General features: G+C 36.6%; 6 protein-coding genes across 12 annotated transcripts in view; 3 read left to right on the top strand and 3 right to left on the bottom strand.

Annotated features, from left to right (window-relative positions):
- The window catches only part of LOC139152094 (sialate:O-sulfotransferase 1-like), a 6,356-nt gene extending 2,141 nt beyond the window's left edge, over nt 1–4,215 (top strand). For both annotated transcript variants that reach the window (XM_070725197.1, XM_070725196.1), the window contains exon 4: nt 922–4,215. In XM_070725197.1, coding sequence (XP_070581298.1) covers nt 922–1,187 — 266 coding nt within the window. In that variant the 3' untranslated portion in view covers nt 1,188–4,215. The remainder of the gene's footprint in view (nt 1–921) is intronic.
- On the bottom strand, nt 1,911–47,355 carry LOC139152086 (tectonin beta-propeller repeat-containing protein 1-like). 2 transcript variants are annotated; one of them, XM_070725179.1, is made up of 24 exons: nt 47,187–47,354; nt 40,948–41,278; nt 40,267–40,452; nt 39,496–39,618; nt 38,310–38,432; nt 35,414–35,594; nt 35,123–35,220; nt 34,428–34,550; nt 32,690–33,827; nt 31,363–31,496; nt 30,717–30,869; nt 29,097–29,258; nt 28,796–28,941; nt 27,273–27,400; nt 26,533–26,635; nt 21,442–21,538; nt 21,035–21,114; nt 20,535–20,591; nt 19,558–19,732; nt 15,964–16,099; nt 15,131–15,220; nt 14,463–14,569; nt 13,449–13,556; nt 1,911–5,318 (listed from the first exon to the last, which is right to left on the bottom strand). In XM_070725179.1, exons 2-24 carry the CDS (start codon nt 41,170–41,172, stop codon nt 5,094–5,096), a joined length of 4,098 nt encoding a protein of 1,365 aa, XP_070581280.1. In that variant the 5' UTR covers nt 41,173–41,278; nt 47,187–47,354; the 3' UTR covers nt 1,911–5,093. The 2 variants fall into 2 exon arrangements, with proteins under 2 accessions (XP_070581280.1, XP_070581282.1); XM_070725181.1 differs by lacking the exon at nt 38,310–38,432 and having other exon boundaries at nt 47,187–47,355.
- Nucleotides 47,356–55,562: 8,207 nt separating this feature from the next.
- On the bottom strand, nt 55,563–85,188 carry LOC139152101 (eukaryotic translation initiation factor 3 subunit D-like). The gene is made up of 16 exons (XM_070725206.1): nt 84,998–85,188; nt 77,586–77,631; nt 75,658–75,794; nt 74,903–75,052; nt 74,580; nt 73,691–73,814; nt 70,340–70,472; nt 69,730–69,825; nt 68,945–68,993; nt 67,739–67,869; nt 66,826–66,908; nt 59,111–59,240; nt 57,900–58,045; nt 57,252–57,444; nt 56,513–56,603; nt 55,563–56,056 (listed from the first exon to the last, which is right to left on the bottom strand). Exons 1-16 carry the CDS (start codon nt 85,121–85,123, stop codon nt 56,040–56,042), a joined length of 1,653 nt encoding a protein of 550 aa, XP_070581307.1. The 5' UTR covers nt 85,124–85,188; the 3' UTR covers nt 55,563–56,039.
- A 271-nt stretch (nt 85,189–85,459) lies between these two features.
- On the top strand, nt 85,460–118,800 carry LOC139152087 (E3 ubiquitin-protein ligase TRAF7-like). Of its 5 annotated transcripts, none has more exons than XM_070725182.1 (21): nt 85,460–85,777; nt 91,026–91,155; nt 93,264–93,327; nt 97,441–97,538; nt 98,283–98,366; nt 98,944–98,967; nt 104,101–104,193; nt 107,216–107,255; nt 107,522–107,705; nt 108,041–108,116; nt 108,783–109,059; nt 109,383–109,424; nt 109,915–110,037; nt 110,615–110,819; nt 111,565–111,604; nt 112,190–112,306; nt 112,903–113,019; nt 113,508–113,627; nt 115,353–115,484; nt 115,977–116,096; nt 116,282–118,800. In XM_070725182.1, the coding sequence occupies exons 4-21, from the start codon at nt 97,458–97,460 to the stop codon at nt 116,291–116,293; spliced, it is 1,887 nt and encodes a 628-aa protein (XP_070581283.1). In that variant the 5' UTR covers nt 85,460–85,777; nt 91,026–91,155; nt 93,264–93,327; nt 97,441–97,457; the 3' UTR covers nt 116,294–118,800. The 5 variants fall into 5 exon arrangements, with proteins under 5 accessions (XP_070581283.1, XP_070581284.1, XP_070581286.1 ...); XM_070725183.1 differs by having other exon boundaries at nt 91,023–91,155; XM_070725185.1 differs by lacking the exon at nt 98,283–98,366.
- Nucleotides 93,337–96,612, top strand: LOC139152088 (tigger transposable element-derived protein 4-like). The gene is made up of 2 exons (XM_070725187.1): nt 93,337–95,391; nt 95,767–96,612. The coding sequence occupies exons 1-2, from the start codon at nt 94,239–94,241 to the stop codon at nt 96,198–96,200; spliced, it is 1,587 nt and encodes a 528-aa protein (XP_070581288.1). The 5' UTR covers nt 93,337–94,238; the 3' UTR covers nt 96,201–96,612.
- A 1,964-nt stretch (nt 118,801–120,764) lies between the features above and the next one.
- LOC139150787 (pentatricopeptide repeat-containing protein 1, mitochondrial-like) lies at nt 120,765–140,824 on the bottom strand. The gene is given in 10 exon segments (XM_070723180.1): nt 120,765–120,929; nt 121,395–121,459; nt 121,462–121,576; nt 122,317–122,433; nt 123,544–124,284; nt 126,211–126,534; nt 127,823–127,963; nt 128,479–128,601; nt 129,013–129,790; nt 140,699–140,824. Coding segments are annotated over 9 exon segments (2,370 nt in total). The 5' UTR covers nt 129,592–129,790; nt 140,699–140,824.
- Between the last annotated feature and the right edge of the window lie 3,355 nt (nt 140,825–144,179).

The following is a 144,179-nucleotide window of genomic DNA, read 5'->3' as shown; positions in this document are numbered from 1 at the left end:
ACTGCTTGGGCGGTCAGAATCAGCCCCTCCCTACCGGTACTATTTACTGTTCAGATAGTCTGCCGAGGCAGTACAGTGACCACATGCATCAAAGTACAGTGCAATGCTACTGCTGTAACTATATTGACCATATTTCTGAGAGTCTGTACTACAACTGCGTGAATTTGCCAGAAATACTGATCACCATTCAGGATTCCAGTGCATTACGGTACTTTTGTAACTATACAATGGTGACAGAATATTTTATTTTATCAACAGTATTCATAATCATAATTTTTAAACATTTTTTTACACTCTTGCTATGACTGAAAGCACCTTATGACCCTAAGTACAAAATACAGGATTTCCTTGTTAATATTCAAGATATGATGAAGTTTAATCCTTAAACTGATAAATACTTATTATTCTAAAGCAGTCTATTTCCTATAATCTGCACTCTTGCCAAATTACACCTGTAAATTGTGTGAATCACAAAGGTGAAAAGAAAACCAATGTATCAGTGAGCCATATGTGCCAACTTGATGCGTCATTGACTCAAGGGTGTTATTGTTGCATCAAAGAAAACTAACAGGATAATGTTTTGCTGTATGGCTGACCTAAAGAACTTTCAAGAAATTCAGAAATTGACTCAAAATGTAAATAAATGTAATAAGGTAGAGGGTAAATCCATAGTTACCTGCGTTCCATCTAATGGTATCAAGACAAATGACAAATGATGGAATTAGCACAACATTGTTTACAAGGATTTAAAAAATGGACTTCAAACATAAACATTTGACAGGTTTTTGTTGCATTGTTAGCAAGACTACTTTCCATTGTTAGTAAGACTACTTTCATTGAATTTGCATTTAGTCATATATATGGAATATTTTCACATATTAGTTGCAAAGAAACTTAGTTTTACCTATTTCTGTGTTCTAGGTTGGGAAAACTATGTGACGTTTGCAGCTTTAGCATGGCAGAAATTCTACATTAATTGGCTTGGGTGGAAAAATAACAAGATTATCATTTACTATGAAGACCTGGTCAACAATACCTTATTGCAAGTTAGAAATATGATGACTTTTCTCAGCTTGACTCTAGAGGAAGATAGACAAATCTGTTACTTGGAAATGTGGAAGGGAAATTTCACAGGCATGGAAAAAGATTTGATTCAAGAAATGAAACACTGTTCTCTGATGTTATGACTGAAGTAGTGAATCAAAGCATTGAAAATGTAAATGTATTTCTGAAGGAAAAAGGTTGGAAAACAGTATATTATAAAACTCCATGAAAATTAAGCATTGCTGTCAGCTTGGATTTTAATGACAGTGCTTTGAGTGAGTTTTTATGCAAGTATTTACATTTCATTAACTGCAGCTTTCTTTAAAGGGGCAGGTTTATTATCAGTTTTATCTCTGAGCAAATTTACTAACTGTGCACAAATTTCAAATGAGAACACAGGACTAAAATGACATAAACAGTCAATATCAACCACCACTAATGCAAGAACAAGGGATTAAAGACTGCCCCTTTAAAACAATTTGACACATCAGAGCAATGCAAGTTTTCTCACACACCAATTGTGGTTATACTTATAAATTTATAAATTAAATGTGAATTTGTGAACAGCATGTTGAGTTGGAATTTTTTAAGTTTAACCCATTGGTACTCATTTAAGAAGTTTTGTGAGTCTTTCAGATCTTTTTGAAAGTTTTCCATTATTTTTGTAATTTATTCATCTCTTCATCCTAGACAGCTACCATATGGTGCTGTTACTTATAAAGGAATGAATGAATAAAGAAAGAATGAAAGAAAAATAAATAAACTAGAAATCAAATCAAATAAATGAAACAGAAATCGATGGTGATTCTATATGATCTGATGTGATCAGATATGCCAGCTGACAGAAGTGAAAAAACACAACACAGTTCAGAACCAAAACACACTTTTAATACAATAGAAAGTCCAATATTTACATATTTCAAAGTTTTAGCATGCTATTTTAAAGCTAAAGCAAGGGCATTTCTCATTGAGCACTGTTGAATTAATTATGACAATTTTTTAACAAGTGCAAATATTTAAAGGGTCAGTAGCTGTTACTTTTAATGATATTTTTTCAGTATTTCTGTTTGAAATATCAAGAAGTGTTTTGGTCTACTCCTCAGAGCATGTTGATGTACAAAATATTCAGCTTGTCAATCGGCCTTTAATTGTTTGACAGACAGCACTGTCAATGTGAACTAGAACTCAATGTAAATAACAACACAACATTTTATCTATAAATATGTTTTGTGTTGACGAACTAAATAGTGGGTATTTCAACATGCTTTTGGGAGAAGCTATTGCTACACGTCCTCTCATATCTAAAAAAGTTGGGAAAAATGTATTTGTTTCATGTTATTGTCAGTAGTCTCTGTTGGCTTGTTTTTTTACATTGATGTAAATGCTCTTCTCACAAGATATTGAAGCTGCTATACATGTACAAAAACATTTAAACAAACTCTGCCATTAAATAAAATGTTAAAATGATGAGCAGATAATATTCTCTTTGACTTACTTTAAGTGGTTACATGCCTCCTTGATTTAATTTGTCACTATATGAACTGAAAATCTACTTAAAAATCTTTGATATTATCAAATTCACTATATTAAACACTTGCCACAGAGAGACACAATTTAATAGCTAATGTGGAGAGCCTTTTTCCCTTTCAACACTACGGCAGCAATGAAAGTAGACTGTGTCTTGGGGAGATATTCAGACTCTTATGGATAATGGTTTTCCCTTTTCAAATGATGATGCTAAGTACACTCACTTCATTCATGTTTGCTTTAAGGTAGAACGCACCTCGGGGACAGACATTCGGACTCTCAAACTTTTACAATTCTCTTCTGATATACCACATGTGGGGGTTCATTTTAAAGCTCTTGGTGAAAGAAAACTTTACACCAGCGTAATTTTTCAAAATTCGAAAATTTTTATTTTTCTCCATAGAGTTAACACAGGGATGGCGGCCATTTTGAATTTGAAATATCAGTAAATCTTGGGTTATTTGTTTCTCTAGAACCAAAATTTGCACGGTGACCCCCGGTTTTTATTCTTGATTTTGAAAGAGAATGATTGAAAGATCCCTTGAGGAAAGTTAGAGCAAAAGTTTAAGTCTTTCACTTTCGAGGTGCATACTACCTTAAATGTTTCGCTACAATCTCTCTTGTCTTTTGGAAATTTTGATGATAGTTTCAAACAAGTAGATTCATGTTGTATGACTGACTATGAGAATTAAGCATTGTGAACACAACACACTGATGAGAATGCAGTTACACAGGAACACTTGAGATGTATTTTTCACACTGACAGTCTAGTTTGTGCAAAGACTGTCAACAATGACCTGACTTAGTTCAAGGTTTGCATAATATTGGAATGGAACGTTAGTTTTTGATAATTTCTCAGATAAAATACACGTGTTTAACATACAGAATGTAAGTAGGATATCAGTGTAGAATTATCAGTCTGACATATTTCCTTTGATTCTTCTTTGATGTTTCTGAGATAATTTTTTTCAATGCATATCTGAAGATATTACTATGTTTAGAGTGCTTGGTACCCAATACACATGTAAGTCATGGTTTCATAATTGTAAGAACAATACAACTCTAACAAGTTCTTTGACAAAAATAGAGATTTTTTGAATTGAACATATATGTTATTATCCTGTAACACAAGTCAAAAATTTTGTCATTTCTAGTAATATGATATTGAATGCCACAGCACTAGCATATTCATTCGTGGCATCCAGATGAAAATAGTCACTGCTTTTGGTATTTTATATCAAATGATGTTGATTATGTATGACACATGTATGAATACAAAATTAACCAACAATAATGTCCTGTATGGTGAGGTGTGTAGTTTGGTATAGCAGCCATTTTAAGGCCCCAAAAATAATAGGTTTGTTTCTGGTCATTGACATGTGGCAAAAATGATGTGGCGATGCAATTTTTTTGTTCAATTTTTTAAAATGTTTGGTGGAATTTGATACATTTTCCCCTTTTTTTCCATGGGGCAAATGAAAAACAGGAAAAAAGAGTTGACCTGCACACTTTGAAGTGATGCGGGTGGTGACCACAAACAAATCAATTTTTGGGGGTCTAAGTTATTCTTTTTTTTAAAGTCCTCTGTATGTAAGTAGGTTTGAATACATGTTCTATTGACTACCATTATTGTGTCCAAAATAATTGACCTCCAAAAAACTGACAAAACATTGCACCTTAAAGGTCTGGTTTTTAGCAGCTCTATCTCTAAACAAAGTAATTAACTGAACACAATTTTCAAGGAAGATGCAAGTACCAATATCACACATAAATAAACAATGTCAACAATCAACAGTATGAGAAACAGGAATTGAGGACTGCCAGTTTAATCACAGTAACTGTGTCTCTCTGAGTAAATTTTCTCATGTAACTCTAGAAAAACACAAAATAAACAATAAGAATGTACCTGGTCCATCAGTTTGTAAATGTTAAAATGTTTGCACATAACTGTTTGTACTCTTTGCCACACAAGCATACCACTAGGAATTAAATATTACAGAACCTTGTAGGTTTGAACCCAGGAATTCATAAATACATACAATGCCAGATACAGTACGCTCGATAGCAAGTGAAAAATTCTGTCATTTCTAGCAATTTGATAGTTTATCCTGAAGTACTGCAACTTAAATGATCATAATTACAACCTTAAAATGTTATAAATGTGTATGTATTGGGACAGTTGACTTACTAGTGAATAACAGTCTATGCGTTCTATATAAAAAGGAAAAGTACTACAAAGGATATCTTTTATCCATAGCTCACATTATTAATTCCTTGGACTTTTCTCATTTATCTCAATTATGTTCCCTGTAAACTGCGTGTAATTCTAGAAAATGAACTCCAAGTTCCATGTTACATTTTTTTTCACTCAAAATGTGCAAATTTTCATTGCATGTCCAAACGAGAAAATTGTTGACTTGTTTACTGAGTTGTGCCATACTTTTAGATTTCACAGACAGCGTTATTTTGGTTTTGCTATTCAGTAAAACACGTGTTACCAGTTCCAATATTACCAAAGTCTCTTATGACGGTGATTGGTTAGAAGATGTATTACTTCCAACACTGGAGGTGATCTCTGATAATGATTTCTGTAACGATGACAGTGGCGTGTCTGATAATGTCTGTAATGATGACCGTGGCTCATCTGATAATGATTTTTGTGATGATGACAGTGATTCATCTTCAAGTTCTGCATTGTCATCACAAGATCTTGTACATCCTCTTACGCAGATATGCGTCCAACCACCCTGCAACAGATACAATAGAAATCAATCCCTCTTTCTGGTGTAATACTTCACATGATAGTTTAAAAAACATTTGAAAAGTTCCTTTAAACTGGGATTGTGGGTATAAAAGGGAGTCCACGTCGTGGAGTAAATACGTAATTTGACTGGTATGAGTAAGCAGTGTGCACTGGAGCGTCACAAAATTGAGGACTTTTGAGAGAAAATTTCATACTAGATAAGTTCATGAATATCCACTGCACTATTTTGTTGTCAATAAAGGAACAATTTTGCTCGCTATGATGAATACTATTACCAATGTTAAGCTTATGGTTGACATAAACAAAGCACAATGGTGACTGTTAAGAATTCTAACTGCTGTCAATCATGAGGAGTAATGTGAGTTGCGAATATTCATGAATGCTTGCCCAGCAAACATAACATTTTGTTCAGACAGTATGTTCTTAGCATTGTGTCTCTTGCTATTCCTATGTATGTAAGAACGGTACACTGATTGCAGTTGTAATGTGGTAAAGCAATGGTGCATATTACATGTACCACAAAATATATCCATGCAAAAATTTGACAACAACAAATCGTAAAAAGGTGAGACAGATCAACGGCTGCTATTTTACACTCTAAGAGGACAAATTATGAAATTGGCATGTGCAATATTGGTATATCTCTTTTAGGACAACTTTAGTGGCCCTGAAAAGGGCCATTTTGTTTTGGTGTGTTTGAATGCACGTATACTTTAGGTCCGGATATAATGTTGGTAAGGTAGATTGGGATATATCATGTGTACCTTCTTGACAACACACATGGACATTACTTCTCCTCTTGTCACAGCTACTGGTACGCCGTCCATGTCAACTAGCATTTCTTTTGTGGCAAGATATCGCTCATCTCGCCATGTTCCTCATCTAACCAAAGAGGGTCAAGAATTTTTTGTACCACAACCTGCAAATACCTGCATTCTGGATGTAATCTATTTGACCGATGCCTGGCCAGTTTCGTTTTGTGCTAGTAACGCATAGTTGGCATAAACAATGCCAACACTTGGCAGCAGAGATCTCTAGGAACAGTTTGTCTGGTGTCAGGTAAACAGTTACTTCTTTGATCTTTATCTGTATTCTAAGAAAGTCCTCTTTTCTGCCAACTACATTCAGCTCCCAGTCGCTGTGACTACAAAAAGGCTGTGGATCTGCTGCTTGTTCTTCACTGACACTAAGTGTTCCAAGGTACACGTATATCTTGACACAATAAACGTTGAGTGATGTCAGACACACTAACGCAACGACTTACGACTCTACTACCCTGGTACTTTGTGGTGACAAAATGTCTGGACTGGTTGACTTTGATGAAGCTTAAATGAAATCATATGACTGGTGATTCTGGCATCAGACTTTCATCCTCCATGATTTCCCTAACCTTTAACTTTTACACCTCCTCACTCTCTTAACACCTCTGCAACCTCTGCAACCTTGACTTTGGGCCCTGGTAAAAAATTCTTGGTCCTCCATGGTCCTGCATTGAGGTAGTAGCGCCATAGTCTTAGGCCAATTAATTTCCACCCATCCATGCTTACTCTGCGTGGTCTTTCACTGCCCGTCAAAAAAATTGTTTCATACATTACTGTTTTCTTTTGATATCTAAAAGTCATAGACTTTGCTTATTATTAAATTATCAAAGCGAAAATAGAAAAACAAAAGCTGAAAGTGCATGACCCTAAAACACTGCTTTTCACACCAGTTTACGCTGATCGGCTGATTGACTGAGCTGTATTGCTCTCACTAGCTAGCTACCATACTGTTTATCTTCTACTTTCTATGGTTCAGTTGAAGATGGATGGCAATTACTATAACTGTACGTTGGTCCAAAAATTAGGATGAGATAAACTACTCTATAACTTACAAGTTATGACAATTTATTTATGAACAATCTATGACATGTTGAAGCTTCAATCAGTCTTTTGGGTAGCATAGAGTAACCGTGGCTGATCATTTCTCTTTTATATGCATAGAGAGATTTGTTTCATTGTACCATTACAGTATAGTAAATGGTGGTAATACATGTATATCTGATAGCTAATGTTCAAAAATCAACATTTTGGAGATTTTGACTTATTTTTTTGGCTTTTATCGAACAGAAGTTGTCTGTGGTATTCAAATATTGATTAATTGTAGTAATTGGTTGGTTAATTTCATGACAGACAGGCAGTGACGGGCAGGGAGGAGTAATCAAATTGGTGGGACCCGAAATTCTCATGGTTGAGGTTACCCTAATTTTCACTCACTAACCCTAAACATTTTACAGTCATATAAGTCAAATAAGGAATTAAAAACAATAAAAAAAAACGTGAATTTGCTTGCCTTTGACATGCAGTGCTCCCAAAATTCATCACCCTACCTACCAAATGGTAGGTTTTTGGTCAACTAAAGGTCAGTCAATTTATTGTACTTTTTGAAATTTCTTCAAAGATTTGTGACTAAGTTTGTGTTACGTAATTGTGCTACCAACTTTCATACTAGCTTCAATTACAATACAACTTTAACATCATCCATAACGTTGAAACTTTAATCATGCTACATCACAACATTTGTTTGCTGTGACACGGAAAGCCTTTTCTTTGTTCTTAATTACTTGCTTGTGTAAGAATGATCAAATTTGACCTTGCAAAGGCTCTCTAAGTAATTAAAATGAACACTTCTTCTTTTCATTATTTGTAGATTGCTGCACGCTGTTACGACATGTGGTCTGCGTGATTAACAGTATGAAGTTCTCAGTAAGGTTGCAAACATGGGTGTGACACAGAAGACTCACAGAAAGCCAACAAAGTCTGTGTTATCATAATATTTTAGTAATTAATGCACAGCAAAATGAATGGCAATTTCTTGACGAAAGTCAACACTGTTCACCAGCATCATGACTTGTGTTATTACCGTATTATAAAAGTAATGAAACTGATTTCCAATCCTTATAACTTATTATTCTCCTGGAACGCGCAACAGCTGACTCCATGGCAGATGTTGTTTTAGTCAAACAGTATTGATATGACATTCAGATCAATGCATTATGGAAACCTATATCATTTTAGAGAGAAATGTTATAAAACTGAACAGTATAATTATAACCCATTTCTTGTCTGAAAATAACGATTCTACACATCATAAACTGGTCACTGTTCTCTTTGTAAGAGGAAATCTGCTGATCCAGTAGAAAGACCAGGTGTAGAAGTGATGTCAGTCATGAGACATTCAACGTGAAAAAATACCAAGCAGTGATATCTGTCTTCTTTGGAGAAATACAAGTATAATAGGTGCATCAGTAATTGTGTTCAGTCTGACTCGCATTTTCATTCAGCATTTTGGAAACATTGTAGAAAGCTTCCTTACTAAGTTTTTATTCATATTTAACTTCAGCATATTTTTATGTATCTATTTATTTTTTATTATGGGCATTTATGGCCTGAATTAAACATTAATAATAATAATAATTGTCATATTTGGTCAGTTAAGAATACATCACAATCACATAATTTTTTAAATTAGTGTCTTGAGCGTTTTCTAACAAAACGATGAGATGCATAACAATTCACTAACAAATACACCATTTTTATTGTTAGAAAAATTAGTGTATTTTCCAAATATATTTCGTTACAAATCAATGTAAATACTTTTCTAGTGTACAATTGTGTTTGTGTATACATTGTAGTTTCAAAAATTAGACAAAGATGCAATTTACGAGACGTCTGACTAATTTCTTATGGCAAAAAAGTCAAGTGAATCCCAAATGAGAGGGTATGCATAGACAGTAGAATTCTTATAAATATGTCCATTCTATCAGTTGACAAATTTGAATGTTTAGTAAAGATGATGCATAATTGCTTGTCTATGACTTGATACTGAATCAACTTTCCTATCTTATTATTAGTTTTGTAGTAGTCACAAAGGCATCTACAAAGAATGCATCACAACTGATGATGACAACTGCACACAACGACATGTACTGAAATGCTTGGCATCAGACATTTTGCGACTGGACCAACAACAATGGTAAGAGAATTCAGAAGGCCACATATGCACTTATGAAACTTTGACAGGTTTTCATGCCCTGTATCCATGGAGTATTTCATCATGATTCTCCTCTTGTCAAGAGGTTTTTTGTGCATTGGTATCAGTCACAACTCACAAGAGTCAATCTGTATGAATGCAAAGAGTAGAACGATGTACTTGATCTAGATGTTTATATTCTCAAAATTATCTTCTTGCAGGCATACCAATCCTTGTGCATGCTAATGACAGAAGTGTATCTGTAAACAAGATTTTGAAAGAGTCGCGTCCACCAGACACTGTGAGCTCCAATCATACTTGGCATGGTAGGTTGAAAATGGTTGATGTTACCATAGACAGTAGAAGTCAGACCCCATTTATCTCCCAAATATGTTTAAAAACAACCATGTGTCGTCCATTCATGTTAACAGACTGAAAACTTAATCTAATTAATAACTGTGTTGTTTGTTTAAAATTCTTTAGCGACCAAGTGGATTGGGCAGGTGGTCAAGAAAACAACCCAGGGAAAAATGATTTGCCCAGCATAGACTGTTATCAAGCCAGCTACATCATCACAAACACAGACTTTCTCCCGCCTTTGCAACTGTTCAAGGTGAGATCACCGTGGTGAGATCTAGCAACCATCATCACAACCGGCCTGTCTTCTGCAATGTGTCTACAGTCTTTGTGTGTACCAGCCTCAAGGTGTTAAGGATATCTCAAAGTACCTGAAAGTTTGGTTGTGAGGGTGAAGGATAACACTACTATTCTACAATATTTAGAGAAAGATTATGGAATTCCCTGGAGTTGTAGTACTTTGAATTAAAGATTAATTGCATTTGGTATAAGAAGATATCACAGAGTTAGTCCTGATGATATTTGATGGGCAATAAAGGAAGAATTGCACAGATCTGGCAGATTACTTGAAATCAGAGCCATGTACAAGCGCATACGTCAGAAGCATAGACTTTTGGTCACTATGATCAGGTTGAAGCAATAATGGTTGAGCTTTGTCATGACAGGATGGTAGAGAGACAAAGAGGAAGAATTCAACTTTGTCAATGTAGAAATTACTACTTGGAGGGCCCAAATTAGGTATGGCATATGGATGGTTATGATAGGCTGATGGGCTTCAGAAAGGGAGATTATAATCACCCTTTGCTACCCACGGATGCATCAATGGATTTTCTTGAAAAACTATCTGGCTTAGAGTGTAAAGCACAAATAACAACCAAAATGTCATTGCAAAATACTACTACTTTGATGCTGTATTGGAACAAATGTTGTGCCCATGTTGAACACATTCTGATCATGCAACAGAGATGGTAGAACTGGCTGAATGCCAGGTGTTCCTTTGGAGAAATCATGTTGTTGACAAAGTTGATATATGTGGGTCGTCAACTTCTAACCAGTGTATTGAAAGCTGGTACACACAACTGAGAAAATGCAGTGCCCAATTCTAAAGAGAAGAATTTAAGACATTACAAAACCTATCACTGTATGACTCAAGTGATCCAATGGATATAAAATGCCTCATGCCCTCCATCAATCACAATTAAATGAATTTACTGTTGAATGGAACTCACACAGAATAGGTGCACAGAAACAAACAACAATGACCGAGTGGTGTTCCAGAAGAGAAGTTCTCAGATCAGTATGGTGCTAAAAAGATGGGATTTGTCATCAACTACAGAGACCTTGCAGCATTGGCTGACAGAGGAGGTTACAGGCAAGAGTTACCCCATAACCTTTCTTCATCCTTTGAAAAAGATGCAGAAAAAGAAGTCTACAATGTACCCCCGGGTATTTAACTCCCTAACATTTAGGAATGCAAAACAAGTTTACACTTTACCTGCGGAATACATTTTCCCTGTGTTGACATTGAATATAATCATTACCTATTACAGTAAGACAAAATAGCCTAGGCACAGGTGTGTATTTGTTGTAAAAAAAATATAAATTTGTTATCCACAAATCTGCATGATGGTCAGTTTTTGTATGTAAATCTTGATATATCTGCAAGTCTATTCTAAGCTTCCTGTGCTCACTCATTATGTGGTGAATTATCAAAACCATGAACGACAGTGTTTAAAATGATAGTCAACCCAAATATCAACCTGCCTTTCAAAGTTTATGAAGATTATTTCTGTACCATTTGGAAGATTATTTTTGTAACATTCACGATGAAAAGATGAGAAAAAAGCCATTTATTTTCCGAGAATTAATTTGTTATTAAGTTGTATGACGTTATTTTTGCATTATGGAAGCGCCACCTATCAGATTTCCTCAGAAAGACGTCAACTTTGATGATGTAAAGTTTTTGTGTTTGGTTGAGGAAGTTCAGAAGGTATCTCTAGGGGGTCTGATCTGCCGTACATTTGAATTGAGCAAATGCATATGGATACACTCTGCCTTCAACCTTACAACTCTGAACTAGAATTCAGTGATTCCAAACTTCAGGATTTCATACCTGGTGTTCCGAAGAATACAGGGACACATCGACAGAATTGGAAGTAAAATAAGGGAATGTGGCTGCACCAGTTATCGTAGGAAGCTGTACAAGTTACAAATGGCGGCCATATCTTTTATTACATGGAGGTGAATGGATCTTTGATCACCTGGCGAAATGAACAAATTTACGGGCTAAATATTGGTGTATTTTTGGGCAAAACATTTTGATTAGCAGTGCAAGCTATTATCACTTGACAACAAATGATGTTGGATTTCAAACATACAAACATAATTTGAAATTGCTCTGCCTATTTAGCTGTTGAAATGCTGGTTTCAAAATATTGACAACTCTTTTTATGACAATTAATCTTTTTTCGAAAAATTCAAGTTCAAAGTGATAGTTTTTCAGTTGTTTTTTTATAAAGAGTGAAAGTAATCAAAGTTGGCATTGAAATTTAAACCACTGCCAATAAAGAACCCTGTAGGGCACAACACCCCTTTGATCTCTCAATCACTCAGCATCTTGTACTCACTGTAATGTGTATAGCTTTCTCCAATACATTTCTGTCAGGCAGATGCCAACTGCACATTAAACAATCCACTCAAAATCATCATGACCACTGTTAAGGTTAGGTTCAAGATGAAGCTCAAATGAGGTGGGACTGTATGGGCTGGAATTGCTATGGACTGTAGGTAACAGTTCAAGCGATGGTCTCTGGTGTGTGCCATCTCTACAATGAGACCACTATTAATATGATGATTCAAGGGAGTACCCGTTATATATTCAAAGGCTATCTACCAGATTAATTTGTTAAACAATGTAGAAGTCCATTACCATACACTATGGCCATATTCAAATGAAAGATGGAGCAGCTGCCCACTTCCGCCAGTGGGATTCAAAATTCCCCTTTTAAAAGAAAAACTGAAAAAAAACTGGAGAGTCTAATGTGCTAACAAACTAATTTGGCATAATTTTGCGCTGGTCCATTTCAAGGCAGTTGAACTCCCTACTCATTAACAGTGAATTCATAATGTGTTATTAAGTGTGTTGATAGGTTTTATATCCAAAGACCTTAACATCATAATGATAGTGATTTACATAGCCCCTCACTGGTTACAGGTGCTAATACATTACTTTTTACAATTACAGTACCAATATTTTGCTTTGGTAAAACAGGGTGAAGTAATTAAAAACAAACAGACTAGCAATTAATGGATGGCAATGTAACACTTCTACCTCCCACTTGAACTGCTGTATCACTGCCTAAGTCTTTCCATCTTCCATCTAAGTGCAGCACACATAAGCCGTAACCTGCATAGCTGATTCTAATCAGTCTTGAGGGTAATTTACTGTAAATTGTACTCGTCATCTTCACACTCACTCTTAAAGGGATACAGTCATCGGAACTGCGCTCAAAGGTTGCATGGGACCCATATGACCAATGCAAACACTATATCCAAGGTACGACGGTGATTGATGAAAGTTACAACATGTCTGTCATAATCTACATTGTATAATTTAAATGTTGCAGCCATGATGAGATGCATCTAGATATCATGCAGGAAATACATTGTTTGTAAACGAGAAACTTGCACAGGCGCAGTTCCAATGACTGTTTCCCTTCAATGGTAAATTAATAGAAAATCTTACCCCAATGCCAAGATCCCATGATACTCCTGTTGGTTTGTTTGATGTGATGCCCTTCCTCTTACAGACAACTTGTCGGCTTCCTCCGACTTTTTCAGCCAATATCCAAACCTGGATAATGACAGCCAAGAATCAGATTTTACAGCAGAGAAAATACTACCTTAGTAAATATAGAGATTGAGAACTCAAATTTCAAATAGGTTCCATATCAAGAAAATTGACCAGTAACATAATTACTGTAAAACCATTTATTGTTCATTGGGATACAAGTCTCTATTTTTGCTGATAGATGAAATCTGCTAAATAAAATCCCAGTCAAAATGTTAAATAATGATAGATTGTATTATTTTACAAGCAAATCAATGTGAAAATGTCTTAAACATCAAAATAATGGATGAAATTATATCCCTGTTAAAATTGATGATTTTACAGTATTTTCTATCTACATGTAGCTTCCGTAGAGATTAAAGTTGATGTGACTAGATTCCTATGAAATCATGTCAATCATGGCTATTGAAGTTTACACATTACAGATTTCAACAGGTTCAATCTAAAGTTCACTCTACAAAATGCTAAATGTGTGATGTTTTGATACATTGTTGAACACACTGCTTTACAACAGAGGTAGCAACTAGTATACTTATAGATTTTCATCATGAAATATGATAATAGTGCCTCTCTTAGTAGTGCTGGACTGCATGTGATGTCACATCATTGGTCAATTTGTTTGGGCGAGACAAAGAACCCTTGGCCTACACTGAACTATCTGATTGATATAATCCTAAGGGTCTGATTGCTAAACACCACTACGGCAAGGCAACCTAGATAAACATGATTCTTTTCATAATGAGTATATTCTTCAGATGCACACATGTATGAGACTTTAACCATGAAAGGAAAAGATACTTCTATCCATATTTTCAATACTAACACTCATGTAACAAGTACTGGGAAGTTATACTCTGTAAATGTGGATGGATAACTTCCTCTTTCACTATCCATTCATTTGATAATTACCTGATCTTTTGGACCAACAGATACCTTGTATACATTGTTACAGACATGAATCCATCTGGTTCCCTCAGGAAATGTCAGAGTTATATCCTTACGATACCACAAGCCATCTGCAGTAAGAGACACACATGGAATTAACATTGGAAATATGTGAAAGCTTTCAAATAGTGTTCCTGAGTTCTTGCATTGATAGCTGTAAGATTGTTTGTATTTCATTGTAGATACATACATACTGGTATGTAATGAAGGAATGGTTCATGTGCCAATCAACCCCAGTTTGGATTCTGTGAATTGTAAATATTTTACCAGCTCCTTTTGTCTACAGCACTGAAAATTGTTGATAACTCTGTATATAACAGTCAATCAACTACTGGGTACAGTGTATAAACATAGATATCATGTCTGACTTCACCTTTTCCTCCCAAATTTCGATGCAATATTTTGCTTTGGATAGTGACAAAGACCTCTACAAAGGTGAATATAGGGATGGATGGGATTGATAATCTCCAAATGTGTCCCTGATGTGGTATGGTCATCAGGTACTACCGGTATACAGTAAATCTGATAATACACAGTAAACCTTGAACATGCAGGTAAACTTGAAAATGTGCATTACTGCAATCAATGGCTGACAGACATAACTAGTATTGAAGCACAGCATATGTACTTACTATTGGTATCAACAGCGTAGACAGCAGCCATACCTACGGATACTTGACGTAATGATACGTGTGGAGGGGGAACATGAAACCAACAGTCTCCTGAAAGGAAAGTCACTGATTAAACTTAAGCTATAAACTGTTAATTTTAACGATATAAAATATTATATTAGCAACTCACTGAGGAGCAGCTCGTGATGAATTTATTCACTGTATATAATACTGTATAAATATAAGTCATACTATGTTTTTTGACATGAGGTGGTTGACTTACAACACACAATCAGTGAGGCATTTCACATGTTACTGTTGTATCCCCTCAATGTCAATGAATGTTCATGACTACCTTGGTACAGGGAAGGCTAATAAACCTGAATTCCTTCCTGTCTTACTGAGTTGAAATTGTGGGAAATCTTTTATTGAGACAATGACTCATCTCAAAAAGTATGGGAAAATAATCTTCGAAAAAGCTGCTAATAGCTTGTGTAATTTTGATAGTTGAAGACTTCACTTGGAGTGTTGATGAGTGTACAATGAATTACCGGTACATACCACATTAAGCAACAAGAACTTGTAAGATACAAATTAATCTGTAACATCTTCAAACATTTAGTATACCTTCAGCTAAATTCAGTTTGGTAATTGTGAACTAGCAGAAAAATGATTAAAATGTCACTATTAAATCATCTTATAATAGTGACATTTTAACCATATATCTAACAGTTCACAGTTTCCAGATTAAAATCATGTGAAACAGATAGTGGTGTCACTGTCATGCTGTTAAACAGAAAATTCAAGTATTCATTCTGAATATTAGAATGGTCACTGACTCTATAAAATCTTACCTGCTACATTACTAGGATTGACACTATTTCTAAGGTATGCTGATCCATCTTTTGCAATGCCCCACACACGGTAATTACCACCCACTGATATTGACTGAAAGGGCTGATCACTTGGTATATGTAACCAGTTAGTTCCCTGCAAATAGTGAAACGTCAACATTACAATCAGCATGCCATAACCAACCAAAGATTTTGTTTCTCAGAGTCATGGTATGAAAGGTACACTATGCTGCTCAGTGCACTATGCGGTGTTGTACAAGCCTACATGACCTTTGAACTGTGGATAACAGTAGATTGGCACAAGACAGTCAACTAAAAAGTTTACAAATAGACACAAGAATTACAATCAATTTTATACACCAATGTATGTGATTTCGAGGTATGTAAGACCCCAAAAATTGACAAAGTGAGCGTCAAAGTGCTCGATCGAGCACTTTGTGGAAAATGGCAAACTGAGCGTCAAACTGAGCGTCAAACTGAGCGATCGCGCACTTTGTGGAAAATGTCAAACTGAGCGTCAAAGTGAGCGTCAAAGTGAACATGATGGCGCCTCCAACGATAGGATGTGGTATAATTAATTTTGCCATCAGCTGTGAGATCGCGTCCCGCCAGGTCGATGTTTACATTCACTATGGCGTTACCCAATGAGTCGTCAATCCCGCCTGATGATTTGGTATGAGTTGACATTCCCTGTTACTGTTGCCCTGTTTCAGGTAGATAATCTTTCCGAACAGATTTCGCTTCATGGCCATGACAATTATCATTTTTATACCTCTGCCTGGCTTACCGCCAGGATTACCGCTGCTCAGAGACTGAATATTCATGAAAAGTCATTTACCACAGACTGGAAGTGAATCATTCACACTCTTCTACTCCTAACGATCGCGGAAATACCGCAGGCACAGCGCTAAATGGCATGAACGGCTACAGTTTGCAGTATTTTTTTGAGAGGAGAGAGAGAGAGAGAGAGAGAGAGAGAGAGAGAGCGTGTACATCTACGTCTTGGTCAAATAAACTAGTACGTTGTCACTGTTGCGTAAGCTTATGTTCAGTTCTCTTCCGTCTGTAAAATATTGCAAACTAAATACCGAACAAAAGGTGCATTTCACGAACACCCCCTAACATGTCTTAGGTGTAATCGATGTCAAAAAAATAGTTGACAATTTATCAGATGTAAAGTTCAAGTTAATTACGACATCCAAATTTTGTTCAATTGGTGCGAGATCGGGAAGTAAAACTCTGGTCATACATCGGTAGAGCCATTCCATGATAGCAAATATCGACATCGCGTCTGGGGACAATTTGTCGTGTCTATTTTTATCTATATTTGATAGCAGCATGAATGTCCTTGTACTCAATAAAGAAGGCAATGAAATTACCAGTTAAAATTGGCTAACTGCTACGATGGGTTGCGACGTTTTAGCCACATCGTTCACCCCACAACTACGTAACACCCTATCACCAACCCGACATGCGAACAACCGGGTAGGCGAAGTTTATTCCTTAAATTTATGCCATTTTGATGTTTATACGCCTACAGACTTGGAGCAATTCTACGATCAAGTTTATCATCACTTCATAAACACGTTCAATAAAGAAAGCATTCTGCTATAAAGTTCGTGTCAATAAAATACGCTGCTGGTATAATTGTTTTGAAGTCCGAAGCTCTGCATTCAAGATTACAGAATGGTAGGTATTCTTTGAACTTTGAGCAAACAGAACGATGAATGTAAGCAAGGAATAAACTAGAAATATTTATGTGTTTATCACACGACACCAATGTTATGTCTTGTGTTGATAGCACTGTAGTTTTTTACAGAGTGATAGAGATATTGCAAATATAGTTGGCGCGATCACTATGAAATAATCAAGAAAAATATAAATTGACCGACATATCGACGTAGTTTACGGCTCTGCACGCATCGATATTACCATAGTCGCGACGGGGCCCGGGATATGTGTCGCTACGGACCACGCTTCTCTAGATAAAAATCACTCTGCATTTTGATGATTTTGAATGAATGTGTCTGTGGACTATTGTAGCTGCACAGTAAAATTTCTCAGATCATTTCTGCGCTGATCGCCATAAAATGCCGACGTTTGTCAAGCGACGCTGCTCACCGGCACCATTTTTTGTATATCCATGACGGCGATTTTTCCCAACAAAATTTTTGAGGGACATTTTACCAATTTTCATGAATCTTCCTGTCATTTTTTATAATTATACACTGTTTAAGTGTATGAAGAGAGTGTACGCGTTAGCATATGGCCGGCAGTTGTATCGGGCCAAGTGTCCTTGTAGCGTTTCTTATGACATCTACGTTACGCTTGAAACATTAACAACAACACAACAGTTATGTTCGTTGAATTTTATTGGTCAACAACAACAACAACACGACTAATAAACATAAACAACAATACAAACAACAACAACAACCAGACTTCTTCGTTCCCTATGCTCAGAGGGTTGAGCCCACTGCAGCACTGAAAATTCCATGAACTTGATTTGTTTGAAGTCCTGTCAGCGTGGCTAAACTTGACTGACATACAGTTCGCGTACGTTCAATAATGATTCTACATAAATCAGACTTGTTATCCAAAGACTCTTGATGTTGAAAGGTCAATTTAGACGTTGCCTGAATAAACACATTGTCTGGAAATCGTTTGCTGAACGTGACACTCTATGCGATGATCGTTTTTTGACGTGGGATTCTGTGCATGTGATGACCGAGATTTTCTATCCATTTGACATCACGATTGCCGAACAATGTCTTATCATGACAAATGTTTCAGAATTAAAGCAATGTGAAAGAACATCTTTCATCCGAAAAAGTGAAAGTTACAGTAATTTTTTCGGCTTCAGGCGTAAGCTTATGATCGGCTCAAAACTTTTCAGTCTCGGTCAATTATATTTGACCTCGCTCTGCCTGCCATTTGTCTACTCACATACATGCACACTACAGATAGTGATTGACATTGCTCCATCGAGGTCCGTCGACTGCAGGACCTTGACTCCTATCTCTTATTCTTTTTGACTACGAAGAGTAAACTGTAATTAACTGTAATTATGACACCAATATTGCGCGCATCATTGTAAACACGTTTTTATTAGCCAACTGGCAAATCGTGTACTATCCAGTACGCGCTAACTGAGCACCCATGCAAGCTATATTTCGCATATTCGCTACATTTTAGCACTCAGTTCTTCTTTTTTTCGCCCAGTTTGACGCTTACTTTGTATCAAACGCTTATGACACTCACTTTGTCAGTTTCCAACGCTCAGTTTGACGCTCAGTTCGACGCTCACTTTGCCATTTTCCACGCTCAGTTTGACGCTCACTTTGTTTTTGCCACGCTCAGTTCGACGCTCACTTTGTCGAATTTGGGACCCTTACATACCTGTGATTACTCTTTTTACTGCAATGTGTGTAATACATAAATTTGCAAGTTCCGTCTCTATCTTTACCTGAATATCTGAGTGATGACAAGCCTTTTGCTAAAACTGTATCATTCTATCATAAAAAGATACAATTGGCCATGCAGAAGGACAACAATCTGAGATACAGTGTGCCGTGTGTTTACAAAATCACTTACTGCAGGACAGCTTCTGGTTACACCTTCTCTGGTTACCACATCCCCATTTGAAGCTATTGCCCATAATGCAATGGGATCATCACCTTGTTCCTTAGCATCAACTTGCAGTGATACGTCAAGCAATGATAGAGGGGGCAATTCAAGCCAAGGACCAAGAATAGTTGTTTTGCATTTCCTGTATATCATATTGTACAGATAAACAATGTAATTGTTCATGGTCAGCAGTTCTTACCAGGATGAAAATTTCAATCACCTATCCACCCAAAAATTTACAATTCTATGATTTACCTGCTGCTTGATGTATTTAACCATATTCCAGTTCAATCAGACAAGAAGATAACTGCTGATTTGAGTGGAAGCCTTGTTGTGTTTTTACAAATGAAATGTTGCTGTAAAGTTGTAGATTCATTTTTTTCATGATTATAGTACTTGTGAGTTGCCATATTAATACAGATGACCTGTTTTATAGTGCTATTCTTCTTTTGATCTACTCTACTGTACATGCTAGGATGTTGCTGGTACTACGTTCACATATCACAACTTTATTGCAATACAACAACACAACTGATATAAGGCAATACTATCTTCCTTAAACAAATCCCTTGGTTAATACACAAGTCTTTTCCTTCACTAGTCTTGCTTGTCAGACTTTAAAGCTGTGCTTGTTCTTGAATAGTTTGGGGCATGTAAGGTTGCTACAGTGCAGGTGATCAGGTTGAGCTGGAACCAACAGGCTAGAAATGCTCTTCAGTGGGATGCTTAAATTCCTGACCTTATCTGCAGTGTAAATTTTTCACAAGCCATCTTGCTAGATCTTGCAGTCTGTATTTGCTCACTGCTTGTGTACATGGCACATGCACCACGCAATATCAAACACAAGAGTAGGTTTGAGGTCTGCTTAGTGAGACTATCCTTTTACATGTAAAATGAAAGATGTAATTAGGCCATTGATATGAAAGAAGCAACATTTTCTTTACCTGACTAGTCGTCTTCTCCTGACATAATCTTTCCATTTCTTGTCTTTGTGATACCACCTGCTTGGAATAAATTCAAATTATCATGAAACGATCATTGCCAGGTTACCAAGCATCATCAAAGTATATAACACTGTATACTTTGACATATAGTACTAGCAACCATACAGATTTACTCTTTTTAAAGCTGCATGGTCAAATGAAAAGGTAATTTTTGAGCTCTTAATTCTACATGGTGAGGGTGTATCGACATGGAAAGAGAAAATTCTGTGATTGAATAGACATTTCACAACTTCATCACCGAACAAATGCTGTCATTAAAATGGCATTGTGATGCACAGTAAAACGATACACAATGATTAAAGTTAAGTTGAGACAACTTGACAATTTTGAACAGCAAAGCAGACAGAATATGGCTTTGGCTGGCAAGTCTAATCACAACTTGGCAAAAGTCAAGGTACAGGTCATGGAACATTGAGTTAAATGACTGATGGGATACCAACCCTGGGAAATCATTTGCATATTGCCATCCTTCTTTATCAGTTCCACCTTCCAATGTGTAATCCACTGACCATTCATCAACCTGAAAGACATCAAATAGTTTTGCTTGATCCAGTAAAATCTTGATCCAAATTAAAACTCATGACATGCACCACCCAGTCACCTAGCGAAGACATCACAGTCAAAACTGCATGGCTAAATCCCCACTCTTAAAAAGAATGATTCCATACACCAGCTAAGCTGTTACAATTTTTCTGACCGTGACCCTTTGTAACATGCTGTATAGTTCATGAAGCGCTAACACTTGAATTCTGTGCCATGGAGATCAAAGCATGGTATGGGTACAAGCACATTTACACAGCAGATTGTACATGGAAATGACCTATTAATGGGAAACATCTTGACTCACCCATTGCCAGTGTGGGGATGGTAGCTGTACTTGTTGTGAATTATCTTGTAGAGATGATGTGTCTTCATTACGATGGAACATGTGTCTGATCAGTCCTCTAGAAATTGTAAGGAAAGTGATCTGAGAACTTCTCAAGATGATTGTGATGTTGGCAGTGAACTAATTTTTGGAATGGGATTACATTAAGTGTAATGAAAGATAAACACTCTTTGTTACAAAATAAACATGGACTAAATTACTTTCAATCAGTGAGAGCTTTTCAGGGTGTGGTGTAAAGATGAAATATTTACAACCACAGATGACAACAATTAAGTCACTCCAATATTGTACTATTTTTTTTCCACAAACAGGTATCAGTCTGACTTCAAATCCTAATTATCATGTTATGCAAGATGAAATAATTAGTACCTATTGGTATTTATAAAGGAAATACTTGCTTTAGCAGAGTTAATTCTAGGACATCCCATTGCACAATTAAATCTCAAATGGCCCTCATTTCACATTTGATGCACCACTATGGGTGCAACATTTTATGAATTGGTCGGTCACGCAAAGTTCACGTAGTTCATACATTTGTGCAATCTGATTCAAATCAGATGTAGAATACGGTGACGTCTACTTACGTGTACGCAGTATTCCCTTGCTGTCGCGTAGTTAGAGGTGACAGCAAGAGAATATCGTGTAAGTGTAGACATCGCTGTACTCTACATCTGATTTTAATCAGATTGACATTTGTGTAGTGAAGATGGGCACCCCAAAGGTCATCACCTGAGTTACCCATCAACCTATGTAATTGAGGGGACAAAGTCCGCCATTTTTCATGAATTATGTTTGATGCGAGATACTACTTATATTTTGTGATGTGTTGAAAGATACTGAATGAATGGGTGACCATGCGTATATTAGACCCAAGTTTTAGACACAATAAACGAAACCATCATGAAAATGAATTAATGGTCATGACCATTAATTCATTTTGAATTCGTGATAGTTTCACTGATCGTGTCTAAAACCGGGGCCCGGGTGGAATATATGCATGGTCACCCATTCATTCAGTATCTTTCAACATGTCAAACAATATAAATAGTATCTCGCATCAAACATAATTCATGAAAAATGGCCGACTTTGTCTCTTTTATTACCCAGTACAACATATACAGTGGTGCATAGGAAGCTGGGTAGAAAGGACTGATGTTGGGGCAACAGTGTATTGGAGCCATGCACGTGGCATGGAAGATGAATGTAAACAACGCCACCAGCCGCTGCTAAATAGCAAATGGCTAGTTGCCACTCGGATTTTTAACACCAGTATACATGTAGTTGATGAACCCCTCTTTTAGAAAAAGATGATCAGGCAGTCCCTTAAATTAAAGCGTCTGAAACGTCTACCGTCCATACAAACAAAACGTTGAACACTGCGAGGAAAGCATCAATGCTGGGCGAGATGATGGATTTGAAGAGCAATATTTTACGTCAGACATACATGTATCTTGTTTTTGTGAATAGCCAGTTCTATGCATAGAACAAGTCATCGTTGATGACACAGTCCCCACTTGTTAATAATGGGTACTTTGATTACATGTCCTCAGAGAGGATAGAGTCCTCTTCATTAGTTAGGTCTGTGATAAAAATACTTTGATACAGATGGCGCTCAATGGCCAAGAATGAGTTCCATGGTGATGAAAACATAAAACCAATTTAGGCCACCATCCTAAAGTTCATAAAATGAGTCAACTAGGAACTAGAAAGCATTTGCAAGCAAAAGCGAAGTTCCAGAGACCAGAGCAGCGGAAGAAACAAGACAATGTGTGACAAAGATAGCTGCAGAATGAAAGAGTGCTTTAGATTTTAATATTCAGGGCTAATAGCAGTAAACACCTAGCCCTGCGTACGATGCTGTGTGTTCCGCTACAGCTAATCGCCCGCTCACCACAGAGCGGGGTGATTAGCTGTAGCGGAACACACAGCGCAGGGCTAAGTAAACACCATAATACAACTAAAAGCAAGGCAGTCCGGGGAATTACAGTACACAGATAAAACAAATGCCTACATGTACGGTAAAAACGCAACAGATACATACGGGGGCGACAACGCACGGAAATGTTTATCAGACGACATTCTCGCGAGCCAGAGCAATAATTTTCGCTCAGCTGACCTACGCAAAAATCAATCGCTTGACGGGTAGCGCTGAGTTGTTGCCGTAAAGAGGCGTGTGAATTACGACGATGATCAGACGAGAGGAAACATCGGACCTAGGCCGTTGAAATTGAGCCACATGCATTTTCATTTGATTAAAAGCACAGACTAAAACAATTTTCATTGCTATGTCGCTGTTTTCACAAGATACTGACCGTTTGATCTTGGAAAGTTGAGTTGCTTTTACGTGCAGCCAACGCATGCCGGTGCGTGACAGACAGTACGTTCACTATGAATGCGTGATGAATGCCTAGCTCTGCTCCGCCAAAACAGCCGATTTTGAGTCCAAATTTTGCATTGATCATCGTTTTCGAGCACACCCACCTCGCCTAGGTACACGATGTGCTCAGCCGCGCTTGTAAACTTAGGGAAAGGCTAATTTTCTCTCTGTGTGCGGGCGAAGCGATCGATACGCGGCCATTGTTAATGTCATTCAACCCATGAGCATTCGGGCGAAACAGTATAGCGCCACGTACGGCGAGTATTTAGAGAAAAATAAAATCAAAAAGCAACAAAAAACAAAGCGAAAGAAAGCTAGAATTATTAATAACTGAACGCAATATGATAGTTGAGCAATGCCAAATAAAAAATAAATAAATAAACAAACAAGAAATGCCCGTAAAACCCGTCCGAGCTGAGCGATGACGTCATAAGCGTGTCGCAATGCATTCTGGGTAATTGAGGTAAAATTTGTGTATAGCATTTTCTATGGTAGTAAAACCGGAAATAGAGAAAGAAAGAAAGAAAGAAAGATAGAAAGAAAGAAAGAAAGAAAGAAAGAAGGAAAGTGAGCAAAAACTAACAGTTCCAGAGCTGGTCTCTGGAACTAATTAATCAACAGGATGTTGCAAAACATTTTTGCATACAATTCTAACACTTAACAGATTATCACTGGTACCATATTTCATAAAGTTTGATGCAGTATTTACAACACTATGAGATCAACATCTGTATCAAGTTTCATCACATTTGACATTGTATTAATTTGTGGCTATATCACCCTCATTAGGAAAGTTCATTACTTATGCAATTACAAATTAATTAAAATGACACTGATAAATGTCTTTTTCAATGTTAAAGCAATGTGAGCTTAACATCGGTTAACATCTGCATAAAGTTTCATGAATTTGATGCAGTACATATTTCTTGACATATCAGCCTACTTACGAAACTTCAATAATTGACATGTTACTGCTACATGACGTGAAACAAATTGACGAGCATATGTATGAAATAGGTCAATGTCAACTTTGAATGATACTGGTGGAAATATGTCTGAGTTATGGCTCTGTACATGAAAACATCGTAATAAAATGGCTGCCTAGAGACCATATTGGATCGTATCACATAAAAAATCGACGTACATATGTATGACATAGGTCAATGTCCTTGTACCAACTTTGAATAAAATCGGTTGAGATATGCCTGAGTTATGCCTCTGTATATGAAAAAATCGTAACAAAATGGCCACACAGCAGCCATATTGGATCGTATCACAAAACAAATTGACGTGCATATCTATGACATTGGTCAATGTCCTTGTACCAACTTTGAATAAAATCGGTTGAGATGTGCCTGAGTTATGCCTCTGCATATGAAAAAATTGTAATAAAATGGCCGCCTAGCGGCCATATTGGATATTATCACAAAACAAATCGACGTGCATATCTATGAAATTGGTCAATGTCCTTGTACCAACGTTGAATAAAATCGGTTGAAACATGTCTGAGTTGTGGCTCTGTACATGAAAAAATCGTAATAAAATGGCCGCCTGGCGGCCATATTGGATCGTATCACAAAACAAATTGACGTGCATATCTATGACATTGGTCAATGTCCTTGTACCAACTTTGAATAAAATTGGTTGAAACATGTCTGAGTTATGGCTCTGTACATGAAAAAATCATAATAAAATGGCCGCCTGGCGGCCATATTGGATCGTATCACAAAACAAATTGACGTGCATATCTATGACATTGGTCAATGTCCTTGTACCAACTTTGAATAAAATTTGTTGAAACATGTCTGAGTTATGGCTCTGTACATGAAAAAATCGTAATAAAATGGCCGCCTGGCGGCCATATTGGATTGTATCCCAAAACAAATCGACGTGCATCTGTATGACATATGAAGTAATCCTTGTACCAAGTTTGAATGAAATCGCTTCTTGCATCTCTGAGATATCTGTGTGAACAGACGGACGGACGCACACACGCACGCACGCACGCACGGACATGACCAAACCTATAAGTCCCCCCGGACGGTGTCCGTGGGGACTAACAACACCGATGTGTTAAACCCTTTGGTCAGAACCAATGATCGTAAATTTGCAAATACATACAAATTATTTTAAAAGTTTATGTATCGATCACTTTATTTAGGTCCTATGGGTTACTCTCTCATGCTGTATCAGTGTATGAGTAATTGTCGATGCATGCAAATCGGGCACCACTATTGATGCACTAAGCTTTGATCATGATCGTCTCCACATTCAAATCACAGTTCTTAGCAATTTGTACAGTTGTTCCAGTCTGACATATCAATTATTCATCAACATAAGTTACGTAAACGAATCAAACCAAAGGTTAGTTCGCTGTTGCCATTATTGGGTCCGTTGCGTACGTACGGGGGACAACTTTGCAGTAAGCTTGGTTGGTTACCGGGGTGGGGGGGGGGGTGGGGGGGGGGGGCGATCTCTAGTATTCTCCTATTCTTGACTTGATATACTATAGTATTTTCAACAGACAATTCAAGGGTTTTACATGTGTGTTGACGACGGCCCCCGATTTTCTAAAATGGCCCCCTTGGGATAGGAGTAGGGGCCCACTTTGGCCCCCTGTTCTTACATCCTAGAATGAACACTGCTTTAGATGTTTAATACAAATGTTTCACTACCTGTCTGTGAAGCCATGAATTGGGTTCCAGCGTTGTGTTTGATACATGGCCAACTCCTTGTGATCTGTTTGCTTGTGAATGCCTCTTGTACTACTCACAATACCTGTAAAGAGAATCCATTTGTGTATGAAAATCAAGGAATAAAGACAGAAAGCTTGATCAATGAACTTTCCCATCTGGTCTCACACAACAGGAATTTGTTGAAAAGTATAATATCGCCAACATAAAATTTTGCAACAGCAAGTCACATTGTGACAATTATCAAGTTTCAAGTTTACTTCACCATTGCTTAAACCCCCCTGCGGACTTAATCCAAAAATCTAGCAACATATTTATATAATGATTGCAATTTCAAAAGAAGACAAAAGACAGAAACGCCTCATAATCTTCTTAACACCTCAGTTAATCCTGATCCTGGGCCATTTCGAACAGGGTTTAAGTCCCTAATAAGCATGTTACTGTAGGTATGTACCAGTACATGTGATTTTATCATATGTACATACATACGCAAGTACATACACATATACGTAAAACGTACATGTACTCCTAATTTTGAGACAGCAATATTGTGGTGATTTCATTTCTGATTTCTTTGCTACAAACCTTAGCTCAGTGTAAATTTATGAACACAATAATAGAGATAAACTCAGAGCAATGCTGTGAATATCACTGATACCTGGGTAGATATGATGAGTTTCTTGGATCAGTGTTTTTCTCTTTTAGTGACATGGAATACACACCTTTGAAAGGACCTCCTCCATATCCTCCTGTGTAGATCCATACAGTGTTGTCATGTCCTAAACCCCACACAACTCCTGCAGGGCAAGTCTCAGTTACCAATAGGTGACCACCAATTTGATGCCAGTACCTGTAAACACAAGAAGTCTTTGTCATACAGGGTGACTAACATGTCGACACTTAAACACTGACAATGAGTGATATATACCATAAATTTGGACAATGAAGTAAACTATCAAACCTTAACCCTTTGAACCCGGCTCGGACAGAAATGTCCGATGACGTCATAGAGTACCAGGGGGTCAGGGTGCAAAGGGTTAACTATGTAAGACCTGTCACTTCTCCATCTTCTAAGTCAGTAAAAGTAGCATTAGGCCAAAATTCGTCTGAATTTTCGGATACTTGGCGTGATATATTAAAGTGGGTTAAGCCAGTGAAAATCATGTTCACAGTATCTGTTTTCAGAGGCCTCCAAATGTTAAGGTCTTTGTTAAAATGCAACATAAGGGGCATGGTATGCCTAACTGGTTTTGACGAACTTGACCTGATGGTGACATATGAACTTGGCAGGATACGGCTAAATGTTATGCTGAATGAAAATTCTGAACACATTGCAAGTTTCATGTGTAAGCTGTTATATAACTACATCAGATTGAGAGCAATATTATTGTTAATTCACATCAGAAGTATACCCCCACAAACATAACATAAGGTGAAATTATCCATTCCTACAAATTACAAAACTGACATTGTTTTGTTCCTGTGACATGTGTGTACTTGAACTCCCTTGAGGAAAATAAATTTTCCCTGAACACATTTTTGATGTTCTTGTTTCTTCATTATTCTCAATGAAGAAAAGTCACAACAACCAACCTTTTCACACACCACAGAATTTTACTGATATCATGAAGTAGAGAAATGAAAGTAGGAGTTGAAAATCTTCAGAGCAATTTTTACAAGTAATTCACTTTCTTCTGGCTAAATATTGTTTACAATTTGACAATTACCAAGCATACTCAGGAACAGAAAAAAAAATTGTCATCCAGTTTATGGAGAAAGGCAATGAAATGCACACTGGTACTGTCAATCAGTTTTGATCAAAGATTGTCACTGGGTTTCTGTACCCTGACAGGTTACAGCTAACTGGACATGCAAACTATTGGTGAGTTCGTTATATTTTGAACATCGTGTTAACTCAAATTTTGAGAATATCTAAGGTCATTTAAATCACAGTCCCTTTATGTGATGGAGGATTGAGGAACTGTTACAACTGAGCGAGACATCTCATGAAAAAATAAAAAAATCCAGACAAGTAGAAGTGTGCAGAATAGAAAAGAAAATGAGATCTCAACTCTGCTCATGCTTGCTATTCAATCCAGTATTTTCTCTTTTATACACCGTATCTTTAATAACTGATTTCCATGTTACTATGGATAGCTAAATCCTTGTCAATTTCTTCGACTGTGATACCGAAAACAATTCTGTAAATGTTAACCACACAAGGAAAACCATAAGATTTACTCACATTTGATTACAAGGCATTGTATCAACAACAGGCAGTGGTTCATGATAAAAGATATCCCCATGTACAGTGGTGGACCAGACTGCTTGGTTTGATGGCGCTCTACAAAGTCCTTGCAAATCTCGGCATCTCATGGCAATGGCAGATATCTGATTGATAAACAGAGATAGCAGTAAATGCTTGCTGTCTTCATGTTTTGTTAAATATGGTGATTGTCATCACTGATATTTTCATCCATTCTAGGCTTTTTTAAATAACAGTCACTCTGAAAAGATCAAGACAAATTCTTAGGTTTTGTACTTACCCAATCTTCCATTTCTTCATACGAGTTAGCAGCTACTCTCAGAGGTTTTCGCTTTGTTGTTCTTTCTGCAGTTATCAGGGCAAATGTTGGTTTATTTTTCCGTTGGCCAGGGCATGTCACATGTTGAACACAAGTGACACTACTCAGTGGAAGCTGTACATGCTGGGTAGGGTCAAAGGTCACACATTATCATACATATACATTGCAACTATACATTAATGTACTCTACCTGAGGGTAAGTGACCGTTTGCCTGACATGAGGAAGGCAGCTGGTCTCCTGACTCCAGGGCACATAGTCCCTTGTTTAGGCTATGTTTTTATAACATGCTTCTCTCACACAGTTTTCACTCAAAATTTTTGGGTTACACTCAAATGACAACCATATTGTTTATTTCCACAAAAAATGAATATCTGTTCAATAATCAAAAATTTTCACTTTTATACGATTTACCAAATGTTAAGCATTGTAAAAAACAGTATTTCCTACTGTAAAACATGTAATTTGAATATTTTTTAATTCCATAGCTGTCAAGTTGGAAATAGTTCTGGGTCAATTTTAGTCAAATGATAACTAAGTGACCTGAGACATCATCGACAAGTTTACGTCTAGACTCGACTACTGTAATAGTCTACTTTTTGGTCTTCCAAAGTATCAGATTAAGAAATTACAACTTATTCAAAACTTTGCAGCACGTCTTGTGTCAAAAGCTAAGAAATCAATTCATATACAACCAGTATTGCATTACCTGCATTGGCTTCCAGTTCACAAGCGCATAGAGTACAAGCTTTTATGTTTAACATACAAGATTCTGCATGATACGGCCCCATTATACTTGAAAGAACTTTTAAGTGTCCGTGCTCCGGGTCGAACCCTTAGGTCAACCACGAATGATTCATTCAGTTTGTATCAACCAGTATGTAATACAAAGTTTTACGGTGATAGAGCTTTTGCCATCTGTGCACCGCGGCTGTGGAATAGGCTTCCATTGAATCTTTGTAGTTCGACAAGTTTTAATGTTTTTAAGTCTGGACTTAAAACACATTTATTTTTAGAAAGTTTTTAATGATTTTTTTTAGAGATTTTTAGATTGTAGCAACATTTTATCAACTCACTGTACTGTACAGCGCCTTGAGATGTCTTTTTACATGGAAGGCGGTTTTTTTAAAATAAATATTATTATTATTATTAAGTTACATTGAATCCTATGGAGCTTGCGACATTCTATGTACGAGGCATCTAATAAAGGTATACTAGTAATACTACCGGTACTACTTGTGTCTCCCTTGAGTAAACATTCAAAATACCACATATTTCTACACATTATTTCATATATTGTGGTTGTGCCTTCAAACACACACCATTTTAAGATATTCTTTGAATAGATGTAATGGTTCCTAGAATTTAGCATTAGCCTTATGCTAACATACATTGTAGAACACGTAATGTTGATGGCGCTATTCATTTCAGCAATAACAGTATAGCACAACCTGCTTCAGTAGTGCTACATATACAGAACAGATCAAAGCCAATTTTTTCTCTTATCTGTTGTAAATTTTAAGAAAGCTTGGAAAATTTTCACGATAATAGTTGACTCAAAGTTTTTTTATCATCATGTTTACCTTTTGTCTTCCATAATGACTGTAATAAACAGTGAATGTTGATTCATCCAGTAGTTTGATACCGCCTTGTTCTAACTCAACATGACAATCATACCATTTATGAGGTCTGTGTTCACTCCACCACACCATTCTACCTTTCTTCACCCATGATGTCTGTACGAAATGACAACAGTGAGAACTCTTATCACAACAACATCAGATATACATGTACAGTTGAGACATGTGATGGCCAATGCTTTAAGACAGTTATAGAATGCACTCAAGTACATGACACAAAGGGGATTGAAGTGGTTTAATCCTCAGATTACACCACCTTATTATAAGATTTAATTTTGTCAATGAAAACTGTACGGCTGAACTTAAAATTTAGAGCCAATTGGCAGTACCTGAAAATATCCAAAATGACACATCTAAACAATGTTTTTTCTTCTTTTAAAGACTGTAATGCAACACAAGTATCATTTAATGAAGGTTATGACTTGTCTGCATACGTAGAATAGGAAATTTGGAGGACAGTACATGAAATTCATTCAGTAACAGTGATAATTAAGGTGTGATGCTGTGACTTCTTATTCTCAGCGGAAAGTTTGGTGTAATTGATCATTCTAGCAATGTAAGCAGTGTTCATATTTGTACTAAAACTCACCCTTTGAATAGCGTGTTCATATTGTGAAAAGTTTTCAACTTCTTCTTTCTGTCGCTCTTCTAATTGTTTTACAATCTTTTCTCTCCACTCACCCTTGGCAATCTTTTTCCTGTACACAGATGACAGAGTTTTCCCTGAACATTGATTTGAAAAAAAAAGTATTATTTTGATTCAAATGATACTTTAGTAGTTATGCTTTCCAAAGTTCAACCATAAATCTTTGCTGGGCAATTACAATGCTGTGATTTTTTCCACAAAAAAGGTCAAAATTGATGCATATTGTTATTTCTATATCTTTGCCTTGAAAACTTGTCAAATACTGAATGCATAAACTTCAAGCTGATAAAACACAACTCCCTGCATGTACCTGCAGATGTACCCTGTACATGAGATAAGATAGCTTTAATTTTCAGATGATTTTGGAATTTTTTCCCTTGTCCCTAATACACTGGAGATATGAGAACATTAGTGGAGGATCAACATGTTTATAGACAATGGGTATTATCAAATGGCACAGTATACAGGATACATTTTCGTTTGATGAATGCTCACAGCTCAGTAGCTGTCTTCTTGCCTACACTACAGTTTGCAAATGGAATATCATGAACAATGAAGTATAATGGAGATACGGTGCAGGCAAATAAATGCAAAATTGAACAGATTTTGTATTTCCTCATTTTGGTAGCATGCACTTCTACGGTATGAATGAAAGTTGATAACATTACTAATTTGACTGATTTACATTAAAATAATTATTACATAATGCTGTTTGAGATAAAACTGAAATTATAACTTCTATCAGTGTTAACAAATTTCGCAGTGTATTTTACATGGATGAATGTTATGTTATACATCATTTTAGTAAATTTTACAACAATAATAATATTAAATCAAAATAAGTTATTGATGCAAATAAGAAATTGTGTCACTACATGTTTTGCAAGTGTTGAAATCAATGAGGTAATGCCATATCCTAATGGAAGAAGATGGAATGTTTCACTAAAGTTGGGGAATTTCTGTCTCACACAAATTTATGATGTAGTCTTTGCCTCAAGTGCGATTAATTGCATGCATTTTTTAACATATGGATGATTTAATTTTTCATTGGTACAGAGAAAACAGAAAACTATGATTCAAGTATACAGACAATTTTTAACCAGATCCTTCATTGTTTTTTGCAAAGCAATTACTTCAACTAGACATACTTTGCTTGTTATTGAAGTAAATTGTGTGGTCATACATCTACACAAAAACTGATTTTATATCATTGTTAAATAAAGTGTGAGAAGGGAACCATGACAAACTTAACAGAAACCCAGACTTTTACCTTTCACTTGTTGCCTTGATGTTTTTGGTTCTGTAAACCAGTTCAGGGCCATCATTGGTTCAACGTAGCATCCACCACCACTGACACATACCCAAACTATTTCCCCATTAGAGTAATGTTTGCACAGTTCACTCAGTGAATGGTGAAAACTGTCAATGCAAGCATAGTGTTCAGCTGATTTGGCAGGCTCCATTGCAGCATTGTCACCTTTCTGATTGGAGGACTTAGACCCTAAGTTCATGCTGTATCGAGATCTCACCAGAGCTTCTCTTGCAACTTCTATTGGTCCAGAACTCCGACTATTCCTGAAAGATACAGAACCCATTCCTGTGTGGAGCTTCACCTCTTGGCTTCCATCATAGTCATTAACAAAGTCAATGATAGTATCTGACACATCAGATGACTCACTAGTCAGCGATTCACAATGATCAAAACTCTCAGTGCTCTCAACAAATTCATTTGAATCCTGATCAGTATCTTTTCCATCATTTGTTTCCAATGGTGAATTAATGTTTTCATTTTGCATTGCTTCACTCTGAGAAGGGTTTCTTTCAATTTGCTGAGTGCATTCTTGAACGTTACATCCATCCCCACTTGACAAGGTTTCCTTGGCAACTGTGTTTTCCTTTTGAGTAGTACTGTCGTCTTTAGCAAACGCTGTAAATGAAGACTGCCAGTATGGTTTATGCATTGATCGTGTTCTGGATTTTGTGATTTCATGGGTTGCATCAATTTCATTAACGTCTTCTGGACTTGTAAAAAACTGTACTTTCTTTCTGACCTCTTCAGGTTCATCATTCTCATCATCATCACCATCTGGTGTAGCTACATCAGGTGAAGCATTATCACGTTCATCATCACCAGTGTTGCCATGGATACTAGATGGATGCAGTTTACCATCACTGATGGATTCAATAAGACCTTTTGTGAATTCTGATTGGTGAAGTTCATTGATTTCAGTCATTGAGATAGAATGAAGCAGCGAAGCCAGACTTGCACTACTGTTGCTACAAAAATTCTCAGTCATATCTTTTTCTTTGCATTCAATGGCTTTCCACTCTTTCCCAGATGGTTCACTTGGTGTTACACCAGTTCTAAAATATACATTCTTGTCCTCATTAAAGCCAAGAGCCCAAACCTGAAGATGGAAGAGGAAACAGTTTAGTGGGATGAGTATGGGATGAGTATGGTAATGTTATTTGCTTGGAAGATGAATATGTGACCTAAGCTTGAAAGATCTTGATAAATAATCAAATCAAATGATCAAATTACAATAATTTTTCACAGTTTTACCCTTTGTAACTACTGGTATTTAGAGAGAGGATGAAATCTGCCAAAGAAAGTGACAAAATTATACAAAATAGAGGTCAAAATTAACGTTATGAGATATTACAGAAGTTAAAGTAGTATTATTGGAATGATGGATATCCAACATAACTGACTATATGAATCATTAAAAAAAATCATGCTATTGTGTAATCTATGACATAAATGGTAGTCTGGACCAGGCATAATTATACTGAAATGTTGCTGACAAGGCTTTTACCGGTGTTTCTCCCAAGAATCCCTCTGTAATAATCTCTACACTTTTCTGTGTAACTGTTGATGACATCTTGATAAGAATAGAAAAACAAGTCCAGCATTCAGACATTACAGTTTGCCTGTACCTGAGAAAGTTTAATGATGACTATTATAGGTAACCTCCAGAGTAGGCAGTGTGCAAAAGTGAGTGTCTTACCTGGTCATTTGGTCCCACTGATACCTGAGACATATTACCGACCATCTCAACCCATCCTACTCCTAAAGCAGCAAATGAATCATTGTTTGCTTGAAGGGAGTTGAATCCTTTGCGAAACCAAACCTATATGTTGTCAATTGAAATAAAACATAAAATTACTGATATTATTTAAGCACTACTTTATACAATTGGTGTATCCATCATGTTTAAGCAATAAAGCACACCAAGCGACGGTATACCACGAGACTTTATCGCTCGAGCATATATATCATGTATATTGAAATTTTGTCGTGGAACATCAAAATCGGATTTTTGTTCAAGCTGAGAGCTCACGCATATGCCAGCTGTGGTATATCACCAGTATACCACAGTTCTTTTCACGTCTCAACCAATCAGATCGCTGTATTTGCACCATCAATATACTGGTATAATATAGTGTAAAATACAAGAGTACTGTGATCCTCAAATACATTTGAAAAGCTATTGAATTTAGGCAACAATATTAACTGCATCAGCTGTAGCACCATCCAAAGTACTGTTTGATGTGCTGATGCCCTGAAAGGCTCAACATATAATAACAGTCATTGAAAGGTTAACTTAAAATTGTCTATTTGGGAATATTTCACACATTCCAAGAGACATTTGATGAATGATAAAACAAACAACGTAACATTGTATAATTCCTCATTTCTTACCCTGCCATCTCTGGTCGTAGCCCACACAGCTTTGGTTCCTACAGACACCATAGATAACACACAATTGTCTGGGGCACTTACATAGTTCCAATCTGTACCTGTACAATGTTGGATAGAACATGGAATCATTCTTTCAAATTGACTATGAAATGTTTTCAGCTTGGAGAAATGTCAACTTTTGAGGTTCAAAACTTTGAAACAAAGTTTAAGGAGTCAGTGACAATGAGAAATAAATTCTCTGTTTCATGCAGCTTTATTCCCTCCCTTCCAAAACACAGGTTAATTTCTCACCTATTGGATGATCATGAGAGTAACCGTTTCTAACGGCAACCATTCCATCCCATAATACTGCCCAGACAGATCCTTTAGGGCCCACAGAAATCTGAGTCACTTCTCTGTCATCATCTGTGTAGACTTCCTGCCAGTGAGTTCCCTCTGGACATTTATTGTGGATTCCCTTTCGTACAAAGATCTGCACAAAATACAATGTTTTAAACATTGTTCATAAAATTTGAATCAGATCTGATTATTTCAGTTTTATTACTACAGCAATGTTATTAAACATGAGGCGTGTATTGATTCTCTCAGTATTTGGTATTTCAAAACCAATATCAATGTCAAACAAGTGGTCCTCTATGTTACATGTACCATGGTATTACTGCATACATTCTCTATCATAAAAGCACAATAGTATCACCAAGATCATTTTACCAGATGAACAAGAAATTCATTGTTGTAAAAAAAACTTTCAGGAAATTCACTGCCCTATAAAAAAACTTTCAAGAGGGATATCAATATTGGTCTACTGAATCTACGCTGCTCTGATTGCAATGTTCAAAAATTCATTCTATGAAGTTACAAACAGCAATTTTTAGCAAATTTTGACTGACAATGTGAAGTTTAGAAAGCACTTCAAAATTTTTTTTTTTGGCAGCAAACTGGTTTAATTAAGTAGACAACCAATGGACTGATAGATATAACTGTGTTTATCATAAAATTTGCAACAAAGCCTCCTGGTTGAAATAGCTGTAATTTATAATATCCATTGTTATTTGGTTGGTTATGGTCAATAATTGAAGTAGACAACCAATCGACTGGAAGATATATCTGTGTATATTATAAAAGTTGCTACAAAGCCTCCTGGTCGAAATAGCTAAAATAATTTATCATATCCATTGTAATTTGGTTGCTTATAGTCAATAAATAATTCACAATGGCCTAAGGCATGAAACAAAGGCAGATACAGTTCTTTGCAATCTTTCTGAGACTAGAAAGTCATGCCGTGCTTCTCTATCATATCTGTTGTTAAAATTATGTTTAAAGAATGTCCAACGTGGTGACTTTGTGGCTCTTGTTTTTCATGATGGATAAACTGTTGACTTGAATGAAAGGGACCGGAAACCCTATATTCATTGAAAAATGAAGGTCTATTGTGTAGTATGAATGTTATGTTTGAGTCATGTTGAGTCTCCAATTCATTTCTGCACACTCATGCTATGTTAACATCATTATGTGACACGAAATCTAACCCAATCAAATTTCAAGAACTATGAGCTGTAATTTCAAAATGGTTCTCATGATAACTGATTATATCATGTGCCAAGGGTCCTTGTCAATTATTTGGTTTACATAGTATAACAATGTCACCACAAAGCCTGACCACTTTTAATTCACTATAGAGTGTTTGCAAGACGGTTTAGTCACTTGGCGATCCAGAAACTACTGAATTGGTCTGAGCAAATACTCAAGAGTTATACACAAACACAAGGCAACCAGAGAACTAGTCTACCAGTGAGTTGTTCCTTCCTGAAATTGTATGCAGTTGAAGGTCAGATCAAAATATACCGGGTAGTTTTCTCATGATGTTCTTGGGTAATTTATTTCATGCCTCGATGTGAGTGCATATCAGTGCATTGATTTGAATAGGAACATCTGGGTAGTTAGTGGTCAGCGTGAATGATGTAAGGACCAGTTTCCATGGTGACTCCGTCAGGTGAAGCCCTTTGGCGTTTTTGACGTCCAGGCAGCCTCATCCAGGTAGGCGCTTAATGCTAGATGTTAAATATCCATGCCTGCACTGCTTTTTTGAATTTCGTTAAAATCTGTTTGATGCTGGTTGATAATTGTAAAATTGTTTGAGAATGCCCTGCATGTAACTACATGTCATATAACGTTGACTGTGAAGAGGCATGTAATATAAATATTATTGCCTTAGTACATGGGTTCATGTGCCCTTGCAGCACGAGACAATTTGCCCTCTTGCACCGGGCAAATTGTATAATATATAATGAGGACTAGCTTACAGTTCTTGCCTTGCATTGTAGAAGTGCAATAAGTTGTCAAGTGCTACTGTAATAGTAACGGACAGAAGTCAAATCTGGTACCATCAACAGATGCTCAATGAGCAACATGTAGGTACATATAAATACTGTGATAGATATTGTTAGCTCTTTGATGAATATAAGTTAGACATTCATGGAGCCGTACAACTTGGAGCCAAAGGCGAGAAGTTGTGCGGCTCTACAAACAGAGAAAAATTCCATGGGATTATATATATTTATTACATGAACAGCCTTCTTACTTTTTGTTTGATGTGGATGGATCAAAATTATTGTTGAAGACTGCCAAAATATTGTCGCTATGTGGGTTTTATTTCCTGGGATTACTTTAATTTAATGAGTGAAATGGCCCATCAGCCTAGAGATATGCAAATGGTCACTGGGTACTTTCATTTGTAATTCTGATCAAGTTGAAATTTTGATACACCAAATGCCATCTTTACCAGTCAGACATATGGATTTGGTCTTGTGAACCTGTCAATCATTGTCTCACATTGTCCACATTTAGCCGTACGACTGGAGCCACAACTGAGCTATTAAATCGATCAACGGGGCCCATTCTATTCTTGAGAATAATGAAATTTCATTGGACATGCCTTCCATGTTTCCATGTCTGAATTTTCCTCATTACTTTTTTGTTAAAGTGTCATGTATAAGCACCGCATCAATTGCGACAGATGCGTCTGTGCACGCAAGCGTTGCTGTGTGTATGTATGAAAGGTACTAGTGCAGGAAAGTTCCAGCTGTTGACACAGAACAGGGATAATTCAGATTTTTTATCCGTCCTGTTTTACATCAAACAGATGGCGATTCAGGCCAGTTCATGTGAAATGAGATGTATGACTTACTCTTCCAAGAACAGTGACAGCCCACACAACAAGGTATCCTTCAGCTTGACCTTGTACCTCTGATCCGCCTACAGCAATGTCCATGAATGGTTCCTGTAATGCATCACTGAAGGGGCTCTCCACCTGTTGTCACAACAAAAGTCAATCTTATCCATATATGATCCAAATATGATCAAGAAAGAGAGTAGACTCTTCGTGTTGACTTTACTGATGTGTAATATTAGTTTAATGCAGAAATTCTATTATTTCAGGGTAGCACAATGGCAAGAAATTTTTTGAGAATCAGAATTTAAGGGTGGTACTTGACCAATAAAATGTGTCAAACTAATTTTACTACTTATATATAAGGCAAGTTACAAAGTTGTATGACCAAAGATCACTAGAAAATATTAGACTACATGATTCTTTAAAATGTACATGTTGAGTTGTTTTGTTTCATCAGGGACAACTTAATGATAGGTACATTGAGAATCACTTTGGTACAGGGTGACTGTCATTATTGACATGTTATGTATTACTGTAATAATAGTTAAGAAAATTCTTGTTGCTTTGATATCTTGGAAAGTTTTTGGTTTATGTGTGGAATTATTCAACCCTGGAATTACTGGTTTACTGGAGAACATCATTCTATTCTCTTCAATGATCTGCACATTACTTTTGTCATGAACTAGCTAGTCACAGGTTAAAATATCACCAATGAAATCGTGCACTTCATCATAGATAGTCAATCTCTGACCAATACTACAATATCACCAATGAAATCGTGCACTTCATCATAGATAGTCAATCTCTGACCAATACTACAATATCACCAATGAAATCGTGCACTTCATCATAGATAGTCAATCTCTGACCAATACTACAATATCACCAATGAAATCGTGCACTTCATCATAGATAGTCAATCTCTGACCAATACTACAATATCACCAATGAAATCGTGCACTTCATCATAGATAGTCAATCTCTGACCAATACTACAATATCACCAATGAAATCGTGCACTTCATCATAGATAGTCAATCTCTGACCAATACTACAATCTGTTCACTCTTCTGCATTCACATTTGCAGTAGAGCCTGATATCATGGGTTGTGCTGATTGTCCTTGACTCAAAAGACACACCAATTTCATTGCTAGTGAATGACTTTCAAGTCCATGTACAATGTATACAGCATCTATTTACCTTTGCCCACATATCCACAGCATGGTATCGTTTGTATCTTATCCATTTCCTTCGTCTCACACAGGAATTCCATTTTTTGTCAGCTGTATAGTGCCGTTTGAAATTGACAGCATACTGCCAACCCTGTAAACGTAATAACACATAAATTTATTCAGATTTAGAGCTTGTATATTATTCTAAATATTTAATCTTGTCCATTTCTGGGAAAATATTTGGTTGGAGTTTCACTACATAACTATAAGTATCATGCGTGTCACTGTGAAAGTGTGAATGACTGCATGTCTACGTACATGCATGTGTACAGATGCAGCTGGTATGTGCATGTCTTTCAAAATGCAGATATCAAATGTGGGCAACAATCAACTGATATATATCTGTGGGGTCTCTCACGTACATAGCATTATGTTGCTGAGTCTATATTGACACTAAAACCAAATTGCACATATTATCATTTCATCTAAAATTGGAATTGTGTTAATGTAATCTATGATGTTCATCTCATTTTGATTTCAACAACCAATCTTTGACCCAGAAATAGTTGACAGATTGTGCTTGATTATGGAAAAAAGAGGTGTCTGACATACACACTGAGTGAGACTACACATGACATTCAAATGTTAATAATAGTGACTTCATACAATACATGTATGTCATCATGTTTTTAGATTGCTGTTATCTAACAAAAGAATAATCAGCTTAATTCAGTTTGCACTGCACTTTTTAATTCTATGCAATGAAGTTTTAGGCAGTACTTAATTTTTCAAAACTTACTCCTTTTCCAGTTGGGTTTCCTCGAATGTTTTCATCTACACACCAGTCACTTTCCCAACTCCAGTTTTCTGACGGTAATTTAAAGATACTTCTTGGACACTGCTTTGTACCATCTTCATTACTCCATGCCCACCTATCATGGAATAGCAATTTCTTTGCTGTGAAGCCATCCACTGGATTCCAACGCTGCAAACATTGACATGAAATTATATCATTCAGTTAACTTTTACATTTGTAGCTTCTCACAACGTTACCATTTACAATAATTTACAGGATTCAACAGCGGTACTGCAGCTTGAATTTAAAAATTCATACTGCATAAAATACTACATTCTCTTAAAATTTGTGAGTAATTTTGATGTTCAGGATCAGATTATTTTGGTACATTTTATGAAATTATGCTCTTCATAAATGAAATGCTATGAATGCTAAAACACTGATTAATTTGATTTTTGCAGCAACATTACAATATAACATGGTTGTAATTTTAAGTGTGACTGATATAAAATTAGAATTTTCCAAAAATATATGAGTGAATTTGATGTCTAGTACTGTACATACTAATACTACTAGAATAACCGTTAATTTCAGTACTGAACGACTAACAAGTCTAACCTTCTTCATCGTTTTGCATACAATTACAAAGCTCACAAACTGATAGAAGTCAAACCATTACAATACCTGGTTTTCAAATGTGTTCACTTGCAGTCTTATTGGAACATCAGTAGAGTGGACATAGACATAGATTTGATGATCACAGCCTAGTCCCCATGCACATCGTTGAACAGCTGACACTCTTTTCATTTCAAGCTGTTGACCTTTCAACTCTTCCCAGTATTGTCCATCATTGGATAATAAGTAGGTGTTGCCAAAGATGTCAACACCCCACAGATAAGTTGATGACATGGTTACTCAGTGACAAGACAGCTGTTCTCAGAGTAATGGCCACCACATTATCTGTTTCCTCACATCACTAGGCCCCACCGGTCACATGTAGCATGGGTTTGTCTCACTGTAGGGAAGATGATTAATAGTGATTCAGCAATTTGAACAGAATCTTATTACAGTGTGAATAATTGTTGTCAAAGAGCATGGATATTGTGAACGAGACACAAAAAGATAGCAGTAAGGCTATAAATAGAAGTGTTTCTGGCCATGGCGTCTTTCAAAATTGGGGTGAAAACGTGCATGTTTTAAGTTTTTTAGTTTGGTCATTCAGTCTGTTTTCCAAATACATTGTTAACAATAAATATTCATATGTTGTATTGAATGTTGATTATTTGGATGGGGGTAATCTGTATTTAAGCTCATCTTCTTGTGACTTTAATATTTCATATTCTCCACCAATGTCCATCAATCTACAGTCAGTAATCGAAAAAAATACTGTTGACGCAAAGGCTTTTTTAAATAATGCCCTCACTGAGCAGAAATAACTCTGTTTATGGCCAATTTTTATCTTACATTTCAGCCATAGGGAAGTTAATGAAGTGATTTACTTGTTACCCCTGACCGAAAAAAAAAATTCTTTTACTTCCTAAACGCTGGCATCAACACAAATTGCTCTATGTCAAAATATTGGTTGAAATATATTATTGACTTCCCAATAACTTACCAAAGCAAATCTTTATCAAACGAATTAGTTATTTGACTGCCAGGTTTGTGTTAATCTTTGATAAATCCATCATTTGTTTTCACAGAAGGTCATTGCCATGACTTTTTGTTTCGGTTATCAAACATTTAGGCAGCATTTTTTGCTTAATTTGACTTTTTAAAGTTATTTTGATAGTAATTTGTTAACCCATGATGAAATATTGGTAGGGTTTACTCTTTAGCATGACAAGCAGTTGTAAGTTGGGTGAGAAAGAAGTAAAAATTTATGTAAATGTTGCTCATTTTACGCCGTTTTTACTTCATTTCTAAATTTCTTTGTGATATACAGTGCACGTGTAGTGCACTTTAAAGAAGTTTTTATTAATAATAATAATAATAATAATAGATAGCCTAATTTTCATGGCTTCTTTTTTTTCTTGTTTTCAACATTTCAACAGAATATAACTCCACTCTGACTGGGTCAATGTGTATAATTTTTGCATTTCATTTTGAAATTCTATACAATGATGACAACAAAATGAGAAATTTGTTTGTTCTCATTTCAATTTTCCTTATGACTTTTTTGTTTGTCAGTCTTTCAATCCCTGTCTTATGCAAAACAAAATTGTCATTATTTTCTGCATAAACTATAATTTCCAATGAAATCTAAAATTTCATGGTGTCTTGCCCTTCCTGCTCATGACTTTAATATATAAGACATATGTATCAGAGATATCAGGATGTTTCATATTTTTCGGCGCGCCCTTCAGGTGCCATACTTTTGTAAATCAGAGATTTATGTCAGAGATATCTTGATGTTTGCTAAGTGAAAGTGTACCATTATGAAATCTACAGTTCATATGAAAAGCATGACAAATTCCTGATACTTTTCTGTTTTCTCTATGAGAATTCAGTATGAGAAGGCAGCATGCACAAATATTCACAATATATATTTGATACAGTGACATACTTTAGAAATAGAAAAATGAAAAAATATTTTTCTTTCTCATTGATGCAACTATTTTCCTTTGTGTCACAGGTTTTCTGTAAAAAGATGCTTTTTTATGACTAAAATAACAGTTCACAAAAGGCAGTTTTCGTTTTATTTTCATTACTAGCTGTGCTTTTATTAAAAGAAAACGTCCTCTCAGACACTGCATACATCAGATTTGGCTGAAATAGCTCTCTATGGCTGCTCAGGAGGTTTAATTGGATGGCTGGCAAGTCTGAACACCCTTCAAAGTTTTTGATTTACTGCTTTTTCCTCTTTGATACTACCGGTAATGACTGTCAATTGACATCCATTTCTGTACAACAGTTCAGGACATCTGGTTATGCATAGAAAGTGTGAAATACATTCACAGTTCATTCAAAATACTGTATTCAAACTTTAAAATTGACATTTTGAAATTCCTATCTTACATCTGACATGTACACAATTTCATTAAAACACAGAATGACTGTTTAAAATATAAATGTATATAAAATATCATATAATATTATATATATATATATATATATATATATCTATATATATATATATATATATATATATATATATATATATATAATATATATATATACATACATATTATGAGGTTATTACAAAAATACTGCAAAGGATGCACGAGGACATTGGCGCAGCGTATCGCCCGACGCGAAGCGGAGGGCGATGCGCAGCGCCAATGTCCGACTGCATCCTTTGCAGTATTTTCGTAATAACCTTATTATTATACATCTTACATTCGTGACCGGGCATCAAATTGTCAGAGTAATGACTGTTTTTGTGCAATGTCAAGAATTTTTCTTCGATTATAGCGCAAGTGTGGAACGCTATATCTCGGACGCACTTCTGCAAGTTCTGGATAGTGTGTGTGTGTGTGTGCACTACACACGTACGTACAGAGGGCACGAGACATGTTCTGGCACTCGTCCAATGAGTCCCTTGAAACCGTTCCACAGTGAACGCACAGATACAGCTGCAGGGGATGGGTGCCTTGAAACCGTATGTGTTACAGAACGGGCATCCGTACGGCTTTTTTAAGGCATGAAAAATTCTATTGTTCTCGATGGTAGATGTATAATTAAGCAATAACCCCCGCGCAGGAGGGTATACACGAGATTTTGGTACAATGCGCGACATAAAGCACGAGCCGATAGGCGAGTGCTATATGGAGCGAATTGTACCAAAATCGAGTGTATACCCGACTGCAAAGGGGGTTATTGCTATTACATTACGTTCATATAGACATTGCATTTTATTCGCATGCAACACGAACAACACTATGCTGGTCAAAAATACCTGCTGCAGTCACACAGAAAATGGGTCAAGAGTTCAAATCAAAAGAAAAAAGTTACAATTTTTTTTTCGTAAATTTACATGAGGACAATAGTCCTGGCTTTTTTGGCATATTAAAAATTGATTAATTGATTAAAAATTGATTGACGCGTATATGGTATATGTCGACCGTCGCGACATTCAGAGGTGGCACAGTGAAATTACAGGATCTATTTTTGATGGATAATTTGGACGTTAATTGTACCAGAAAACAAGCAGTTTTGAAATAATCCAGACTTGCGATGACTGCAACTGTGATGAACAGTTGTGCAGAGTGTGTTGCCCGATGCAGGGAGAGCTGGATGCTGACACTGCTCGTTGCATTTGATGTCAAATTTCGTCGCAGTCGCAAGGAGTCATCCCATTGTTATTTTGAACTTCTTGGTCTACATCGTTAGGACACCCCGGTCTGTTACAGCCCAAACTTTGGTAAAGAATATCTGACATACCGTTACTGTGAGGAAGTGTCAATTTATTTGTGTATGAACGAATACTATCTTCATTTTAAAGAGCGGTAGGATATATCGCGTCTCAACTCCCAAAGTGCACGGTGCGCTGTCGCCCTAATATTTGTGTGCATCACACCCCAAATGTGCTGCTTCAGAGATATCTTTCATCATCGATCCCAACTTATTTACACCAAGAGGTGAGTTACAGACCCACACTTTATCTGTGTATCAAAATTCGGTCTTCGGTCTTTGAAACAAAGCATGATATATATATATATATATATAATATATATATATATATATATATATATATATATATATATATATATATATATATATATATATATATATATATATATATATATATATATATATATATATATATATATATATATATATATATATATATACATACAGCGTTCTCACCAGGCTGCGATTCCGCGACATTCTCGCGTATTTTTCTGTTTTGTCGCGGATTTCTTGGGCGTGTGCGCGCCAATAGTGGCGCGCCTTTGAAATTATAAACTTTTGTGGTGCCAGCCGTATGGCCGGCCGGCCGTATCATACAGCCAATACTTTTCACCATGGACGTAAATGATTGACGCGAGTATTACACTTCCTGGTTGAAACAGAGGCAATCTGGAGGCAATACCCGTCAGAGGGCGTACTTAAGCCACAGTCACTTGTGATTCGATACACGATGGCCGATGTGTGGATGCATTATTACGTATACCACACAGCGGCCGTCGTGTATTGAACCACACGAGACTGTGGTAGTCTGACGCACTTGACGTGTTCGCCTTGCATGCATATCGGTACATGTCCACGGATTTCGCGGAAGCTGGAGGCGTCATGGGCACGATAAATATTTTCATAGGCTACGACAACAATAATCCGAACTACGAAAACACAAGAATGTAAAGCTTGTATATGCCTAAGGAATTACATGAACATTTTCGAAAACAACGAACTCGAAGCTGGTAGCATTATACTGTGAGTTCCGCATGGCAACCAAGGTCTTGACGGGCGACGACGTTATAGTGTTCGTGCCGTTGAGATTCAGTGAATTTTTGTTTTCGAAAAATAACGCAACTTTGTCTGAGATAATTTTTAGGTCTTTGCTATGTTTGGAATCATGTATAAACTTCGCAGGAGATCCGTGTTGTGTGATGTTATCAGGCATTTGCTCCGTTCCTCGCCCACGCGACCTAGTACCCACGACTGGAAATGATCGACAACTGCCCCACTGCCGATTGATAATATTATTCCAAAAGTAGTTCCGAGGTTTTAATGTGGAATAGTTGGAGGAAAGTTCTCTTATTATGCAAAAAATTATCAATTCTTGGCTTGCGCATGTGATAAGTATATTATTCCAGGCGAACTTATACGTGAGAACATGGACGTCTTTTTTCCATGCTTCAATCAATTGACAAAATTTGTAGCCTTGGCTGGCGACCAAAATTTCACGTCAAAAGTTTATGATTGTTTACAAACATCATAGGGATATGTTTCCTGATCTAAATAAATGCCTGACTTGGCCTGTTCCTTCTGCTGGTTGTGAAAGGGGGTTAGAGTGCGAAAAAAAGTAACTAATGACAGGAATCAACTGGGAGCTGAACGGCTGGACACTCTAGCAACTACTGTTATTGTAGAGGGACCCCGAAATGGACTTTCACACTGGAAAGAACGAAAGTCCCATAGACTTTTCATTAAAGGCACTGATATTCAATATCAGTTGATATGTTCACCGAATGTTTACAAAAAAGTTGTTAAGTTGAATGAGTTGTTGAGTCCTTTATTTTTTCCATGCACAGAATAAGGTTCGTATTTGCAGTTGACTTTTTTAACATATATATATATTGTCTCACAAAAATCATCCGTTGTCCCGCTTTTACTTGGTCAGCGGGACAAAATGTCCCACAGAATTTTTTTTCTGGTGAGAACACTGTATATATGACCCCCTATTCCAGATTTGAAAACAGGTAAACCCTACATATATATATATATATATATATATAATATATATATATATATATATATATATATATATATATATATATATATATATATATCTATATATATAATATATATATATATATATATCTGTTGTGTGTGTGTTGTGTGTGTGTGTGTGTGTGTGTAGGGTTTACTCTGTTTTCAAAATCTGGAATAGGGGGTCATCCTGTTTTCAAAATGTGAAATGGGAGGGGGTCAGCCACTTTTTGACATCGGCAAAAAATAATCCATCGCTCTCTCCCCCCCCCCCCCCGGCCGAAGAACTGACCAGTCCCTTAATCTAGTCGGCAGGGTTAAAGCCAAAGTTATGTTTCCTCATAGATCTGTAACACATACAGAGTTATCGATTGTATGGATTACAACATGGAGATAAAAAGAAAGACGCACTTCTTGACATGTACACGCATACGGCATAGCCGACGCACGGAGGTAAACCCCCGGTAAACCTCAGGCTCAACGGCCAATTGCAGTGTACGTGTACTACAGAAAAAAGAGGTGGTACCCTTGAAAACATGAACATGACCTACCTTGTCACCTTTTGAAATATGCTGGACTACACATAACTAAGATGATCCATCGCTTAAATACATTCAAAGTTCAGATTTCCGTTCGTTTCATTGCGTTTAGCTTGGCTATTCAGCGCCCAGCGAGAAGCACGGATTGTTTCAATCGAGGGTCACAGGTCATATTTGTTTGTTGTTGAGCCATTCCTCAGAAGGTATGTTGTGGTTCCCTGCGTTTTTCTACCGCTGGCTGCGCTGTACTACTGCTAGTTCAGCGGTAGAAAATGGACAAAGAACTAGACCATGGTCACCTGTTTTCCAAATTCCGCATTGCGTGGAAGGGCTGTGTGTTACCGGCGTTATACGGCAGTGATGGAGGCAGTATAACGCCGGGAACACACAGACCTGTACGCAGGGCTTAGGTAACACACAGCCTTGCTGCGAAAACGAGCCCTGCCACTCCTTGACGTGTTCTCCAATGACCAAGCTACCCGAGTGGCAGAGGCTACGGATTCGCAGCAACACACAGCCCTGTCACGCAGAACTATGTCTGAGAAGGTATACCTCCTACATATACATAATAATATGTCTACACGTGTGTTTGGTATGAAAGCCCGTAGGGAATATACTCGTACAGCAAAAATAAAAAAAATTATCTCGAGATCTCGAGATACTCAAGTTCGTTTCGCGTAATCTAAATTTTTTTTATCTCGAGATCTCGAGATACTCAAGTTCGTTTGGCGCATAGGCGCACTGAGAGCGAAATATTAGAACACAGGTGACCGTGGATCGAGCTGGGAATCGATCGATCCAGCAGACTACTCAACATACGCGTGCCTGTGGTGTATCTTTAATACGTCTACACAGTTCAAAACGTCTCTTCTCAAGGGTCGGGGATGTTTTTCATCAATTGGATATTTATACTTTCCATTTTCATTTCCAAACTGTAAATTCAATGATGTTTATTTATTTATTTATTTATTTTATTATTTATTTATTTATTTATTTATTTGACTAGGAACAACAAGTTTGAGCCCAAGTACAGTTCCAGCAAAATAAAAAATACAAAACATACAACCAGGAGATAAATAATTAACAAGCAAGTAACAAAAACTAAGAAAAATACTTGCATAATAAAGACGAATAAATCTATATATTTAATAAGAATGTGCAGACTTTACCATAGCCACCATTAAAATATCAAGACTATGCTTCGTTGAAATTGTATTAAAAAATTTCATAGATCGCTGTAGGAATGAAAAAAAGTTTGCATTAGGCTAATCTTAGATACTATCATGGGTTCGATGTGCTGTGCAAAACGGAACGGAAAGGTACATTAAAACATATATTCTCTAAAATTTCAGGACAATTGTAAAAAGAAAGCATACATTTATAAAAGAAAGTCATCTCTACAAATTTCTACGCTCCTGTAACAGCAGAAGTTTGAAAAATGTGCAAAGCGACTTGTAGTTATTTGATGAATATATTATGCCAACTCTGCCACACAAGTATTTTACAAATTTACACTGAACCCTTGCAAGTCGACTGATAAGGTAATGTTGGTGTGGAGAGTGGAGACCAAACCTGACTGGCGTGCTCCAGTTGGATCCTGACAAGTGTTATGCATAAAATCTTAGGACTGTTAACATTCTTAAATTTGCTGGAAGTACGTTTAAAAATAGTGTCTCCCATTTTACAGAAATACTAAGTACTAGAACACACATGACATTGCATTCCTACAGAATTACTCCTCTACAAGTGCAAATCAATCTTATACCCCAGAAATGTGAAATGATCCACCTCATAATGACCTCTGCACCTACTTTAAAAGTGATGAGATAGACAGTTCTAAAGAAGAGTTTTTGACGAAAAATGGTTAAAATTGGCCAAAAATACAAATATGCAAATTTCACCATGATTTCAATGGATCCTATTTTAAATTTGGTCATTCTTAGGAACCTGTAAACCAAATTTTAAAGCAATAGGACCATTGGTTTTAGATAATTTTTTGACAAAATGAAAAAAAAAACATCAAAAAGAGAAAACAGCCAATCTTAATTGGCATCACATAAGTACGGCTAAATCTGCGTCGCCTGCGATACTTTACAACCAGGTATGACAATGATCAGATGGGCAGTGCCTAGTTCTTGATTTTTGACCAATTTTACAGTTTTGTACCTCATTTGAATTTTACGATGCTATTTACTCAGCTAGTTCACTCTCGTGGCGGGCAATTTTTCGTGAGTTTTTGATATTGTTTGCCTCGCAAGGCAAATTCCTCACCGTGTGCGCCGGAGAAAGTGAATTCCCTTTGCCACTAAAGCGCACGTAAGGAGATCGATATGACAGCGCAAAATGAACGCCCGTAGCCGGCTCGTAGCAGTCGCTTGTGGTTCAATAAACGGCAAAGGCAGCTGTACACATTAGAAAGATAGGCCAATCTATCTTTTTGTCATGTATTTTCAAGTTGACGGCAGTTGCTCAAAACCTTTCCTCAAAAAACCGATTGTTCGGTGTCTTTAACCTTTTCAATCATCAATATTCCAGCGATGGCTCTGGACAGTTATGAATTTCAAGCACGTTTGGCCAATTCTCTTTTCTTATAAATAATTGTTCGACTTTGATAACTTTAGTTCGCTAGTGAAGTCTTTACCCTTATTTGAGCATGGATTGGAATTTTCATTGAGAAACGTTGAGCTAAACTGTAAAAACAGTTCTTTCTCATCAGATTTAAAAGCTCTCATGAAATATGTCTGACAACTCAGATTTAGTTCGCTTGGCATGTCTTTGCTTTTATTTTAGCGATATTTGAGGGTTAATGTGTTGTTTCTCGTTGAATATCACATTTTCGACACTTTTGTACGATAGCCATCAAATTTAATTATTGCAAGCTGGTACTACTTCGCGTTATACAGTAATGATATTATCAGCCAAAACACGTATTTTGGATCTGTTTGTTCGTCAGATACCTTGAAATTATGAAATGCTGTTTAAAGGACTAACTTAAATTCAGTCGGCGGACTAAAATTCATGGGCGTTAATTGTTATTTTGCCAGTTTACCTATTAGGGCAAAATATATTGTTCCAGAACTTATGATTGTACTTCCACATCTGTGATCGCCATTTTTTTATGTTCGATATTACTCCAAATCTACCATAAAATTCTCCCTACACAGAGTTGGCTCACTTCATTTATAAAGAGTATAAATTATCAAACCGTGTCCTTTATCAAATTTTTGGTGAGGGTGAAATTTATATTGATGGATGTTACAAAGTGCGTGTTTGTACAAAGTTTTGCTCATTTCATCAACAGACTCTTGGAATTGTCGTCCAAATACCATACTTGTCCTTCAATGAGTATATTGGTTACAAAATGTTCTACTAATCGCATTGCTTACATCGTTTGTAGATTTGAATCTAGCACTATTGACCTTTTTTGTATATCAGCACATTTTTGAGAATCCTGCGTTTATTAAAACAATGAAACTCTTCGTCTCTGTAGCAGTTTGTATGATATTATGTAGGATTTATTTTTACAGGTTCCTCGGGGTGGCTACATTTCGATTTTGGCTAAAATATGCGCTGTTTTGAAACAGTTTATGATGTTGCTCTAAGAGAGACGAATGTGAAATGTGCCTATGTAAAGTTTTTGGTTTGGGGAAAGTCTTCAGCGAAAGCCTGAACATTTCTTATGTAGCCTCCATTTCGAATATGCAAATTTCTGACGAATACAAAGACGCAATGAAAAAATTGTAGATTCACCTTATTTAAGGTGAAGCTTCATCCATGGCCAGTAGTCAAAAATCCTGCTCGTTTTACATTTTTTACATTTATTCATGCACGAAATACATTCTTAAAATGTATTAAATTAAAAAATGTATTTCGTGCAAGCCCAGCTGGACTCGACCCGATCTTAGAATGTATTTCGTGCAGACCTATCGTGCAATAAATTTTAATACATGTAATACATGTTTTAAATGTAAAGAATGTATTTCGTGCAAGCCATCTAGACCAAGTGCCGCGAATGTATTTCGTCCAGACCTTTCGTGCAATAAATGTAAAAAATGTTAGATCGGCAACTATTGGCCATAGCTCAAAGGTATTTGGAATTTCCAGTGTGGTACACACAGATGGAAGTTATGTTACTCCACACTGAACTGCTCCACGCGCCTGTGGGTGAACACAATGCAGTGTCGCCGCTGCTGTTTGGAATTTCTTCATTATTCGTTTTTTCCAATAACTCCAACTACCCTGCCACCATTGGTAGTAGTAGTACCCATGCCTCCAGAGGCAACCTCAAGGACTGTCGATCCCTGTCGATCTTCCCATTTGGCGGACTGCTTCCTCTCTCCATCTTGGAATTGCACCAGTTGTAGAAACTGTCACCAACACGATTGGAACTAATTTGGGATAATTGGATCTTTATATTTTTCAAATTTCTCAAAAATTTCAGGTGCCCTATAGCTGAATGTTGCCTTATTACAAATAACTCATAAAAACAAGTGTGTAACTTGAAAAGAAAAGCAGATGAGGTTACATTAGCAGCCTGAATCGACATTACTTCACCATCCAATTATCCCAAATTAATTCTAATCGTGTTCACCGGAACTGTCGTATGGGACCCATACATACGACCGATGTAAAAACTGTGTATCCAAGGTACAGTGATGATTGAAGAAAGTTAAAACATGTCTGTCATAATCTACATCGTGTAATTTAAATGTTACAGCTATGATGATGAGGTGCATCTAGATATGTGCACCAAACAAGAAACTTGCACAGGCGCAGTGCCAACGACTGTTTCTCTTTGATATAAACTAAGGGAGCTTTCAGTAATTACAGGGAGTGTGGGCCGGGGGAATTTAGGGGAGGGTCACTTTTTAGAAAACAGTTCAAGGGGGAGGGTCACTTTTTATAAACCTATCTTGGGGGGAGGGTCACTTTTGACAAAAGCAGATTTTATGGCCAAAACTTTGATTGTCCATGTGATATTTCCTGAATAGGAAATCACCAACAAAATACGTACACAATAGACCGCCATGCATAGTAAATTGACATTTCAGTGAAATTCCAAAATCAAATTTCTTGCACAATCATGGACTTGTAACCACTCTAGTCTAATCAAGAACAATAATCTAAATAATCAAGCATACATAAATCCACAGATTTATCTAATTTTGTACTGAAAAAAAATTATTCATAGTTTCATCATAGACCCCAATGCATAGTGAATCGACATTTCAGTGAAATTCCAAAATCAAATTTCTTACACAACCATTGACTTGTAACCACTCTAGTCTAATCAAGAACAATAATCTTAATAATCAAGCATACATAAATGCACAGATTTATCTAATTTTGTATTGGAAAAAACTATTCATAATTTCATCATAGACACCATGGATAGTGAACCAACTTTTAGATGAAATTCAGAAATCAATTTCTTGTACACAAATGCACATTTTACTTCCCTATTCAAGCAAAGTACATTTAAATACATTATCAAACATATATAATATACAGATATAGCATGTTTGTTGGGGTAAATTGTCAATAATTTGCCTGATAGACTCCATGTATTATGATTTGATATTTTCGGATGAAGCACTAAATCAGCTACATCTTGCCTTCTTATAGTTGCACAAAATATGGTGACCCTCCCTCAAATGTATGAAATACCATATCTCTTCAAAAATTCTTGCGTGATAAATTGCGACTGTCCCTCCAAAACACCAGCCCTCCCCTCTGTAATTTGTCCCTGACATAACAATTGAACCAATTGTTATGTAAATTAGCTGATACTGTTTTAGTTATTCCTGGGGAGAATACCGCAGTGGTTGGGGGGAGGGTCAAGTTTTAGAATGTCGGACAAGGGGGAGGGTCACATTTTAGACAGGAGGATAGGGGGAGGGTCACATTTTACGGTACAGGTGTGCGCGAAATTCCCCCGGCCCACCCCCTGTAATTACTGAAAGCTCCCTAACGCAGAGTAGGCGATTACGATAGGCCTTCACCATCCATGGCTGGTTGTCACTCTATGTGCGAAGTAAGATTTTGTACAGTTAATCAATTAAGAGTGTTCACAATGCACGTAACTGTCGTCTACGTAGCTCTATTGTTTAGCGGACCACAGTAAGCCCATCATACAGTGGATAGTAGTCTTTTCAAACCTTGATGGGGCGCTTCCTATGGAGCTCTTCATTAAAGAGAAATCACGGAAATTGCCAACTTTACTTGTTTACCGGTTACCTGCTTTTGTAATGGGCCTTTTTAACTATTTGGCTTAAACGAAAGATAGGCAAAATGGTTCAAACATCTGCAATTTCAAAATTCCTCTCCATGTTCACCATAAGGTTCTCCTTAGGACCCTACAATCCTTTTTACAGATAGTGGACAAGAAGTTAGAGAACCGAAGTTGTCATATTGTGACGAGATAATCTTTTGCAACTTACAACCTACCCTAGAGTCTGAAAGGATTATTCTTCAATAAACGTACGGTGGGCAACAAAATTAACTTTAAATATGAAAACTTTATTGAAAACTGACAAATTACAAGCCGCTTTTGACATTCAGTTATTCTTCAGATGACCGAGAAATTGGCATATGTACAGTTTATGGATCCCCCTCTCTTGTGGCGAAACTATTTTCGAACTACTAGTCCGCCAATTTTCAATTCTGGAATGTCATATTTTGATCGATGTAACGGTTACACATACAGTCCCCTAGCTATCCTTAAACGTCTCGCACCAGGCCTCCCTCTGGTCTACATCCTCAAAACAAATAAGCCCTCTACGGAACCCTTTTAGTAAAACCGAATCCTAAGTTTAAGCTCCATGCCCCGCAGACTTGGTTCAAGCACAGGGAATTCAGTAATCTTGTGTTGTTGTTGTTGTTATTGTTGTTGTTGTTGATGGTGATGCTGATGACGATAATAAAAAATATTAAAAACAAGGTGTCATTCCTTGCTGTTGTTTGTCGATGTTGGTAGATAATTGTAAAAGAAAACTAATTGTGACCAAAAAACGACGTAGGTCGCCCAACGTCACTCCTGTCTTATTATAGGACGGGAGTGACGTGGGGCGACCTACGTCGTTTTTTGGTCACGATTACAGTTTTCTTTTACAATTATCTACAACATCGACAAACAACAGCAAGGAATGACACATTGTTTTTTAATATTTTTTATTATCGTCATCATCATCACCATCAACAACAACAAGAAGATTACTGAATTCCTGTGGTTCAAGTCTGTGATTTGTGAAAGATTGTGTGGAGTGAACGCGATGATTTGGGTTGCTTTCATGTGAAACCTGTGAGTGGGTTGAACGCGATGCACATTCCGAGGATACAGGGGAGTTTCATGCACGGCAGAAACTAGTCACTACTGCTCAGACTCAAAGGTAACGCGTTCGATCACCAGTTAAATGTGACCCGGGCTGCCTAATTTCTATGTTTGTATTAAACAAGGGGAACTACACTTGGCTCACATTTGACTCAATGGCAGGCTAGAGTGAGTGTACTTACCTATATTTACCCCTGGGAAAATGCATACTAAGTTGCAAAACTCAAATCTTCGACAAAATATGGGGCAGTCTAAACTGCAAGGCTTCCCAAATAATACGTACCATTGCTGTTGGTTCGGAATAAAATCAAAGTAGCATGACTGCTATTTAGATGTTTATTGTTTGGACAAAGATGACCTTTCTGAAAATTAAAATATCCCATCTACCTTTGCTGGCCCATCAGTTAAAGAAATGTCCTTTGGAAATCTATCTCTAGATCGCATGATGGGACTTTGGCAGCTGTTGATGACCTCTATGTACGGCAGTTTTCAAAACGAATTCAAAGACCAAAGATTGAAGCCCTTCAATACTCATAATGCATTAAGCAGAAGTCCCAACTACGGCAATGTTTTTTGCCCAGTATACACAGGTATAGACTGCCATAAAGATAAGATCATTTTTGATTTTGATTTACTTTTTGAGGAAAAAACCTTAAAAATGTGTGTTTAGGTAAAAAAATGTATGTTAACTGTTTATGAAAAACAAACAAAATTTTTGAACTCTCCATTGACCAAGCTAATGAAAACTCTACATGTTGGGTGTGTGACCTCTTCTTTATGTGTAAATGCGGATTGAAAATAGGTATCAATGAAGAAGGTGAGTTGCTACCTTAATGCAGATACATAATAATATTGCATATACATATAACAGAGAGACACTTTTTTCATGAACATTTGAACCTCTCTCTTTTGAGGGTGGGGATTAGTTTGGCGTCTTTGACTGCAACGTCTGGATGCCATACCTTGTGAGGATTTACTGACTTTTCTAAAGAAGATTATCCTGATCTCCTCACAAAATGGACATGAAGGGAAAACAGAATTCATAACATGAAAAACCATTATGCATATCAATCTTTGTCATTACTTTATTTTTCCTTTTTGTAGGGAAGAATGATAAATTCACAGTGACAGAGATATGGTTGCTTGAAAGGAAACAATTTCATATCGCAGTAGTTGTCATGGAGACTACAATGGCTGAATATTATGATACCAGTGTTTTGTTAAAGGAACAGAGATAAATGTGGAATATTGTAAATACTGATAAGAGAAGAAAAATTCATTACTTATTTTTTTGCTAAAGTTACAACATTCATGGATAAAATTTGAGCCAATCAAAGTAAGCCACAGATCCACATCAAAATAATGTGTTACTGCAAGACGCTTCACTTCAATAATTTCTGTTCATACAGGTGTCACATGAGTGTCATATGGGTGCCACATTATCAACTTGGTAGTTCTTTTTCTTTGTCAACTGTTTCTTGTAGTCTCTATATAAACCATATCAGCAAACCATATAGGGCATTCTTCATCATTACTTAATCATCGTCTTCTTCTGCAGTGACAAAAAAAAGACAAAAATTATAAGATATGATAAAACACACTGGGTTTCATATTACTGTAGATGACATTACTGTCCACAAATCAACTACAAAACCATGTACTTACAAATCACAAGGTCATTCAAAGAGAGCAATAAAACATGTCAAAAGTGACAAATCTAGGTTTGACAAAAACTTTCTCAACCACTAACAGTGGCATTTGTTTATTATAATATAAAATTACCTTTATAGCTTAGGCATCAGTGTTTCAATATGTATGGCAACAAAACGCTGTCTCTATGTCTTCATCTATAAACTGTCTGACAGGAAATCACTCAGCATGGCAGTCTCAATTCCATTGAATAATAACACCTTTTTTCAATGATAATTGCTTCAATATTTTTCATCAACTTTCACCATTTTGTAAAGTTCCCCTACTGATAAACCATATTCACTCATTTTCAACTCACCATTGTCATCATTGTCATCTTCTTCATCATTGTCGTCATCTTCATCACTTTCAAAAGTGTTATCAGGGATACTATAGACTCGTACAACAGGCTGAAATGACAAACAGAATACATTGCGATTAAAGATTTTGAATCTGTAATGTCTTCTTCAGCCATACAGTAAACTGTTAGCATGTACGCATTTGAAAAATGACAGTAATCTTGTTGCAGCTGTTTCTTTTAACATAAACAAAACCACGGCATTTGTTAACTTTGCTGACAAATGTGATTCTTTGAAGAAAAGACCAGCTATACGGAGTCTGATGAAAAGACAGGAAAACTTGTGGAAGAATGATGTGTCTTACAAAAGCTACATGATACTCAAGTCAAAACTGATCTGTCAAGAAATTTTCTCAGTTCAAGATATGATGTTGAAATGGTAAATTGTTAAAAATTTGACATAAGTGGACACTTTAGCTTTATGAAAGTTGCACTGCTTAATTGTTTGCAGCAACAACTGCACATGATGTTCAAGAAAAATTACTTCAAGTAGAGGCTCTATTAGTTTATTGGTTATTTCTAACATATGATGATAAATATCATGATGAAATAAAAAATCTCACGATATCAATTAAGTCACTGCTAAGCCAGAGAAAATGCGCTGATTTGATGTTTTTGCAAGTTACAGCTTTGATAGTTTGTAAAGTCAATACATATACCATTGTTTTGATAAAGGTGACATATAAGATACATTGCATACCTTGTTTGGGTCTTTCATGATGAGGTATTTGCCTTCTTCCAGCTTTCTACAGATGTCAATAATACAACGAAGGATTCCCCATGCATTTTCCATGTTCAGATTAATTTGAGAAGCAAATTCACTGGGCTTGAACTGCTGAGTTCCAAGGATGACGTGTTTTGAAGAGTCTTTAGGATTCACACGGGAAACATAGCTATGATAAGGTAAATATGTGAAAATAGCATCAATGACAGTGGCAGCTGCAATAGCATGCAACAAGGAAATTTGTAGTGGAAGCTTTTCTATTAACCATTACACATATCGAGTCAAGAAGTTTATTTCAAATCCAAAAATTGACATTATAAAAGTGGCATCATAGAACATACTGTAAAATATCAGTCTGTATTACATTGGTTTCATATAAACTGCAGCCACCAAAACCATGAAGTTACTCTCATTTCTCCACATAATGGTACATTTGGGAAAATTTACATATGGAATAGACAAAAATTGCTATTGCCTTCAAAAAAGTGTGCAAAAGAAAACACCAGTGATGCTCCTTTCTTCCTACTATGCCAAATTTACTCTGTACTCAAAATGCTTTGAGGACTGGGTTTTTATCACAATTTATGATAAAGTCAACAACAATTAAATAGTTATCAAACTTACCCAAATTTAAGTTGATCAGAGTTAGCCAACAGTGCCACAGTAGTCCACTTAGCTAATTTGAAACTATTATTCTTCAACTCTGTTGCTAGAATAGCACCACGCTGAGAATCTAACTTTTGTCTCCATTCAACAGCACCGGGCACTTGCTACAAAAGACAACATTATTTAACATCATAAGTAGTTTGCTTTACCTATGAATTAAGATGATATTTTGGACAGACTTTTGTTACTTAATATACTTAACCTTATTCAGAGGGTATTTTAATACATGTTTCAATTGTCATGTGACACAAAAACATCATATTTTATTCCACTTCAAACAGAAGCAAGTTGAGCTATATTATTAATTAATAAATCTCCTTTCCCACCAAATCAGTTGAAATCTCACAGAATTTCTGGGTGTCCAAAGGAGTAAGGGGCCCTCATCTTGCCAAGTTAGTTGAAATCAGTAAGTCCAGGGATCCACACAATGTTCAGGTGGATTTTTAGGGTGTGCTAAAACTGCCAAGCTGAACACAAGTATGTTACATGATAGTATATGAGACATGCTAGGTCTATGAAATTAGGTTTTGGTTAATACTGTTTTTCACTGACTTGGCAGGATGGCGGATGACAGGACCAGCAAGAAACAGTTTGTTTTCCCATCCGATACTGTGCAACTGTGTAGGTAAAGAAATACAAACTAGCACTGTTTTCAGGCAGTAAGGTCTACTAGTGGTATTATAGAAGATGTGTTTTTGGTGAATTCTTGAGATGCTTACAGAACTCTTGAAACATTTCTTTTTTAATAAGACAATGGCCTTAACCTGCTTTACACTATGATAAGAATCACTTTAATACTGTCCAAACATTTTCTCCCATTCTATCTGGACTGTTGTTCAAGTCCACGTATTACGAGATGCACATATTCAATCTCTCAGATTTTAAATTTATTTGTCACCTGTCCATGAGTGTAACAGTAGACAAGACAACCACACTTATTTACAAGTAAATCAGTAAGAAACTGCATTTATGAATCTTGCCTGATAATTAAAATTTTCAGGTTTATTGAACACAGAATGCTGATTACTGAGTCCATGATACCACAGAGCAAACAAGGAAAAGGTTAAAACATTCATACTCTATCCGGTACATAACTGAATGCCATCCATTTGTTGACATTTTGCAAAACAGGAATTTTGGTAATATTTGTCATTTTCAGCTATGCCTACCTTTGAATCCCATTCATTCAGAGTTTTGATATTCAAAAATTGTGTTTCTCCATTTGAACCAACAATAACTCCATCATGTTCACATCGCACTATGAGTTCAATGCCATCACCTAAGTCCCACTTCCGATACCTATGAGAGAGAAAAAGGAGATTTTATTAAGATTAAGAACATGGAAAATAACAATTCCTACTACCATCAACATTTGTTAAAATTTTGAAGGACAAAGTTCGAGCTATGGCCAATAGTTGCCAATTAACATTTTTTACATTTTTTTAGAGACGATTCTTTACATTTAATACATTTAATACATTTTTTACATTTATGTCACGAAAGGTCTGCACGAAATACATTCTTTACATTTAATACATTTTTTACATTTATGTCACGAAAGGTCTGCACGAAATACGTTCTATGGTCGGGTCAGGTTTAGCTGGGCTTGCACGAAATACATTCTTTACATTTAATACATTTTTTACATTTATTACATGAAAGGTCTGCACGAAATACATTCTTTACATTTAATACATTTTTTACATTTATGTCACGAGAGGTCTGCACGAAATACATTTTATGGTCGGGTCGGGTCAGGTTTAGCTGGGCTTGCACGAAATACATTCTTTACATTTAATACATTTAATACATTTTTTACATTTATGTCACGAAAGGTCTGCACGAAATACATTCTTTACATTTAATACATTTTATACATTCTTTACATTTAATACATTTAATACATTTTTTACATTTTTTACATTTATGTCACGAAAGGTCTGCACGAAATACATTCCATGGTCGGGTCGGGACGGGTCTAGCTGGGCTTGCACGAAATACATTCTTTACATTTAATACATTTTTTACATTTATGTCACGAGAGGTCTGCACGAAATACATTCTTTACATTTAATACATTTTTTACATTTAAGTCACGAAAGGTCTGCACGAAGTACATTCTATGGTCGGGTTAGGTTTAGCTGGGCTTGCACGAAATACATTCTTTACATTTAATACATTTAATACATTTTTTACATTTTTTACATGAAAGGTCTGCACGAAATACATTTTTTACATTTAATACATTTTTTACATTTATGTCACGAAAGGTCTGCACGAAATACATTCTATGGTAGGGTCGGTTTAGCTGGGACTTGCACGAATACATTCTTTACATTTAATACATTTAATACATTTTTTACATTTATGTCACGAAAGGTCTGCACGAAATACATTCTATGGTCGGGTCGGGACGGTCTAGCTGGGCTTGCACGAAATACATTCTTTACATTTAATACATTTAATACATTTTTTACATTTATGTCACGAAAGGTCTGCACGAAATACATTCTTTACATTTAATACATTTTTTACATTTAAGTCACGAAAGGTCTGCACGAAATACATTCTATGGTCGGGTCGGGACGGGTCTAGCTGGGCTTGAACGAAATACATTCTTTACATTTAATACATTTAATACATTTTTTACATTTATGTCACGAAAGGTCTGCACGAAATACATTCTTTACATTTAATACATTTTTTACATTTATGTCACGAAGGTCTGCACGAAATACATTCTTTACATTTAATACATTTTTTACATTTATGTCACGAAAGGTCTGCACGAAATACATTCTATGGTCGGGTCGGGACGGGTCTAGCTGGGCTTGCACGAAATACATTCTTTACATTTAATACATTTAATACATTTTTTACATTTATGTCACGAAAGGTCTGCACGAAATACATTCTTTACATTTAATACATTTTTTACATTTATGTCATGAAAGGTCTGCACGAAATACATTCTTTACATTTAATACATTTTTTACATTTATGTCACGAAAGGTCTGCACAAAATACATTCTATGGTCGGGTCGGGACGGGTCTAGCTGGGCTTGCACGAAATACATTCTTTACATTTAATACATTTAATACATTTTTACATTTATGTCACGAAAGGTCTGCACGAAATACATTCTTTACATTTAATACATTTTTTACATTTAAGTCAAGAAAGCTCTGCACGAAATACATTTTTGGTCGGGTCGGGTTTAGCTGGGCTTGCACGAAATACATTCTTCACATTTAATACACGAAAGGTCTGCACGAAATACATTCTTTACATTTAATACATTTTTTACATTTAAGTCACGAAAGGTTTGCACGAAATGCATTCTTTACATTTAATACATTTTTTACATTTATGTCACGAAAGGTCTGCACGAAATGCATTCTTTACATTTAATACATTTTTTACATTTATGTCACGAAAGGTCTGCACGAAATACATTCTATGGTCGTGTCGGGTTTGGCTGGGCTTGCACGAAATACATTTAATACATTTAATACATTTAATATCCGTACGAAATACACCGAACTCTCTGGTCTTTCTCGGGAGTTATCGGACATCATCGGGAGTTTGGGCCGGTCTTGCACGAAATGCATTTTTTACATTTAATACATTCTTTACATTTTTTTTACATTTGGGGGCCTACATGAAAGGTCTGCACGAAATGCATTTTTTACGTTTATAACATGAAAGTCTGCACGAAATACATTCTAAGGTCGGGTCGGATCTAGCTGTGCTTGCAGGAAATACATTCTTTACATGTAATACATTCTTTACATTAAAGGTCTGCACGAATTACATTCTTTACATTAAATGCTTTTTTTCATATCATGTCCGCACAAACTATCAGGACTTGGTTGGGAGGGACGGTCCGACCTTATCGTGAGTTTAGGCGGGCCTTGCCTGAAATACATTCTGTACAATTAATACATTTTGTCGTAACAATGTCCGCACGTAAGACACGTTACAGGGGCCGTGGTTTAACTATCTGGACTTCGACATGGCCATAGGTGTGAATGGGTGCTGAATAACAATACATTATGTAACACTTTGTCTTGCCAATCTTGTTCTGAGCGTCTCTCAGCGGTAATGTACGTTATGCTAGGACAATTTTCGCCCATTTTGAACTTTTACAAGCCATACTACAACCTGCCCCGAGCTTATGATATATTTCGTGCAGAACCTTCATGCCATCAATGTAAAACATGTAAAAGTGTATAAATTGTAAAGAATGTATTAAATGTAAAGAATGTATTTCGTGCAAGCCCATCTAGACCCGGCCCCGATCATAAAATGTATTTCGTGCAGACCTTTCGTGTAAAAAATGTAAAAAATGTATTAAATGTAAAGAATGTATTTCGTGCAGACCTTTCGTGACATAAATGTAAAAAATGTATTAAATGTAAAGAATGTATTTCGTGCAGACCTTTCGTGTAAAAAATGTAAAAAATGTATTAAATGTAAAGAATGTATTTCGTGCAGACCTTTCGTGTAAAAAATGTATTAAATGTATTAAATGTAAAGAATGTATTTCGTGCAAGCCCAGTTAGACCCGTCCCGACCCGACCATAGAATGTATTTCGCGCAGACCTTTCGTGACATAAATGTAAAAAATAGCGTCAATGACACTGTAGCTCCCATCCTGGACTATTTAGTGTTTGTTCTCTGGTCAGATATTTGAACATGTGTGAAAGGGATAAAGTGCATGAAGTGAAAATACTTAAATGTAATGTACTGGAGACAGTGAAAATGGTTCTAAATCAGGAAATAGATCAGACTTCTAGCAGTATTGGCCAGCCAGAAATACATATGTGCATTATAAATGAGGTACAAGATGTGACATCTTAAAGGTGCATTTCTCAATCCCTGGTTCTCACATTAGCGAATGTGTCAACAGCCCATTAACAGTTGTCATTCTTTGTTTTCCATTGAATATTTTATCAAGGAAATAATATTTATATTAGATAAATCTGATAATTGAGTGGGGGCTTTAAGGTCTAATATCCTATCAAAATTGGAGGGTATAGAACTTGTGGTTACTGAGATATGCATATATATGTATAATCAAGGTCAAAGGTCATCGAGGTCACATGACATTTTGAAAAAAAAAATTATATTGCTAATTAATCCCTATATGCCAAAAAATCAGATCTCTAGCTCTATTCGCTTGCCCAGAATTAGATGTGTACGTAATTAATGAGGTAAAGCGTGTGTTGTCATAAGGTCTCCCATCCTACTAAATACAAAGGACATAGCACTTGTGGTTACTTATTTATTGACATAAACATATATTTTAGGTAAAAGGTCATCGAGGTCACATGACATTTGGTCAAAAAATTTCTCTCCTATAGTTATCCCTATATACCAAAAATCAGACATCCAGCTCTATTGGCTTGCTCAGAATGAGATATGTCCATAATTATTGAGGTACAGTATGTGGTGTCATAAGGTGTCCAATCATACCAAATATGAAAGGTGTAACACTTGTGGTTACTGAGTTATGGACAAGTATGTATATTTGAGGTCAAAGGTCACCAAGGTCACATGACATTTGGTCAAAAAAATTGTATTGCTAAGTTATCCCTATATACCAAAAATCAGACCTCTAGCTCTATTGGCTCGCTCAAAATTAGATATGCACATAATTAATGAGGTACAATATGTGGCGTCATAAGGTGTCCCATCATACCATACATGAAGGGTGTAGCACTTGTGGTTACTGAGTTATAGACAAATATGTATATTTGAGGTCAAAGGTCACCGAGGTCACGTGACATTTTGTCAAAAAAATTGTATTGCTAAGTTATCCCTATATACCAAAAATCAGACCTCTAGCTCTATTGGCTCGCTCAAAATTAGATATGCGCATAATAAATGAAGTACAATATGTGGCGTCATAAGGTGTCCCATCATACCATACATGAAGGGTGTAGCACTTGTGGTTACTGAGTTATGGACAAATATGTATATTTCAGGTCAAAGGTCACCGAGGTCACGTGACATTTTGTCAAAAAAATTGTATTGCTAAGTTATCCCTATATACCAAAAATCAGACCTCTAGCTCTATTGGCTCGCTCAAAATTAGATATGTGCATAATTAATGAGGTACAATATGTGGCGTCATAAGGTGTCCCATCATACCATACATGAAGGCTCTAGCACTTGTGGTTACTGAGTTATGGACAAATATGTATATTTGAGGTCAAAGGTCACCGAGGTCACGTGACATTTTGTCAAAAAAACTGTTTTGCTAAGTTATCCCTATATACCAAAAATCAGACCTCTAGCTCTATTGGCTCGCTCAAAATTAGATATGTGCATAATTAATTAGGTACAATATGTGGCGTCATGAGGTGTCCAATCATACCATATATGAAGGGTGGTAGCACTTGTGGTTACTGAATTATGGACAAATATGTATATTTGAGATCAAAGGTCATCAAGGTCACATGACATTTTGTCAAAATATCCGAGATATCTGCGTGAACGGATTGACTCACGGATGGACGAACAGACGGACATGACCCGATCTATAAGCCCACTGGACTTCATCCGTTGGGACTAATAATTGTGTCACTGCATCCTTTTTGCAATATGAATACGATGAGAAACTAAAATTTTATTTTTTGTGGCCTTATACATGGGAGTCTATGGAGATCTGCCTCATACATGGGAGTCTATGGACGTGTAAACTAAAAATATGCAAATTTCACCACGATTTGCCCAAATTTGGGAAAGGTCACTCCTATGCACTTCCATACCAAGTTTCAAATCAATCTGACTTGTGGTTCAGAGAAGAAGATTTTTTGACCAAAATGGGAGAAAATACAAAAAAATTCATGAAAAATAGCAAGTCCAAGATACTGACCCAAGATGTGCACAATCATTTCATGTCAGCCTAAAGTACTTACATGCTAATTTTGCATGTAATCTGCTCAGTGGTTATTGAGTTTTTTTCAATTTTGACTGTTTTTACATTTTTTCACTTAATTTGCATATTTTTGGCAATGACAACTTCATTTGAACAAAATCTCATCTACAGCCCATCATCCATGTACACACCAAATATAAAGATGAATGTACAGCGGTTTTGGAGTTTTTGATGTTGACGGACAGACATACAGACATACAGACATACAGACATACAGACACACAGACATACAGACATACATACATACAGACATTTCCCCAGCCTATAAGAATAGCTTCCATTGCCATATATACATATGGCTATGGGAGCTAAAAATGTATTAAATGTAAAGAATGTATTTCGTGCAGACCTTTCGTGACATAAATGTAAAAATGTATTAAATGTATAAAATGTAAAGAATGTATTCGTGCAAGCCCTGCTAGGCTAAACCAAACCCGACCATAGAATGTATTTCGTGCATCGGAGCTTTCGTGACTTAAATGTAAAAAATGAATTAAATGCATTAAATGTAAAGAATGTATTTCGTGCAAGCCCAGCTAAACCCGACCCGACCATAGAATGTATTTCGTGCAGACCTTTCGTGACATAAATGTAAAAAATGTATTAAATGTAAAGAATGTATTTCGTGCAGACCTTTCATGTAAAAAATGTATTAAATGTAAAGAATGTATTTCGTGCAGACCTTTCGTGCCATAAATGTAAAAAATGTATTAAATGTAAAGAGTGTATTTCGTGCAGACCTTTCGTGACATAAATGTAAAAAATGTATTAAATGTAAAGAATGTATTTCGTGCAGACCTTTCATGTAAAAAATGTATTAAATGTAAAGAATGTATTTCGTGCAGACCTTTCGTGTAAAAAAATGTATTAAATGTAAAGAATGTATTTCGTGCAGACCTTTCATGTAATAAATGTATTAAATGTAAAGAATGTATTTCGTGCATGGATAAATGTAAAAAATGTAAAACGTGCAAAATTCTTGACTACTGGCCATGGATGCAAAGTTCAAGAAATCTGTACATCAATAAAAACTTTAATGAAATCCATTTTGCATACATTCTTCATTCAATCAAAATAAAGACATGTGGTCATCCCTGTAACTTGCTATCTGGCATTTATAGACTGTTTTACATCCAGACTGAAAAAGATATTACTGATTTACGGTTTACTTTGAAGCTTAGTGAAAACTGGTACTCCTTTTTACACTTGCTGTACAGAATGCACCTTTTCCTTGAATTGAAACAGAATAATCAGAACACCATATTTATCTTTCTGATCAATTGAACTTACCTGGTAGTATTTTATTCATTATGGGATAGTGACTATCAGATGTTGATGGGGGAAATTAAACATTGGAAAAGAATCTGCCATAACAATTGTTACTTTGCCAGCACTTTTTGTAGAAAAAAGTATATCAACGAATGAAAGACTGAAACTGAAATAAAATATTGAATTCTATAAAAAAAGCATGCTCTGACAACTGAAAGTAAATGTCAGATTTCAGAACATGGAAAGAAAATTTGCATGTATCTTATCTGACTTTTCCTTAAAGATCTACACTCTGGCAACTTGGGTACCAGCAACTACAATGTTGTGATTAATGTGTCTACAATAGCTTCATTATTATCAAATGATCAAACCCAAAGAATAAGAAGAATCTATGTGGGAAACCTATCAATCTGAGTGTGAAACAATGAAACAATTTCCATCAGTGGGTTTCCATATTACCCAAGAATCACTGATAGGGTGATCTCTTATCCACAGCAATGCTGAAGCAGAAGTAGAGATCTCATTCTTTGGACTCATCATTGAATGCATACAGAGCAATGGTAGAGTTTACTTTGTCTGTATACAATGATATGTTATTGACGTCATTTATCCTGATTTTTTATCAATAGAGAAATGCATATGTTCTTTGACAGCATGGGACACCTTACCTGTATCCAACAGAAGCAATCTCACCATCAGATTCATCTTGCTGAAATGGATTAGGATCTTCAAATGAATACTTTTCATTATTCTGAAGAAAAAAAATACACAGCAGTGTCAAATATAATCCAAACAACCAATAATACCCATGACTATGATTGTTCATTACAAAAATGTTTAAACATTATGCAATATGATTGATACCCAACACATTACACAAAACACAATAGAGAGAGCTATTTTGAAATATGAGACATTCAGATGTTAGCAAAGTATGAAATGATGAAGAATAGAACTTCAATTGGTACTGGTAGAATCAATTTTACAATAACATATTAGCTATTTCTATGGATAAAGTAATCGTTCATGATATCAACACAGTCTATGTTGGATCAATTCTTCCAAATTTCTGAAGCAAACAGAGTGAGAAGGGAAGTCCAATGAAAACAGACCATGGAATGATTTCGCTTAGTTGTGGCATACATGCACAGGTATTGAACATGTTAAAAACTATTTTGTTTGGCTCACAGATACACGTACATTAACCAATTGTATAACCCAACGGAGGACTTGTGTATTACTCATAACAAGACAACTTTCCAGTCATTCAGTCTACGCATGGAAACATGGACAGTCAGAGAAACTGCTTGTCACTTGAAAACTTACAACAAACTGGAAATAGACAAAGCTGATTGGATGACAGTGTGGTGTTGGAATTGGTACAGAATGTATACATCCTAGAGTGACATCTAGACCTCTATAATTACAAAAGACAGAGACGTCTTCTACAAGTCAAGCATAGGCCTGGCACAATAAGTCCATTTCAAATTCCAAAAGCTAAAACAATCTGACTGAAGAAATATCACTTGTGCCTGAAGAATGAAGGTTGCTGGTGTACTGTGACACTGAATATTTCCTTACCATTTTCAGACATTGTTGAGAAAAGTTGTGGTTGACAAATGTTGCCTCCAAAGCTAGATTCCTTGGTGCATTGATGTGTTTCTCCTCTTCCTGTGGAGGTTCTGTGGCTGTCTCATTGACAGTTAGTAAATCTGAAAAACCATGAAAGCAATGCATTATCTACGGAACTGACACAATTTCCAGTGTAACTGAATACAAAGAAAATTTTTTGAAGAGTCACTACTTCATCTGTTCAGCAAGAGCAGCTGTATCAATTTTCACTACACAAGTTTCTTTGCAGTACCGCAATTATCCTATGCTACAAGTTCAGCTGTGAAACTTGTCAATAAACATATAACTGCCTTTGTCAATTGTATGCTGATAAAAGGGAAACAAGGAGCGTCTTTTACTCATTTTGGTTCATTTCAACCTGATCAAAGAAATCTTACAAACAACTACAAACATTTCACAATCATTTTGTCTCATCAGTGCATGGAAGAGTGAGAAGTGCACACAATATCATAACGTGGTACAGAAAACTCTGTTTAAGACATTGCTGTGCATCAGAAGCAGTGTTCCCGCTAAGGCTTATTGGCGCTACTTGCATAGTGTCTCCAACTGCTCTTGCACGGGAATTTCATGTTTTGCATAACTTTGGTTTCAGTCATATTGATTGACATTAGGTTTAGTGATGATAGACATCAAAACTCTGGGCAGAAGGTGCTATCTCAGTGCTGATTTTGCTTCCACATTTTGAGTTTTAGCACTCGTTGGTGAAGTAGTTGCTACCAACATGTAATATGTGTTCTGGGTAAGTTGTGACTATGTGACTGGATATACATAACTTGAAAAATTAGCATACATAGAGAAGGCACAACTGTAGCTGCCATGCCCTGCACGCACCATCACCGAAGTTATGATCCGAAGTTATGGACGAGAGATCATAGTGACACTGTTGGCATGTCAAAGGTCAGCTCTTACTGCATACATTTGATACTTATGGTACAGTTGATCATTTCACTGATGGTTTCAAAGTTAAGATGGTGTTAGAGCCAAGATATTTTACACTGTGACAAAAAATTGTTGTTTTGTCAAACTTTGGATATAATGTGGTTCATCTTGTATATTTTAGCATAGTGAGCACTGTCAATGACTCCATGGTTAATACTGAAGTATAAAGAGGTGATGAATCCTCTAGCCTAGAGATGGACCATCATAGTGACTTACCAAATTCTGACTCATCTCTCTTGTCAAAGAAAAGCTTTCCTCCAACATGCTGAAACAGAATGATAGAAACTATTTTACTGTTTTATGAAACATTCTGGGATACGTTTTGATCAACTGCAATGACAAGCATACTATACATTTACATATACAGTAACAGCCTTCTGCAGTGTAACTTCTACCTCCAAATATTTCTGAACTCTTTGTGTCAATTTAGGGATATCTTGAAATACCTCCTGGATCAGCTGTATATCAGTACATGAAATCTGTACAATTTCCTTGCATAGAAAAGAAATATCTTGATTCAGTGTTGTACAAATTAGCTTTGACAGCAGGGTAGTGTTCTGTCACATCTGCAGTAAGTATGCACATATTGACACGCCATGTAATAGCATAATGTTGTACTGATAAATCAAAACAAAAGTATCAAATCAAGTGCATGTTCAAAATGTATTGTAATAGTTATACAAAAACTACAATTAATATACACTGCATGTGATCCCTGCTGTGAAGGGTGCTTTTTGGCGGTTGCAAGTCGTGGCAAAGCTTGAAGTCATCGATAGTTGATGCAATTTGTGTAAACTTTCAATGATTTCAAGTAAATTTTAAAACTTCCTGCTGTCTACAAAGCGAATTGTGTTTATTTCTGCTTTACATTGGAACATTTTCTGTGCATCCATGTACATTAGTAAATACAGCAATTATAACATTGTCTGGGAAATAAAACTGTTGTACCATTGGAGACTAGAGTTACAATGTTTCTGTCTCAGAGATCAGTTGACACATACCTGAACAACCACATCCCAGGAGTAGACAGAACGATTACAACACATCAAGGTTGCTAAGATGATGTCTGTAGCAAACACGTTCCCCTTTGAGGCAAGCTGCAATTATACAATTGTGGAACATCGAGTTGAAAGCATGAATGAAACCAATGTGGCAAAATACAATGACATGAGTACAGAATAATCTCTGTTAACCCTTTTTATGAGTTGGCTGTGGTACAATGTCATTTTTCAATGTATTACTCCAGCTGATAAGGAAACTTTGGTGGAAGAAATAGATTTATAAACAAAAGTTCAAACATTGTTGATCTGAAATTGTCATCCTTGATCTACTCCTACCTATTTCATTACACTCATACTTTGGATCAACTATGCATTGTTGAATGATAGGCGGTTATCATGATGGCCGATTGCCACTGTCAATACTCGGTGTATATCAATATCTCAAGATCTCAGTGTAGAGGGCAGGTGTTGTGTGTTTGAGTTTAAGAGGGCATTTGTTGAAATATGGGGTATTTGTGCTGGACACCATGCAACACTGCAATATTTCACATAGTTTTTTAGATCTTATACCTTTCGAAGCAGTAAAGTTAGATGACTCCATGACACTCACCTTCCTTATAACAGGGTCATCAGTTGTAGTTACTTTGTGGAAGATACGATTCACTCTCTTCAACTTCTTTTCCAATTTGGTGGATACTCTATCGTAATTCTTATCATAATATTCCATGGATCCAGCACGGATTCTGAGAAAAGAAACACAAACAGTCAAAGAATCATGCTTGTACTCCATACACGCATACTTGCCGAAATGGAAATGATTTTGCATACAAAAGTGAGTTACGTTGAAAATTGAAACTTTCAAAGCGTTTATAACCTGTTCACCCAAATAAGCCTACTCAACAATAAGAAGTATGGCAGTGTCTCATTATTACAGTATCCCTCAGAGCTGAAGTCATGATGGCGTTACAAACACAATCCTGTAAAACAAATGCATGTGGGTATACACGTTTCTCTACTATGCATGTTTGTGGCTTTGTTTCCACTGTCCATTTCTGTTGAAGTTTGTGTTTTGCCCATCCCCTAGAACCAGGCCTAGAATCATCATTGATAACAATTGGTTTGGGCTAAACAATAGTGATAAAAGGGTTAAAGGGACATAAGCTGTAACTTGTAGCAAGTTTTTCAGTATTCTGTTCTGTATATCAACTACCGTGTCTGACCCTAATCCGTTTGTCATGCTGAAATTTCGAGTATTCTTTTTGTCAACACAGCTTGTATGTGTGTAGTGATCGTTGTTTATTGTTTACAAATGAATTCTAGTCCGGACTTGAATACAATTTCCAACAATAACAATGGAGATTATACTCATATAGGTTGTGTTGATATGCTAAATACTTGGCATTAAATTACAGTTTAGGGATTCAATGCAGAAAGTGTAGGGAAACCACAAAACAAAAGTTCTGAAAAAATAGCAAAAAGATACAGCTTATGGAGTTTGAAATCTGCCATGACCTTTGACCTTTGTGCTGCTCTGTGTAGCAATTCACTCAAATACAATACAATGTGTGGTCACATAATGGCTTCATGTTGACTTACCACACCAATGTTGGAAAATATGGTGAGGAAGTCTACGGTTAGCAGTCCATCTTTGATATCGACAATCATGTATAAACAAGTGAATTCCTCAAAACTTAATCTATGGATCATGATGGCTGGGCTTCAGTAAACTGTCAAACATGACTGGAGTATGAATTTAAAGATGAAAGATGCAAGACTTCACATTGAAATTCATGTTTTGGAAAAATAATATTTTCAGACTGACAGTACTGGCAGGTCAAAGGTTTTAAAGCTACATGTACAGGGCTGTCAATGTTTTTCAGAATAGAAGGGTACAAGTGAAAGAACAGGAGGGTACAGCCTTGTGCGGAGCGAAGCGGAGGAAGGCGTGCGCGCAAGCGCACGCGGGGGGAGGCCAGGAGGGGGGTGTCCCCCCTCCTGAAGCTGAAGCTTTTCTAATTATTTCATCTTCAATTGGTGGCCTGTGGTGGCACTTTTGAGGGCAATTTACTGTCAAGTTTATTATAACTGAAGCCCTATCAAAAGTAACTGAAATTGGATCTTGTGAAATAAATTATGAAAGACAAACAGAAGTATTACAGAGTTTATGTTTATTGATACACCAGGTTATTATTATTTGCATACAAATTCTGTTGAATTACAACCTGCTTAATAAAGATCATAATCTGAACCATATTTAGAATCACTGGAGTACTCGTCCAAGCCAAAGGCTTGTATGGCAGTACCAGCTGACAATACCTCAATATTGTGTGATTCTCAGGCTGATGAAACAGTAGCTTCAGAAACTACATCTGCAAAAACTATTTCTTCAGATGTATCTTTAGAAACTACACCTGCAGAAACTATTCTTAAGAAACAACATCTGCAGAAAGTAATTCAATAATTGTAATACGTTCCCATTCAAAAACAGCTAATCGTATTAGAGTTAAAAAAAATCTTGTCCCCACTGCAAAGACTGATGTCATAACGTCACGACAAAAAATTCCGATCTGTGTCTGGTTGATACTGCTGTATTTTATTTTGTCTGTTTCAAGACCTCTCCTCAGTTACGGCTATGAATTTCCAGTGTGAAAATTTACAAATGTAATGGGGTAAATACGAGACCATTACCAGAGACAATTTGAGTAGACGCTACGTCATACAAACAATTACATACTCAAGTTTACATCCGCTAATGAAATTGCGTGGCTTCGTTGTCCGTCGGCCTCTCAATCGACAAGATTGAGAATATGTTGATTTATTTACGTAGTAAATCCTTGCGCGGCGTGAAAGTAACGATCAAATCTTTTCTCCTGATGACTATCTATTCTGATATCCCTCACAGTAGTCCGAGTTTTGTCGAAACCCACGCCGGCCAAGTGGGTAGGCTCACTACATGCATGATATATCCATATTCAAAACATGGTTTACCGCCATACGTGACGTACGTGCAAGATATGTATAGCGAAAGTATATAGTCAAGCCTAGCTAAATTTTGTGATTGCCCTAAACATTAAAAAATGTTGGTCTTGGTAAATGATTTTGAAGGATCGGAATACCGATATTTGCTTTTGAGGAAAGATTTCAGATGTCGGAAAATATTTATCAAACTTCAATTCTCGGGCCTTCGAAACGACCACAGTACACAGCATGTACTACCGTAACTATACATTTCATAGAACGGCGGCTTGGTGCAAACAAATTCAGTGGTAGTCAAAACTCACTAAAAATTATGTCAATCCCCACAAAGTTTTTTTTTGCGCTGAGTAAACGATTCTTACTCATTGTAAAGAGTGTTCACGATCTGCAAACGGGAAAACAAATCAAAATTCCAGTCGCTAAATACACGTAATGCTATGGCACTTTGCTCAGACGCGGCGTGAAATCTACATTGCATGCTATACCATTGATGGATTGAACCCCCGATCACTGAAATTCCTCAGGAAAATAAAATGATTTACAAATATGAACATTACTTTTATATCCAGAGCCAGTGTAAGCCTCTCGGGGTCTTTTTGGACCCATAAATCCAACGTGGCTGTCGTTCTTTTCGTAGCCATATCGATCGTGTACGTCCGAAAACCAATCAGAACACGCAAAGCTTTTTGACAGTACCGATTGAAACCAATCAGAAATTGGCTACCAACGAGCCTTAGGGGCTGCGCCTCTATAGCACAGCGCAGCCAACGATAGAATTGGGACAGGAAAGATTCATAACGTGTGTAAAGATCGTCACTGCAGGCCATGAATAGGGAAACAGCCGGCGGCAAGACCAGTCTCCAGACGGCGATTTGCCGCCGGTGACCGGCTATAATTGACAGCCCTGCATGTATGTATCTGACATGCCAATTAGCAACATAAGCTGTGTAAATTCAATACAAAGACACACATCCTCTAAACTTACAGATCTTCTGGATCCTTGACATCCATGAATTTCAATTTACTAAGTCTTGGGAAATCCATTTCTTCTACAACCTTCCAGGTAGGTTTCACTTCCACAGAAGCCTCACGGTTCTTTACTGGACCCTCTAACAGATGAAAAAAGTCAACATAATAAGTACTTGGCTGTCACACACTTTATTTGAAGATAAAGAAATCATCAACTGTTGTTTGTACACGCAAATCATGATAATGTACGTATAATTTCAAAAGCTATTTACAAGATATGGTTATACATTTTGGCTGCTGGCTTGCCTAAATGATTGCCAATAAACATGGTCACACAATTTTATAAGTTAATTTTGACTTCCTGAGGTCCGAATATGTTATACTGTGTAAACACAACTTCAGAGAAAGCTATGGCCATTCACAATCAGAATCACTATATGAATCTAGAACATATATATGCATCTCATTTGTAGTATATTTTCACTTGTGTTCTCAGATTCTGATGATTGCTTGTGGTAGTGCTAAATGAAATTGCACTCTCGAGGTAGTGAAACTTGTTATCGGGAAACTGGCGCACAGAGAACAGTCGTTCTGCATGCCAATGAGCCCTCTACACTTTGTTCTAAAGTACAAGCAGACAACATGAAAAGCACACTCTGTCATGACCAGTACCACTTGTAATATACTTGCAAAATTTCGATGTTTTTATTTTTGGTAAAACTGTGCTTGTCCTGTCAAAACTGAAGATAAACAACAATTTGAATTTTGACTTTAGCTCAACATTTTGGAGATTTGGGAGTACAGTTCACTGGGCTGCACCAAATGCTGTGCCATAAGTAGTTCCTATTACAGTGAAAATATGATTCATATTTCGATATGTTAAAATACGGCTTCATATTCAGTACTCTCTGAACAATAGGAGAATGACAATACAGACATAGCATGCATAATGATGTGACAGGCCAACAAACATTGCCGACACACTTGCATCAATATTCACTTTTTATTAGTATTTCATAAGAAATTTTATTGTTTTATAGATTTACATGTATTATATTCTTTTTCATTATAGTTGTCAAGGTAAACAAATCATGCCAGAGTGCTTTCAATTTCCTTACTTGTTCAAAACATGAATTTGTGTTACTGTTTACAGACACTGTGTTTGCATTGTTTGATTGGATCATCATGAAAACTATCTGAACAGATACATAAACTACATGATACATACTTGGAATCTATTGTCAGTCCACTTCTTGTTGCCAAACTGTTTCTGAAGTCTTCTCATTTGACGTTGTCTTTCTTTCTGTGCTTTAGTCAGAGTCTGCATTCCAGCATTGGCTCTCTGCTCTCGTCTTTCACGATCTCTTCTGATATTACGCTGCAAATCATAGACAGTTTAAGAATAATATTGTTGAGGCCAGTCCATTTTTGTTTTCTCCTTTCCACTTGAACCAGTACAGAATTCAGATTCCCCACAGTCAGACATACCATACAATCATCATCACATGACATACCATGACGGTTATCATTATTTTACATACAACTTCTTTACTGGATATCCATTCATGAAATATTATCATAATTTATACAATTTGGGGAAATAAATCAATCTTATCATTGGAATGAAATTATAAATGAATACAATACATATATATATATAATATATATATATATATATATATATATATTATATATATATATATATATATATATATATATATATATATATATATATATATATATATATATATATATATATATATATATATATATATATATATATATATAAATTGAATGATGAGGGTAGGAGGGTTTATGGATATTTTCTCCATGAGGTCACTGTACAGTAATGTCTTGCACTGTAAATGATATAGGAAATCTGACAGGTATCTTTCCTATTTCCTAGATTTCAATCATTCTTTTCTTTCCACACAGAACAACTGATAGTCTGATTGACTTTTACTGAATTGAACACACACTCACCTGATTGACTCTGAATCTATTTCTTTGATACAATGGTTTAGGAATCTTAGCTGTATCAACAAGTTGGAAGGTTGTTTCATCTTCATCGTGGTAGTAAGCATACTGAGTGCCTGAACCAAACTGGGAATTGTATTTTCCTGGTTGAAAGGTGTGAAAATAATCAAAATAATGAACATAAATGTAAATACTGAAATCTTTTAGTACATTTTTCTTACTGTATCATCAAATATATTGTATGCGTCGTCACAACACATACATTTAAAACTAAACTTGAAGAGTCAAACAAAGTAACAATAAACAAATAGTTGACAATTTTAAAGTTGAACAAATGGCGTGTTGAAAGATAAAAGGCACAGCTAAATCAAAAATTCCCTTGCTACACAGCATTTTGCAGTGAGCTTTTAAAATCTAAACTCTAGCACTAGCTCCTGAAAACTTGGTTTGGAAATTATTTATGAAGGGATCATACTTGGAAAGCAAACAATATCATTGACACTGTACATAAAGTAATTGTTGTTGTTTGACGCATAGACCCTAGAAAAAGTGTCGATCTTTTACAGAATACAGAATGCATGCACTGTGTTTTTCCAGACATCAGTGTTTGTGGAGGGACCGTGGTGAAACATTACTGGCTAATTTGCATAACAAAATATCTGCAAATGAACTGTGCATTGGCATTACGTCTATGAAAAAATAACAGTTTGTAATTTATCCCTTCTTTGAAAAACTACATTGCAGCTCATAAAAACATAGAAAATAGCTTTAAATAGTAGCGCAAGGTGGAAAACAGCACAATTTAATAATTTCATCCCTTTTGGATCAAACCATGTCATCAATCAATCACATTATTGCTCTACAACACACTCAGTTTCTTTCATCTCTGCAGCCTTTGATTTTGTTTATAACTAGAACCTGTGATAAGCAAGAGCTGCTCTTATTTTTCTGGTAACCGAAGTGGTCATCTAGATTCTACTGCGCATGCTCAGGAATGTGTAAATTGATACATTAGGGAATTAAGCCATGCTTTACAGTAAATCATCTTGCATTCTCCTAACAACATGGAACATGGTCCAATGGTTTCCCAACCATCATTTTAGGATAGAAAACTCCGATGAAAAGAGATTTGCACCCAAAGAAAAATTGTTTTCACATTCTTTGAAAATTTTGTGAGTTGATCAATTAATAGAAATTCTTACTCAACTCACAGTCTCACTCAGTATATGCTGAAAAGGCAATATTTATTACAATTATAGTCTGACAAGCCTTTGAAATTGATTGACTGGACTTTTTTGACAGAGACTAAAATGACGAATATAAACTTGTTTTTGTCTGCTCGTTCAATTCCACAGGGATTATGGTGAAATGAAAAGCTTCAACTCAGTTAGATTATTTCTTTGAGGATTATTTCTTAAAGCTACATGAACATACATGCCGTTACTCCTGCAAAGAGGAAATTGATGTTGGAAACATTCCATAAGTCAGAATATACATGTTGTTAAATCTCAAAATATATCGAAACCTCATCCAATACTCAATCATTTTTGAATTTGCCACAGACACATTTACAAGCAAATTTACACTGATAGACAGATCTGGTGGAACACACAAGTCTTGTTAGCTAAAGTCATTTCAAAATCAGTACTAAATAGTCACAGTGGCAATCTGAAGCATCAACACAATGTGGTCACTAGTAATCCACTTTGACTCCATTCTGTTTCAAGATTGCTTTAGTTGACTCAAGAAAAATTGATATATTAAATGTGCTGATGTATGATTGAATCTGCAAAGAAATTCCTACATATTGAAAGTTAGGTGCCATACATGTATACTGTATCTACAAAAACTGTTGTCCTATACAAAAGATTAAAGTAAGGGTCTCAGACTGATAGTGAAATAATTATGGTGCATGTTGTATCAATCATACTTACCTAAATATCTTTTGTCTTGGTAAGTTGTTCCTGTCCAATCAGAAACCTACAAAAAATACAAAGTTAAAGGAAACATTTTGAGATTAGTACAATAGATCACAGCATTGAGTTAGAAGCAAGATGATTGGGCTCACCACTTTTCGTTTCTAATAGATCAATCATTCTAGACAAGTTTCCATTTACAGCATGAAGGCAGCTACCTCCCATGGTTACAGGTTTATTGCCATGCACTTACTGTACATGTACGTTCTTCACCTTGTGGACCAAGTAACATTTTCTACACACATCACTTACACCAAATAATAGAAAGTCTTTCATATAAACACAAGTATTCTCTTTGGACAGTGTGCTGATCCTGAAAAGGGTCATGTCACAAGTGGCATCTTGTCCCAAGGAGAACTGTTTTGTGTTTGCAATATTTTACAGGCTTAGGCTCATAGTCATATCATTGTCCAGCACTAAGGGCAAGTTCAGGTACAGTGAACTGACTAGAGTTGTCAGGCTAACTTTGTTAGCCAAAGGTGTTTATTCGAGCAGGCACTCTTTCATATGAGGCTAGGTTATTTTGTTGTCAAATTACGACAAGATATAAAGAATGAAAATACCAGTACTTTGATTGATCAACAATGGCAGAGAGAAAGAGTAAAGTTGTTTGATCCCCTACACATAATAGGGTGTTTCAAGAGGTTCCCAGACACTTCGCACAAAAACCACTTTGCACCATACCATCTCGTCCTTTACCATTTCTCACCAAAACCACTTCGCACCAAAGCAACCTTGTACCAAAACCACTTCATCCAAAAAGTCAAGTCGCCCCAAACTTATCGCCAACCGGTAAGCTGAAAATATCTAACTGCTGCCGTCGAAGTTTTCATCATCTTTCTGTCATCTCAGGACTGAAATCTTGAAACTCTACACATTTCGAGTAAATGACATCGTGCAATTCCACGCACGGCACCTGAGTTGTAGCATTGAGTTGTTTACGTGTTTCTTCTTTCTCATTTCTTACTCTACCGTTTATGGTTTCATGCAACAATAAATGGTTTGTGGTAGCCAAACTGTCCCGAAACATTAATGCTTCCAAGTTGCAGGTAAAAACAGTGTTATGATATGTCGTGGCATCGTTGTTTTAGGACGAGTTGATGGTACTATACTTTGGGCGAAGTGGTTTTAGTACGAGGTGGTACTTGGGGCGAAGTGGTGTTGGACCAGGTAGTACTTGGGATGAGGTGGTTTTGGGACAAAGTTGTGTGGGGCGAACTGGTTTTGGTGCGAAGTGTCTGGACCCCGTTTCAAGATTCTGACCAGGGACAAAAATATTTTTTTTAACTACATGTATCTTAAGCTCCAGGTTTATTGCTTTGATCGTAAATATTTTCTTCCCTTATGTTTCCTATAGACCATTATAATCTTTTACTCTCCTTCATGACTGTCCATACTGTTTTATGACAGCTGTTTTAATCACTATCCTATCACTCTCTCAGCTAATTTTCAGATTGTGATTTTCATTTCAGCAGTTGTTTTCAATCTGTATGCCCTGGTGCTTTCATAAATTCAATACATACATATGACCATTAATTAATGTCAAGATATGTTGTTAACCCTGTCATACTTCAAATGAATATAGATGTACCATATCACAACGTTTATGTGGTGTATGCCAAGTTATATACTTCAATGGGGTCCACACACCTTGCACCAAAACCAGATTGCCCTTCACAACTTTGTCCCAAAACCACCTCATCCAAAATACTACCTTGTCTCACCTCACGTCACTCAACTACATGTACCAGCTTGCTCCAAAACTATTTCACCCCATAGATCACAGTGTAATGTCTTGCATTGCACTTTTAGACATATGCTGTGGCAAGACATTTTGGCTACCACAAATCTTTCCTTCTTTCCAAAATCATAGACTGTGTAGAATTGGAAAAAAGGAATATTGCAAATATGCCTGCAAACCACGTTCACAAGTACAATTGTAGCCTGATGAGTAATAGAGTGTGGTGAAGGTGTCCATCTGTGACAACGCTGTCTCCCTACACATCTGTATGTAGAGTAGATAATATGGTTACGGTCTTGCATGCTGTTGTTAGTTTCTCGAAATGTGTTCATTTTCAAGGCTATGATAGGTGATGAAATCTTCATGGGTATTGGTGGGGTTTCCAGTTATTTTCAGCTTTACAGGTTGGTGACAGTTTGAAGTGAACTAGAGTTGTTTGGGGTGAAATGGGTTTGGGGCAATGAGACTCTTCCAGTGAAGTGGTTTTGGTACGAGGTTGTTTAGTTGCAAAATGGTATGGGACGAGGTGGTATGCTGTGACTTGGATTTGGGGCAAAGTGTCTGGCAACCTTTCAGTAATCCCACTAAATTGCAAGATACTGTTTATCTGGGTCCAGACACTTCGCACCAAAACCAGTTCGCCCCACACAACTTCGTCCCAAAACCATTTCGCACCAAAACCACCTCGTCCAAGTACTACCTCGTCCAACGCCACTTCGCCCCAAGTACCACCTCGTACAAAAACCACTTCACTATTAAAGGTTTACTTCCGTCATCTCGTCCTAAAACAGGCTAAAACGTCGACGCGGGTGCCACGAATCATAACGTTGTTTTTACCTACAACTTGGCTACCACGAACCATTTATTCTTCCATGAAACCATACGGTATATTTAGAAAAAAAAGAAACACGCAAACTACTAAATGGTATATTTCAGGTTCCGTGCTCGGTATTGCATGATGCGATGTCATTTTCTCGAAATGTGTACAATTTCAAGATTTCAGTCCTGGGATGATAGAAAGGTGATTATAACTTCACTGGCAGTGGTTGGTTATTTTCAGCTTTTAACGGTTAGCGATAAATTGGGGAGTGAAGTGGCATTGTTTTTGGGGCGCAATGGTTTTGGGTGACGTGATTTTTGGGCGAAGAGGTTTGGTACGAGGTTGTTTTGGTGCGAAGTGGTTTTGGTGCGAAATGGTATGGGACGAGATGGTATGGTGCGAAGTGGTTTTGGTGCGAAGTGTCTGGGAACCGTTATCTCAGTCTGAAGATCTAGAGGTACAGTGTATGTCACAAATCCTGTATTCTGTAAAGTTACAGATCATTAGATGTGTGATATCAGGACTGAATTATATAAGTCCACGCTCAGGACACAACAGTCAGTCAAAGGAATTACACCGGTAACTGGTCTTTTCGGCAACGAGTCGTTTCGGCCTCTCAATTTCTGGCCCCAAGTCACTTTGGCATCGCAACCCAAGACGTTTCGGCATCCGTGTTTCGTTTTTTTTTTCAAACTACTGTATTTAGTATTGACTGATCCGTCATATTCGTAAGCGTGACCTTTGCGTTCTGACCAGTACTTTCACATGCATTTTGTGTGACTTTTGCCGTGCTGTTTTGGCACCGCGTTCAAACTTTTGCCATGTTCGTGGCTATTGATATCGATAAACTTGTGTCACAGATTTGAAAATGATATGAAGCTTTTTCTTACGATCTCTTCCCATGTTCTCACAAAGATTAAAGCATGTACGTGAATGCATGGAGGTAGCTTCCTACCTCCATGGTGAATGTTAGTTGAAACTACTTTTTAGTGCTTTGATTTGCAACAATATACGCTCCAGCACTAGTTCCCACAGGTAGCCTTCAGCGGTGCCGAAACGTCTTGGGTCGCGGTGCCGAAACGACTTGGGGCCTGAAATTGGGAGGCCGAAACGTCTTGGGCCGAAACGACCTGGTGCCGAAACGTCAAGAAACCCTAACACCAAACAGTGGCCAAGAGCTTTTCGTAATCAGCAAGGCCGAAGGGGCAAAAGTTGTTGCGGCTGCAAACTTAGTCGGCTCATGAGCCATGCTTCTATGATGATCCATAGTCCCTCCTGTTGATGATCAAACTATCATCTATGGAGGTAGAAGCGGTCTCGCTTCTACCTTCGAGCCCTGCGTACGATGCTGTGAGTTCCCGGCGGCCGTACAACGCCGGGAACACAGAGCAGACATATGCATGGCGTTTGTTCTCGACTCGTCTCAACGGTAACTGGTCAGGGTTTTACATGACGCGCATTTCTGCGTCCTTTACGCATAAAACCGGACCAGGACCCCTCAAAAACTAAACTACGCGTCCCTTCGGACGCAGAAATATCTGTTGCTGGTGTATATCTCGCGAAGCTGCTGAACACGTACAACACATCCCAGTAACCTTACCGACCCCATACTTTAATAGAATGCTCCGTAGTGCATTGGCCTCCACTGTTTGATGACCAATGGTACCCGCGGAAACAAATTTTACTACCGTAAAAAGTGTAAACTGATTCTTAATTGGTCGATTTCTTGTTTGCGGCGATCAATACATGTTTCTATGCATCATGGCGGGTCGTGTCAAATACCCAAAACAAGCCGATCTGCGAAAGTTTTTCGACAGCCGCAGCAACCAGCACGATGTAGGTTTGGTAGAGGCCGAAACAGCAGCTACGCCATGCGATACTGATACATCAGATCCCCCGGCCAAGTCAGCAAAATTACGAACATTCAACAGAAGTTGGCTCAATAGATTTACAAATGGCTTCGATATTCTGAAGAGCGAAACGTCATGGAATGCGATGTATGTTTGAAATCGAATGTTACATGCCCGTTCACGGAAGGTTGTTCTAATTTTCAACATTCAACTCTCACTCGTCATCAGGACTCGAAAAGTCATCTCACAAGTGTTAAAATCCTAAGCTTGAGGTCACAATTTACTACCGCTCGCAAATCTGCAGAGGACCGGCAGGTGCAGGGTAAACGAACTCGAGGCGTACGCTGCACAATTACGTACTGTTTATCTGATCGCTAAACGTGACCTTCCATGCGATGTATTCACTGACATCATGCATCTACAGAATCTGAACGGCTTTGACATTGAATATTACAAACGTCCGCAGATAGTTATGGAGTTTGAAGAGTGTATTCAACGTGTGATCGAGAAGTCCCTGATTGATAGCATACATGCAAGTGATTTCATCGGTATAATGTTGGATGAGACTTGTGACAATACATAACCGTTCATAAGAAACTTGCCATATATGTTCGATATATTCAGAATGGCGAGGCGAATGTTTCTTTCCTCGGTAACCAGCAAATTGCCACTGCTGCAGGGATCGAAAACGCCTTGATTGAATTTTTGACTAGGAAAGAAATCTGTGACGCGGCCGTAGACAAAATATATGGACTGGGAACAGACGGGGCGGCCGTAATGACCGGTCGTTTGAACGGGTTGGGTGCAAAATTAAAAGCCAGAAATCCCAACCTTGTTCAAGTGCATTGTGTTGCACATCGATTGAATCTTGCTGCTTCTCAAGCAGGCAGAGATATTGAATATTGCAAAGAATATCATAATATAATCCATTCATTGTATAAATACTTTAATGACTCTAGTGTGAGATATGACAAACTTAGAGAAATTCAAACTCTGTTGAATGGAAAGGCGAAACAAATTACTGAGCCTACATCTGTTCGCTGGTTGTCGGTTGAATCAGCTGTCAAGATGATTTTCATCAGTTTTGAGCCAATTGCCTTGGCACTTGCAAGTGACAAAAAGGGGAAAGAATGATGGGCTGTTGAAATTTGTCTCCAATTCATTGTTTCTGCTATTCACTGCCTTATTGATTGATGTCCTTACTGTGATTGGAATTTTGAGCCTTACATTTCAGAAAGATTCTGTCAACCTATCCCATATCAAAAAAAGTGTTCAGTCTATTAGGGACACATTGAATACAATGACTAATGATTCACACACTGTCAGAGAAGTCTTTAATGATTTGGGTGATGTTCCTGGCAATGGTCAGAAAAACACATACAAAAACATTAAAATCACTTACAATCAGCCACTCAGACAGAGCTTCTGTAGTGTACGAGAAAATTATATCAACAAACTACTGCAGAATTTAGATTGCAGATTTCCAGATGATGAGATGAATATTCTGGAATGTTTTAATGTAATTCTAAACCCACACAGATATCCTGAAAATTTGGCCAACCTACCTGACTATGGGGTCAACCAGCTTGATCAACTGTTGAATCATCATAACAATACACCTGGTATTGATGCTGATAGAGCTAGGGCACACTTTCTTGTTTACAAACACTTCACAAGATCTCATAGGGACGCACTGAATTTTGATATGTATATCAAGCTGTTGCTAACTGATTTTACAGAGGAGTATCCTGATCTTGCCATTCTTGCTAAAATTGCTCTTTTCATACCAGTGTCCTCTGCCCCATGTGAAAGGGGCTTTTCAGTACAAAATGCCATCAAACAGAGGGCACGAAATAGACTCAATCCTCAAAGGCTTAATAGACTAATGTTCATCAAACTGGTTGGCCCCATCACAGATGATTTTGACTTCATAAACAATGCTAGGTTATTTGCTGAAGGAGCTGCTGGCAGAGTGTGAACTCAACCTACTGGACTTGCTGGGTGAATGCCATTTCAGAGTATGAAATTACTTACCTTCTTGTCAATTTGACAATTTGAATACTTGTTCAAATTTCACAACTTTGTGAACTTGTCATTAAAGTTATGAGATCATTTCAATTATGAATAGTGTTCTTTGAATTGATCAATGAGGGACCTCAGTGTGAACTAGAATTTTCATGTAAGAATAATTTTAAGAAATGCGCAACCATTTGCCGTGTGTTATAACACTAACTGAACACAGTGAAGACCATGGCATGGATAAACAATAAAATATTCTTTTGAAATAAATTGGGACCCCCATATTTTGATGTAGGACTCCCATTTTCTAACACCAGGGGTCCCAGGGACTCTCAAAAGTAAAAAGATATGTAAAACCCTGCTGGTCATTCGCACCAAGTCATTCGACCCAAGTCGTTTGGCCTCGCAATTTCCGGCCCAAAGTCATTTCGGCACCGCAACCCAAGACGTTTCGGCATCCCTGTTTCGATTTGTTTTCAAACTATTTAGTAATTGGCTGACCGGACCGTCATATTCGTAAGCGTGACCTTTGCGTTCTGACGAGTACTTTTCTGTGCATTTTACCGTGCTGTTTTGGCACCACTTTCAAACATTTGCCGTTTCGGCGGCTATTGCTATCGATAAACTTGTGTCACAGATTTAAAAACGATATGAAGTTTTTTTCTTACGGTCTCTTAATATGTTCTCACAAAGTGAAGCATGATGTACATGAATTTTATTTGACACTACTTTTTTAGTGCTTGGATGTGCAACATTACGCTCCAGCACTAGTTCCCTCAGATATCCCTGAGCAGTGCCGAAACGTCTTGGGTCGCGGTGCCGAAACGACTTGGGGCCTGAAATCGGGAGGCCGAAACGTCTTGGGCCGAAACGACTTGGTGCCGAAACGTCTAGACCAGCATGCAGCATTCACAGCCTGACGCATTCACAATCTTCCTACCTTTCCGAGGCGATCTCCTTTGGAGAATGGTTGGTATGGCATATCCTTAAATTGCTCTGGGATCTCACATGGCCCCCAGCCATAAGCATTGTCTTGGATTGTTGGTGGTATAAAGTGGGCTGACATTTTTCAACATTCAATATGTTGCCTGCTTCTCTACACATGTAATCCAGCAAATGGCGGCAGCAGTACGCCCTCTATAGAAAAGGTGAAATGATTACAAACATTCGAGAAACTGGGAGAGTTGAAAAACAGGTTGTTTTTATTTCGTTGTGTTTCAGACAGTTCGAATGCTTCACTGGAGTGAAGTTGCTCAGTGCAATTTTTTATTGCTTAAGAATTATAGGTCCCCTGGAAAGACATACCTCTGCCACTTTTTTTGCCCACTGAAAACACCCAATAAAAAAAATCGACGGGACGCCAGCAACGGTCATTCTAGTTGACAGTTTCGCATACGAGATTTCGTACGCCTACGCAGCTGACATACGGAACTTAGACGGATGTGGAAAAGGTATACAAAATATTACTTTCAGCCCACGAAGAAGTAGATTGTATTGATAACGATCACATGCGAAGCATCAACTTACAGTTGTAGTTCTCAGGCAGTTGTCTTCTTGTTGTGATCGCATTATATACCCTCTCGATCGTGGTTGAAACATAAGCAAAGTGACGGCAGTGATCAAGGATTGAAGGAATAGTGAATTGATATGGTCACCCATCTTCGGAAAGTTACTCAAACACAGACAAGTTCACCGTCGTACATTTGAAGGTTGTCAGCAGGTAATTTTATACGGTGTATTACAGTTAAACGTCTAATACTGATTTACAAGGAATCGATTTCTGGCGGTTAATATCAGCACGATCTACCATACATATCGGTGTAGATTGTGCAAGCTATGCGATAGTGCATAATACAACTTACAAGTGGTGTGATTCATTAGCATATTATAAAGGCTTCTGATGACGTCATACAATTGGGGAAAGTTTGTGGCTATTTTAAGGTAGTGACTCAGTTTGGTTGACACATATTTTCAATCAAAAGTTTCACATAGAAAACAGGGTCTCACACCCAACATGTGGTACATTTTCTAATAGGTCTATATTTGAAGAAGGTAAAAATTTTGTTTAGTTGTCAAAACATGCATTGGTATGTTTGTTTAAGTCAAAAACATGTGATTTTGAATTTTTTCACTTAAAAGAGTATAAGTAAGAATTGGCAGCACCCCTAAGTGATCTGTTAACGGCACTAGACAGCTGGATATACAGGGGGAAAAACCGTTTTTGGATTTTTGAAATTCGCTTTGTTTCTGCGCAGTGAGCCTTCGAAGTGTGAACTGTCGGATTTTCGCATAAATTATCGGCTTTTGTTCACGTTTGTCAAGTTATCGTCACTTCAGGGGGGTTTATCAAAAATCTAAGACACGGTTTTTCAGGTCTATTCATGAAGTGTTAGCATGCGAAGAATCGGGGAAATCCGCCCACGCGTCGCCGACTTACACTCATTTGAAGGTGCGCATACATAGCAAAAATCGGAACTGAGAAAATCGACGATTTGTGTAAACGTCCCATTTTTCACACAAAATCGCCGAAAAAAGTCGGATTTTTGTGCGTTTCAAAAAACATTATTCGATCTGGGTCTAGGTTAAATATTGGGCATCAGGTTAGAGAATTTCTGACAAGTCCTAAACATTAGTTCGCCTAAAAATGATGAAAATTGTGCGTAGAAACGTGAGGCTGGTCAGCGTAAGCGGTGGGTACTATTTACACGATAAACACTAGAGAGATAATTCAGGGCATAATCTGTTTGTCAAATACGTATCTAGCTTATAATTATATTAACTGTACACTGTTTGGTAACGGTTAGAGTCTGGTTACAAGACGAGAAAAGTTTAAAAAAATCATACAGCCGGAATGGTTTACAGGTCTGCGTTCTGCGACGACGCGCGCTCGCTCTCTCGCTAGCGCTCGACTTCCGGTCTCACAGCCCGTAATTTATGCACGTACCAAGTGTGAAATGGTTGCCCAGTTCATTTTAGTGCCGATTTTTGTGCCTATAGTACAAGACGTCACTTGCTTGCTTGCTTGCTTTCAGAGATGAGACGACCAACTCTCGATACTCTAAAAAATTCTGTAGTTGAGAAGTTCAAGGAATGCGGGAAAGTCGCACTTGTTTTTGTGGTTTTCACATGTGATCTGCTGCAGTCCTTTTGCTCACCATAAAAAATGACCGGGTTTTCGTGCGCTATTTCGCTTTCCACTGTGACATGTACTATTATGGCCTCGGGTATGAAACCAAAATCAACTTCAGTTACACGTAAAAGCGATTCTTCATGACTTAAAATAAACGACTGAGGCGATACTCGACAGATTCACTCATTGTAAAATTGAAACGGCGACATATCGCGACACCCAGCGACACTCTCTTGACCACAGATAGAAATTGACAGGCAACGATCGTGAAGCGACGTTTCGCGTACGTTGCTGTGCTCTAGACCGACATAACAGTGTCGGATTGACAAATTGGACAAACCATGCTTCCTACATCTATGGACAAACTAAGTCCAACGGAGCTATTCATCGAAAAAGCTATTCCAGGAGCAATTTTTGAGGGCAGGGGAAATTTTAATTTTGCTAGGGCAGGGGACATGTTTTTAGGTGGTAGGGGAGCAAATTTTAGTTTGTTTTGTAGGGCAGGGCGGATATCGGTTGATTGTCCTGGGGACAGGGCTTGGCGAAAAATTTTTTGAGGGGAATTGTTTCCAGGGCAGGGGAAATTGGCAATTTTTTTTCGCCACAGGGCGAGGGAGCTTCAAAAATTCACAGTGGGAAGGGGAAACAGGCAAAAATAAGTGGGGAGTGGGTAAAAATGAAGTTTGAGAGTGGGAGAGTAAGTCGAAAAATTTTCTGTGGGAGGGCAAATTATGAACAGCTAATTAATTACCCTCTTGACTTAAATTTAGTCAGTTCACATTATTTGTCATGCACAATGTATCTTATCATAGTAAGGACCTTTTTTAAAACTGCACTGTTCGTTGGCTGCACCTGTCCAAGATATGGGCTGCTGTTATAGAACCATATTTTCCAGTGAAGATTAAATAGATTCTCTTTGGACGGCAGTGTAATCTATAGCCGGCGCGGCGGAGTACGATGCTATGTGTTCCGCTACAGCTAATCGCCTCGCTCACCACAACCCTGCAAAGACCCGTACGTAGGGTCGGTGACTTCAAATCCATTTTGGGACTTGACGTAAAAAGCCAAATTACTGTCGAAATTCAGCGTTCTTGGGCCCAAGTCGTATCCCTGCCTACCTCAGCTACTCGATCGCTTCCAAAAATGCCAGTCTTTTATTCACTTTTCGTAAATAACCGTCGATGTCGGCAACTCTCTCGCTAGCCCTGTGTACGATGCTGTGTGTTAGCTGTAGCGGCCAACACACAACATCGCGTCCATCAGCTTTCCATTTTGCTTCTTCGGCCCCGTTTGCGTTTTCTACACTGCTTATACTGACTGCAGTCATCACCCATGTTGGATAGCGTCTCTTATGAAGACGTGCGCGCATGCGCAACATGGTGCGTAAAAATTTACATAATCTCCTCAAGGTATAACGATAACGCTGACAGTAATCCGGACCGTTAAACAAAAAGAAAATAATAACTCGCGCAGTGGTTAGAAGGCCGTGTTTTCACTAAAATTTAAGACATTTTCCAGTACAATGTTATCTCACAGTTTCCTCTAATAAAAAGATCATATTTCAGGGGTTCAGAATATGAAATAATCACAAAATCGCAAAAATTTACAAAGGAACCCGAGTCACTACCTTAAAGTAGTCTACAATGGCCATTGAAGTTCTCGTCTTTGTTTCCAGAAACCATTTTCAATAAGGGGTTGGTACGTCTGTCATCATACGTTAATAAATGTCACGCTTAGCGATACTCCTTTAACATTTGCTTTCCTCCTAAGAAACTTTGTTAGTACGTAGGTTTTACTGGTTTTTATAGCATTTAGTTTTACAGATTTAAGGGATACAGTAGTGTCTAGATAAACTTAAAATGATATTAATTTTATGATTTTTCTGGTCATCAAATTTAGGAATTTCTTGAAGTTTTGCTGAGAGCTTTGTAATAGTGCAGTACATGTAATATCAGTGTTGCAGCCAGGACGCGCCCTGCAACACTGTAATATGCAATGAGAATCATTGTCAATGGTGCATTAGATTGGCCTCAGAACACACTGGCAGCATCCCTCATAATCAGTGGTATTGTAAGAGGGTGTAAACCAGTGGATGAACAGATAATGGCATTTTCTAGTCATTTTATTAGAGCGCACAATTAAAGATCAACAGAACAGCATAGTTCTGTATCACAGACCTTTGCCACAAACATTAGCAAAAAGAGTGTTTTATGTGAAAATACCCCTTTCTCAGTTTATTAGCTACTATAGACTATAGCCTATAGAAGCTATTGGGATGGGTATCCGTCTGGCGTCCGTCGTCAGTCTGTATGTATGTATGTCCGTTTGTGAGGCGTCCGTCCACTCAAATATCTTGAGAACCGCAGTACTTACTGATTTGATATTTGTTGTGTAGATGAAAAATTTATGAGAAACTGTTTTTTAATTTTTTGATGTTGTTAAAATATGCAAATTAGCACCAAAAAAGGCGTTTTTGGTAAAAAATCTCCACTGGTCAGACAGCTTTGTTAAATTGGTATACAGGTCCCTAGGGATAACCCAACTTAGATTTGTTCAAATTGTGATGAAATATGCAAATCTGTATTTTTAAGGAATTTTTTTGTCATTTTGGGTCAAAACTTTATTTTATCAAAACCACTCGTCTGACAGCTTTGATATTTGGTATACAGGTTCCTACAGATAAACTAAATATGATATATTGAATATATGATGAAATCTGCAATTTTGTATTTTTGGTGCAATTTTTGCCATTTTTGGTCAAAAAATGTGTTTCTCAAAAACTACTTGTCTGATGCCTTTGATATTTGGTATACAGGTTCCTAGGGGTTGTCTTAGTGTGATTTATTGAAATTTGATGAAATCTTCAATTTTTGTATTTTTGGGTCAATTTTTGCCATTTTTGGTCAAAATATTTGTTTCTCAAAAGTTACTCATCTGATAGCTTTGATATTTGGTATACAGGTTCCTAGGCTTTATGTAATATAATGTAATATATTGAAATTATGATGAGATCTTCAATTTCATATTTTTGCAGCTTATTTGCCATTTTTGGTCAGGCCATCCTGAAATGAGCTATCAAAAGAAATATCCACCTTCTTCATCAATACATGTGTCACAAAAAGTTATTCTCTACATACACAGTAGAGCTCTATCGACTGTTGGGTCACTTGTTTTTTCAAAACCGCTGGTCAGACAGCTTTAATATCTGGTTAACAGGTCCCTAGGATGACCTTAGTGAGATAATTTCATACAATCAGGAAATACTTAATTTTATATCCATGTCTACAGTAGCTTCAGGGACTTTGGCCCTATGTTTAGAAATGTAATCAGTCAACTTTCTTACATTTGTCCAGTTTCTGACGTAAAACTGAGTTGCTAGTACTTGTAACTGTAATCTTTGCTGATTGTTCTGTTTTGTGTGTTATCAATCAAAGCATGAACATCAACTGTTCAATGACAGTATGAGTGGAGTGTGTTGACTGTACATTGATACCAGTGTGCCCTCTATATCATCATTTGTTCTTGAACTGTATCTCAATATTGCTTGTCAAGTTATGCATGAAAGAAGATAAAATGAAAACTGAACTTCTTGACTCAAACTATAGGCAGATTTTGTCTCTCAAGTTTTGTAAATTATTGGAATGATTCATTCAGTACATACAGAAAGTATAGATCAACATATTTAGGGAACATTTTTCATGAGTATCATTTCAATTAATTCTTTTTGTATGTCAATGTGTAACAAAATGCAGAGTCTAGCTATGTGTTGGTCAATGGACCTTGCCATTATCACCAGCAATAAATAAGTATTGATTTGTATCCTTTTGTTGTCTAGCAGAACTGACTACATTGTAAGTTGGAGAGTTGAAGCATTCCCGACTACTGTTTGCAAAACTAGGAACCATGGATACAGAAACAAGCAACCTCAGAGTTTACCGTCACCCTTACTCGACCAAGATGTTAATAATGTAAGTATGATGTATTAGTTCAGAGTCAGGATGTATTTGATCCGTTTATACATTCACATTTCTGATATTGTTATGATAACATTTTGATTTCAAATACAGCCTATGAAAAGTAACTGATAGCAGAGATCACACCTTTCTCCCAAATTCTGTGTGCTACTTTTTAGCTCCGCTGTCAGCGACGCGGAGCTTATCAAATAGGTTGATTATCCGTCGTCGTCCGTCGTCGTCCGGCGTCCGGCGTCCGTCGTCGTCCGTCAACAATTGCCTTCTCCTCTGAAACCACAAGTCCAATTGCTTTGAAATTTTATATGCAGTTCACTTGGGGTGACCTCACTTCAGTTTGTTCAAATCATGGTGAAATTTGCATATTTGTATTTTTGGGGCATTTTTTGGTGTTTTTGGTAAAAAAATCTTCTTCTCTGAAACCGCTCGTCCGATTCCTTTGAAATTTGATATGCAGTTTGCTTAGGGTGACTTAAACTAGATTTGTTAAAATGGTGGTGAAATTTGCATATTTGTATTTTTAAGGCAATTTTTGTCATTTTGGGTAAAAAAATCTTTAAAAATCTTCTTCTTCAAAACTAATGGTCAGATAGCTATTATATTTGGTACATATGTCCCTAGGGATGATCTATTTCAGATTTGTTCAAATTGTGCAGAAATATGCAAATTTGCATTTTTAAGGCAATTTTTGCCATTTTTGGTCAAAAAATGTATTGCTCAAAAAGTACTGGTCTGATAGTTTTGAAATTTGGTATACAGGTTTCTATAGATGAACTAAGTAATATATATTGAATTTCTGATGAAATCTGTAATTTTGTATTTTTTGGGCAATTTTTGCCATTTTTGGTCAAAAAATGTGTATTTCCAAAACTACTCATCTGATAGCTTTGAAATTTAGTATACAGGTTCCTACAGATGAACTAAATGATATTTATGGAAATAATGATGAAATCTGCAATTTTGTAATTTTGGGGCAATTTTTGCCATTTTTGGTCAAAAAATGTGTTTCTCAAAAAGTACTGGTCTAACAGCTTTGAAATTTGGTATACAGGTTTCTACAGATAAGCTTAGTAATATATATTGAATTTCTGATGAAATCTGTAATTTTGTATTTTTTGGGCAATTTTTGCCATTTTTGGACAAAAAATGTGTATTTCCAAAACTACTTATCTGATAGCTTTGAAATTTGGTATACAGGTTTCCATAGATGAACTAAATGATATTTATTGAAATATGACATCTGCAATTTTGAATTTAAGGGCAATTTTTCTCATTTTTGGTCAAAAAATGCGTTTCTCAAAAAGTACTGGTCTAACAGCTTTGAAATTTGGTATACAGGTTTCTATATATGAACTGAGTGTGATATTTTGAAATTATGATGAAATCTGCAATTTTTATTTTTGGGGGGCAATTGTTGCCATTTTTGGTCAGAATATTTTATTCTAAAAACTACTCATCAGATAGCTTTGGTTGACATGTTCTTAGGGATGATCGGATGTGATATATTCAAAGTATGATGAAATCTTCAATTTTGTATTTTTGCAGCTTATTTTAGCCACTTTTTTCTGGCCACTGCATTGAGTTATCAAAGATTTCCACCTTCTTCATTAACATGTGTCAAAAATAGTTATTCTGTACATAAACACAGCGGAGCTATATCGACCGCTAGGTCGCTTGTCTTTTAATTTGTATAAGGCTTTAAACATAAGTCTTGTTTGAATGCACAGGTGACCAGCACAAATGTAAAAGTGTCCCTCTACAAATATGCAAAAACTGAAAACAAAACTCAATAAATAAAAAGAAAACAAACAAAGATAAACTATAAAAGCAACAAACTCATGAACAGGGAAGATTAAAGTAAGCTCAACATCGTTTGAAACGGAGATATAAATAACACTAAATATTTATCAAGTCTACACTTTATGCAGTGGCACTTTCCTACCGAGATACATGGTATCTGGAGAAAAATAATGATTTCAAAGTTTAACTGGATAAATGTTCCAAAGAAAGGTTTGTCAAGATACATAGGTAGTTGCAGAAGACTAGATAGACGGTACCCTGTAAATGCTGTGAAAGATAATTTCGCTTTCTTGATCTGATTTCAGGGTCATTTGGAAACCACATTTGGAGTTGGACCTGCCTCACCACCAGTGACCACTATCACCTCAGGTAGGTACTAGTACCTGTACATGTAAATACAGTCAAACCTGTCTTAGCGGTCACCCTTACAGAGCGGCCACCCCTTCATAGCGGTCACTTTGTAGCAGTCCCGTGGGGTTTTCCGTGTTAATGAACCTCAACAGAGCGGCCACCTCTCTAACGCGGTCAGCGGCCACCTGTGTCCGCTCTATTTGTTCAGAAATCCTTTGTATAGCGGCCACCTTTTTATTTCTGAATGATCGGAGTTGACAAACCTGCAGGAGTTTTTTCATGTAGTTACTGCCGCTGCATTGAGATAAGGTGTGAAAACAATGATTAGCCTAGTCACAGTGAATTAGCTATCGACAACTTCGGACAAGTGATAATGTATTATTAACGGCGGTCAGCTAGTGTGGCTATGAGATCAAACAGGGACCGAGTGACCGCCAAAAAAGTGAGATGAAAGGCTGCAAATGTTATCAATCCTTGGCGGGTCACAGTTCTGTCGGAGCGATAACTGGCCACGGCTACGACAAAGGATACAAACAACTCGCCGCCTACGTCATTCCCCTTCATTGTGATGGCGTCACATTATCACAGCGGCCAGTTTGACCCCCGGGATTAACCGGTTGTCAAAACGATCAAATAGGGCCACCACTAACAGCAAGATATGTGATTATGATATGAATAAACGTTTAACAATTTTAGAAATTGAAATTGAGAAACAATGAGCAAAAAACGGGCCGAAAACACAAAATCTAATAGCGGGTCGAAGGTCAAAGGTTTATGCATCGTTCTCACGTCTCAGAACAAAACATCAATGGCGGCCCATGTGCTTTTAAACGGAGCGTTCGCTCAGAACCTGTACCATTCTATGCTTTTGCATCGACTCTACCACATCGTATCAACTCGATCAACAACTACTATCTACAAGCGAAATTATGGCGAAGAACGTGAGGAAGACTCTGACGCTGAACCAGAAGGTTGAACTGATCCAGCTCTACGAAGCGAGTGGCGGTTCAATGGGGTCACGCAAGCTGGCTGAGAGGTATGGCGTTGGGCGTACGCAGATACAGTCGATTCTGAAACGTAAAGCTGAAGTCTTAGAAGACTTCGAAAGCAACGCCCCTGGAGAACGAAAGAGGAAGATCCGAAAGACTGGAAATGAAGAGATCAACGCGCTGACCTGGGAGTGGTTCAAAGATGCCGTAGCGAGAAAAATCCCTGTCAGCGGCCCTCTACTGCAAGAGCGTGCCCTGTCATTTGCGAAGGACTTGAGCGTCGATGACTTCAAAGCTTCGAACGGCTGGCTCGACAGTTTCCGGCGGCGTCACAACATTGGTTTCAGCGTAATGTCCGGCGAAAGTGGGGATGTCGACAACGGTATCGTCGCCGACTGGAAGAAGAAATTACCGTCACTACTCGAGGGGTACGAGCCGAGGGATGTGTACAATATGGACGAAACGGGGCTTTTCTTCAGATCAACGGCGAATAAAACTTTATTTGTGAAGGGCGAAGAATGCAGAGGCGGAAAGAAATCCAAAGAGAGACTGACTGTTGCCCTGTGTGCCAACATGGTAGGCGATAAAGAACAGCCACTAGTGATAGGCAAGTCGCAGAAGCCGAGGTGTTTCAAGAACATCGACCCAAAAACTTTACCTGTCGACTATCATGCTAACCGGAAAGCATGGATGAACTCTCAGATCTTTGAAGACTGGGTCCGCAAATTCGACCGTAAGATGCGACGTCAAAGAAGAAACGTGCTGCTGTTCATCGACAACGCACCATCACATCCAACAATAAAGCTGAACAATGTGAAGTTAGTGTTTCTACCGGCAAACACAACATCGAAATCACAGCCAATGGACCAGGGAATTATTCAAGCAACCAAGCTGAAGTACCGAAAACACCAACTCCGACACATCATACGCCGTATGGATGAAGACAAGGTGAAGAGTGGCAGTGACTTCCTGAAAGAGATCAACGTTCTTGATACCATCATGTGGATCAGCCAGTCCTGGAGAGATGTTGACCCTGTCACTGTTCAGAAGTGTTTTCGTACATGTGGATTTACAAGTCAGGGAGATATTGATGGTAAGTTCTGTTTATTTCACAGAAGCCTGAATTTTCTTTCTGTCTGTCTGTAAAAGTCTGTCTTTCTCTCTTTATTTCTGATTTGATAAATGTAATGTAACCTCATAAGTTACTGCTTGTAAGCATCCATTCTTCCTTTTCTCACCCTCTTTTGGTATTGCTTCCTGTCTTTATTTCTCTCCCCATTTTTATTTCTTTAAGCCTTGTTTTATACTCTGCTTTCTTAAAAAAAATTATTCACTTTTTAAATCCTTTCTGTTATCGTCTCCCCAGTTTTTTAAAAATTTCTTTAGGCCCTTCTTTGACACTCTCACTGCTTCTTAATTTTTTTCATTCCTCATCGATTAATAAATGTTTTTAAATTTTATTTTTCAGATGTTGTGGTTGAAACTGAAGATGAGTCCATGGATGAGGTACACCTGGGCCAGCTAGCTGAGGAATTGTTTGGTTGCAGTCTGCAGGACATCATTGACATCGAGCAAGAGGTGGCAACCTGCAGAACAGAGGAATGGGACTGGGAGCAGCCTGCAGGTGACATCTTGGAGCAGATTGAGGAAGATGAAGCAGCAGAAGAGAGTGACGACGAAAACATCCAACCATCAGAAGAAAAAGCAGCTGCCATCCAGAACTTCAGCCAGGCCATGCAGTCAGTAGCAGACCTGAAAGACTTTGTGTTGAGGCAGGGATTAGCTGATATGCTGGGTGCTGTCACTGATATTGAAGATGCCCTTGGGAAGAAGTATACTGAGAAGGTTTCATCTGCAAAACAGACTTCTGTTTTGGACTTTTTCAAACCTGTTAGGGTTTGAACATTATAAGTAAAGCAATGTGAACCTGTTGGACTGAAGTTAAGAGAGAGTAACTTTTTCATGATTTTACTTTGTGTTGTATACAATGTACATTTAGTTTCACTCTATTTTTTGCAGTATATTTAAACATTGTGCTTTGTAGAGCACATAAACATTGTGATATTAAATTAATCAGTATTTTTACAGACTTTTTAAACATTTTTTCATATTATGAACTTACAAGAATTGAATACAGTATTTATTAAATGAAATAAAGTAATATTTTGAAGTGATTCACTTTGCTTGTGTATGGTATTTTAATGCTCTTTGAGCAGCCTCTTGCTTCTACTTTCAAACTGCCCCGCCCCTTCAAAATATATGCAGACACGCCCACCCTCTATATAAAGGCCACCTCTCTATAGTGGCCACTTTTCTCTGGTCCCCTGGGTGACCACTATACACAGGTTCGACTGTATAGACTAGGCTAATTCATTGCTATTGTTTACTCAGACTGTGTGAGGACTTCCAATCTAGCCATCATTCTGCTCTCTATGCCTACATGCCTGTGACAAAAAGGAATTCTATTTGAAATCAGACAATACTTCATTAGTGGGAAAAGGATTGAAAATACATATTGATATTTCCTATCTGCTATCAAAAGCCTACGGTAGAATCACTTTAGTAAACAGGATTTCTGTAATTCAGTTTCTGGCCTTTGAAGTAAGGAGGCATAGTATATTTTTGAAGTCCTGCAAAACATAATTCAAACCTTCAAAGAATCTGTCATTTCCAGGAATGGATTTTAGGAATATATGTCTTTGTACTTTTTTCCAAACAAACTTTCTTTAAGTGTAACAATTTACAAGTGATGTACTTTTCATGAAATCTTAAGACACACAGTGACAGTTACTGAATGTTCAATTTCATGTTCTCCAAGAAGTGCATGCTTATTCCTTATTGTGCCGTGCCTGTCATTCTCCCATCTTAAATCAGTGAAAAGCAGTATTTAACCAAAACCTATTCATACTTTCATCTACTTGGCATGGTATGTTATAATGGGTTAAGTCGGTAAATAATCATGTTCACAGTATCTCTGTTTTCTGGGGCCTTCAAATGTTCAAGTCCTTGTTGCAATGTAAAATATTAGACGTAATGTACTTCATTGGTGCAAACTAACTTTACCTTGTGATGACATATGAACTTGGTAGAATAGGGGTTAAGAGAAGTTTTGTTGTTGACTGTTGATTTCTTATACTTCTAGGTGATTTGTTGACACCAATGTCACCCAGTAATCGTGATCGTAGTGCATCAAATGTATCATATGACAGTGAACTTGGACTAGATTGCCACGATGAAAAGGTAAAGTACAGTACTCTTGATCATCGATACTTGAACACAGGATTACGTTATCAAGGTCTTTTCACAAGTGTACTGTCAACCTTAAGAAGTGAAACATAACCTATGGTAGATCTTTCCTCTATAACTTAAATTAAACATGGTAATCTCTGTTTAAAACTAACACTGTTTTATATGACAGCCTTCTCCATTGTCTGATAGATGCAGTGATAATGAACAACATCTATGAATATTACTCTTCCAAATTGTAGATTTTAGAAATATCAATGATTATTAAAGTTGTCTCAGTTAGATGCTATCTCTTGGAACAATACAAGACTTCTTGTATGGGTAATACTAGATTACTCAACCTGGTTTTTTACAACATTATTTATTTCCGATAAAAAAAAGGTATCTCCAAACTTGTCAATTTCTTGCATCACCTCACCAACATGTACCAGGTCATAATGTTAAAAATACCTTTTGGATGTATTGGCTGACTGGTTTTCATGAACGCCAAGCATTTATTGTTTGTGCACAAAGTTGTAGACTAGGCTGTAATTTGCAGTTACCAAGCTACTGATAAGCATAAACTATTAGGTCATCAATCATGGTAATTTTATCCATTGTCTTTCACCCCATCTCTTTGCTAACAACCAAGTATATTAAATCAGAGCCCAATAAGCTAGTTCTGACTTGATAAATGTTAAATCTTCTTGTACTAACCATACATGGCATATTTTGCTATCCTCTTGCTTCTGCTTGTAGTTTTCATTTGTACCTCATCATAGACGTACTGGTTCCAATATCTCTGCAAGATCTTTCCCTTCTGTTAGTAGTGATGAAGAGGAGGTAATAATCATAGACATGATCATGTTTTCAATGTTAAATGTACCAATTTATCTGTAAATCTCAGTGTATTAAGCAGTTACTGCATGCATCATGGCAAAATATCACCAACTAACAATTGAACTGTATGTGGTGTTATTGTGTCTATGTGTTTTTGTCATTCGGTATCACACTTTGTAGCTCGATTTTGAGATGAGCTACCAGCTAGAGCAATTGTCATATACACGTATGACTAAGATGGGATGGGTGGTTGGGGCTCTAGGACCAAAGGATACTAAATTTTTCATTTAGAAGGCAGTCACTACCCTGCACTTTGCTTTTCTGTGTGCTGTTAAGCAGTACACTGGAAATTTAACAAGAAGACAAAATTTATAGGGTGCTTACAATGAACATAACTTCTTGTAGAAAAATGTTTGTATGCTAGTTTATACATTGTAAACAGAACAAGATCATATTAAATGTATCCATATTGTCATATATTCACTTCAGTATTGTTGTCATGTCATTTGTCATTCAGTGTTGTCAGTTTCATTTTTTTGCTTTTTTTTTCGTTTCATGTCACTCTAAACTCATATGTCAGGATGATGATGTGTTTCTTAGTGATGTAAGTTGTCCTTTTATGACAGTTGTAGTCAATTGGTGAAATCGACCCACTACCATAGTTCCCCCCCCTCTTTTGTTGTGTGATTTCATGTCATTACTGACTAATTAAACCTTAATGCTCTTATCATTAACTTTCTTAATGAATCCATGTCAATATTCATTGGATGTGGCGTTGTTGTAATCATTTATTTGCCGCATGCTTCATAATATACTGTACTTATCTGAGTATAAATTCCTACTTCAGCAACACAAAACTGCTGTTATACCAGGGGAGGGTCTTATACTCAAGCAACCCATGTTATCTGCCATTTGCTAACTTATGCACAATTACTGAACTGCACTCAAACTGTCAATCACGTTCAAAAATCTACTTACATCAAAAGAAATTGTAAAAGACAAAATTACTGGCAAAATTTACATTCTTATGATTTTATGAACTGGCATGCCTTGCATTGATACTGATAGGCAACCATTGCCAAAAGTCCGCAAAACTCAGTGACGATTTCCAAGCTGAACTGACACAGTATTTTATATTGCTGTTTCAAATCAAACTAATTACACCATCCCAGGATACAGAAATGACAATTTGGTAAAATTTCAGCTTGAATTATATTTTGAAATAAAATGTTAAATGTGGAACAAAGACGTCATGTATACTGCTGATCCAGGGCTCCCGCTAAGTCACCAAAATGATTAGCCAACTCATTAGCCAAATCAAAAATCTTTTAGCCATTTTGAGTAACTTTTAGCCAGTTTATGATCTCAAGTGTGGCAACAGCTTTCTCGTCATTCAGGAGTCCCTAATTTTACAAATCAAGATGTTCTGTATGATGTTCATGATGGTTTTTACATTAACGAAATATGTTTAGTTTTTGCATTTATAATCTGTGTTTTTATGACATTTCAGGGATAGAAATCCTTTCTCATTTTTGGTGGTAAACTTTAAACACCAGAAATAAAATTAGGTAGCAATTGAATTCTAAAAATCTGGTAGCAATGTTAAGTGTATATTACAAGAGGTACAGATTGAATATTTCTGCCACATTCAGTTAGTATTCACAGTATGATAGCTTGTCATAAGTTACAGGCTTCTCATGTGGCATAATGTATGCAGTCTTCCATAACCTAAATGTTTGAGCCACACAAGTAAAACAATTTTCCATGCAGAAGACAGCATTTATGGTATAGCACAATGGCAGTGTAGATACGATTATTGTGGTATTAAGGCCTGGTTTTACTTGTATGTCATAGTTGTGATCAAGCAGGCTGAAATAGCGTCTTGAGTATAAGTACTTTTCTTGAGACAAAAAGGGCTGGGCCAAACAAAACTCTTGTAAAACAAGACACAATGATATATGTTCATTTAAATTACTCACTGTTTGAGGGCATTCATTGTTTAATGATTATGATAACATTTTAGCCCAGATATATTTTCATTTGATATTTTTATATCATCAAGAAATGTCTGGTGATGTTCACTTCTAGATCATTAAACTGGTGGAATCTACAAAAATATTAAAATCATTCAGAATCACATAATTTCTTGTATAAGTTATAGCAGTTTGAAAGTAGGCCGAATGGGAGTCAGTCAAGCTGAATGCCAAAGGCAGCAAAATTACCTTTCACCTATTGGACCACCCTAGGTGGTTTCTTGTGAACCATAATTGTGTAATTAGGGGGTCTTCATGCATGACATCACATGATGAGATGACCTAGACTTGACCTTTCAGAAAACCTCAGTTTTTCTCCTTTTCTTTTGTATTATGGCTCTGTTTGTGAAAGTTTCCTTTGAAATTACCTTTCACCTATTGGACCACCCTAGGTGGTTTCTTGTGAACCATAATTGTGTAATTAGGGGGTCTTCATGCATGACATCACATGATGAGATGACCTAGACTTGACCTTTCAGAAACCTCAGTTTTTCTCCTTTTCTTTGTATTATGGCTCTGTTTGTGAAAGTTTCCTTTGAAATTATGGTTTTACTATCAAACTGAGTAGTTGCAGGCCAAATTTTGATACAGCAAAGTAGGTAAAACTTTTGATGGACTCAAGGATGACCAGGACTCACAGAGGCAAGCCATCTTCGCTTGCCAAGGTCTCCGCTACGGGCAGCTGGATGCTTCCCGAAATCAGACCTTGGCTGATAGACCCCCTAGATCGTGTTTTTTAAAGCGCCACCACACGACTGTATGTGACCAGTAAATAGCCAATCAGATAATCGGTTACTACGAATGTTGTAGTATAGGTCTTTTCCCACGTTTTTTTTGGTGTTACATTTACAAGTATTCGTGGTCACTGTTTACATTTCATGCTACTGAAATCTACTGCTGAAATAACTGATGTGTGCAAAACGTCAAAACAAAGGCCCAGCCGCCAGCGCGTCTCACTGCAAGATATTCCCAGCTGTTGCTCAACTTGTAAGGTGAAAACATCAACCCGCCACACTCAAAAGATCGTGGCGCGAAATAGAAATGTTCTGCCCACCGAAGCAAATCTGTTAAACCACTCCTCCAATTTTGACCTCAAAAATTCACGATAAACCCATTACTCAGACGTTGTTCAGACATTGTGGTCCTGTCAACTGGCGCGACCGGCAGCTATTCTGTTGTTCATATTTTGGGAAAATTGTAAAAATTGTGAGACGATGAACAGGATTTACCCGAACAGAACATCGACACGCCGCGGGAGAAAAAACTAGAAGTATGGCTCGAAAACATTGACTAGGACTTTGTGAAATATGCAAGAACTGGAAGTCAAAGAACCGGATTTTGTTTGGGTGTTGTTCAGAAAAAAATCACATATTCATCACAGTTAGCAATATACTCATCGGTGAATTTCATAGACTACAAGCGTCAGTTTTTTCAAAGTCATCTTCTGCACTATCGCCATATTCGTCGATTTTTTTTTCTTTGAGAGATATCTAACGCTTCACACGATTCAAAGCGTTGCCATACATTTCGTAACCCACGATCACTGAAACGGAACTTTTCGCCACCTCTCTGAATGACGAGAAAATCGCCCGTAACTTTATCCCCCCACGCAGTAAGATTTCCATGCTTGACAATCTAATCCTGTAACTCGGGCACGATTGCCTTCCCACTCCTAAATCTCCGTTTGAGCCATTAGGGTGTCACAGGACGAAGGTAAACCAGAGACTTGGTTCAAGTCGGTGAATTTTCAAAAAAGAAAATGATTTGTAAAAGTTCCTCTTGTAAAATTTGGTAGCGATCGTTTTTATATAGTCTGTGCAGCTATAGCAGTAGTGAGTTAGTTTGTGGCAGGTAAAACTCCCCTGTATCGCGTTCACCCCACTCAACGCGTTCACATAATCCTACACACATTTCACATGAAAACAGAACACAGATCATTGCATTCCAGACGTTCACACAACTCACATGTTCACAATCACGCACTTGAACCAAGTCTAGTAAACCAGTAAGTAAATCGAGAGGAAAGCTGTGCACAAACAGTGCGGTGGTCGGCGTTTGGAAGGTAGGCGTGGTTTTCTCTTTGAGTGTAACGCGTGCTCTGATTGGTCCGCCTGATTTTCTAATTCCATCAAACTCCTTAACGCAAAATAGTGGGGGTATCCCGCACGGCGTGGTTAGTGGAAGACTCCTGTCTGGCTAACGAGCCGTGCGAGCGGACGATGAGGCAAAGCAGGCCTCAGTGTATTCATGGACCTTGTATTGTAGTATCGAACAGCAACAGTGTTTGTTTTACGTACCAGGGAATTGGAACTTTGTAGAAAGTAGATTAAACTGTTTCAATACATTGCAACTTTGTAGGAAGGAGGGTAAACTGTTTCAACATCTTACAACATTTTATTGTTAGGTGTAGTTTTCTGTTGAGGAGGTCTAAGAATTCAATAGCTACTACATTAGCCAAACAGGAATTTTTGTAGCCATTTTTATCTTGCTTTGGCATTTGGCGAATTGGCAAATAGGTAGCGGGAGCCCTGTGATCAACAGCATAGTGTGGATTATGAACCAGCATGCACTAGCTACACATAAAAGCAACTCAACTTCATAATATCAAATGGTCAGCATCTTTGTGAAAATAACATCATAGCACAGCAAATCGTATTAGTCACCAGTAAAAACACTTCAAAGATGAAAGGATAATTGCTTAAAACAAATTCAATCACATGTTGAGAGGATCAAAACCTACATGTATATCATGGACATGAAAGAAAATAAACAATGGTAGATGTGACTTTGAAGTGGTACTTTTCTACTTTTGGTAACGGGATGGAGGGGCACTGGAAAAACGTGCCATTTTCCATATGATGCTGTCACAGGAATTTCAATGCCCCATTATTTTAACATCTTTGAATAGTTTTTTGGATCTGAAAAGAAATTTTACCAACTGTAACAACCCCTTATACCCTCCAAACCTTTCTGTATTTGAGTTAAACTAGGGTAGGGTTTACACATGGATGTATAGCATTTTTGAAAACCCTCTGAAATCAATGGAGGGGCAAACATATGGGCAGTGGCTTATACTCAGACAAGTACAATATACACACACTTCATATGTAATCTGTCAAAACTAAGAGTTGTATCAACTAATATGAAAATTGATCACTAGATCAATGTGTATGACTTACCAGGGCTACAAGGTATAGTGACTGTCTGACTTAGCATGTAGTCACTGAAAGCTAAAACAGATTTGAATGAACTAACTGGTGATGGTAATCATCTGCTGCAGCAGGTGATGACTTCTTATGGATGGCCAACGATGAAATAGATGGTTATTGGTGTTTGTCTGAAACCGTTCTGGCCAACAAAGTAGTGACCAATAGCAAGTGTCAAGTTTTGCATTTGTGTTGAGTTTTTATCCAGAGTTGGAATGATTCAAGTCTTGTTCAGACTACAGTTCTTCAGGTGTTTTCCCATGTAGCTACTCTGCTGGTGTTGTATGTGATAAACCGTCCTCAGGAAATGTTTATATTATTTGCAGTAGAGGAAGTCATGTGCATGTATGTGTAATAATCAAGTGTTTGCAGCATTTTCCTAGGATAGTATTTGAAATGTTTGTTCTCCAAAAATGACACTGTACAAAGACCTTACCACACCACACCATGAATGAGATGTACCTGTTTCATGACTTGCATCTCTCTCATTCTTTACAGGAGATCCTCATATTCACAGAGCCTCCAAACAAAAAACTGTACTGTTTGCTATGCGGAAAGGTTTTCAAGGATCCAGTTATTACTAGCTGTGGTGTAAGTACTGTCTTGATGTTTTCTATTCAGATACATATTTGATCTATTGTTGCTGACCTTACAAAGAGGAAATTTAAAAATTTGTCAGCTGATTACTGTTCTATTCTTGTGTTGAACATTGAAAGAGTCTTTTATTCCTCTTCTAGCAAACCATTTCACTTCCATGTGATTTCTACCCATTACATCTCAAAAAGTACGAAAAGTTCAACAAAATTTACACTATTAAATGTACCTAGCATATCTGATATTTCAAAAATAAAAATCTGTATTCAAACTACTGATGGGCATGAAATTACAAATAAAAAAAATTGGCTGTATTGTTATCAGGAAATTCATGTGTTTATATCAAAATATTCAGTGCATTAGTTTTTAGCTCCATAGCCATATGTATATATGGCAATGGAAGCTATTCTTATAGGCTAGGAAATGTCTGTATGTATGTATGTCTGTATGTCTGTATGTCTGTGTGTCTGTATGTCTGTATGTCTGTATGTCTGTCCGTCAACATCAAAAACTCCAAAACCGCTGTACATTTCATCTTGATATTTGGTGTGTACATGGATGATGGGCTGTAGATGAGATTTTGTTCAAATGAAGTTGTCATTGCCAAAAATATGCAAATTAAGTGAAAAAATGTAAAAACAGTCAAAATTGAAAAAACTCAATAACCACTGAGCAGATTACATGAAAAATTAGCATGTAAGTACTTTGGGCTGACATGAAATGATTGTGCACATCTTGGGTAAGTATCTTGGACTTGCTATTTTTCATGAATTTTTTTGTAATTTTCCTCCCATTTTTGGTCAAAAAATCTCCTGCTCTGAAACCACAAGTCCGATTGATTTGAAACTTGGTATGGAAGTGCATAGGAGTGACCTTTCCCAAATTTGGGCAAATCGTGGTGAAATTTGCATATTTTAGTTTACACGTCCATAGACTCCCATGTATAAGGCAGATCTCCATAGACTCCCATGTATAAGGCCACGAAAAATAAAAATTTAGTTTCTCATCGTATTCATATTGCAAAAAGGATGCAGTGACACAATTTTTAGTCCCCACGGATGAAGTCCAGTGAGCTTATAGATTGGGTCATGTCCGTCTGTTCGTCCATCCATGAGTCCATCCGTTCACGCAGATATCTCGGATATTTTGACAAAATGTCATGTGACCTTGATGACCTTTGATCTCAAATATACATATTTGTCCATAACTCAGTAACCACAAGTGCTACCACCCTTCATATATGGTATGATGGGACACCTTATGACGCCACATATTGTACCTCATTAATTATGCACATATCTAATTTTGAGCGAGCCAATAGAGCTAGAGGTCTGATTTTTGGTATATAGGGATAACTTAGCAAAACAATTTTTTTGACAAAATGTCACGTGACCTTGGTGACCTTTGACCTCAAATATACATATTTGTCCATAACTCAGTAACCACAAGTGCTACACCCTTCATGTATGGTATGATGGGACACCTTATGATGTCACATATTGTACCTCATTAATTATGTGCATATCTAATTTTGAGCGAGCCAATAGAGCTAGAGGTCTGATTTTTGGTATATAGGGATAACTTAGCAATACAATTTTTTTGACAAAATGTCACATGACCTCGGTGACCTTTGACCTCAAATATACATATTTGTCCATAACTCAGTAACCACAAGTGCTACAGCCTTCATGTATGGTATGATGGGACACCTTATGACGCCACATACTGTACCTCATTAATTATGCACATATCTAATTTTGAGCGAGCCAATAGAGCTAGAGGTCTGATTTTTGGTATATAGGGATAACTTAGCAATACAATTTTTTTGACAAAAGTCACATGACCTCGGTGACCTTTGACCTCAAATATACATATTGTTCATAACTCAGTAACCACAAGTGCTACAGCCTTCATGTTTGGTATGATTGGACACCTTATGACGCCACATACTGTACCTCAATAATTATGCGCATATCTCATTCTGAGCGAGCCAATAGAGCTGGATGTCTGATTTTTGGTATATAGGGATAACTATAGGAGAGAAATTTTTTGACCAAATGTCATGTGACCTCGATGACCTTTTCCCTAAAATATATGTTTATGTCAATAAATAAGTAACCACAAGTGCTATGTCCTTTGTATTTAGTAGGATGGGAGACCTTATGACAACATCTAATCCTGGGCAAGCGAAGAGAGCTAGAGATCTGATTTTTTGGCATATAGGGATTAAATAGCAATATATTTTTTTTTTCAAAATGTCATGTGACCTCGATGACCTTTGACCTTGATTATACATATATATGCATATTTCAGTAACCACAAGTTCTATACCCTCCAATTTTGATAGGATATTAGACCTTAAGATGTCACATCTTGTACCTCATTTATAATGCGCATATGTATTTCTTGGCTGGCCAATACTGCTAGAGGTCTGATCTTTTTTCCCGATTTAGAACCATAACTTAGACATGCCTCATGTGTTTCAAATTGGGAACAACGACATAGACCTATGTGCCCATAGATCTCAACATATACACTCCAGTGATACTTCTTAATGACCACATTTTCCTGCCCCATCAAGACTAATACTCCTATTACAAGTGGGGACTATGTCATTGTAAATGACTTGTTGAGTTAATGGTTGTATCACAGTATTCGATATATCTAATTCTGTATTTTTTCCATTTTATATTCTGAATAATTACATTAAACATATTGCACTGTCTCCAGTACATTTCATTTAAGTATTTTCACTTCATGCACTTTATCCCTTTCACACATGTTCAAATATCTGACCAGAGGACAAACACTAAATAGTCCAGGATGGGAGCTACAGTGTCATTGACGCTATTTTAATTGAAACCCTTTAGCAGAATGAGAAAGAAGAGTTACTAATATCACAAGCAGGAGCAACTTTAAGATCAGAAGAAAGTAATGATTTTCCCAGTATCAATATGATACTGATTTATGACTATAATACCAGTGAAATGAGATATTTTCTTTTTTTCCTTTCCCTCAGCACACATACTGTAAATGGTGTGTTACAAGAGGAGGACAAGGTAAAGGTTATCCTTTTAAATACAAATATAATAATGGAAATAAAATTTTCTTCACAGGACATATCTTATTTGTAGAGTGTTATAACTGGCTGTAATATCAACATCTTCAATGAAGCCATGCAATTCTGTAAAAGTCAAGATTGGTATACACAAAAAATGACAAGTTGTCAGCATTGTTTATGATTGGCTTTGTTGGTGTGCAGTTTCTGTTGAATGTCAACAAACATGTTTTGTAACTGGTGTCGCTATTCTTTATCATTTGACAGTCAAGTGCCCTGTAGATGATAAGAAACTTGCGTTTGTGGTAGCAAACATTGCCGTACAGGAACAGATAGGTGAGATGCAAATCCACTGCAAATATGGTTGTCGTCCATCAAGCAATGGAGTGCCTGGAGATTATGAAGTCAATCCAAATGGATGTCCAATGACAATTAAAGTCAATGAGAGAAGGTTTGTAAATCAACTTGTCTCATTCATTTGAGGTGCCATCTCTAATTCTCTTTTTGTCCAAGGAAAAAGTTACTGGAGTTGTAGGGTTTTTCAAATCCACTGGCTGAGTTTTAACATATGAAGAACCCAATATAAATAGCAATGATTATTTTTGTTGGTAAAAAGTCTGCTTAAATGTATACATCATAAAAAATAACATTGAGTTGCAAAAATGGTGACACAAATATAGTGTTGATATTTTTTAGCATCTCCATGAGTGTTTGTATTCAACATATCTGTGCTAGATTTCTACGAAATTTCATCCTTTTATAACAGTTATGGTACTTTTCTTGCAGAGCTCATGAGAATGAATGTGGCTATGCTCCACTGCAGTGTCCAAACAACTCTGCTTGTCCAATGATTCGGAAAATGGTACGTCCAGAATTATATGTGAATTTAACATCTTGCAGAATAAATATTACAACTTTGGAAAGCAAACTTATGAAATATTGATTAATAAGCATAACCAGGATTTTGCAAGAAGGAAGATATAAACAAACCACATGCACAAATGCACATAGAAATACTTGAATATCCATCCACATTTGTATATTTTGGTTGGTTTTGCCACCATCATACGATCTGTTGCGCTAAGTGAGTGTTGTAAAATACTGCACACTTTTTATTATAGAGTAGGCTTATTGAATTTTATTTTCATAACCAAGAGACAAGTACATATTTTGATTATCAGTTGGATGCAAAAACTATGATTCTAGGGCTTGCACCTCTATATTTGCATTACTGTTATCAATTCTAAAGTGCTACTGACAGTTTTCTCATCAGAATGTGGTGTTAATTCTCAAACTTGATTTTTATCAATCCTGTATCCATGACAATAATTGTTAGATAGGTTTCATTATTGATTGTGATGAGATAGCTCAATGGGAAATCTTGACTTTGTTCCTTTGGATGAAATACTGTGATCTGTTTCATGTTTTTGTTTCCAATTTCTTGGTTTTAATGGGTGTTCTACTACATGGCATTATGATGTGCATAAGACAAACGAAGAAGATCATGAATAATATTATTTAACTGCAGGATATGGAAGCCCATTTGAAGATATGTGATCAGAGAAAGTGTGACCACCAGAAATATGGATGTATGTTTGTTGGTACAGAACAAGAACTTCAGACCCACCTTACATCATGTCGGTATGAGTCAATGAAAGAATTCCTACAGAGCACAGAAGAGAAAGTTGCTGAATTACAACTCAGTCTGGAAAAGAAAGACCAAGACATTGGATTCCTGAGATCTATGCTTGGAAAGTTATCAGAGAGAGTTGATAGGTTGGAAAAAGCCAATGAACTTAAAATAGGTAGGTATTCACTCATGTATATATCTGTGTAAATTGTTGACAATCATTTTTGCTGGTAGCAAAATAGGACTCCTTGGGAGTTCTTCACTGACTGTGTCACAGCTTGAAGAAGTTATGGCCTTGACAGCAGATAAAATTTCATCATTGATCAAGAATGATTGATCTGCAAATGCAAATCAGGGAATAGTCCATTGCAATGTAACAGAGATACATTTCAAAAGTGAGGAAGGATTTTAATGTTACTGAAAGTGATTTGATTCACAAGAAAAACTGTCACTGACAAGGAAAAACTCAAATTCGTATTTCTCTTCTTTACTTCACAGATATTCTTGATGAGAACCAATCCAGGCTGGAAAAATCTATAGGTAAGATGTGTAACTTTACCATCAGACACATCTGTATAGTTACTGCTTTTCACCCATTTTACGTGTCTAGGTGCCATAAAATATTTCAACTGACAGAAATGATGTACGCACCATCCATTTTGTATTAACAGCTTAAAATAACAGTTAATTCATATTCATCGCTTAGAACATGTACAGGATTCTAAAATATTCTAAAACTTCAGATACAGACATTGTAGCTGATGTTTTTAGTTGTATAGGAACAGATTTATATATTTCAATAACAATCACTAGTGTCCAGCTATATTCTTATATTTCAATCTAAACAACAACGCATTTGCACTGAATGTATCTTATGTATTTTATGTACACTTCTGCATGTAATTTCTTTCAGCAGAAATTTTCTCATTGTTTCTGAAATTTCTGAGTTTGTACTCATATTATAGGAAGTGAACTAGTGCCATCTAGTGCTACCTCTCACAGTTTCCACTTGTTTGTGATTTTCACATAGATGTCCTGGATGGAAATCAAAGCAGAATGACTAATGAGTTGTATGATCTGAGAAGAGATTGTTCAATGATAAATGATGAGCTATCACACATCAATGCTAGGTTGAACTCAGGAGCTGTGGGCTGTAAGTACATTTTATGTCAACTGTAAACCCCTGTCTATTGAAGTGTCATTATCTACTAGTCATTGATGAATTATTTATATTATGTGCAACTGAAGGGGCTGACAATTCTGGGCTTTCTGATTCTTTGGGTCGCTGTCAGATTTTCTGTAAATGAGGAATATAATGGGGTCAGTTGCCCAAAATAAACAAGGTGTCAGGGCTCTGAAATGTTTTTGCATTGAGCCAAAAGAGTCTATAGTAATTAGGAATGTTTTAGGTAAGTTTTATTGGAAACATCCAGCCGTTGGGCAATAATGTTGGCAGAATGCTTAGGTTAGACGACATTTTGTAACCCTGACTCTTGATCAATTTATATGTGCAACAAGTGTAAAGGAAATTATATGTATCCATAGCAACTATGCATTCCCTGTAATGCTTGTCAAATACTAACAATAAGTGGATGAAAACTTACAGCTTTCTAAATTGTATGGCTAAGAGAAACTGTTTGAATCTAATGTAGCAAGATGAAAACATTCGATGTCCATGAATTCCTGTTAGGTTTTGATTACATAAAAAAATTTCCTTTTTCTTGCATCAGGTTATGATACTCAACCAGTGTTCAAGTGCAAGGGCACATTTGTAGGTCATCAGGGCCCAGTATGGTGTCTGTGTGTCCATGGAGATCTGCTATTCAGTGGTTCATCAGATAAGACTATCAAAGTATGGGATACATGTACCACATACACATGTCAGAAAACATTAGAAGGACATACAGGAATTGTACTGTCTCTGTGTGTGCATGGGTAAGTTGGAAAATACTGTGAATAGTAACAAAATTATCATTAAAGACCTGGCAGCATATAAATCAGCAAGTTTCATTAAAGGCTTCACCAATAAAATGAAGAAAATTATGTCCAATGTAACTTTTGAACCCTTTATTTCTCTCTGTGCTTATCACTGCCTTGGACCGGTACATAGAAAATATTACTACAGTTGCAGGGTTTTCTCTCGACTGCGCGATTGCGCAAATTGCGCATTTTGAGCCATTTTCTGCCCTTTAAAAGTTACTGACTGCGCGAAAATTGCGCACAAAACACAGCACGCAAATACGCCCATATGATGGTGACCCAAGTGCATAGTGTAGTGACCTGTAAATTTGCTGTTGTTTCTGGTCAGAATACTCCCTCGGAAAAGACAAAATATCGCCTGTCATTCAACTTTGGTGACGTGCATAACGTGGAGTGTACGCATCGAAAAGAACAGCCAAGGACATAGTTATGGTTCAGTCTCCATGGATACTAGTGCCATTTTATGTTCATGTTTTGATAGGATATGTTGTTTAATGTCATCAGTAAGCATTAAAAATACTGCCCCCAAAAATGTCAAGTCTGCCCCCTAATTTTGATAAAAGGGGTAGAAATCGCCCTCTTCAGTGAACATGTAGAGAAAACACTGCAGTTGCAGAAAAAACAGTAACCCTGTTCACAGAGTCATATCTGATTGATACTGCCTAAGAGTAATTTCTGATTTTTTTCATTGACTTTTCAGTACCAAGTTGTACAGTGGATCAGCTGATTGTACCATTAGAGTAAGTAATTGTTTTGCAATCATCATTCATACTGCATACATAACTGATAAAAGTATTGCCTTTGATCTTTGTTTAGATTGCATTGAACCAGTTAGAAAATCATGGCTTTTAGATGTGAGTTCGTCTGAAAGAGTGTCATCTGTTGTATGAGCAGTTCATGTATCATCTGCTTGATTGTAGAGTTTGACAATTTTGTTTATATCTTCCTGCATGTGTTGCCAGTATTTGAATGTCAGCCTAAACAGTGATCATTATGTCAAGATGCACAACTTCACAAAACATTGTTTGATAAGAGTTTTCCGCCTTGTTAATGTTTGAGAACTCTACAGAAATATTGTTAAAGCTTGTGACTTCTGTTGAAAAACACTGAAATATAAATGCATCCTTTTTAACACTATAACCACTTTGGCTAGTTCAGTTTCCTTGGATGTTAAATTTCGCTTTGACTTGGTCTTGAAGTGTATTGACAAAAAAACCAACATGATAAGTATAGTAATGTTTAGTACTGTCAGTCGTTTTGACTGTATTTGAAATTTTGGGATTTTTATTGATAACATAATTACTTTTGTCATTTTATGAACACAGGTATGGGATATTGACACTCTAACTTTTGTCAAGGAGATTCAAGCCCATGATAACCCTGTCTGTACCTTAGTTGCTGCCAATAATATGTTGTTCAGTGGTTCACTCAAGGTCATCAAGGTAAGTCAAGTGTGGATGACAATTTTACCAGTATGTGATTTGGGAGATATATTCTGCTGAAGAAGACAAAGTGTTAATTGCTACAAGTAGAAGGTGATGCAGTCATTCATGATTATCAAGAATAGTGAATGAATAGAGATATGATGATACTCTGATACAGACAGACTATGCAATTTTAATTCCCATTTCAAATACCAGATTTAATCCTCTTAGGCTTAAACCTCTATATATAGGCATAGCTCCGGTAAGTGACCAGAAAGTCAGCCGTGAATTAATGTTGTAAGTCACCAACTCATTGCCCTGTGAAAAAATTGTGTGGGCTATCTCAACTTTAGATTGGATAAATTAACATTTCCACCCTATCTAGTCATGATTTTCTGTTGCTGTGTTCAGATCATAGCAACAAATAGGTGGACATTCATCAGTCTCAGAAACATCTTCGTCAGCAATTTTATCTCCATAGGTATATAGAAATTTGTTACTGACCAAGCATATAATCATGTAATAAGCTAACAATTCACTCAAAGATGATCAATAAAACCATGAAAATATCAAACTGAATGTAAGTTTCCTCTGATGCATTCTATGATTTTCAGGTGTATGATATCCACACACATGAATTCAAGAGGGAATTGACCGGACTGAATCACTGGGTCAGGGCATTGGTTGCCTCTGGAAATTATGTTTACAGTGGTTCCTATCAAACAATCAAGGTAGGAATATATATCAATGGTCTCAATTAACCATGTGAGAATGAAAATGTGCCTGGATAAAGTTGTGTGTGCAAATAATTCTACTTACCATATCCCCCTTCACCATACAGGCAGTAGTCATTCTTTATCCATTTTATGTGAAGAGATGCTTTAAAGGCCAAGTAACTGTAGCTTTTTACAATTATTTAGTCTTTGTTGCATATGTCAGCAACAGTCTGTGTCTAGTTCACAGTGTTTTGAAATACCCAGTACTCACCTCATCAACATTGACTGCATATTTATATTCTGTATTATTAGCATTGATAATCCAATTCAGGTCTGGACTTGTGCCCATCTGTCAATAATTACAATGTCCATTACACACTGACATGCTGGTTTGACAAAACCAAATACTGGATATTTCAATTCTTCATGTTTGAATAATTGTAGCAGTTATTGACATCGAGGTGTATGAATGATTGACTCTTTGTTTTACTGTACCCTTACAGGTGTGGGATTTGAAAACACTGGAAATAGTCCATGTACTGCAGACATCAGGTGGCAGTGTCTACTCAATTGCAGTAACTAGTCATTATCTACTGGCTGGAACTTATGAAAATTGCATTCATGTGAGTATCAGCCATAATTTGTCTTTGACAATATTATTAGGTCAATGGTGGTAAAATATTGCAACATTTTTTCCGCAGACAGTACCTTGAGTTAGTGCAATATACAGTGACACTTTTGGTATACACCAGATGTTATCCCAGAAATGAAAGATTGCGCAATATTTCTGGCAGTGGTAGTTTTCACAAATTTACTAATTACTGGTAAATGCTATAGTTCTGATGATGTTCAGAAGAATAAAGTTCCACAGAAAATCCTTTATGGTCAGAGGACAGTCAGGGCTTGAAAATTTCTATCGCCAGTCGCCTGGGACAAGTGAAATTTACATTCGGGCAAGTCAAAAATAAAATCTGGTCGCCCGCTGGACAAGTTGTTTATACAACTTCTGGCACGATCAACGCGTATCTAAGTTTGTTTTGTGCTCATGTCGCCCGATTTGCGTTGTAGTAGTTACACACAACATAAATGTCAATCTCTGACTTTGTTTTAGATACAACTGTGACATTCTTCTGAGATTCACTTGCCGACTCACACAATGTTGCAATTTTAAGATGATCGACATGAAAGTGTTTCGTCATCCAATCAAAATAGTTGCTTAAAATTTTGCGTAAGCAGCATTTCTTTGTTGTATGCTGACTACTCTGCCCAAACAAATTAGGTAGAAAATTGCAAAACCCAATCATATTGCTTATCGACGATCGGCATGATGTACTTGAAAATCACATATGCGGCCTCAAGAGGTAGACAAACATTGTTGGCAGATAGTCTGTGGAGTGATCGCTGTAAATATGACCATTTTACGGTAATTTTCCCACTAACACTAACAAGGTATTGTGCATTCTCGCGAGCCAGAGCATAATTTCCGCTCCACTGACCTACGCAAAAATCAAGCAAAGCTGTTGCAGTAAAGTGGCGCGTGGTTTACGACGATGGGCATTGTGTAACTCTGAGAAACGACGCTGTGATGATTTACGATGGCGCCACGAGTCAGCGTGAGTGGATTGTCTGAGAATCGACGACTTAATGTGATGATGTTTCTGACAAAAGATCTAAACATAAGCGTTATGATGCGGAAAAATGCTGTAGATGTTATCTCCCGACATGGAAAGCACAGTGCCCTTGGTTGAAATATGACGGTTCACCATTGCCAAACAACTTGGAAAGCGAAACGCTTTTCTTGACGGATGCGACATGTTTCGCGTTGAATCGATAAGGTCTCACGAGTCCAGTCGACCGCATTTGGATTGTTTGGCGCATTACAGACGAGATCGGGACAATGATTGTGGAAATTTTGCCGGTCCCGGTGAGCCCGATACGGTTTCACTTGCTAACACCCCGATCGTACTCGCAATGCGTAAAATGAATGACGACCAGCGACAAAAACTGACCAATCTGTTTACGACGGCATTTATGCTTGCCAAACACGGGAAGCCGATGTATGATATGTGCCAGTAACGTGAACTTTTGAGAAAATCGGCGTCAACAGTGGCGAAAATTACCAAAATAAGAAAGCCCTGAAAGCCTCTACGGAATTCGTCGCAAGTATTGGCTGTTCTGATTATTACAAATGGAGGACAAGTAAAATTTTTGTGAGGACAAGTGAACTTGAAAATCCACTTGTCCCACGGACAAGTGAACTGAAAAAAAAAATTGTCAAGCCCTGACGGTTCTGATAGCATTGATACTGTTCACAAGTGGAAATAATGATATGTCAATATTTGTTTCAGGTGTGGGACCTTGAGAACTATGACCAGCAAGAAACATTGACTGGGCATGTTGGCACTGTGTATGCATTGGCTGTGATACAGGTACCAGGCAGTACTAGAGTTTTCAGTGCATCCTATGATAGAACTCTCAGGGTAGGTACACTTCTACATTTTCACAACCACACATTTGGCAACCTCCCTAGCATTTTCTTTGTCAGAATTTTACCTCCATATTGTGATTTTAAGTTTAGGTGATGGCTCAAATATTTCAAATTGATCAGAGTTAGTAGCCCTTTTTTCTTTTCCATGCCCAAGGAAGATTGAAGAAGTGTATCGGTACTTAACGGCAGATCTGTGTCCAGAAAATTGTTTGTTAGTTAGCAATCACATTCCAGTTGTTTTCATGTCCAAGGACATGCTACCAAAACATTTAAAGTTTGGGTTTTTTTACAAGAAGGAACTCAAAGCCTTTGTCTTTTGATCAGCATGTAATAGCTGTGTCACCATGCATAGGATTGTAGTACATAACAGATAACATAATATTGACATACTGACCATTAATCACAGAGCCTGCATGTAATTGATCAAATTCATGAAACAGTTTCAAAGATTTTCATGAATATGACCAATTATTGAACATTGTAGGTATGGAGTATGGAGAACATGATCTGTGCCCAGACAATGTTGAGACATCAGGGTAGTGTGGCGTGCTTGGCGGTTTCAAGAGGACGTTTGTTTTCAGGAGCTGTTGACAGTACAGTCAAGGTGAGTTTCATTTCTGCCAGTTTTCCAGTTGTTCTTTACGCAACTATGATTGGCAAATAGAGATAATTACGTAATTTGGTTTACAAGCTTGGTCAGTCAAGCAGTGCAGTGTAATTCATTCATTCATTCATATGAAATCAAAATATTCAAAAATTCCGAATTAATGCTCTGTTTCCTACTTGTAGGTATGGCAGTAATCTTATCATGTCTTGGACAACTTTAGAGAAGAAGAATGTAGGTGTGATTGGATTGGTCACATCTTAGGATTTACACATCAGGGATGTTTTTCAGTTCAAAATGTTAGCTATATCAAGATAACAAAGCTCACATGGTGTATGACATGTTGTCAGATAGACTGAGTTGAGACATTGAAGACATTACAAACCAACTATGGAGATCGTTAGTTTTCAGTTTCCTGTATCACTTGTATTCATGAACATTTACTGCTATGTTTACTGTTCCAGTATTCATATCCAGATCATTATTTTGTATTTTACCTTTCATTATGTGTATTCAAGCCAGTTGATTATATTTTGATTATGTTTCTGTCAAATTATCAAATTTAACAATGCTAATTATGTTATAAGACAGATACTATATGCTCATTAGGTGTAAAATTGACAGTGTACCGATAGCAGTTTGTTAATTAGAACAGAACAGAAAATATTTAACATTCAGTATGTGTGTCATTTGAATTTTGAATTTCAATACGCTGACAAACTACATAAGTTGCACATTTTCTTCATTTGGATGTTGTCTTGCCAGACATTTGATATGTTGCATGTTCAGTTTAATTTTGATGTTTGGTATCTTCAGAAACAGTTCATAAAACTAAGGTAACAAGACCATGTTACTCAAAGGTCCATTAGCTCCTGCAGTCCTTGAATAAGTGACTTTGAGTGTATGGACCTTGTATTCCTATCAGATATTATTCAGAGGCAGAATTATTTCACAAGTGTGGAATGCTATGTTGATTATGTCATATCTACAAGTGATTTGTACAGCACCCTACCTCAGTAACATCTCCCATTGTATTATGTAAAGTACTCAAAATGACAATTGTGTGTACACAGCAAATAATCTGATCTACAATTTCAGACACCTACCAATAATTAATCCAGGATTGTCTAGTTAGTGAGTGAGTGTGATAATTGCAGTGCCATATTATTTAATCCTTATTGTGAGTTTGTCAATTTTATGCCAAACATTTTGACTTTGATTTTCTTTTTGTTCCTATGCGGGTCATGGGAATGCATTTTGATTATGAATTTGATATGTGTAACATCAACATGTTAATCATGAATTTCTATTGTAAATCCTATGGTGACAAGATCTGACTTGACAAGTTTTGCCCTTTTCTTATTGTGCTGGACACATATTTGTAACATCACAGAATTGTGTTGTACCGTAAATTACTTTAAATGATATTGATTACAATTGTTTATGCCCATAATGGCCTTATTATATACATGTAGTTATTGGAATAATTTTAAACTAAATAATGATATGAGAAAATCACAGACTGTGCCTTTTTTTTACTGTCTTAATGTCAACTTGCCGAGTTTAAGTGTAAAGTTGATAGTTGTGGCCGTGAGAATAACAAGATTTCACATGATCTGCAATAACCTGGAAATAAAGGCTGAAGTTTCAACACAGTGATTGGTTATTTATTCTCTGTGGACTTTTTAACATTGTATCAGAATAGTCACGTAGTGCATGCAAAACATGATCGTTGATTGCAATGCTATCATCATGTGAATCCATCACAGAAATAGAAAAATATTTCAATGGCAGAATATTAGTACATTATTGGTACTGTATCACAGTGTTGTCAAAATATCACAAACACCTGTGATTTCTCACCTCTTTTTAAGTTTGTGTAAGAAATTGTGGAGATAGTTTAAATTTTCAGTAATGAGTTGGCATATTTTCAGGAAGCTCAGTCTAATGCATGTCACATAGGACTCAACTCACTGATATTTAACAGGTTGACACGTAGAATATTCTTTTAAGATTATTGGAAAACAACTTCAGCATGTACACTTTTGTTAGTCCCCCGGACGGTGTCCGTGGGGACTTATAGGTTTGGTCATGTCCGTGCATGTGTCCGTGCGTCCGTGCGTGCGTCCGTGCGTGCATGCGTCCGTCCGTTCACGCAGATATCTCAGAGATGCCCGGAGCGATTTCATTCAAACTTGGTACAAGGATTACTTCATATGTCATACAGATGCACGTCAATTTGTTTTGTGATACGATCCAATATGGCTGCCAGGCGGCCATTTTATTATGATTTTTTCATGTACAGAGCCGTAACTCAGGCATGTTTCAACCGATTTTATTCAAAGTTGGTACAAGGACATTGACCCATGTCATAGATATGCACGTCAATTTGTTTTGTGATACGATCCAATATGGCTGCCGTGAGGCCATTTTGTTACAATTTTTTTCATGTACAGAGCCATAACTCAGGCATATCTCAACTGATTTTATTCAAACTTGGTACAAGGACATTGACCTATGTCATACATATGCACGTCAATTTGTTTTGTGATACGATCCAATATGGCCGCCAGGCGGCCATTTTATTACGATTTTTTTCATGTACAGAGCCATTACTCAGGCATGTTTCAACCGATTTTATTCAAAGTTGGTACAAGGACATTGACCAATGTCATAGATATGCACGTCAATTTGTTTTGTGATACTATCCAATATGGCTGCCGTGCGGCCATTTCGTTACGATTTTTTCATGTACAGAGCCATAACTCAGGCATATCTCACCGATTTTATTCAAAGTTGGTACAAGGACATTGACCTATGTCATACATATGCACATCAATTTGTTTTGTGATATGATCCAATATGGCCGCCAAGCGGCCATTTCATTACGATTTTTTCATGTACAGAGCCATTACTCAGGCATGTTTCAACCGATTTATTCAAATTTGGTACAAGGACATTGACCAATATCATAGCTATGCACATCAATTTGTTTTATGATACGATCCAATATGGCCACCGTGCGTCCATTTTGTCATGATTTTTTTCATGTACAGGGCCATAACTCTGGCATATCTCAACCGACTTTATTCAAAGTTGGTACAAGGACATTGACCTATGTCATACACATGCACATTGATTTGTTTTGTGATACGATCCAATATGGCTGCGGTGTGGCCATTTTGCTACGTTTTTTTCATGTCTGGAACCATAACTCAGACATGTATCAAGCAAATTTATTAAAAGTTGGTACAAGCTAGGAGATTGATTAATGTCATACATATGCACGTTAATTTGTTTTGTGATACAATCCAATATGGTCGCCGTGTGGCCATTTTATTACGATTTTTTAATGTCCTGAACGATAACTCAGACATGTATCCAGCGAATTTTTTCATAAGTATTTTTATCACAGATTTAATGAAGAGGACTCTATCCTCTCTGAGGACCTGTAATCAAAGTACCCATTAACAAGTGGGGACTGTGTCATCAACGATGACTTGTTGAACTTGTAATAAAATCTCTACCTGAAATCTTTGTGGTGCCTGGATTTGTATATTCACCTATCCATTAGTGCTAGTAATGTAGCCCATAGCAGTATCTCATACAAATTGTTACAGTTTTGACAAGTCATTTGTACCTTACTACTGGTCTAGTCCTCTCACAATAGCTGTTTTAAATACATTTTCTTAAAAAATCAAGAAGTGTGATATTATATTGAAAGGGTCACATATACTAGTAAATTTTTCACATGAAGTTTTTTATGAGTTGATAGTCATTTACCACAACAGATCTTTTCAAGAAATGAAATTGGGATTTCTGATCATACATCAGCACATCTGTATGATTGAAAGTATCCCATGATGCAGTCTGTTATATACCCATCAATACTATTCTCATGACTCCAGATAATCCACTGCATGACTCAAAACAGCATTTTTGTACCATGCAAATGTATTCGATGTCAATAACTGAAGTGAATCCAAGCAAATTGTCTAGACATGTGATATTTAAGCAATAAAGCCCACCCAGCGATGCATAACCACGAGATTTTGACCAGTTCATGACATATATACACGAGCGATAGCGAGTGCATATATGAAGTGAACTGGTCAAAATCGAGTGGTATACCGTCGCTGGGTGAGATTTATTGCTATTATATCATAACAGTATATTGAAATTCTGGCGTGGAACGTCAAAAACATATTTTTGGTCAAGCCGAGAGCTTGCGTGTATGCCAGCCATGGTATATTGCCAATATACCACGGTTCTTTTCACATCTCGACCAATTAGATCACTGTATTTGTGCTATCAATGTACTGGTATGATATAAAAATGTCAAACATGTCAAAGTTAACTGCATTGCTGTCAAACCTTTATTCATTAATTATGATCAGCTTCACCATTTACAGACCTAAAAAGTACATACACAAAAATATCATAGAGGGTGTTCAAATGCAGGAAACAATGCCACTCTGATGTGATGAGGTGTATTGGAGGCTGAAAAAAGTCTATGTTGATGATTGACACTTTTGAGTACATGAAGTATTCATGGAGTTGTCTGTTGTATTTCATATCAAATGTTACCACACCATATTTGGACAGGTACTGCAGCATCAAGTTACAATGAAGAGATGTGACCATGGTAACATGGCAATAATTATCACCTCATTGATTTATTTCATGGCTATCTTCTTGTTCATGTGTTTTTAATCCAAACTTTATCCATGGATGCTCTTCAATATCAATCTTCATCTCTTTCAACCATACAGTATAGTAACCGCGGAAACCTTGTATTTTGGCCATTTTGGGGTCCAATTTCTTGTTGAATCCCTTTGAAATAAAGATAAAGACCAAGCATTTTGTTAAAATGAGTTTCCAACATATCTCTGTACACCTGTAAACATGAAATGAGGGGCATTATGCGTAATTAAAAGATAGGAAATGGGAGGATACAATACACCATGAAAATGTTATTAGGGATTCAATTACAGAATTGATGCGGAGAATTACACCATGATATACTTGCAGCAAACATCTTGCTCACATAATTGTGAGATACCAGTAGTCCCACCAGCTGGATAAAATCTGTTAACACGTCATGTCATTTGTGGAGTCTAACCGTCAGGCATGGAAATGGAAATCAATTACACAAACCTAACTAATGTCAATCTTATAAATTTGCAGTGACATAGGATATGGAATTGAGCAAGTAAACAATTACCCGTAAAGCATATCATATCATAATTAGGGGGTTTCCTGATGCTAACATCATAACAAATCTAGCACATGTAATACCTTGGCAATATTGGTGGTGAAAGCTGCAGCCAGCTCTAATTGATTAAGAATAATTTCGTTGGTTGAACTCCATCAGCTTTCATAATTTTCATAATCTCTATCAAGTATCCATACTCCTTTTTCCTTCGTGCTGCAGTGATCAATGCTCCATACAATGGCAGATTTGGACTTAAACCAGTTGCCTGCAATGAGGGAGACATACATAACTTCTACTGTGTCACTAGTTCAACTGCAATGAACTATTACAATGAAAACACAGTTACAGAGTACATGTGTATTGAGTATGGGCACAGTCCATCTATCATGGATTGCAGTATGAGCATGGTCCCTCCAACATGGACTGTTGTATGAACTTAATCTGTCCTGTGTATCAGAGTAAAACCTTGGATATAAAATGTGATGGAGGGATTTGGTAAAATATTGACATAATGGGGTGAACAAATCATTTTCAGATCCACTAGCAAACATGCTTGTAGCAAAAAAAATTACTATCCCATTAATAACTCATGTTTTAGTTACTAGCTCAATGATTCACTTGTTCTTGGGCCAGTAGAAGCCACAAATTACAAGCAAAGCCATAAAATCTGAGTTTGGGCTTAGTGGACTTGCTCACCATGAACACCAAATACAGTATACTACAGAGGGATAGAGAATGACTTTGTGCTGAAGAGTCAATGTACTATGGCTATATCACTGATCTTGGTTAACTCATCTGTCAAACACACAGGGATTGTCTGATACGGCATTGCAGCTCTCTGAAATACAGGTTTTCAATTAATGGTGTTGCCTATTTACACACAATATAGAAAGGTCAAAATGATGCAGGTAGTGCAGAACTGAAAAGAGTTATTCATAGATTCTTGATGATGAAATGTGCATTGCTGTCACTGAGTGGATTTAGAGATTTGTTGCATTACCTCACCTTGACATCTTTCAGCAACTGCAGTCCATCTTCCTGTTTGAAGCAAGCACATGCCAAGTTGACAAAAGTCCTCAAATTTGGATGCAATCCACTCTTATGAATCACCAAAAGAATATCCTAGCAACAGAAATGATTAAAGTAATCAGAGGAAAGAATAGTCGGATACAGATCAAGAAATTAATGATGTTATTGATGGTGTACATACTGGTACATTGAGGAATCATACAAGTTTAAATCACAAATTCTTTGATTTTCAGTCCACACAAATAATATAATTATGAAGCAAAAATTTTCTACAAACTTTTGGAAATTGCTCATTTAAGAATGATGAAAATGATAGTTTAACCACTAATGACATGGTGGAAGCAACATGGAGGGCTCACATCACATGCTGCAGCAATAAACACAGGTGAAAAACTGACAAAGATTTTCAGAATTTCTTCTGGTACAGGCAAATATTACGGGCAATATGTAGTGTCCACTATATACTACCAGTATATTGACAGTACAAACACCGCGATCTGATTGGCCAAGACATGAAAATAACTGTCTATATTGGCAATTTAGCACAGCTTGGAATATGTGCGAGCTCTCAGCTAGAGAAACATTCCTTGTGCGACGTTTCATGCCAGAATTTCAATATACTGTTATAGTATGAGAGCAATACACCACCTTAGCAACAGGTATACCACTCGATTGTGACCAATTCACTCCATATATGCACTTGCTAATTTGCTTGTGTATATGTCATGAACTGGTCAAAATTTCATGGTATACTGTCACTGGGTGTGCTTTATTACTTAAGTGTCCACAATTGCAATTGTCATCTCCAGAATACTACGCACCAAAGTAAGGAGAGTTTAAGTCATGGACAACCTGCTCATCACTTTTAGATACCGGTATTTGCAAGGACATTTGTAGTTATGAGATAAATTATTGCCATTTGGCCAGATTTCTGCATTGTTATAGTCATCAGTGTAATGAAGGGATTTCAAACAAAATAAAGATATTGCAGGATACAAAAATCAGTAATTCTCTAGCCGCCTTGATAAGCTACACTGTATGAATTCCTTTGTCAGTGAGTATGACACAAAAATGAGTCTGCTTTTGATGCTAGAAACTTATGATTTTGACACAAAGTTTTTGAATTCCTCACTTGACCCACAGAACACAAAAATGTTGTTTGGCATGAAGAAGCAATACTTTGAAATTTATTTCATTGTTCACCTTGGCACCATTTAGATCATTCCTTTTTGTTCTCCTTCTGATGATTGCATTACAAAAATCAACATCGGGTTGTATTCCTGCTGTAGCCATGGCAACCATGAGCTCCTTCTCTGCTTTCGCTGTCATGGGAACACTATCCAGGCACAGAGTGCAAGTCTTGATATCAGGCTTTGCATTGTGATGTTTCATCTTTGTCAAGACTCCATGTACACCGCCAATTAATGCAAGCCTGGCTTCTGGACTGCTGCAATCACCTAAACTTTCAACATTTGCAATGACTGGAGAATTATCAAGTAAATTTGGAAGTCCAGATGGAATGCCAATTCCAGTTAAATATCCTGAACCACTGTCCTTTAATCTGTCATCTTGGCTATCCATAGCAACCAGACTGTCATTTTCTTTACTGTTTTGTTTCCACCAGTTTTGCTCTTCCAGGTCATTTTGATTTGCTCTATCTCCATCATCACTGATGTCCATTGTTTTCAATGTAGACACATCTTCCTTCTGCTCTATGTTCTTCTGAACATCATCAGCTTTATCTAAAGTTCTGTCATCAGTAATTCCAGAAGAAATCATATTTACTTTCTTCTTTTTCTTTGTATACATCTGTCCTCTACTTCGTAGCAGAAGATGGTTGGCCTTTTCCACATCCCCTATCCCACAATCCCTCACTGCTCTGAGTAGCAGGTTGTATGTCTGTGTGGCAGGCTTAACACTCCTTGCATGCATCTGCTGCCAGACCTATACAAACAATATAAACTTATTCAAGTCAGTAAATGTTGCATTTGAAACAATGTAAAGGTAAAACAAAGTTTATGCACCTAAGTACTATTACACTGGTGTGCAGATAAGAATGGACAGTGAAATCGATCTAAATGTTGCCACACTTGTGTAATTGATATGTAAAGTTGTTCCAAAACTTACCTCAGGAGTTGCACTGACTTGTTATAACTGCGGTGAAAATCAAAGAGCTTTTATGGACCCATAATAAAAACACACCAGGGAGTACACTTTGCAGTACACTTCACATACACAGACTCATATTACATTCCTTATATGCTGCTTTGAGTTACATTGTATCACAGCCAAGTCAGAGTCTAGTTGTCATTAGACTCTAGTTGCCTTTGCATTGTAGAAGTTCTTTGTCAAAAAAATCATGATTTACAGGAAACGAGGTGTACATACGCCAGAAATAAGTGAGAAAGTTGTCGAAATGTACGGGGATAGAAAGTCAGGAAATCTTTACCCTACACACACAGACACTAATCAATGTCTACTTTATTGCTTTACATCAACAAATACAGCAGAACCCTACTGTGAAACAACACTACCATGTCTGTAGTTTGCCACGACTCAACTAAAGTTACCGATCCTGTAGTAAATTTTGAAACAACTTTACAAACCAATTACACAAGTCTGATAACATTTAGATCAATTTCACTGTCCATTCTTATCTGCATACGACAGTAAGGCTTTGTCATTGTGATTTGTTGGTGAAGACCGACCTCTCCAACAAATGCAATGATCAGAAAAGACATTCAGGTATAACCTTTGTCAGCCAAATGATGTATATAAACAACTGAAATTAACACACAGCAGTGAAATCAATGTTGGCTGACCCTTTTAGTCTATTGTTCAGGAAAGTCTACATGTGCTTACACTCTAAGTGATGTTGGACTGAAAGAAGATTACTCAATGTCTACAGCTATTAATAAACAAACAGAGACTTCAGTGTTGATCAACATCAATTCAGCTGCCAATCGTATTAAAATTTTCACTACTATTGTGACAAGAGAAGTTAAAGGGATAAAGTCGCCCATTTTTCATGAATTTTGTTTGATACGTGATACTATTTGTTTGACATGTTGAAAGATACTGAATAAATGGGTGACCATGCATATATTCGACACTGGTTTTAGACATAAGACATGAAACCAACCTGATAACGAATTAATGGTCATGACCATTAATTCATTTTCGCGATGGTTTCACTTAATTTGTCTAAAACCGGGGTCGAATATATGCATGGTCACCAACCCATTCATTAACTTTCAGCATGTCAAACAAATAGTATCTCGTATCAAACAAAATTCTTGAAAAATGGGCGATTTGTCCCTTTAAACACTGGCACTTACAGAGGAGTGAAAGAGATTCTAAAACTAAACTGCTAAATGCTTGTACAAAGTGGTATGTTCAGACCAAAAATGTCTGTGTATGAAGTCATCCATATCTACCCTGTTGATAAAACTAAGCTCAGGCAATATGTGTATCAAGTAGATGTCTCTCTTTATAACAAAAGCAGGTCAACATAAGCGAAAATCAAATTCATTATCATATCACAGAAATTTCAATGTAGATTAATGCATCACATTGATCCTTTGATCAAAATTATAAAAGATATGATTTGTTGATCTAATATAATGGACAGGAACAAGGGGTACTACTTGGAAGCAAAATTTAGGTTTTAGATGAAAGCTATCTTTTTATTAGTGAGATATGTAAATAATGTTTGAAGGTGCCATACAAAGAATATGAGACACAGTTTTAATACCTTGACTCTCAGTCTGAAGCTATGTATTATTGTTATCCCAATAACACCATCCTGATATAAACAATGTGTAACTACTACAAATGATATAGAGTTTTTAACTGCGAGTTAAAGCTTACCTGTAATGCCATCCTGAATCCAGAATCCTTCTCCTCGATACAAGCCATCAACAGCGCATTGAAACTATCAGTCACTGCTGGATGCTTGGCAAAAATCATTTCATCAAATGTTTGGAAAGCTGACAAAATATCACCACATTTAGCATATGCTTTAATCAATGATCGATAGCTGATTGCATTCAGTTTAACAGACTTAGCATCAAGCAGTGCTCTTAGTTTATTCAGTCTTGACAATCCATCTGTCTTTGGCCACGGAGACTGTGCACAGGCATTGATTAGAGCTGTGTAAGTCACATCAGATGGACTTAATCCTCTTCTTTTCATCTGTGGATCAATTATACAGTCCATGTAAAGTGTCATGAAGATCATAAGAAGTTTATGGGTACTTTCATTTCTACTTTCAGTGTACCATAGCAGGTATGTTTTGAATGTCATGCGCATATATCAAAACATGATTGTTACTGTTAATCTCCCATAGATTCATCATGTATACTACTATGATACCAGTATGCTTTTCTTGGTTTTCACAGCGGTGTTTTACTCTTCAACCACAATTCTTGCAACAAGTGAAACTACATACAAACATTTACACTCAAGTGCAGATTAAGGTGGAGCTGCATGTTGCCAACGCAGTTTTTTAACAAGCAATATTTCTCATCAAAGATGACAAGGAAACCCCCTCATATTAGTACATGTATATATTTTCAAAAAGCAGAGACTCTAAAGTTTAGTATTAAACCCTCAATTTGGTATTTATGATAAAAACTAATTTAAGTCAAAAACATGAGGCAGTTTTCTGAAATTAAATATTTCACTTGAAACAAGAGTATAAGTAGAAAAAAACCCCGAATATTTTAGTTTGCATTATCTTTCTTCATTCTAGAATGGCAAGGGTTGAAAGACTGACACTCAAAAAGTGATTAAAATCATGATTAGCAAAATTAAAATGATAGAATTTTATTGCTAAACAAAATAGTTGTTTTGTTATATAGCATTTAAAGAACAAAATGTGAAAATTTCAGAAAATTTGACCCAGCCAGAGTGGAGTTAAATTCTTTGGAAATCTTGAAATTGGGAGGAAAAAGAAGCCAGGAAATCGGGTGATTTGCATACATTTACATAAATTAACACTTCTTTATCACGCAACTTACGACTGCTTGACAAGCTAAAAGGTGAACCCAACCAATATTTTAATCTTGGGTTGACAAATTAATTAAAATTGAATGAATATTTGCAAAAAAAGTGATTTCAGAGCAAAATACACTGTGATGGGTGCAGCGCCTCCTTAAATTCATTCATTCATTCATTCATTCATTATTTCTTTCATTCATTACTATATGAATGTATCAGCATTCACTGGCCCATCAGATCAGTCAAGCGGCAAATTTACTTGTTTACACAAAATATTTAGTCATCTCTGACACTGAACAACTGGATTTGCTAACAGTACGCCTGATGTGTATTATGATACACAAGTTGCTACAGTACAGTAAACAGAACAGATCTAGGTAACAATTAAAATGTGCTGAATGTTTATATTACTTGCATTTTCTCCAAGGGGTGAGAAGTGCATGAATTTTGATGAGCTGATCACAGATACCCAATTACTTACATCATTGTAAAGTTTGAAGGCTTTCTTGGTGTATCCAGCTCTACCACATGCACCTATAAGAACATTGTAATTGTACTCTGTGGGTTGAACTCGATCTTCAGTCAACATTCGTACTTCCAAAATCTCAATGGCCTCCTTCAGCTTTAGATAGTATATGAAAATGAAAACATGATAAGTATTATGAGACAAGAATGATAAGAAGAAGAGTGGTATTAAATATGTTTGTGGAATAATTTGTAAAATGACTTCACAAAAATGTCAATTGATGAAATACTCAAGTTACCCATTGGTGGTTACAGCTTTCATTTCTCAAAGTACATTTCTAAATGTCACTGAACTATACATTGTTGCACTGATATGACTTCAACAAAGTCTGACCTTAACAAAGAAATGCAGGCAATGTTTCCTTTCAGCAGAACATTTTTTTTTCAAAAATTCACAGAACAATGCAACAACAATATTTGTAGTAAATACATCTTTACACATAAAAAGTGAAGCTTTCTTCAGACAAACAGTGCAAATGTGGTACTTGGGTTGATTACATGTGCTTTTCGTACGTCTAAAATATACATTATGATTAATTAAAGCTACATTTAGAATCTCAGAATTTACTTATTTCACTGTTTTACAATTGTTTGATTTGCTACATGACTTACTTTCCCTTGTTTCACAAGTTTCTTCATTTGGTTACCATACCATATCGGGGTGTGACGGCGCCCTCTAGGCAGTATTAATTCTTTATCCTCTTCTTCAAGGATAAGCAGATCATCTCCCTCATACTTGAAACAAATGTAGCAAATGAGATAACATGACAATGCAAGTTACAGTAAAAATATACATTTTCACAAACTGATAAATTTCATGCACTGTTCTTGAAGGAATCAACGAGCTTAGCCTACAAACTTAAATGATTACAATATCGAACAGTATAATGACACAAAATTTCAATGTGATATTTTGAGATTTGATATAACATATATTTTGTTGATTTTTTCCAGGAATCAATAATTTTAGATGAAAGTTTACAGTACAACATTCCTGTAATCATTTGTACATCTGTAAGAATAATTTTTTCAAAAGGTAATGTGGTATACTTTCTTAAATACATACTGTATTTCAAATTATTACACAGAACAGTGCTGGAGTTATTTTGGACCTCTGAATATGTCATGATCAAAGCGATTACTCACTCTTCTATGCCTATATTCATCTGTCAATGTTCCAAATACATCAGAATCATCAACCGCTGCATTGACTAGACTTTCATCTTTATCTTTATCTTGATTGGGTGAATCCTCACTTTCTTCAGTAAATGTCTTACGTTCAAATTCTTCTCCTTTGATATCATGTAAAGATCTATTTGTAAATCTTCTACTGAGGTACGCCTGTCTGTGACTTTTAGATATTTCTTTATCGTATGTCTCTCTGTCCATTTCAATATTTTCACTATCATTATTGTTAAGCATGTGATTAAGATCCATTTGATTCAGTAATTTATTCCTGCGTCTTTTTGAAGATTGTATAATGTCACTTTCCTTGGGTGAAATGTCTTTGAAATCAGAATGATTGACAGTGCTGCTATGGAGTTTCCTTTGAGGAGACACAGTGTTACCGTGTTCATCAAGCCATGGTTGACTTGCATAAACAAACTTCTGAGAGGAACAGTAACTACTTCTCCACTTCTTTAATAAAGCAATTGAAATCCTAGCATTCTTCATGTAGAAGTTCTGATAAGCTTTTAATGCGCTGTGTGTCAGTAGGAAAGCCATTTCTGGACAACTGCAAAGATGGATGGTGGTTGTTGCTAATATTCAGACTAATTAGTGGAACATAGGCATGTCAGTTGATGTTTGCTTCTGGTAATGGGACAGAGTTTCAGAAACACACTTGCCAAACATGAGCTTCAAAGTCTTGATCTTGTGCCAGCACAGATGTAAAGCTAGATCTGTGTAGGTATGGTTTCAAGACCTGAAAATAGAACAGATTCCTTGATGATAACCTTTCAATTGGCTCAAAGAGGTACAAGACTGGCAGAAAATCAAAAATATTTTATTGTCGTTTCATTATTATATTAGTTAGCTTTCATCTGGTTTTCCTGTTTTTTGAGGGGGTCATGACCACAAGGCCCTCATACAAACCAGCTGACCGGGCTTGAACTGCAAAGGGCTACCTATGTTGTAGCTGTGGGGTCCACACACTTGTTCCAAAACCATATTGTACTAAAACCACCTTGTTCTAAGTTCTACCTTGTCCCATGCCATTTTGCCTTAAGTACCACCTCGTACCAAAACCACTTTGCCCCCATGAAGCAGCTGTTTTCAATACCACTGTGGCTCACAGTGTTATATATTTTACCATGTAAAGTGGATGCATTTGTGTAACCTTTCATTCTCCTAAAAACCATAATATGGTAGAATTAGAAAAAAGAATGATGCAAATGAGCTGTCAAACCCACATTCACATGTACAATAATAGCCCAAGGAGTATAGTGAAAGTGACCCACTATGAAGATGCAGCTGCGTCCTTACATGTTCATTTCTTTACATGTCTGATAGCTAGTAGAAGCTCCGACTGGGGCCTTGTGCAATATTGCACTACATGTAAGTCAGTTTCTCGAAATGCGTTTACTCTCAAGACTTTGGTCATGGGATAGATAGGTAGAGAAATCTTTGTGGGTATATTCATAGGTTATTTTCAAGGTTACCACTTGGTGACAGTTCAGGGATCAAAGTGGTGTTGTTTGGGAGCGAAATGTGTGACTCTTGTGAAGTTGTGGCAAAGAGGTTTTTGGTATAAGCATATAAGGTCGTTTTGGTCGTTTGCTGTGAAATGGTATATAACGAACTGGTGTGGTGTGGTGTGACTTGGTTTTGGTGCGAAGTGTCTGGCAACCATAGCTGAGAATGGAACACCATACTTCAAGGTTTTACCAGCCGTTTTTTGGAGTCTGAGGTTTGCCATCAAGCACAAAAATCCCTGGTAAAACCTTGATGTATGGTACTGCAGCTACACCAATTGCAGCTACCAGAATTTACACAGCACATCAATGCAGTTACATGTACTGCAGTGCTGCAGTTAACTACAAACAAACATACATACATTTTGTATCTCCATGTTCTGGGAAAGCTACTAAAATCACTGAATTTGTGGTAGTATGACCGTCACCACAGGTACCTGGAGTTGCCAGTGTAGTAAACATACAGAGGAGCTTCTCTCTATGTATACTATGCTGGCAACTCCAGGCAGCTATGACCATCACATGGGCTTGGCACATTCAGGGTCTTGAAATTGTTATATTTATAAATGAGGCAAGCCGAGAGCCTGTTTGGGTGGTGTGCTATGGTGTAATCAACACCAACGTTCCTGATTGATTGCATGCTAACGACGTGGTTCCACTTACAGGACTTTGTGATCACGTACACTGAACAGCCAAGGATACTGCAACATTGGCACTTTAGGCATTATGGAATAACATTATCTAAGTTCTCTAAATTAGAGTCTCATGTAAGACAAGTGGGTAAGTGGCCGATGCCCAATACGCTCTGTTATTGGATAATATCGGATAAAATTGATAATATCGTCTAACATCTGAGTTAGAGTCTATTATTAGAAGGTTGCGAAGTGGCCTATGCCTGACATGTTGTTTTATCAGATAAAATCAATAAAATCATCTCACATCCAAGTTAGAGTCTAATATTAGACGAGTGGGGAAGTGGCTGATGCCTGACATGCACTTTTATCGGATAATATAAGATAAAATCGATAATATCGTCTAACATCTAAGTTAGAGTCTAGCATTAGACAAGTGGGGAAGTAGCTGATGCCCGACAAGCTGTTTTATCGGATAATATCGGATAAAATTGATAATATTGTCTAACATCTAAGTAAGAGTCTAATATTAGAAGGGTTGGGAAGTGTTCAATATCCAAAATGCTGAAACCGAAGAATCGAAAAGGAGCTGAGTCGATTGAATCTCATGTCATGATGTTGTACGGTAATTTTACCTGTACGGTATGTTAAAAACATAAAGAGCACGAAAACACTTCATATTTTGCTGTCAATTACTGTTGTAAATAAGAGTTTCAGTAACCTTTGTGTCAACATGTTACTTAAAGGATTGTCAAGTTATAGTCCGTGGGCTAGAGGGGGTCTACGTGCACCCCCCCCACAGGATAACAAACCTGTATTTTTCAGAACCCTTGGGATCCCTAGAATACGAAATGGAATTTTAACAGGAAAAATATAGGGACGCAATAGCTGTTATGGTCATGTTTTGAAGGGTACCGCAAAATCACGATTTTCCAAGCCAAATGCATTTTCGTCAAATCTGTCTTCTTGTAAGTCATGTGCTGAGCTTATTTTTTAACATAACCTCACTTGTTTGGTATCATTAGAAAGGGAATTTATTCCTCTTTAAGATGACATATTGCACTATGCAATATCTTCTACAGTTTTTGTCAAATATAACCAAAACTTACCCCTTACCCCAAAATTTAACATTGCAAATTACAGTAAAACTCAAATTCTACCAATTTTTTAGCTAGGCATAATAAAATATGCATTGCTTTGTCTGAAATCTGTTTTATTTGATACAGGGACATGTCAGAAATATGAAATAGACTTTTAACAGAAAAAATATTGGGAATCTACAGCTGTAACAGTCATATTTTGAAGGGTACCGCAAAATAACAGTGTTGCAGATTTGCATGCATTTTTGTTAAAACTGTCTTCCTATAAGTTATTTGCTGAGCTTGTTTTTGAATATAACCTGGCTTGTTGGGTATCATTAGCAAGATAATTTACTAATCTTTGAAATGACATATTGTAACATGCAATATCTTCTATTGTTCTCATGATATATAATCAAAACTTACCCCATACCCCAAAGTTTACATTGAAAATTTCAGTCATAGCTAAAACCAAATTCTTCCATTTTTTTAGCTTGACACAAAAAATCTGGCCGTTTTTGCTATTAAATCTGTTTTATTTGGTACAGGGACATGTCAGAAATATGAAATAGACTTTTAACAGAAAAAATATTGGGAATCTACAGCTGTAACAGTCATATTTTGAAGGGTACTGCAAAATAACAGTGTTGCAGATTTGCATGCATTTTTGTTAAAACTGTCTTCCTATAAGTTATCTGCTGAGCTTGTTTTTGAATATAACCTGACTTGTTGGGTATCATTAGCAAGATAATTCACTAGTCTTTAAAATGACATATTGTAACATGCAATATCTTGTGTAGTTTTCATGATATATAACACAAACTTACCCCATACCCCAAAGTTTACATTGAAAATTTCAGTCATAGCTAAAACCAAATTCTACCATTTTTTAGCTTGACACAAAAAATCGGGCCGTTTTTGCTATTACATCTATTTTATTTGGTACAAGGATATATCAGAAATATGAAATAGACTTTTAAACAGAAAAAATATTGGGAATCTACAGCTGTAACAGTCATATTTGAAGGGTACCGCAAAATCATAGTGTTGCAGATTTGCATGCATTTTTGTTAAATTGTCTTCTTATAAGTTATCTGCTGAGCTTGTTTTTGAATATAACCTGGCTTGTTGGGTATCATTAGAAAGATAATTCACTAGTCTTTAGAATGACATATTGTAACATGCAATATCTTGTGTAGTTTTCATGAAATATAACACAAACTTACCCCATACCCCCAAAGTTTACATTGAAAATTTCAGTCATAGCTAAAACCAAATTCTACCATTTTTTTAGCTTGACACAAAAAATCTGGCCGTTTTTGCTATTAAATCTATTTTATTTGGTACAAGGATATATCAGAAATATGAAATAGACTTTTAACAGAAAAAATATTGGGAATCTACAGCTGTAACAGTCATATTTTGAAGGGTACCGCAAAATCATAGTGTTGCAGATTTGCATGCATTTTTGTTAAATTTGTCTTCTTATAAGTTATCTGCTGAGCTTGTTTTTGAATATAACCTGGCTTGTTGGGTATCATTAGAAAGATAATTTACTAATCTTTGAAATGACATATTGTAACATGCAATATCTTGTGTAGTTTTCATGAAATATAACCAAAATTTACCCCATACCCCAAAGTTTACATTGAAAATTTCAGTCATAGCTAAAACCAAATTCTACCATTTTTTTAGCTTGACACAAAAAGTCTGGTCGTTTTTGCTACTAAATCTATTTTATTTGTACAAGGACATATCAGAAATATGAAATAGACTTTTAACAGAAAAAATATTGGGAATCTACAGCTGTAGCGGTCATATTTTGAAGGGTACTGCAAAATATTAGTGTTGCAGATTTGCATGCATTTTTGTTAAATTTGTCTTCTTATAAGTTATCTGCTGAGCTTGTTTTTGAATATAACCTGGCTTGTTAGGTATCATTAGAAAGATAATTCACTAGTCTTTGAAATGACATATTGTAACATGCAATATCGTGTGTAGTTTTTATGAAATATAACCAAAATTTACCCCATACCCCAAAGTTTACATTGAAAATTTCAGTCATAGCTAAAACCAAATTCTACCATTTTTTTAGCTTGACACAAAAAATCTGGCCGTTTTTGCTATTAAATCTATTTTATTTGGTACAGGGACATATCAGAAATATGAAATAGACTTTTAACAGAAAGAATATTGGGATTCTATGGCTGTAACAGGCATATTCTGTGGAGTACTGCAAAATCACAGCAGTGCAGACTCATATGTTTTTTGTTAACTTTGCCCCATTGTAGGTCATCTGCTGCGCTTATTTTATTACATAAGCATGTTTATTTGGTATCATTAAAAAGCTAATTTACTACTTTTTAAAATGACATATTGTTATATGCCATATCTGATATACTTTTCATGGAATATGACGAAAACTTACCCCATACCACAAAGTTTATATAGAAAATTACTTTCGTAGCTATCGTCAAATTCTACCAATTTTCTAGCTAGACATAACAAATAAGGCAATGCTTTATATGAAATCTTATTATTTGGTACTGGGGAATGTCAGAAATATGAAATAGACTTTTAACAGAAAATATATTGGGACTCTACAGCTGTAACAATCATATTTTGAAGGGTCTCGCAAAATCACAGTATTGCCAACTCTCTTGCTTTTTTGTTAAATCTGTTTTCTTATAAGTCATCTGCTGAGCTTGATTTTTGACATAACCTGGCTTGTTAGGTATCAGTAGAAAGGTAATTTACTAGTCTTTAAAATGACATATTGTAAAATGCAATGTCTTGTTTAAGTGTCATGAAATAGGACCAAAACTTACCCCATACCCCAAGGTTTACACAGCAAATTACTGCAAATCTGAAACTCTACCATTTTTTACAATTTATTAACTTTACATACCAAAGGCAATGCTTGTATGCAATCTATGAAATCTGTGTTTTTGCTAAAAAAAGTATGTCACAAATATGAAATTAACTTTTAACAGGAACATAATATGATTTTGTAGCCTTTTGGATCATATTTGGAAGGGTACCCAGGTATCAGGGCAAATTTGCCGAAACACATACATTTGCAATATATGGGTTCCCCCTCCAAAAATGATCCAAACGGCTACTAACTTGTATCATCTTCCCGTTAAAAGTTAATTTTATACTTGTGACATACTTTTGTAACAAATAAATCAGATTTTAAACAAGAATTGCCTTTTGTATTATGTGCAGCAAAAAATGGTAGAATTTAAGATAAGGCGTAATTTGCGATTTGAACTTTTTGGGTATGGGGTAAAGTTTGACCATATTCCAGGAAAACTATGAATGACATTGTATATTACAATATGTCATCTTAAAGAAGAATAAATTGCCCTACTAATGATACCTCACAAGCCAGGTTATGTCACAAAATAAGTTCAGCAGATGACTTAAAAGAAGAAGAATTTAACAAAAAAGGTGCCAGTTTGCGGTACTGCGATTTTGCATTTCCCTTCAAAATATGGCTGTTACAACTATACAGTCCAAATATTTTTTCTGTTAAAAGTCTATTTCACATTTCTGACATGACCCAGTACCATATACAACAGATTTAATACGGAAACAGAGCTATTTTTACAGTCTAGCTAAAAATTCATGAATTTGATCACGTTATCTATGACAGTACTTTCAATATAAACCTTGGGGTATGGGGTACGTTTTGGTCATATTCCATGAAAAGTATACAAGATATTGCCTGTTACAATATGTCATTGTAAAAACTATTTAATTACCTGTTCAATGATACTAAACAAACCCAGTTATAATAAATAACAAGCTCAGTAGACGACTTATAAGATGACAGATTTAACAAAAACGCATGCGAATCAGGAATACTGAGATTTTGCTGTACCCTTAAAAATACAGCTGTTACAGCTATAGAATCCCAATATTTTTTCTGTTAAAAGTTCATTTCATATTTCTGATATGGTCAAGTACAAAATAAAACAGATTTCATACAAAAATTGTCTAATTTTTTATGTTGCGTAAAAAATTGCTTGAATTTGACATTAGCTATGACAGTAGTTTTCGATGTAAATTTTGGGGTATGGGGTAAGTTTTGGTCATATTTCATAAAAATGTGTACAAGATATTGCATGTTACATATGTCACTTTAAAGATTAGTAAATAATCTTACTAATGATACCTAACAACTTACATTATATTCTATAAGAAGCTCAGCAGATGACTTAAAAGACGATAGATTCAACAAAAATGCACGCAAGTCAGGAATACTGAGATTTTGCTGTACCCTTCAAAATCTGACTGTTACAACTACAGAATTCCAATCTTTTTTCTGTTAAAAGTCTATTTTATATTTTTGACATGACCAATTACCGAATCAAATAGATTTCATACAAATAAATGCCTGATTTTATATGTCTAGGTAAAGAAAATGGTAGAATTTGATTTTAGCTATGACTGCAATTTTCAATGAAAATTTTGGGGTATGGGGTAAGTTTTGGTTATATATCATGAAAACTACACAAGATATTGCATGTTACAATATGTCATTTCAAAGATTAGTAAATTATCTTTCTAATGATACCCAACAAGCCAGGTTATATTCAAAAACAAGCTCAGCAGATAACTTATAAGAAGACAAATTTAACAAAAATGCATGCAAATCTGCAACACTAATATTTTGCAGTACCCTTCAAAATATGACCGCTACAGCTGTAGATTCCCAATATTTTTTCTGTTAAAAGTCTATTTCATATTTCTGATATGTCCTTGTACAAATAAAATAGATTTAGTAGCAAAACGACCAGACTTTTTGTGTCAAGCTAAATAAATGGTAGAATTTGGTTTTAGCTATGACTGAAATTTTCAATGTAAACTTTGGGGTATGGGGTAAGTTTGTGTTATATATCATGAAAACTACACACGATATTGCATGTTACAATATGTCATTTCAAAGACTAGTAAATTATCTTGCTAATGATACCAACAAGCCAGGTTATATTCAAAAACAAGCTCAGCAGATAACTTATAAGAAGACAAATTTAACAAAAATGCATGCAAATCTGCAACACTATGATTTTGCGGTAGCCATTCAAAATATGACTGTTACAGCTGTAGATTCCCAATATTTTTTCTGTTAAAAGTCTATTTCATATTTCTATTTTGATATGTCCTTGTACCAAATAAAATGGATTTAATAGCAAAAACGGCCCGATTTTTTGTGTCAAGCTAAAAAAATGGTAGAATTTGGTTTTAGCTATGACTGAAATTTTCAATGTAAACTTTGGGGTATGGGTAAGTTTGTGTTATATATCATGAAAACTACACAAGATATTGAATGTTACAATATGTCATTTTAAAGACTAGTAAATTATCTTGCTAATGATACCCAACAAGTCAGGTTATATTCAAAAACAAGCTCAGCAGATAACTTATAGGAAGACAGTTTTAACAAAAATGCATGCAAATCTGCAACACTGTTATTTTGCAGTACCCTTCAAAATATGACTGTTACAGCTGTAGATTCCCAATATTTTTTCTGTTAAAAGTCTATTTCATATTTCTGACATGTCCCTGTACCAAATAAAACAGATTTAATAGCAAAAACGGCCAGGTTTTTTGTGTCAAGCTAAAAAAATGGAAGAATTTGGTTTTAGCTATGACTGAAATTTTCAATGTAAACTTTGGGGTATGGGGTAAGTTTTGATTATATATCATGAGAACAATAGAAGATATTGCATGTTACAATATGTCATTTCAAAGATTAGTAAATTATCTTTCTAATGATACCCAATAAGCCAGGTTATATTCAAAAACAAGCTCAGCAAATAACTTATAGGAAGACAGTTTTAACAAAAATGCATGCAAATCTGCAACACTGTTATTTTGCGGTACCCTTCAAATATGACCGTTACAGCTGTAGATTCCAATATTTTTTCTGTTAAAAGTCTATTTCATATTTCTGACATGTCCCTGTATCAAATAAAACAGATTTCAGACAAAGCAATGCATATTTTATTATGCCTAGCTAAAAAATTGGTAGAATTTGAGTTTTACTGTAATTTGCAATGTTAAATTTTGGGGTAAGGGGTAAGTTTTGGTTATATTTGACAAAAACTGTAGAAGATATTGCATAGTGCAATATGTCATCTTAAAGAGGAATAAATTCCCTTTCTAATGATACCAAACAAGTGAGGTTATGTTAAAAAATAAGCTCAGCACATGACTTACAAGAAGACAGATTTGACGAAAATGCATTTGGCTTGGAAAATCGTGATTTTGCGGTACCCTTCAAAACATGACCATAACAGCTATTGCGTCCCTATATTTTTCCTGTTAAAATTCCATTTCGTATTCTAGGGATCCCAAGGGTTCTGAAAAATACAGGTTTGTTATCCTGTGGGGGGGTGCACGTAGACCCCCTCTAGCCCACGGACTATTAATATTCATGAATCAACGCAGTAGAAATAGCGGCTTTTACTAGTCAGTGAATGAAACGGAGAAGAAGGAAAGCTCCACATCTGATTGCCAAGTATTGTCATGAATTAAGATTTATTTAATATTTGCAAATTAGCATTGATTTTAACTTTTCTGTAAGTTTCGCATTATTGTAAGTATTAAAATAAGCTTATTTGGCATAAAACAAGATCTATGATTTTTGTTGAATGTAATTTACATGGATATGGCAGAAATAGTGTAAGCCTGATCTCAGAACAAGTTGACTACTTTCAGTGTTCACTTGTGTGTCTTTGATTTAAGACATTTACAATGACCGTTAAAACTGCATGTGTGTCTTGATTTAAGACATTTACAATGACCGTTAAAACTGCATGTTGGGCATCATCCATTTCCCGACCCTTCTAATATTTGACCCTGAATTAAAAGTTAGAGGATATTTATCGATTTATCCAATAACATCTGATAAAACACAATATCAGACATCGGCCACTTCCCAACCTGTCTAATATTAGACTCTAACTTAGATGTTGGACAATATTATGATTTTTATCCTGTAATATCCAATAAAAGACAATGTCGGACATCAGCCAATACCTCAGTCGTCTAATACTAGGCTCTAACATCCAAGTTAGAATCTAATATTAGATGAGTGGGGATAACATCGATAATATCATTTAACATCTAAGTTAAAGTCGAATATAAGACGTGAGTGCGAAAGTGGATGCCCAAAACACTGTTTTTTCGGTAGCTGCAAAATTGTAGCTCTACGGTGAGGCGGTCGGTGAGTTTTGGTTTTTGCGACCTCGCTCACCAGTAGAGCTACAATGCCGAAGGCCCTGTAGCATACAAAATAAGCGCGCCACACATGGCGCGGCATTTTGATGTAAAATCCCACATATTTACTGCATTTGGTCGTACCGATTTATCAGTACTGAAGACTAAACACTATACTAAACTAACCTTGTCGTTTATGGGGTTTGGTATTAGCACAGACACGTCGATCGCGTTCAATAAACATTGAGCGTGTTTCTAGGAGCCGCCATTACCGGAAGTTGGTAATGGCGGCTCCAAGAAATGTTTTTGGAACGCGATCGACGTATTTGAACAAATACCAAACCCCATACACGACCAGGTTAGTGTAGTATAGTGTTTAATCTTCAGTAGTGATAAATCAGTATGACCAAATGCAGTAAATATATGGGATTTTACATCAAAATGCCGTGCCATGTGCAGCGTGCTTATTTTGTATGCTTCAGGGCCTTCGGCATTGTAGCTCTACTGGTGAGCGAGGTCGCAAAAACCAAAACTCACCGACCGCCTCACCGTAGAGCTACAATTTTGCAGCTATTTTATCGGATAATATTATGCATTATACATCACTTTAGTCTCATTCTCCTGAAACTCTCTAACTTAGACATCTTATGCGATATTATCGGATAATAAAGAAAAAGCACATTCGCGCCTTCATGGCATGACACGGAAAAGAAGTCATGAAACAAACTCAACGCGTACGCAAGTATCGCAAAGTTTGGAGAATATTTTCACTCACAAGAAGAGGGAAATGACATCGGGCGATTTCTGAGTGTGTCTACTCTCTCGTTTTATGTGGCCTTAATCTAGTAAATCACATGTGCAGGTAACTGCATGACCCACGCTCCCCGTGGCTGACCTGATCATTTCACGCCACAGGCGTGCTGTTTACTGGGTAGTTTGTATAAGTGTAGTTTATGCGACGTTCCGTAGCCTTTGGTTATAAGGCTACGGAAAAGAACGTCGGAACGTCGCATAAATTACACAGTGACTTATACCATGGATGTAAAAAATAGATCCATGCTTATACAAACTACCCAGAAAACAGCACGCCTGTGTTTCACGCGCCTGCGGTTTAATTCCGCTAATCAACCATGAACATCGCCTGCAGTTGAAACGTAGCTGGAAAAAGGCTTAAACTACGAGCATCAATCTGGCTTACCTCATAAACACCCGTTGTCTCTGATGTCGGAGCCCGGCCCAATTCACAACATGCATCGCATGGAAGTCGCCATCTTGGATACTGGGCAACTAAATTACGCTACCTGATTGGTCAGTCGCAGGGAGCATAACCTTTGACACGCTTAGGGGCATCTGAAGCTCGTAATACAATTACTGGCGGGAGGGGGGGGGGGGGTCCTGAATTCGATATTGGTGCACTCAATAAGACGGTTCCAATTCCCCTGTGCTACCTCCATGCATTTTTTGATAGTATCGAAAACAGCTAGGGGTAAAAGTCTTTATTTCATCAAAGTTCCTCAAGGATGGAGGGGGGGGGGGGGATGTTAAAACCCTGATATATTAAAGTGGTCTTGGTTACCCAGACTGCACTTTGGGGCTCTCTTCCGTCACACAGTACTGTAAATTTCCCATAATTCATTGCGATTTGTATCCTCAGAGATTCCCCAGAGAAGTCTACCAGGTCTCCCATGTGTAGACAAATTCATAGACTAGTTGTAAAAATTCTGAAAACGTACTTTTAAGAACACCATTCTTCTCAATTCTCATTTTAAATGATTTGGAAAATTATGCAAGATTTAGAGAGGAGATAGCATTTTTGTAAAATTTTCCACTGATTGTGTCTTCAGCCATACAGAATAATGTGATGGAAAGTAGGGAGACCAGTTGCACCTGTTTTTTGAAACAAAAGGATGTTGATTTTTTCCAATGGAAATGACAAAAGAAATTTACATTCTAAGTTTTCTTAGAGAATGACCCCTTCAGTTCGTCATAACTTGCTGCCTAAAAAGTATGGCATTTGTAGTACCTACAGAACATGACTTCCATGGTTGTTTAATGGTTATTTTGAAACTTTTGCTGAAATTTCTAAACATACTTTTACTGGATATTATTTAACAATTATTCTGATGCTGAATATTAGTGCTTACATGCAGAACTGAAAAAGTTTTTAGAAAAGTAACCTTCATGGATACAAATCAAAGAGAATTGTGGGTAATTTATTGTACTGTGCGGCAGTACCATCCTTAAACTATGAAATCACTAGTCCAGGTATGTTCGAATCTGTCACTATCCATTAAGTGACACTGTTCCATTGATGCAATATAATTACAATAGACATAACCATCATAAATTCACATATTGTTTATTATAATAATATTTATAAATTTTAAAATGTTAACAACAAAAGAAAAACATTTCAAAACATGCGTGCATAAACTGTACAATGGTTCAGACTTCAATTCACAGATATTTTGTCAAGAAATTAGAAAATATGCATTAACCTTGCTTTGAATGGCACAACACAAAACGTTCAAACAAAGGGCATTAATTATATTACACAATGAAATGATTTTTCAGCAATGGTCAGTCTGGCCGGAAACTCAATCAATAACTTATGTAAATGGAAAAATATCACCTTGCTGTAACCCCTGACATACACATTTCCTCTTTGAATGAGAAGCAGGTCATTTTGTTTACTCAAATGAGCAACTTTAGTTCAAATAATGTCACTCCATTGAGTTATACAATTGTTTTGAACTGCCTCCTTCCTCCAGTATTCTAAAATGTGAGTTTAATACAAATTTATATTTAATATCAATAACTGTCCTTTCCTTTACTGTAAGTGTCTAATCGACAAGCTTTGGTCAACTAGCAGTGCAAAAATGTTAATTTTTTCTACATGGTCATAAAAAAAAGACCATTGATGGACATTACATGATTGAATCAATATCAAAGACATACACAAACAATATGCTCTCCCTGGTGAGAGACAAGTTCAAACTGTAAACAGTATATATCAAGGCAGCCAACAGATGAACACTTGGCAACACCTCCCTTCTGGTAGAAATCAATGCCTGTCTGGGGTGCTTTAAAAGGTCAATACACATGAAAATACCTTCCATCCCAAAAATGAGAATGGTTTGAAATTGTAAGACAGCTCACCATGGGTAAGGTTTTCTTCAGCCATAAAGTCAATGGATGGATATTGAATGGGGCCTTTGCTACCCAGTATATCAACTTTGTTGATAGTTACCAAAATACCAAATATTTCCATTGGCTCAAAGATAAGTATACCTTGGGCATGTTTTCACGGGCACAGGTAATTTAAGGATGTTATGATATTGTGTATCATGATTTTATAGTTTCCAGCAAACTGAAACATAACACAGTTCACCATAAAAGCAGGGCAACAGATGGTTTGTTGAACACTGATTGTTATGCTATTCAGAATAAAACCAGCATTGATAGAACAACTATCTACACAGCAAATTGTGTTACAAGTTTCTATATGATGACCAACCAACTGTGACAAAGGCATTAGATTATTATTTGTATTTCTGAGCATCCTTCAGTGTATTCACCAATTTACCAAGGCAATAGTGAAACACCCAATATACAGAATGTTTCATTCATGTTGTAAAGGGATTCACATGCAATCTTCAGACCTGGACAGACAAACGTCAATTATATGATTGAAACAAAGCAAAGTTATTTGTCATAAAACTACAAAAGTCGATGTTTTGCTACATCTTCCTCCTCCAGTTTTTAGCTGTTTACTTGCCCCTAAAGTTTTTGGTAAATTGCTTGTTATCTTGTTGTACGATGTTCATCACCAAAGACATTGGCTCAGTTGGAAAAAGTACATAACAAAATCCCCATTAACATCAACATAGTTGAAACAACTGGTCATTATTATAAACTTCTTTCAAACTCAAGGATACAATGCTTATCTTATATAAATGTGAATGATGTCAATGAGCATCTCTATGATAAACAGCTGGAAAATAAACACAAATACTGTCAATTATCCTACTTCTACATTCAGAAGGGGTGCTAGCACCACTCATGCCTTTGCACTTGGCCATGCGAACATCAAATTTGTATACGGCACCTGCTTATCATAACCAATACAATTACTTACAGCAACACAAAGGAAACAGTCATGGGAGGTTTCCAACAGATAAAATTAGAGTCAAACAGAGGTTTAACCATTGCAACTGAGTTGTTTCCTTGGTAAACTATCTTATGATTGGCAACTGATGGGTTAAATTTTTATGTACTGAGCCTTGATGTTACAAACTGTCCGAATGCCTGGAAATCAGAACAAAATCTGTGGTGAAACCCTATAGTTGTTGGCCTTAAAACTTGTATGTAATATAGAAATTGGCAACACATTAAGGTGGTTGGAAAGGCTATTTTTGCACCAATTCTTTTCTCAGAGTTAATGTCAAGTTTCAAGTGTTAGAATCAAGATATTTAGTTCAAATTTTCAGGATATCTCCTTAGTTAATATTTTCTCCAAAGAATATAAAAATTGTATATTTGCAGCCATGATTTTGAAATATGACACCAGTAAATATTAAAATTTAATTTTTCATATTTTGTTTTACATATTTGAATTTAATAATAATTGGATAGTATTAATATTACCAAATTAGTTATAAATATGTTGACACTATTTA

This window comes from Ptychodera flava, chromosome 15 (assembly GCF_041260155.1).
Source record: "Ptychodera flava strain L36383 chromosome 15, AS_Pfla_20210202, whole genome shotgun sequence".
Classification (NCBI taxonomy): Eukaryota; Metazoa; Hemichordata; class Enteropneusta; family Ptychoderidae; genus Ptychodera; species Ptychodera flava.
Note: the sequence above shows the minus strand (reverse complement) of the source record. Positions and strands in the feature narration are given on the sequence as shown.

Coding starts and splice junctions, on each gene's coding strand:
- LOC139152087 (XM_070725182.1), top strand. CDS start 97,458: ATGTCACCCAGTAATCGTGATCGTAGTGCATCAAATGTATCATATGAC. Junction 109,060..109,382: donor AGCCAATGAACTTAAAATAG/GTAGGTATTCAC, acceptor TTTACTTCACAG/ATATTCTTGATGAGAACCAA. Junction 113,628..115,352: donor CTTATGAAAATTGCATTCAT/GTGAGTATCAGC, acceptor TATTTGTTTCAG/GTGTGGGACCTTGAGAACTA.
- LOC139152088 (XM_070725187.1), top strand. CDS start 94,239: ATGGCGAAGAACGTGAGGAAGACTCTGACGCTGAACCAGAAGGTTGAA. Junction 95,392..95,766: donor AAGTCAGGGAGATATTGATG/GTAAGTTCTGTT, acceptor TTTATTTTTCAG/ATGTTGTGGTTGAAACTGAA.
- LOC139152101 (XM_070725206.1), bottom strand. CDS start 85,123: ATGTCAGCCCACTTTATACCACCAACAATCCAAGACAATGCTTATGGC. Junction 75,795..77,585: donor CCAAGACAAAAGATATTTAG/GTAAGTATGATT, acceptor CCTTTCAACCAG/GAAAATACAATTCCCAGTTT. Junction 59,241..66,825: donor ATTGCTTCTGTTGGATACAG/GTAAGGTGTCCC, acceptor TCTCTCTCATAG/GTATCGGAAGTGGGACTTAG.
- LOC139152086 (XM_070725179.1), bottom strand. CDS start 41,172: ATGTCATCAACTTATCTGTGGGGTGTTGACATCTTTGGCAACACCTAC. Junction 26,636..27,272: donor TGGAGGAGGTCCTTTCAAAG/GTGTGTATTCCA, acceptor TTCTCTTTACAG/GTATTGTGAGTAGTACAAGA. Junction 13,557..14,462: donor CTGTTGGTCCAAAAGATCAG/GTAATTATCAAA, acceptor GTCATTATCCAG/GTTTGGATATTGGCTGAAAA.